Source organism: Aplidium turbinatum, chromosome 17 (assembly GCF_918807975.1).
Source record: "Aplidium turbinatum chromosome 17, kaAplTurb1.1, whole genome shotgun sequence".
Classification (NCBI taxonomy): Eukaryota; Metazoa; Chordata; class Ascidiacea; order Aplousobranchia; family Polyclinidae; genus Aplidium; species Aplidium turbinatum.
Genome location: NC_137488.1, coordinates 12,310,092 through 12,447,461, shown reverse-complemented (window position 1 = coordinate 12,447,461; position 137,370 = coordinate 12,310,092). Strand labels below are relative to the sequence as shown.

The window sequence follows — 137,370 nt, the reverse complement described above, 5'->3', positions numbered from 1 at the left end:
GCCCCAACATTTAATATGTCTACACTCGGTGGCGACAAGGACTCGACCGCCGTAGACTCGACTGAGTTTAAGCCTGATGATGTTCTTTGCGGTCGGGCAGGCCATTCTGGGGAGGGACCCATTAACGATGAGGCTAAGTCAGTTCGAGAGGCCCGGCATCTTAGACGGGATATTTTGACTCAAATTGGGAAACTTTCTGTAGCCCTAGGTTCTTTGAGTGATAAGCAGGAACTGTTAATTTTTAGATCTAAGTTATCTACTTTAGAAGAGGAATTACGGCATTTCCATGCTCTTTTGACTAAAATCTTTAACTTTGCAATCTTGGCAGAACTTCGTGATAGGGTAGATCCCGAATTTAACTCGTTAAAAAATAACTTTGAACAAAAAGAAAGTGAGTTCTCAGATATGTTGGATGCTGACATACATCCTGAGGATAGCGCCTCAAATGTAAGCACTGGGATGTCTAGGACTTCGTCTCGGATAGTGGCACAAATTAACCTGCAGCTAAGACGAGAGGAGCTCCAGATACAAGCTGAGGCCATTCGAGCTGAGGCTGCCGCGAGAGCTGAGGCCGAAGCGAGAGCTGCTGAGGCTGCCGCGAGAGCTGAGGCCATTCGAGCTGAGGCTGCCGCGAGAGCGGAGGCCGAAGCGAGAGCTGCTGAAGCCGCCGCGAAAGCTGCCGCGAGAGCTGAGGCCATTCGAGCTGAGGCAGCCGCGAGAGCTGCTGAGTTCGCACTCAAAGACGCTCAGTTGAGGGCTGAACAACGTAAAGAGGTAGTTTTAGCTGAATATCGATCAGAGGTGGGCTCTCGGCGTAGCTCTAAGAAGGGCTCTTCTAGGCATTCCAGAAATGAACATCAATCGCAGTTTAATTTACATAACCTTTTCCAAACGCCCGTTCAACCTGTGAGTGGACCAGGGCAATCCACACGTTTTCCAGCTGTTTCAGGAGGTCTCGGGGCCGCGGCTAAGGGTCTTCCGAATGCTGTAGAGCCAAGGTCTGCGAATTACAACCGAACTCCTCCCCCAGAGCGTACAGGTCACGGGGCCGCCATTAGTAGTAATGCTTTGCCCCCTTTACAGTTTTCTGCGCCGCTAGGTTTTGATCGCCCAGCTACACGTAATTTGGGTGGTTGTGAGAGGCGTATCGCGTCTCCTGATTTTAACGTGTGTGAGGATCGTGGTCGGGCTGTGCATGTGACTGAGCCCACTCAGCCCCTTAAGGGATATAGCTTGTCTTCTCCCGCTAAATCGAGTTCTCAACAGCAGGATTGCTTTTTTGAATACCAAAATAGTAGGACGTTTTTCGATAAGGCGGCCTTGATTGGTTACGATGGTAATAATATGCCATTTATCTTCTTTAAAAATCGTGTTACGGCCTTAATGGCAGCTTCGCCCTTTAAGGGGACTTGTTTGACTTTGTTACAAGCAGCTTGTGTTAGAACAGCTGCGCAAACGATTGCTAATTTGGTTTCTGACACCCCTGGCTTGTCAGAGGAAGACAGGATAGAAATGTCGTTAGCTCGCTTGTCCCAGCGTTTTGGGGTTCGTGGAGGTCTTTTTGCAGAACCGGAAATTAGAAAGTATCGCTATGGTAGCAAATTGACTTCGACCTCTTCCAGTGATCTGAAAGAGTTTAAAGATGAATTATCGCAGTGTTTGCTTTACGCGCAAGCTTATGGTCAGCGTGATAAATTGGAAGGACGTTTTGTTTTGGATTTGTCTAAGCGACTCCCGTTTGACGCTAAGCAGCGTTATCTTGACTTTTTAGGTGATCAGTATGGTGGCACTGATGAGCCTACTTTTCAGAGTTTGTTTGAATTTGTAGTACGGGAGGAAACGCGTAAGTCGACTGATTTTAGCATTATGCTAATGGGCGATTCTGGTGAGTCGCAGCATTTTAAAAAGTTTGGCAAAGGAAAATTGCCTTCATGTCCGGTTAGGCAGACGTCCGTAAAACCCCACGATGATGTGATGTCAGGGAGTTCGCAGTACTCGACTGTTGTTGGCGCACCGCGCGGTGGTGAAGCCAGACGTAAAAACCTACCGGCATGCATTTGTTGTTCGTCACGTGGTCAAGTTGAATATCATTTTTTGTCTAATTGTAAAGAATTTTTGCGCTTGACACCTAAAGATCGGAGAGATGTCATTGTGAAAGCTGGCAAATGCTTGAATTGTTTGCGCCAGCATATGGTTAGGGATTGCGTTCATGCAAATAACTGTCGTAAGTGTGGGCTTAACAACGATAGGAAACACTATTTTCTTCTGCATGATTTTTATGTGACGTCACATGATTCTCTGGATTCTGTTGGGAAAGATGATGCTCGTGCCAGAGTTCCTGTGCGTAATGTTAAGATTGGAAATGTTAAAGCAGCCTTTAACCGCGTTACTGCTGCTCGTGTTTTGAATCCAATGACTGGCAAATCGAAGTTGGTGTATTGTCAGCATGATCCTGGTTCGCAGTTGACGTTTGTTTCGAGTGATTTGGTGTGTGAACTTGATCTTAAACAGTACGATAAAGCGTCGTTTAAAATGGATACCCTGGCTGGTCAGAAAGCTACTTGTGCTGACCTTGTCAAACTCAACATCCAGTCGTTAGAGACAGATGAACTGTTTTGTGATATAACTTCGGTGGTTAACCCAGCTTGGGCTGATGATGTTAAAACTTTACCGCATAAACAAGATTTAAATGGTTTCCGTCATTTTCATGACGTGAATATGTTTCATTTGAATGATTGTAGTACTGTAGATGTACTGATTGGCAACGACAACGCTTATTTGATGTGGGCAAAAGAAGAACGTGTTGGTGAAAATCGTAGTGAACCGCATGCTTTACTCACTCCTCTCGGTTGGTTGGCTTGTGGTGGTAAGTCACCCTTAGAGGAAAGCGTTGCTAAAGTGTGCAGAATGCAGACGTCTTCAGAGTCGGATGTCATCTCTGGCTTTCAGCGTAAAATTGAGTCTCGTGATATGGAAATAGCAGACCTGAATAAAGTCATTCAGGATTTGACGTTGCAAAATGAAACCTGTGAATTGTCTCGCAATGATAAGTTGGCTAGAGAACTTGTTGAACCGAATATTGAGTTGAAAGATGGTCGATTTGAGATACCTGTTCCGTTGAAGGAAGATATTGATCTACCTAACAATTTTGTGTTGGCGTCAGATAGAGTTGCTGCTTTAAGGAAGAAAGCTTTAAAACAACCTGAACTTCGTGATTTCCTTACTGACACCAGGAAAGATCTTAAATCAAATGGCTATATTGAGCGTACTGGTGAAGCAGGAAATGTCAAGGGATTTGAATGGTATTTACCATACTTTGTTACGTCACAATTAAAAAAGCGCATTGTTTACGATGGCAAGTCTGAATTTCGAGGAACTTGTGTTAATGATATAATGTTTTCGGGTCCTGACTTGTTAAACCCTCTGGTAGATGTCTTGGCTAGATTTCGGCTTGGTAGATTTGGTCTCATGGCTGATGTGACTAAATGCTTCTTTCAAATAAAGTTACCTGAGTCGCAAAGGGATTTGTTTCGTATATTGTGGTTTGAAGATGATGACCTTGAAAATGGTAGGATGGTACCATTTCGTTTTTGTGTACACCCTTGGGGAATAAAGAGTAGCCCGTATATCGCTTGCTTGGCTATAAAGAAAATGATCGAGCAGAATCCCAGCAGTGCTGGTGAATTGACTCTCTGCAATATTGCAAATAATATGTACATGGATGATTTTATATTTTCGGCTGATAGCTTAGAGGAAGCTCAGCAAATCACTCATGAATCAATTGCTTTGTTTGATAGCCGTGGGTTTAAACTTGGTAAGTGGAGTGCTAACAAGGAGGCTATGATTGTCTTGTCAAATTTGGATAATGAGATGCTTTCACCTTTGATTCGTGACATTGACTTTCAGACTGAAAATATGACTTTGCCATCAGCGAAGACATTGGGTTGTGTGTGGCAAACCGAGTCTGACGAGATGCGTATCGCATGTTCCTTAAAGCCCTTAGCTAAACACACGCGCCGAAGTATGCTCAGTCAGCTTGGACAAAATTTTGATCCGCTAGGCTTTGGAGCGCCATTTTTTCTAAAAGCACGCCTTATACTTCAGCAATTGGCGATAGACAAGTTTGATTGGGACACCGAGGTCCCTGATAGCTTTGTTAAAGAGTGGGAGTCGTGGCTTCGCTCTTTGGACCTGCTTAAGGATTTTTCGTTACCGAGATGGTATTTTGCAAACTCTGGTGTGTGCAGTCCGGATGATATTGTTTCATATCAATTGCATGGGTTTAGTGATGCTTCGGCGCAAGGTGGCGCCTGGGAGGCAATGGTTAAACAATTTAAAATTGCATTTTTTCACATTTTGGACTCTTCAAGTCGTAAGCCCAATTTTATTGAACTGCTTACGTACACAGGCAGTGCCGTTCGGATCGTGAACGAACGCCCTTTGGTACCTTTGAGTGACGACCCTAGGGATTTTACTGTCATCACCCCTGCCTCACTTTTGACCCCATACTTAGACCCATACTGTGCTGTTGGGCAACCACATGATCGTGACCAATTAAGAAGGGATTATCGGTTCAATTTGTCACTTTCTCATCAGTTTTGGAGTAAATGGATCAATTTTTACTTGCCAGGTCTTCAGGGCCGGAAAAAATGGCTAAAAATGGCCGAGAATTTGGAGCCTGGTCAACTTGTAGTGGTAGGTTCTCTCCAGGACATTGGTAAACGTGGGAAGTATCAACTTGGGAGGGTGCACGAGGTAGTTCCACAAATTAGGAAAGGGAAGCCTGTGGTTCGTAGAGCTAAAGTTGCCGTCTGCAACTATGATGAGAGTACGGGGAAAGTGAAAGTAGACTATGTGTTGAGGGATATTTCGTGCCTCGCCCCCGTAAAGAACACCTAAGTGTTAGGGTTTGAGCCTGGTTTTGTCTGCGGTGGCCGACACTTGTCTGAGCCCAGAACAGTCGGGTATTATCGCAATCATTGGTTATAGCATCATTTTTTGCGTGTACCTACTACCTATGGTACCAATTTCATGTATCGTCGTGTTCTTATTGCTGTTCATTCTTCGCATGCCCTTTGTATTTGCGTATTAACTTAAACGTGAGTGATTCAAACAATTTGTGTATCATGTGTTTTTATTCATTGGCTCACAATTGTCGTCAATTCTTTTTTAGTTATGCCATGTCAGACTGTCATAACTAGGGGCCGCTATGTTACAGACGGTTGTTCGCCTGGTCAAACGTCATGTAGAAACCGTTCGGGTCTACTGAATATTACGTCATGGAAATTCCTAAAACATGAGCCAAGATTGCACCATCGTCCGTAAGACTCGTGTCAATCCTGTTGAAACCGGTTTAAACATGAAATGTTGCGTCGCCTTTGAGTTATCACAAATTTTTCTGATTCATTCTCGAAGTTGTTTGTTGGAAGTCGGTCGCACATTTAACTGGTTTATTTGGTGCTTGCTAGCTGGACAAATTCTCCGTCTTTTATCCAAGTAATCTGTATCGTAGTGACAGTTTTAGAGGTGTAGGCATTGCACCAGTCATTTCGATAGCCGCGGGCTAATTTTACTGGAATACACTTTGAATAGACGTTTCGAAGGTGTGTTTATTTTTCGGTCATTACGTACAGACAAACGGATCCGGGAACTTTATGTTACAATTTTCCCACGAAGAATTATGGTTTACCGCTGTGACCAGGCATCTCGCGCTATTCATGTTGAGCTGGTTACGTCATTGTCGCTGAGTGATTTTTTACTTGCCTTTACAAGGTTTACAGATTTACGTGGGCAGGTTAATGCTATCTATTCCGACAATGGAAGCACCTTTCAGGCAGCATCTAAGAAGTTACCCGAGTTGATAGAATCAGCTGAATTTCACAACGCCCTGAGACAGAGAAAGATAAACTGGGAATTTATACCTCCGTATGCTCCGGCGCAAGGTGGCGCCTGGGAGGCAATGGTTAAACAATTTAAAATCGCATTTTTTCACATTTTGGACTCTTCAATTCGTAAGCCCAATTTTATTGAACTGCTTACATACACAGGCAGTGCCGTTCGGATCGTGAACGAACGCCCTTTGGTACCTTTGAGTGACGACCCTAGGGATTTTACTGTCATTACCCCTGCCTCACTTTTGACCCCATACTTAGACCCATACTGTGCTGTTGGGCAACCACATGATCGTGACCAATTAAGAAGGGATTATCGGTTCAATTTGTCACTTTCTCATCAGTTTTGGAGTAAATGGATCAATTTTTACTTGCCAGGTCTTCAGGGCCGGAAAAAATGGCTAAAAATGGCCGAGAATTTGGAGCCTGGTCAACTTGTAGTGGTAGGTTCTCTCCAGGACATTGGTAAACGTGGGAAGTATCAACTTGGGAGGGTGCATGAGGTAATTCCACAAATTAGGAAAGGGAAGCCTGTGGTTCGTAGAGCTAAAGTTGCCGTCTGCAACTATGATGAGAGTAGGCCTACGGGGAAAGTGAAAGTAGACTATGTGTTGAGGGATATTTCGTGCCTCGCCCCCGTAAAGAACACTTAAGTGTTAGGGTTTGAGCCTGGTTTTGTCTGCGGTGGCCGACACTTGTCTGAGCCCAGAACAGTCGGTTATTATCGCAACCATGGTATATAACGTCATTTTTTGCGTGTACCTACTACCTATGGTACCAATTTCATGTATCGTCGTGTTTATTCTTATTGCTGTTCATTCTTTGCATGCCCTTTGTATTTGCGTATTAACTTAAACGTGAGTGATTCAAACCATTTGTGTATCATGTGTTTTTATTCATTGGCTCACAATTGTCGTCAATTCTTTTTTAGTTATGCCATGTCAGACTGTCATAACTAGGGGCCGCTATGTTACAGACGGTTGTTCGCCTGGTCAAACGTCATGTAGAAACCGTTCGGGTCTACTGAATATTACGTCATGGAAATTCCTAAAACATGAGCCAAAATTGCACCATCGTCCGTAAGACTCGTGTCAGACCGGTTTAAACCTGTTTCAGTTTGAGACCTGTTTGGACATGAAATATTGCGTCACGAACTGCCGGCGTGCCTTTGAGTTATCACAAATTTTTCTGATTCATTCTCGAAGTTGTTTGTTGGAAGTCGGTCGCACATTTAACTGGTTTATTTGGTGCTTGCTAGCTGGACAAATTCTCCGTCTTTTATCCAAGTAATCTGTATCGTAGTGACAGTTTTAGAGGTGTAGGCATTGCAACCCCATTTCGATAGCCGCGGGCTAATTTTAAAGAAATACACTGTTTGAAAAGAAGTTCAAGTGTGTGTTTCTTCGGTCATTATATACAGACGAACGGATTCGGGAACTTTATGTTACAATTTTCCCACGAAGAGATTATGGTTTACCGCTGTGACCAGACATATACCGGTAGTAAATGTTACATAGAGCATATTCAAAGAATGAAAAGTCACCAGTAAGCTGTTTTTCTTAACAAAGCCTTTGCAGTAGGCTAGATGTAAAGCAAGTAGGCTATACGGGTAGTTGAATTAACAAGTAACCAATCTCACGCAGCCACACCCACATGTGCTGCCCATCAACAGTGGGCTCAACAGAAAAAGTTTGAAGATTAGATTTCATCATTGAGCTATCCAAAGATAACACAGGCCAACAAACATTTTTTTTTAAAAGGCACGGCATGTGAAAGTCATTTTAGGGTATTTCGAGGCTCCTGATTCCGAAAATGCACTTGTTTTTTTCGAATTATCTCTAGTTTTTGAGATAGCCTACAGCAAAAGCTTTTTTTTTTACGTCGTGTCGTTTATTACATAGACAAAACTGAAAGTAATCCCAAGCACAATTCTGAGTTGTATAAACGCTATTTGGAACCAATCACGTTGATTACAACCCAAACAAACGGCTGCCGTATTTAACGTTTACTGGCCTAGCAACAATCAAAAATACGACGTGAAGCAAGCCTTAGGATACAATTAAGATGTAGAATATATAACTTGTGCTTTGCGTTAATATATTTGTTGACTTGAATAGTATCAGACTTAGGCTACTAACTAAGCTACTAAGTACAAACAACAAAATATACAATTATACATACATTGTTTTGCTTAACAAACTAGACTAGGCCTAATCACCAAAACAAAGCCATCGATGAACAAACGCAATTCTTTATTATGGTAGGCCTACTATACTGAGCAGCACCCATCAAGGTACGAAGGCCATTTATATAATTACAGAATACAAAGTTGTGTTCTTCAATAAAGTAGCTGCTTAAAATTTTATCCTTGATACGGAAGAACGTAATCTTGGTTCGAAATTCAATTCCTGCTAGTTTCAAAAATTCGAAAAAACTAAGTGCATTTTTGGAATCAGGGGCCCTGAAATACTCTAAAATGACTCTCACCTTTTGTGCCAAATTTTTTTTGTTGTCCTGTGTAATCAAATTAGTCACTAGTGTATATCAAATGAGTGAAGAGCTTTTTTTTGGAACTCCTTCTCTAATTTTCCGTTTTCGCTACCTTTTCAAAGAAATTTGGCTTTCAAAAGTGGGTGGGCCAGGCCACCCAGAAAATAAAGTAGGTGGGCCTAGGCCCACGAGGCCCACGTGGTTCCTCCATCCCTGTCTCTAGCTCACCATAAAGCATTATTCGAGAGAGCCTCGTTGGGTCCATTCGCACGACATGTCCTGTCCTGCGAAGGCGGTGTTGCAATATGGTGGCTTCTAAACTGGGCAACCTAGCACGATCAAGGATTGCATCGTTGGTGAGACAATCTTCCCAACGACTGCCTAGCATTTGCCTCAGTTTCCTCTGCTGGTTTCTCTTTGTTGAACCATAGAGAAATAAAACAGAGTAGCCTAACCTTAGCGGGTTTAACATAGGCTACTTTTTACACACAAAAAATATAACATAATTAAAATAAAAATAAACTCAAACGTTTTCGACACGTAGCCTACGTGTGTCCTCATCAGGAATTAAATCTGCAGTGTACATAAAATGAAAAATCTCAAGATAAATTTGACTTTGCACTACAACTGTAACGACACTCTGGACTGAAAAGCACAAACTGAAACAAATGATACAGGAATGATTACGAGTAAATTATGCGGTGGGAACACCTCATGTGATCTGTTTCCTACCGCATAATTTACTCGTAGCCTAATCATTCCTGTATCAAAAAACTTGATTCCTACCATACATGTAGATTACATGATAGAATTAAGATAACTATACGGGACCTAATTACGGAAAACGGTGATTGCTACCAATTCATGCTCGTGTTTTTTGCAGTTAATTCTGTTGTGAGAAAGCTGTTAAAGTGTTACTTGTTCAGTCGAGAAGTTGTTGTTCAGCCAGAAGAGCTGAAAAATGGAAGCTTGAACAAGCCCCCCCCCCCCCCCCTACATCAAGCTTTTTCATAATTCGAGGGCTGAGCCCCCCAGAAGTGCAAACCTGCCTGAAATGAGTTACTCAAGCGCACAGCCCGAGAGCCGAACCAGCGCCGCGTGATCTGTGAACATAGCTACAATCGTGGTCATACAATTCATAAAAATAGAGAAACGCATTGGCTGTCCTACGTTCGTCGTTCACGTCTTTCAGTGTTGAAAAATGATTCAACTTGATTAGCTAGGAGCAGCGGAAGACCATCTGGTCAGCTGGAGGTGGGCAATTGAAATCGATGACCTGACGCCTTTGATCGCTTTCCTTTGGCTAGAAAACGATTGGTTGCATTTTCATCTCAATTGTTGGGGCATGGGCCGAAAAAGTGCATGGGCCGAAAAATAACTTTGAAGGTCTGATCCAGCCAAAGTCGGTGGTTGTTTTTTCCCTGATCTGAAGGCTAGTGAGCCTGCGTACGATATCTTGCATCGCAATTTCTTGTTTTGGCAAAGCGTTAATTTTGAGTAGGGGAAGGTGGGGCAGGACGGGACACTTAACTTTAATTATGTTTTGCAAAATTCCTTTGTATCAATATCGGTAACTTTGGTATCATGTTATTTCTATTGCACACCACTACAAACCAGCAAGATACAAATACTCAGTTAGTATCGCATGACCTTATAATTAACAAAAACAAAAAAAATTAATTTGTCCCATCTTGCCCCACACCTGGGGCAGGACGGGACGCGTATTGTTCATATGAGGAATCACCTGTAAAACCACAAATCTACTGATAATATCTTGTAATTTCAAAAATGACTTGCATTTACAGCACACGTAATTACATCAGGGCTAAATGACAGACTACTTTTTTCCATAAAAATCACATACAAAATTGCCACGCCCATTATAAGCAAAACAGATGTCCCATCCTGCCCCAAGCAGCTCTGTCCCGTTTTGCCCCAATGATTAACATTTTGAAATTTTCTGTTTGTTTATTATATATGCAACTCACATCTAAAAAGTCAGATACCCCAAAAAGCACTTTTATTACTGTATCTCCAGACCACGTATCATCTTCCAGATTTTTCTGAAATCATGCTAAAATGTGAAAAGTTTTGATAAGATTTCTTATAGCAACTAGCCTCTAATCAGTTATCTTGTTGCCACGACCACGTTTTTTCTCTGAACATCTCTTTTTTTTGCAAGTCATCGAGAATCATGGTGTCCTTTAACATCTAAATGGGTAGAGGACGCTAAAGCTAATACTTTTAAAAATATCCACGGTGTCCCGTCCTGCCCCACGTCCCATCTTGCCCCACCTTCCCCTAAGCAATTTATAAAATATTTTTGATTTAACTTTTTAAGTTGCAAAGCTAAAATACCACCTTCAATTTATTTTGCTATTCGCCGGCTGCAGCTTTCTCACATGCCTCACCCAGACTTAGGCTACTCCGTTTATATCCGTTGAAATTTCGGTAACCACAGCTAATTCACATCTTTTGATACACAAACAGAGTTGCCAGTTTGGCAGTTTTACTGCCAAATTTCAGAAATTTGGCCTTTTTTTAAGTAGTTTGGCAGGAAAAAATGGTTTGGCAGTTAGTTACAGTTTAGCATTTTTTTGGCATTTTTCATGACAAGTTAGCTGGAAAACTATTGTGTGTCAGTTATGCCATTGAATGACATTTTTTTGCTTTTTATAATCTGGTAAGAAAAAGTAAATGGTTTTACTAATCCCATTCGTTGAAATTTCACTGCCATTTACTATAAAACTATCCTTTTCCCAACTATAGGTAAGATTTTTTCTAAAAATTATGTTAAGAACAGAACTTTATGCCGTATGCTGCTTTTACAACCAGCCGTATTTCATTACCTAAGTAGGTTAAATGATGTATAACATTAAAAGTGTCGATCAGCTTAAATTTGGCAGTTTTTAGCGGTTTGGGAGATTTTTAGCGTTGGTTTGGCAGTTTTTTCGAACTTCTCCTGGCAACCCTAATCCACACCCTAGTCGTGCAGACTGTGGAATCTAGATTATTTATTTAGCCTATTGATGTGAGTATATTAAGTTAGATGTGAATATTGAGCGGAGAAATTGTGATGACCGTAATTTATAAAGGCTAAATTTTGATTTTATTGAATTCCAAGTTAAATAACAAACTGCTTAATTAAAACAAAGGCTTAGCTTTATAGGTGTTTTATGCAGTAGGCTCATAAATAGCATTGGATGTGACTCACACACTTATTCCTAGCTTTCATAGGCTAGACTTTTGAGAAATAAGAAGCTTCTTGTCAGGAACTTGTTCAGTAAGAAAAGGTTTTTAAAAACTGAGCAACAAGTCCTGTCACTTTCAGCTGACAATTTTATACTGCGGAGTATAGTCCTCAGAGTTTAAGTCTACCATAGTCATGCAACTATTTCATCCATCAAGTTCATTATTTTATGCATACTGCTGATGCTGTGATTTGGTCAGTCTTGGTCTGACAGTTCATCTGTAGCCAAATGAAGTATGAGGTTTCCACGACTTTGTTCGCCTGACTGATTCATTGGTGCCTTCAAGCCTCCTTACCACTATAACATGTTAACCCATTTAACGGAGAACACTGTGGTACCGGTACCAAAGAACAAGCGTCTGTTTCAAATTCATGTTAAAAGAGTTTGTTCAGTACAAATAACTTAATTGGAATTGCATGTAATTTTGCACATTTGTATTTTGTTCTTTGTATTCTTATCTTGCTTCATATAGCATTGACACTGCATTGTGTAACCTAATTGTCCTATTTATTTTGTCAGCTCTGACATAAAAATTTAAAATTTCTGTCTTTATGACAGAAGCCGGATGACAGGCAGCATCTTCGCCCCGCCTTCGCATCTTCGCCATCTTCGCCCCGATAGCTCAATTGGTTAGCGCGTCACTTCTGGAACGAAGAAACTTCAAGATCAATAGCGGCGCTGGTTCGACTCTCGGGGTGTGCGCTTGAGCAACGCACGTTAAGGGCTGCTCTCCATTCAGCGGCATCTGATGGATCTAATAATTCCCCGACAACAAACCTTCAACAATCGGAAACTTCACTCTGTCAATCTCGGTGACCGGGCCTGCGTCAGTGATTCAAAGCCTCTACAAGTATGCGAAACTGCCAGGATTAAGCTCTCCAAGAAGCTTTCCCAGTCCGAGGATAAAGATTCAATCAATCAATCAATCTTAACTAAAGAAAACTTTATGGTTGTTTGTTGCTGCTAGTCCTATGAATTGCTATTTTTTGTATACGGTACTTGTGTTCTATTCTTTCTCGGCTCAATATTTGAAATGCTAAGAAATTGTTTTCTTCTTAAAATTTATCACAGAAGTGTAGTTAATGAATTGCCTAGGAAAGAATCTAGATATTGCATTGTATGGCATGATGTGTTTGCATTTTATAACAAACAATTGTTTTGCATAAATGGTTTTCTACAGTGGCACCTGTCGGGGTCTGCTACTATTCGGCGAGTCCGATTCGGCGAGTCCGATTCGGCTAATCCGATTCGGCGAGTTCCCTATTCGGCGAGAGCCTTTTTCGGCGAGTGCCCTATTCGGCGAGTTTTTGAAATTTTATTTTTGAAAGGGAATTATCGGGTACCGTAGCCTAATTATAATTGCCGTTTTTACATCGTTAAACGTTGAAATCATGCAGAAAGGAATAAAAATAAAATGTTTGAACTATTAAATTAAAATTCGTTATGTCAGTTCAGTTGAGTTGTTTTTATTTCTAACCATCATATCAAAAACAATACACGTCAACATAGCAAAGGTAGAAGCGACAAAACGCGAACGTTAAAACGTGCTTGAATTCAGTGCAGCTCAGTTGTTTTTATTTGTGACCATCATATCAAAAACAATACAGGTCAACATAGCAAAGGTGTAGAAAAAGGTAGAAGCGACAAAACGCGAACGTTAAAACGTGCTTGTGACCGAACTAAGTTATTGAGTTGAAAGAAATTTGGCACGGTTGCAACACCTTCAGAAAAATTTAAGAAATAAATGGAAAATAAAAAAAAGAAAATGTTACAAAAAAAATCATGTTTAATGTCTATAAGTTAGTACTTTTGAATAGTTAAAATGATTAGTTTGGATCAACAAATGTGTGGCCTACAGCTTGGATTGAAAGGAAATTATCGGGTACCGTAGCCTAGTTATCCCGACCAGCAGAAATTGCCGTTTTTACATCGTTTTAACGTCGCTAAACGTTGAAATCGTGTAGAAAAGAGAACTTTGCTGACTAGGATACGTTGAAACTGGGAAACATTCACAGAAGCCCTTGGATTTGTTCAAGAACCCATTTAGCCTAACAGTTCATTTGTACATTGATTCAACGTCTGAATACATTATCTTAAAAATGCAACGTATCGAAGGGTTTCTGTGAATGTTTCTCAGTTTCAACGCAGGCCTTAAAACTCGTGTTTTTTTCTGGCAGCCATCGTGGCCTACCGAGAGCTTCTTCTCGGCGGCCAAATCTGCGTGCTTGGAGGCCAAAATAAAATAACGATAGCACAAGTAAATAGCATTAAACTTGCAACAATGTTAAAATGATCACTTAGCGTTGTTGAAGTCTGGGCGACGTCCTGCAATAGAATCGTTGTACCACGCATGAAATAGTTTATCGGGATTGTAATCCGGTATTGTGGGACCATCTAACGACCCTAAATTGTTTTGACTGCTCGCAACTCAGTAAATTGTTTCAACTGCATACCGCCTTTCATAAAACTTCACCATTTATTCCGTTATGATGTCACCATTGAGGGTGTGAAGTCACTAACCCACAGCGGAAACATTTCTCAACTATGAAGACACGTGTTTTACCCACGGATGTCAACTAACCTAGTTCTCCTTTTTAACAACGATTCAATGTCCGACAACATTGAATCGATATAAAAACGACAATATTGCCAGCCGATGTAAATTAGCACTTCGGATTAACACTTCGTTAAAATAAACATCGGGAATCGCAAACAACACTTACAGCGCTGGTGACCGCAGCTGGATATATTCAATACCGGAATGGCCCGTTTCGGTGAGTCCGATTCGGTTAGTCCGATTCGGTGAGTCCGATCCCTTAACGGGGGATTTTTTCAATTTTTTTTTTAAATTATCGGGTACCGTAGCCTAATTATCATTGCCGTTTTAGGGTTAGGGGTTAGGAGTTAAGGTTAGGGGTTAGAAGTTAGGAACTCACCGAATCAGACTCACCGAATCGGACTCACCGAATCGGACTCACCGAATAGTAGCAGACCCTTCAATACAACAGTAGTGACTATGATGCGCTGACCTAATTCTGCGTCACTCTTTGATACTACATATTTTCGACATTTAATCCACGATCATTCTATTGCGAAATTAAATAATTGGCTAGAAGAAACCAGTGGCCCAACTTGGCCGACGGAGGAGGTAGCACAGGCGGTCATTCAAGCACTACTTAGCGGCCATGGCTGCCGGCTGCTTTAAGGCTTGCAACGTATCCTGGTCATCAAAGTTCTCTTTTCTACACGATTTCAACGTTTAGCGACGTTAAAACGATAGGCCACACAACACATTTGGTTAGCCTTTTCATTCTGTTACTACAATGTAAAAATAAACTGTTAGGCTAACTGGGTTCTTGGAACAAATTTTTGCTGGTAGGGATAACTAGGCTACGGTACCCGATAATTTCCTTTCAATCCAAGCTGTAGGCCACACATTTGTTGATCCAAACTAATCATTTTAACTATTCAAAAGTACTAACTTATAGATATAAACATGATTTTTTTTTGTAAGATTTTCTTTTGTTTATTTTCCCTTCACATCTTAAATTTTTCTGAAGGTGTTGCGACCGTGCCCAATTTCTTTCAACTCAATAACTTACTTCGGTCACAAGCACGTTTTAACGTTCGTGTTTTGTCGCTTCTACCTTAAAAACAACTGAACGGACATGACGAACTCAAGCACGTTTTAGCGTTCGCGTTTTGTCGCTTCTACCTTTGCTATGTTGACGTGTATTGTTTTTGATATGATGGTCAGAAATAAAAACAACTGAACTGACATGACGAATTTTAATTTAATAGTTCAAACATTTTACTTTTATTCCTTTCTGCACGTTCAGCGACATTAAAACGATGTGAAAACAGTTAGGCTACGGTACCTGATAATTCCCTTTCAAAAATAAAATTTCAAAAACTCGCCGAATAGGGCACTCGCCGAAAAAGGCTCTCGCCGAATAGGGCACTCGCCGAATCGGACTAGCCGAATCGGATTAGCCGAATCGGACTCGCCGAAACGGGCCATTCCGCACCTGTCGTATGGTCAACTAAGCATCAGGCTTTTGTGTCTAGTTTATTATTTTTATAAAATTGGATAGAGTAGGAGTTTTGATATCGTTACATTTTTCAAAGTGCATTATTGATATGAGCAGGGCCCGATTAACCATGAGGCACACGAGGCACAGGCCTCAGGCCCCCTGGATTTGGGGGCCCCCAATTTTTTTTTACCTTAGTACCGTAGGTGTCAATACTTTTATAGGTTTCAAGCAGTGCCGTGTCAAGGGGGCCCAGACCTCGGGCCCACCATCTCAGGGGCCACAAATAATACATTTTTGCGTTTCAGTAAAGTGTTTTTGAGTTGCTAAAGTTCACTGCAGGTACTTGTCCATTAAGAAGATGATTTAGGCCCTTATTATACTAAAACCTCTCAAATTTGGGCCCTATTATACAAATTTGGGCCTTAACTACACTGAAACATCTCTAAAAACAAAGTTAAAATGCGATAACATTAGTAACATGATCTGCAGAAATGTATTTATTTAACATATAACAGATTTGATGCAATTGAATATATGAATTCAAAAAGGGCCCAATTGCCACAAAGTGTTTTTGGCACAACTGTTTTAATTATTTTGGTCATTTACTTTTGTCGTGAAACTTCGATAATGATTATATGCTTAAACATACTGGTAAGAAGCATCATACCTAAAAAGTTCACTCAGTGAGGATTCTGTGGAGAAACTACAAAGAAATTGAAGTGCAATTGCTGTAGTTGGGCCCATTTTAAAATCAATGGAAAAATTGATAGGGTATTTTTTATGTGTGTACTGATATGTTTGAAATATTTGGCTGTTTTTTTAAAGTATCATTTAGAAGACATTGAAAGAAATCGGAAAGCACAAAAAGTGAAAAAAAAACAAACTGGAGGGCCCTTTTTGAATTCATATAATCAATTTCTTTTCATTGAAAGAAATCGGAAAGCACAAAAAGTAAAAAAAAAATGGGGTTGGGCCCTTTGTGAATTCACATATTCAATTTATTTTCACCAATAAAAGTGTTTTGTTTTAAAAAATTGTTAGGTGTAAGCAAAATAGCATTTCAGATAGTTTAATTATCATTTCATTTTAACATTTACAATACCGTAATTATAAATATCCTCGTGACTAGTGATGTTGCGAGCAGGAAAAACCTGTCCTGTACTTTTAGCAGAAACGTTCTTCTGTATTTAATTTTTCTGAATATATGCACATAAAATTGCTCTTATCTTCAAATACCTTATAAGCCTGGCATATCACATGTTGTACGGTACAAAACAAAAATCATTCTTAACACAAGGAAGCTGTTTATTCTTGCCACTAACCTAGGCTACCATACCCTAAAAACTTTAATTAGACTTGAATGCCTACATAAATTTATGAAAGCTTTGCCTTGGAATGAAATAATGTTGAATAAAAATAATTGAACACCTGATCCTCAAAACGCTTTACACTCCTTTTGTTTACAATTATTACTGTAGGCTACAATGTTTTTACCTTGGTTGACAGAACAAGTAATGTTGCCAGATAAAAAATAAAAATGGAGAAAAACAATTGTTACCAGATGACCAAATCTGAATGGAAATTAATAATTTCTTCAGTTTTGGTTTTGTCCTCAGATTTTATCTGCGCGGTACCGGGCAGCAAAGTTCAAACAGTCAAAATTTTGTACGATGGTATTACCGCGCCGTGACCGATAGCCTATGTTTGATATGTTCCATTGCCAGTCTTTTTTTTATTAGAAATTGTTAACACTTTTGGCTTTCATTCCGAGCAAAGGTGTAGCTAAGAAATGATAAACCTGTGTTTGCGGTTACTTACACTTGTGTTGTTTTCTAAACTGGTGGGAAAGTCTATTGAAATGAACCACATTTCCATGTCGGTGCAGTGAAAATATACACAATATTATAGGTCTGCTTGACGGTAGAGAGCCCAAAATTATTCTGGCCCCGGGGCCCACAAAGGGTTTAACACAGCACTGGTTTCAAGGATCAATTAATAAACTCTGCTAGTTCAAATTCAAATGTAGCCTATATTTTGCTAGTGTTTCCAGTATGAAATTGAAATGAGCTCAATTTCCAATCTGTTAGAGAGATTCTTCATCCAATAATTTTTGTAACAAGTATAAGAGTGTTCATACTGTTAGAAAGTTGTAGGTAAATTGGCTAAATTAATTTTTATGAAGTTATAGTTTTGCTTGAACTATTTGTTAGCCCATATTTCATCATTCGCAGAGACTACATGGTATTGCATTGAAAGCGATTGCCAACAGGGGCCCCTAAACTTAGCTGTGCCTCGGGCCCCCATGAGCCTTAATCAGGCCCTGGATATGAGTGTAATCAATGCGGTTTATTCATGGGTTTATTCTATCAATAGCAAAATCATTCGATCTTGTAGTAATGCCCATGTTAACGGGTCCACGTCTTTTAGGCGCAGACAGTTAGGCGCCGGTCAAATAGGTGCGCACACTGTGGCGTCAGGATATTTAGGTGCGGAGCACTGTGGCGCCCGTTCATTTAGGTGCTATTCCAAGTAAAGTCTGCAGACTGTATCAGCTCAGCTTTGGCAAAACCTAGTCTGGGTTTTTAACAGAAAACCAAGTTACTCTTCACTCCAGCCTACCACCCGCTTGAATATACGATACGGTATATTCTTTACTGTTGTTTAGTGTAGTTATTATTTGACTTAACTAAAAGTGAACTCAGTCATGTTCGGAAGCTTGAATAATAACTCTTTCGCGACCACGGACGTATACACACGTCTTGAGATTTTAACCATAAAGCCCAAGGACGTATCCATACGTCCAAGTTTAAAAGGTGTTTCAAGCAAAAAAAAATGTAAATGGTGGCAGATCCATCCATAGTCTTTACCTGTCCTTATTCATTTTGCTGTATCTCCTAAAGCATTGCACGCAGAAACAAAGTAAAATTTTTCTCATGTGCAGAATTGTTTTGGCATTCGATTAAACTACATATATTTTCATATTATTGTATCATGCTTGGGTAGTAAAGATTATAATGAAGTATACTTTTCTGCCAATTTTTAATTTTTTTAGAAATTAGAAAAATACCGTTTGGAAAGTTGCTAGTTGTACATTGAATGTTTTAAATTTTATTGCAAAAGTTTTCATCTTCGGGTAGCTGAAGATGTATGCTTTCATTTGATGTCAAGATTGTGCGTCTACGTCGATCACATGAGATATTATTACGGCATAAATACAACAGGTTTTTGTGAAAAATGTCTGGTTATTTAGATTAAAACGTCGTGACCTCGGTGGTTGCGAAAGAGATAATTTATTGATAAAGCTTTTGCCGACGCAAACCTGGACCAACAACAAATAAATGCCGAACATGCGCATTAAAACAACAATATATTTTTCTGTTCAATGTAACATTTTGTGCGAAAAGCATTGCTGGATATAGCAGCTTCACTCACTAAAGCCATGACTAACAACAAATAAATGCACGCGCAGTGTTTTTTTTTAAGGTGTTTTGGGGGACCGAAACGGCCCCCCAAATTTCTCCAGCGGTTTCCCAAAATTTGGACTTGCAACTACAATAGAAAAGTAACGGTTGTTTCTCGCTATGTCTTAAGCAAATATGGCTATTTTTTGGTATTTAAATGAAACACTTGCGGTCTCTTAAAACTACTTAGCAATCACCCAAACCTTAAAAAAAAACCTGTGCACGCACATTAACAAAACAAAACAACATATTTTTCTGTTCAATAAACATTTTGTGTGAAAAGCATTGCCCTACCTGCCAAGCTAATACAATCTGCAGAGTGCAGACTTTACTAGGAATAGCACCTAAATGAACGGGCGCCACAGTGCTGCGTTCCTAAATATCCTGACGCCACAGTGTGCGCGCCTATCTGACCGGCGCCTAAAAGACTTGGTCCCATGTTAACGGTGTGAGTACTTTTTCAGACTTCATGCCTTTTGTTCTTTGTTTATGGTAATTTAATTCCTTTTTGTGCCATTTTTTCAAATTTTACAAGAAATGTTTTCAGTGCAATTTTTACTTGATATATGTTTAGTTGTATCTCATATGTTCAGCAACATAATTCTGAGTTATACCATTTTATTTATTATGTATTTTCTTGAAGAAGTCAGTCATGTTTGATTTGTAAAACGTTGAATTAAATACAGATCATACCAGCGTTGTACACGTCAATGAAATAAATTAACGGCATCAGCGTCAGCGCAAATTGCCTAAAAACTTTACGGCGTAAAGTACTGCGTCAGCTCTTAAAGAAATTGACGGCGTTGGCGCTAATTTCTAGCGCTATTTTAGCCAGGGTCTCACAAAACAGATGTATTTCAACCAAGTTTAGGCGAACAATGGCTATAAATAAAGAGCAGGTTGTATGTTTTGAGACTGTATTGTAATTAGCTGCTTAGATTATTAGTTATTTACTTGTAAAAACCGGAATGGCCTGTTTTGGTGAGTCCGATTCGGTGAGTCCGGCCCTATTAGGTGATTTTTTCAATTTTTTTTTTTTTAATTATCGGGTACCGTAGCCTAATTAATCATTGCCGTTTTAGGGTTAGAGGTTAGGAACTCACCGAATCGGACTCGCCGAATAGTAGCAGACTCTGTAGAAACACAAGCATTTCAAATCGTTTGTCTGACAATCTGCTGCGTTTGGGACGCATAATGTCCTTTCCAAGTGAAAACATGCGTTCCACAGCAGTGCTGAATGGTATTGGTGTGTTGTATTTCAAAAACAAGTCTTGAAAACGTTTACTTGGAAAGGGATCACTGTTCCAAGCATGCTGTGATGGTTTAGCATAATATATAAATCTTTTAACGAGGTCCACTGCACCAACATCGCTGTTTTCAAGGGTATAGAACTCTTGAAATAATGTATCTTCAACCCTCGCGATGACATTTATTGATTTTCCTCTTTCTCTCTCTGATCCCTCGTTCTCGATACTGCTCACGATATGAGTGATCACCATTTGGCAAACTTCTTCCATTTGTATTCCTGGTAGCCATTCCAACCAACGTGAAAGCGGGTAATTTGGATGATTGCGATGGCAGAATACATTGTGCAACTCTGATTGTAAAGCAAGATTTTTCATGAAAACAAAAAATGATGCATAGCGCTTGACGCTTAAAATCGGCAAAATAGTTGACGGCGCTATCACTTCCGTCAACTAAAAAATAAACTGACGGCGCTAGCCTCAACGTCAACAAAAAGTTGACGCCGTCAACGTACAACACTGAATCATACTTACCATGTTGTGTTGCTAATTTAGCTTATTTTAACTAGAAAAACATTCCAAAGTTATCCATACTTTTAAACATATGGAATAGTGAATTCTGTCTAGTATATATGTTATCTGTGGCTACAAAAGTTGATTGGTTTATTTCCACAAATGGAGACAAAGCAGTGGTCGACACCCTGTGATCGCCTGATCAGTGCAGTATGGTTGAAGATCAGAAAGTCGAAAAAAAGCTTTTTACTCCTTACAACAATTAAATCCTAACCAAATAGGCAAGATAAAATCAGGAAGTTTTTTTTTATACAAATTTGGTTTATTTTTTGCAATACAGTGAAACTTCATAAACATGTGGTACAATAAAAACACATGATTAATGAGTTTTATTTGAGCGGAATGGCCCGTTTTGGTTAGTCCGATCCGGCTAGTTCCCTATTCGGGTACAGTCTTTCTCGGCTAGTTCCCTATTCGCCAAATTTTTGAAAATCCAACCATAATCCTTCTATAATCCAACAAAATCCTTCCGTAAATCTAACAAACCAGCCGAAAAAGACTGCAGCCGAATCGGACCAGCCGAATCGGACTAGCCGAATAGTAGCAGACCCTATTTGAAACCTGCATTTTGCCTTGACAAAACGTATTGGAAAAACTGCTTTTTACTTATCTGGTATGGATGGCAAAGTTACGGTACCACTCTTGTCAATTTTCCACTGTTTAAAACTGAGTGAACAGAACTTTCATCTTGTGTTTTCTTTCATTTCAATTTATGCATATATATTTTTAGCTAAGTTTTAGAAATGGGTTTCAACATCTAGTGCCTGTTGTTGTTTTGTGCGTTGGTTTTTATTAAACCTTGTGTTACTTGCCATGGCTACATCAGAGCAGACTGCATACAAGCTTGTTGTGGTTGGAGGTGGTGGTGTTGGAAAAAGTGCATTGACAATTCAGTTTATTCAGGTACATAGTATAATTTGCATGTCAGATTAATAATAATTTGTGCCATCATTTAGTGATTGTGCATGATGTAGCCTAGATATCAGGGTTGATATATTTAAACCAATCATGTAATTTATTATAAAACCTACCATGTGTGTGTCAACATGTTTTAAAACTACAATTTATATTAATTTAAGATTTAATTGTAGGCATGTCAGTTTTTCTAGTGCAAAATAGCTTGAACAAAGTTCTTAAAGATTTTTCCTAAGTTATCGGCAAAAGTATGAGGTCAACATTTATACGTATATATATATCTAAACCTATCTTATCACCATAAATTATTTTTTTTCAGTTTATTTGCTCAGTTATTCGCAATCAGAATTTCTAACATTTAATCATTTTGTTGCCTAACTGTCTGGCTCAGTATTCGTAAATGTGGTTAGCTTCATATACCGGTGGTCTTAAATTTATTTATTGACTACACACCTGTCCTAGATGGTATATATAATTCAATACTACCGGTATACTTTAACATTTACAAAATGACATAATCGTTTGTAACCATTAAGCTTTAGCAAAGATAAGATACCTCATGGTTGTTTAAAATAATGTTGTTTCTTTTTCAATTTTTCAGTCTTACTTTGTAACGGATTATGATCCAACAATTGAAGACTCGTACAGAAAGCAATGTGTTATTGATGGGAAAGTTGGAAAGCTTGATAGTAAGTGTTCTTAGCCATGTGATATATTCAGCACTGATTATTGTAGTGAATAGTGCACCAGTGTAATCTTCTGCATGTAAAAAGAGTCTTATTTTTGACTAAGTTGTAGACATATAGTCAATGAGTAAAAACAACAGCCTGATATAACTTATAATGAAACTGAAAGTCCTCAGCTTTAGTGATCTTGTAACTTTTGTAGGGGTAGAAACAATGTCAAATTGACTCGTTTTGCCAGTTGGATTTGATTTGTCATGAAACAAACTGATTGCTTTCAATAGTCCTGCCCTAACCAGAACATCAAGCCATGCAGATAATATTTATGTTTTACGGTTTGCAGACGTTGAAACAATGAAAACAGAACTAATTTGTTGTCAGGGTTTTTATGCTTATATTGAAAACGTTATGTATTACACTATTACAAGAACTGTTCCAAATGAAATTTTATTTTCAGTTTTGGACACTGCCGGACAGGAAGAATTCAGTGCAATGAGAGAGCAGTACATGAGGTCTGGGGAAGGATTCCTATTAGTTTTTTCAGTTGCTGACAGACTGAGGTAAAAATACAAAAATCTGCATATTTTTATATGACAATACTTGTTCAGTATTTTGACGATCTTTGCACATGCTAGTATGCAGTTGAACTTTATTTATCTTTGTTAAATCATTTGTTTAATCACCATAAACTTAATGTAATGTTTTGGTAAATCACTAGCAGTAGCAGATTGATTTGAAGAGTTATCATTTCATGACCAGTAACACAATTTATATCTTCACAGCTTCAATGAAATACACAATTTTCATAGACAGATCTTGAGGGTGAAAGACCGCGATGAATTTCCAATGATATTAGTAGGAAATAAATGTGATTTACCCACTCCACCAAGAGTGGTAAGTTGTCGACAGCCAGTTTGATGTTCCTTTTCAAAGACACAGCGCCCAAAAGCAGTTCAAAATATTGTTACCTTGACGCCCAAGAGCATACTGCAAACGGCAAAATCGGTCATTTTACATTGATTCAACGTCTGCAGACCGATTTTACTGTCTGGGACAGTTGTGTTTTAACCAAGACACCTAATTCTAATTATATGCGTGAAGTTGGATAGAAAAACTGGCTTAGCTGTTTTCTTTTTGCTTGATCTAAACAACGTCACCAGGCATGCTCCTGCAAAAATTGAGTTTACAGGTGTCAATACTTACTGATTCTTCACTCAGGTTAGTCAAACTGATGCCAAGGCCATGGCGAAAGAGTTTGGCATACCTTACATCGAAACCAGCGCGAAATCAATAATCAATGTCGAACAAGCTTTTTATGATCTCGTTCGTAGCATAAGGTGAAATATACATAATTACATTGACTTCATAATATTACATTGACTTCACAATATTACATTGACTGCATTAAAGCATCAATTGTCTTGACCCAAACAGCAAATCAATCGTTTTTTTTTTACATTGCTTCAACGTCTGCAGACTTTGAATCAGTGTAAAAAACGGTTGATTTGCTGTCTGGGGACATTTGTAAATGCTGGACGTGTAATAGTACTGATTGAAATAGTAATAATAATGAATTAATCCACACAGTTTGGCCGAAGGTAATAGGATAATTGACCCTTCTTGGTTAAAGTTTTTCTTCAGAATTACCATGTGTTAATTAGTTTTGTGTTAAATTGATTCAAATACTATTATTTTCCGTTTTAGTTTATTGTCATAAATGATGTGCTCTAGTAGAGTCTCACCTAGACTTCTGTTCAAGCGTATTTTCTGCTCATCAGAAACTTTCAAAAATACGCCGATCCCGAAACCCCAGAAGAACCTGGACCGAAGAAGGGATGTCCGTGTGTTGTTGTTTAATTGAAGTCAGGGTTGAACTTCTGCAGTATCATTGTCAAGTCAATGGCTGCACTGTGTTGCTATGACCCTGCTTGCAAGGCCCAGCATTGAGATCGCAATCTACTAAAAGGAATCAAAGAAAAAAAAATTCAGTTTCAATAAGTTCCTGCAAGTCATCTGCACTTTACAAAGAGACTTCCCAGACAGTAAAATCCGTCATTTTTACATTTATTTAACGTCTGCAGACCTTGAATGAATGTAGAAATGACGGATATTGCGATCTGGGTTCCGCTGGATATACTTTTATATTTTTTGATTGAAAATCACATCTTTTTCACATCGATTGGATGTTGTCTTGTGGCTTTTTCTTTACGTTTTCTAGTTGTTATTGAAATTATACTTTTTCGACCTTTAAAGTGGTGAATCATGCTCAGAAATCTTTCTTCTTTATGGTGTTGTTTCAAGCCATTAGATGATGATTAACCAGTGGCCCCCAGATGATTGAGTAGAAATGAAACTAAGTTTTGTCTCATTGCCAGACAGCAAATTCCGTCATTTTTACATTGATTAAACGTTGAAGCAATGTAAAAATGACGGGTTTTGTTTTTGGGTTCCATTGCATTCAGATTAGCCTCATTTTACGTGGATTCAACGTCTTTGGGAGTAAGTTGATGCCTGGGTAGAGTGTCATTGATTGTACGGTTGCACCATCAACACCCATGACCGGCGCATAGTCTGATTCCTGATATGCCACATTTGTCACACAAAACGAGCTTTCGTTTTCACAAGCTGACATTCTCGGATTGGAAACTATCACGATGTTACATAAATGCAACATGTTTTCACGTAATATTCCCGCACACTTTGTTTTTTGAAAAAACTTCCACCCAGTCAAAAAGAAATCGATTAATAAAGTTGCTAGTTATTTTTGTACCTGGTTATTTGTGAAATGACGTTATTTTTATGTTTATTTTGCATTGCGCACAACTCAAGTTGCTACTCGATCCTTTCTTACCAAGCTTGCAAAATCCATCTTTTTTACATTCATTCAACGTCTGCAGACTTTGAAAGAAGTTGGATTTTGCTTGCTGGATATGTGTTTGCAGCGTCTACCTTATGCTTCCCAGACAGCAAATCAAGTGCTTTTTTACATTAGTTCAACGTTTGCAGAGGTTGAATCAATGTAAACAACAGTTGATTTCTTATCTGGCCTCACACGTTTGTCCTATTAATCTTAAACGTATCACTCACTTGTCAAAGGCAACCTTTGCAGCATCGAGTGGATTTTGCAATTAATGTCACTACTTGTACCACTTTTTGTTTTTAATGTGATTCCTCAGTCATAGTGTTTCTTCCCACCTATGTTATTTTGTCAGAATGCTACACTCTTTGTGTGCATGGTTGCGAGATAGTGCGTTTTAATTAGTGTGTTTGCTTTAAATTACACGTTGATTTTTCTTATATCACCAAATAGTGTATAAACAACGATTACGGCCAATTTGATGACAACAAAAAAGTTAACAAAGCAAATCTTAACTAATTATATATTTTCGCCATACCTACTGTAATTTTACCTTAAATACCAGCCAGAAAATCAATCTTCTTTTACATTGATTTAACGTCTGTAGAGAGCTGATTTGCTGGATGGGCACATGTTTAAGGTGCCTATAATTTTTGTTGATCCTCATGACGATAAATGGCCAGTGCTGCCATGTTGGTTTATTTTATTTTCATTATATTTAAAACTGATACACATGTCACATTATTCAGAAGCCTGCACAACTTGCTCAGCTATCAAAGCTCTTTCAGATGAATCCAACGCAGACATCGTCAGCTAAGCACACGATAAAATGTGCAGAAGCAAACAACCCAACCAGCAAATCAGCCCTTCTTTACATTGATTCAGCGTGCGCAGACGCTGGTTGCGAGTTTGTGCGTTTTAATTGGTGGGTTTGCGTCAAATTACACGTTGATTTTTCTTGTATCACCAAATAGTTTATAAACAACGACATGCGCAGATGCTGAATCAATGTCAAAAAGACCGATTTGCTGACTGGAAAAGTGATCATACCACGCCCTTTCCATATCAACCTTTTTTAAAAGCAACAGCGGTTTTGAGCTTGAGCAATGAGCATCACCACGGCGCATTTTCAACAAATCATTTAATCAGGTGCCGCTCGCGAGAGGAAATATTATCGATGACGTCATTGCACCGGCTGTGTTACGCAGAGGTGAATTGATTTGTGTGCAAACCACGCCTTTGATGTCTGCTTTCCCGAACGGTTGCATTGAGTTTGGTTATATTTACTGGTAGCAAGCCCTGGACTTTTCGCGTGCAATTTGAAATTTTATTTAAAAATCACTGCTATCCTTCATGCTTGCGCAGTCGCATGAAGTTGGCTTGGTCCGGTGGATAAAAATAGCTTTTCCTTATTTGGTCGATTCAGAAGTTGCCGAATGGTCGATATCTTTTCAATTTGCAAATTACGCTTATTTTGCGCTGGTTCGTGTAATCAGACGTTGAATTTACGCAAAACATCGTTTAAAGTCTTTACTAGACTGCCTGGCAATCGCCTACATTTCATAAGTTAATCTTTCTGTCATACCCTTTGTTGTCGATTGACAAATAATAAAATATTTTCAAGTATTAAATCAATTGATTTCTACTTCACCGAGTCTGGTTCATGTCATGTTTCAGGCGTAGCCTACTTTATTTCCTAAAACCAATCATTAAACTAACGTCATTTGACGTCGGATACACCAAAGGTTTGCTGATCTATTTTGATCGATAGCCAGTTACCGCTTACCGTAAATAAAAGTTGATATTTTCTTGCATGACAAAGTGAACGATGTTGACATTGGGAAAACTTGCAATGCAAACTTAAAGTTTCACTTCCAGCAAGTCAGTGCTTTGCACATTGATTCAGCATCTGTAGACGTTGAATCGATGTAAAAAGGCTGATTTGATCGCCCTCCGCTACTGGAACCATTTCATTAGTTGACGACCAACGTCGTATGGGGGATGAAAACTACGACAATGGCGCTTAATGATAGTTCACAGCCTAGGCCAGTGGTCTCCAACCTTTTTAAGAAGCGACCCCAATTTAAATGAAAATGAAATCAGCATTTACATGCGACCCCATTTTGTTTTCCGATACGGAGAAAAATATTTCAAGTAATGCTGAAACTAAATAATAAGAGTAAGTACGCACAATTACAGAGAAATGTGGCAACACAAAAGTATTCCAAAGTAACTGTTTTTTTGGTCTCTTTTTTTCCAGTCATGATTTTCACAACTTCCTTCAATACTGGCAGCAGCATTTTTTCTCCAATTGTATGGGCTTTCTTTTGCTTTGCAATCTGATAAGAGGCGACAAACGAAGAATAAACAGCAGCTTTATTTACCGCTGTAAATGCTTTCATCACACTTGCTTGTGACGCAAGAGATTGCAATTTACGTTTAAAAAAATTAGATGGTTTATCCACGCAGCCTGGATGATTTTTTTTAAAATGACGTTTAATTTCATCGATTCTTTTGCTAGAATTTTAAGACAGATCACACACTTTGGTTTGCCATTAAATTCAGTAAAACCAAGTTTTAAAAAAGCCTCGTAATACTGATCTTTTTGTGGTCTTATTTTGCTGCCATTTTTGTATATTATTTAGCTATACTTGGTACTGTAACTACAAATTACCACTACTAGCTGCAAAGGAAACCGTAAACAGCCGGTGAAATGTCTGCACACTACACCAGTCCTGCATAAATAACTATTCGCACGTTCTGGAGTCACCTTGAATAATAAAAAGTTAGTCTAAACTAGCATCGTCAATGCTTTTGATCTGTGTCCTACTTGTCGCAACTATTTTAATTGTGATGCGAGGTAGCTGTACTCCAAGGAGTCCAAAACACAGGCAAAGGTTGCGAACTAGAAGTAGAACAAAAAAAATTTTTGAAAAAGTATCAGTCTTTTTTTCGGTGATAAATTGAAACGATAATAAATTGAATATGGTGAGTTGTGGCGACCCCAGGAAAAGTTAAGGCGACCCCACTCGGGGTCGCGACCCACAGGTTGGAGACCACTGGCCTAGGCAATAAACCAAGAAGTTTTTTGCTCATGCACAAGCTGTTTAATCTTTCACAGCAGGATTAATCGGCTTTTGAAAATAGTTTTGCCAACGCTTTGATCAAAAGAAACACGTCTGTTGTACATTTTTTCTTGGATTTATCAAGCAATAGTTATTTCACATGTAGCCCATATCGTTCAGCACAAAATTATTTATTTGTACGTCTTATTTCATATTGCTGCTTCGAGTTGCAAAAACATTATGAAGACAAATTGTCTGTTTCTTGGCAGCCGATTGCAGCAAGAATTGACAGCGATAGAGACCGTGTTTCGCCCATGAGGCTGGGCTCATCAGTATCTCACCACTAATATTCTTGCCACAACCACAAGGGCAATCGACCGCCACTTTTATCAGTTTCTTCCCAAGACCAATAGTCATTGTAATAGCAATCTACATTAATGCATTGCATGACGACATGTAACAAATGCGCGTATGTGCACACTGCACACCAACCTGTTCACGGTTCGCGCAGTGTCCTACTCCTTTTTGTTCGAACCAAATGTTACTGGATGACTCAATTTTTTTGGGAATTCTGTGCTTCAAATGATCGCGACCTTTTCGTTGAAGTGCAATGTTGGGTCAGACAGACCCTGGGCTTGGTGTGTGTACTGAGTTGCCTTCTCTACATCGTTTCAATGTTGTTGGGCGTAGAAACGATGCAAAAAATTGGACTTTTTGCTGGATGGCTTGTCTCTGTTTCAGTTGCATTGCGTGTTTTCAAATCACAAGTGCAAAGTGACTGTGTATTTGTGTTACACTTTTTGTGACAACAACGAATTGGAGTTACAAGCATTATTTAAATTATAAAGGTCCCGTAATGTCTAAGGAGATGAGAAAGTTCTCGTTATATTTGGCTTTTGACACTATCGAAACTAGGGCAACCAGTTCCTTACTTCAATTTCTTGACAATGGTGGACAGTGCTGCGCCAAAGTTTGAAGTTATTTTTCTTCTGTTGGAATAGGCTACTGCTATTCAGCTCAATTGCTTTGTTGTCTATTACTTAGGTAGGCTACCATTAACTAATCTAGCAGCAGACCAGGATATCCGAGAACGCAAGGAAGTCAATCTTCATGCCCACCTTCAAACTTTTGACTGTCTTGTCGAGACAAAGCTGCGTGTTATCAATTGGTGTCCAACCAATGTCATTTCAATCGTCGGGCATTCGCTACTCAGTCATCATATTGATAAGGTTTATTGTTTTAAAAAATGTCTTCAACATCATTTGTCTATTTGCTTCATTCAATTCAAAAAGACAAAAGACTTTTTTAGAATGGGATTTTTGTTAAAGCATGTCAAGTCTGTTACATTTCTCGCTTGGCTATGTTTTTTTTACGAATAACTTGAAACGTTTCATACGTTTGAAATTTCAAGGCTGCCACATCCACATGCCTTTGGTATGTCGTAGTAGGCCTACTCACAGACTAAGTTTTCCCATTGTATTTTTGAGTTAAAGCCTACTAACCCAGCACACTTCTATAGCACTACATTACTTATTATTGGATTTCTGACAAGGAAATTGGTGTTTAAGCTTTGAATACGCAATCCGGAAGCGGAGGATATTTTCGATACGGTTCATGTTGAACCTTGTTGAGCGTCATGTGAATTTCTTTGAACTTTGCTGTATTATGTAAAGCTTACATTGCTCGGCCTACCATGGCAATCTGGAGATGCGGCCGGTTTTACAACATTCTTCTGACTGTCACAGTCAACAGCCTGACTAATTTCAAAAAAAAACTCTCACCGTCCTGCCTGGCAATTTTGTAACAGCTGATGTCATCAGTAAGGTAGGCTACTTAGTGAGCAAGTGAAATGAAAAATCGGCTGCATAGCCTTGTTCGACAGGGCGCTGGTTCCACACCGCTACAGCGTATGCGGCTGTGTCTTTGGCAAGACACATAACCTAATGGCATACCTTAATCTAAATCTTCAACTACTGGGCATGGATAGGCTACAAAGTATTGAAAGATGGGAAAATAGATTTTGATTATAAAATTTAGTCAGACGGTCAACAAGTGATTGTCTGACGAATCAAAATTTTCCTGCTTGCCAAAGTCAACGTTATCAAGTTTCGAGACGAAACGTTTTTGGCGCTGGTCATCTATTATGACGTCATCCTTGTTTGGCCCCTCCTAGCAAAAAAATGTCTCTTGAAATCCAAGTTGGTTGAAAATATCGGTTGCGTGGCTGAATTGAAGGCGCTTGCACAACGTTGGAAATGACGTCGGCTTGCCTGTCGAAAGCACGTTGCCTTGGCTTAGCAACACGATGAGGCATTGTTCAGGCATTGATTTCTGGTCAGGTCAATCTCACCGATTGAAATGTTTCTTGTCTGGGCGATATCCCTTCAGACAGAAAATCAGTCGTTTTTTGGAATGATTCAAAATCTGTAGAAGTTGAATCAATGTGAAAAACGGCCGATTTGCTCTTTAGGATGTACAATGTACATCCTAAAGGTTACAGAACTTGGTTACAGAACTTGTTCGATAAATGGTTAACTAAATGGTTACAGAACTTGTTCGATATATGTGCATGTAAGTGAAGTGTTCGATCTCCGAAAATCTGGTTGTTTTTCAAAAGAAACTCTCTTGCACCTGTGAACTCGAAAACCGAGTCCAGGAGAAAGAAATCGCTTTCTTGAAAGATCAGCAAAAAGATTGAAAAATGCTTATCAGTGGCGTAGATGTCAACCATGTAGAAAAGGCTTTAGAACGGGAAAATCATAAAAGGAGGTGGGAAACGAGCAGTGAAGTTGAACAACCGAGCACTTCTGGCATACAATCTGCCAAAGCATCGGCATTACTATATTCGAAACAAAGAAAAAGAAATGAAGCAGTTAGATGTCTACACAGTAGCGAAAGCGACTCTGATGGGGATATGAATTAGGAAGATGATAGGGAATACGAGCCTCTGAAACCAGCTATTGGGGGAAAAGTGTACAAGAAAGTACATTCTTTTTCAATAAATGATAGAAGTTGTTTACTTGCTGATCGTAGGATGACTTCGGTACGCCAACAGTCAGATCTTATGAGGTCGGTTCTTGGAAAAGATCAAATAGCTGCAGCACCTTCGACAGTATACCGCCAACGACAAAAAACAAGAGAAAAATCTCTGATGGAAAGTGAGAACCTTCTCAACTCAGCTTCTGCCATGCAGTTATGTTATGATGGGCGCGTTGTCGATAAAATAGATCGATACGTTTTCTTGGGTCAACTTGTTGATGATAATGGCATGAAGCACGAAAGTGTGCTTGCTGTTAAATATTTTCCCAAAATTGTGTCGGTCACTGCAGCACTGATTTTTGACACCATCATCCAGGAGGCTTGCAGAGTTCACCTATCCCAAGTATATTCAGTCATGGCTGATACGACTGCTCTCAATACAGGAAAAAAGTCCGGAGTCAATACTCGACTGGTCAATTATTATAATGATGAAGTTGGTCATGATATTCATACCCTTAAATGTATGTCCCACATAAACGAAATATATCTTTCCCACGTCATTTCTTTTGTGGACGGCGCCAAGAAGGGACCCGGAGCAATGCAAGATGGGGCTTTGCTTAACCAGATAGCAAGACTAGACAAGCCCAGTACTGAAACCTTAACACCAACTATTACTACGCAATAACAGCTTCCAAGAGCGGAAAAATACAGAAAAACTTATTATCTTGATCACCTGATCTCTGTTCATCAGGAGAAAATAGACCGAAAATCAGATTTTTTGAAATAACTTTTTTTCTCAAGCAGATAGACCTTAATATTCTCTACATCAGGTATAGGAAACCGACCCTTCTGCGCATTTTGATACTAATTTTGTCGATCTATGATGTGTGGTTCCGGAGATACGCCCAAATTTCGAGATTTTGAGGCCCAAAAATTTCAAACCTCGTGGACCACCTCAATATGACGTCATAATTGAAAAAAAATTGGGGTGTAAACTTTTTTCCCCAAATACCACCAGATGGGACCCCAGGCATTTTGAATTTCAAAAGTGGTGAAAAAATGAAACACCCTAATGTACATCACATTGATGCAACAAACGGAATAAGTAGCTCACAAAAAAATTCTTAATTGGGTGGGACATTTTATTTCCTGCAAGTGTCCAGTCATACCAAGAAGAAAGAACAACGGCTGCGCTGCACCAGTCTGTAAGAAAATTCACTCAACAAAGGTAACAAAACTCAACAGATTTAATTTGTTCAATATGATCATAGCATTACGAAGCAGTTAAAACATTGAATAATGTAAGAAAAAGCATAAAAACCCATCCAGGCGTCGATACATCCACCGTGCTCTCAATTTACCTCTGACAGATTTTATTTTGAATGTGGGTTACGTAGCTTGGAAAATTTTTATGTACCAGCACCACATTTGTCAAAATATGAATGGAAATCCAAACAACGATTGAAATACGAAAGTGTGAAAATTTGCCTACAAACATTCTGTGCCAGTTCACTACTTTTCTGAAGCGTTTAAACTTGAACACAGGTTATACAAAACGTTCGTGCAACTGTGCCAGTGAAGCTTAAAAACTTTGGTGAACTAAAATTATTAGCCTATTTAACAACAAACATGTACCGCATTTTTTCAGGTGAAACACAGTAATTTTACATTGTGAAGTCCAAGATTGGCTCTCTTTATAGTGAGTCAACGTCTGCAGACGCTGAATTAATGTAAAATGAACCAATTTTTCCAGCTGATCGCTAAAATTTGCATTCGTTATGACACAACGAATGCAAATTTTAACTTGCATCGAAACAATTGAAATTGGATGAAGATGATACGACGACTCCACTCAGCACAAGCCTAAAGTAGTGGCCATTTAAAGGTCTATTTATAAAGCAGTTTTTTATATTTCGAGTTCACAAATACTTTAAAACCTGATTTGCTTGTGTTGTTGTGGTCTAACGAAGTGTTTCATTGTCGCAAAACTGGTATGCTTTAAACTTTAAAGGGAATGAACAAACTTTTCACTTCACGGAATAAATAAATTCCAAGTTCGAGAAAAGGGCTGACATCGATTTAACATCACGCCAAAAATCACTGAGCACAGAAGCAATGATATTCATTGATGTGAAAATTTAAAACAATTTATCAACACCTCGGCATAAACAAACGCGAAACAAAAATAAAGAAAAAAACGCATAATTTCGTTAGTTTTGATATGTGGTTCACCAAAAGCAATTTGCCGGTGGTTGGCAAACTCCTTGAGGAAGAGACTAGGTGCACCGCTTAACAATTTGTTACTTTTTAAAAAGGACCAAAACAGGATATTTTTGTCAAATGTCAAAACAATTTTCCGAGTGGACACCGAGACGATTTACCCGCCTATGATTCATCCGACAAATGGAAGGGAAAGCAGTTTGTACGTTGTTGTATTTTCTTATGCAATGTTGAAGTTGCGAAGTTACTTTTGAAACAATATAACGCCTGTGCTCAACAGCAATCTTGTAATGAAGTGTAAGAACTTTGTAAATTTGAGTTCTCCAAGCGAGAACCGATAGTCGGACTATTGCATACCGTGATGCACCCACTGCGATCTTAAAGCGTACTCTCCAAAAAATACCCAGTCTCAAATTTCTACTTGTGATAAATACGATGAAGGCCGTTATTTTTGCGGAGTTTACATGCATTCTTGGCCTAGTGAAATGCAATATGCGGTACCCATATCCTGCCAGTGAATCAGTCCTTTTTACATTAATTCAAAATCTTCCCGACGCTAAATCAATGTAAAAAGGACTGCTTAGCTGACCAGGCATTTCGTCAGCCATCGCCCAACCCGATATTTCAATCAGCATTACAGTGATTTAACTAGTTGGCTCCATTCAAGCACTCCATTAAACCAATTTGAAACTTCTTCGATTCTTGATAAGTAACATACATTTAGTGGCACGTTTTATAAATCATAGCTATGTTAAACAGTGGTTTTGATGTCACATTTCCAAACCGCCGCGATCAAAAAACTGAACTACTGCATGATACGCCTAACAGGAAGAAGAATGTTCAATGTCAACATCAGGAGAGTAATGCGACTAGCAATACACACAAGACAATTGGTATACGCTTGGCAATTTCAACTACAGCCCAAAGTATGCGTTTAATTCGAAGTTATTACCTACTACAGAGATTAAATTATGACGTTTCAACCCATTGGCGAAGGTTGAGACCAGACGAACCAGTAGAGGGCGCAATAAACGGTTTTTGAATCGTGGAGCACACAAACTCGCCCGTCCGCACAGTGGCGCAGTTGTCACACTTATGAACTACTCACAAACAGACGGTAGTTGCTGATCTACCTGGCCAGCGCGAGCAATGAATGAAGAATGCGGTTAAGCAATGAACCATGTGCAAAAATCTTCTTCACTTGGACAGCTTGCTGATGACGCGGATCAAAGCTCCGTTTTCATCTTTCAGACGTTGATTGTCCGACCTCAGCTCAGTGAGAGCCTAAAATACGGAAAAATATTAATGACATATTTCTAGAATTATGATGCAATATGTTTGGTAGAAATTCTGTAATATCTTGAACATGATTTATTTATTCAAAAAACTTGGTTTACAATTGGGGTTGAAAAAATGATCTGCTGGGGATGACCTTTTGTTGAAAGCATTAACAATTTTTATTACAAGAAATAACTTTGATTAAACGTTGTTAAAACAAAACTTACACAAAATTTTGAAAACAAAAACTCTGACTTACAACAACAAAACCTAGCGCTGTTCGCAAAGTAATTCCGTCCTTACATTGATTCAAGCTTGAATCGCATGTAAAGTTAGTAGAATTTGTTGAATGCACTAGGGCCAACCCAGCCAACAAATCAGACCTTATTTACATTAATTCAACGTCTGCTGACGTTGAATCAATGTAAAAAAGATTGATTTGCTGAAACGCAGAAATATTTTGTGCAATGCACGGTCAAACAAACATGAGCGTGTTGCAGGGTTGCCACACGACAAGCCGAGCAAAGCCAGGCAACAATGCTGCGGTAAGGATGGATTTGCATATAAGATTTTATTTGAATATGAGGAATAGTGAAGTGAAAAGTTTTAAAGATTTGATTTTGTTGTAAGTAACAGAAAAGTCCAATATCAACATAAATCGATAAATCTTTCGACACATCGCAATTACTTGACGCAACCTTTTACATGGTAGTAAACCGTTCAGTTCCAACTTAATTGTCTGGCACATCTGTCGATCGCACGAGTGCAAGGTTTAGCTGCTGTGCAAGCGCACCAGATAATTGAGCAAATGTTTCACCACTTTTTAAACATGACTGTTTTCAGTCTGGTCTGAACGACCAGTGCAAGATTGTTGGTGGACCAACTCGCCCGCATGAAATATCTGGTATGCTCATGCTTACATCGGTTGCTTAAGCTATTACAGAAGCTGCGTGATGAGTTGCCGCTGCTACTGCAATTTATCCTCACAAACAGCGTCAGGTTACAAAATGAGAAATCGCACGCATGCATATACGCTTGATCTCCATTCATGCAGATGCAGAAGAATTTCATCATCAATTTGCGGATGCTCATCTGCCAAACTCATCTGCCTGCTGGCAGGTTATGAAACGTGTTTCGTTTCCTTTTCAAGTTTAAGCTCATGCAAAAACAGAAATTACTGCTTCGCACAAAAAGCAACATCCCAGCCAGTAAAGTCCTTTTTACATCGAGTCAACGTCTGCAGACGAGTCTTCGGAGTAACTTCTGCAGAAGTTGAACCAATGTAAGAAAAGATGACTTCTGGATGAGATAGAGAGCTGACACGATACCACAACTTCAACATAACACCAGCTGAAAATTTGACGTTAATATAACATCATGATAGTGCTGACACTTGCATTCTCATTAGACGACGTGATATTGGTGAAAGTAAACTCCGAGCACACGATATCAAAAAGCACCAAGCTGCAACAAAACACAAAAAAATCAGATCCTGTACGTCGATTCAACTTTTTGTAATGTTGAGTCGATGTAAAAAGAACTGATTTTAAAACAGGGCAGGGCATGCTGTGACATTTGTTGAGATTTTTGCCGCTCTCAAGGTTGACTCAACAGAAAAGAAAACTAAATTAAGCCGCCATACTTAATGCACGTTGAAGCAACATACAATTTTATCACCTTGATGTTTGATCAGAAGTTAAGAAGCGGCTGTGAAGGTGTGGTGCTAGTGTTCACAGAAGTAGTATCTCTCTGCCTCAGAGAAATTCCGCTTCTTTCTCTCCGTGACAGCCGCCATGCTTGCGTCGTTAGGGCTTGAGCGTGCTGCTACGGTAATTGTCAATCAAATTACCTACACGCTTGGAGTTTGCGGAGGAGAAAGACACGGGAGAACGACCATGAGATGCAGAACTCGGCTCGTACGAACGATTTTTGTAGGAAGATGAAGGCAATTTTTTGTCATTGGATCCCAACAGCTTGTCGGAAGAACGGTTGGAAGATAACAGGTGGTTTTTGCTGGAGTAGGAACTGGATAAAGATGATGAAATGTACGGGTTCCGGGATGTGGATGAAGGAGTAGTGCGGTATCCTGATGTAGAAGATGGTGCTGTTGACGAGAATCTAGAGTTTTGGCCTCTCTCCTTGTAACCTCCTGTGCCAGCATACGTGGACATTGGTCGTGATGAGGACCACCGATCACCAGCATCCACACTATCCCCATTGTCACGACCTTGAGGAGAGCTAGATCTGTACGACGAAACCGGCTCTGGTTGAAGAGACATTTTTGAAGTTCGAGATGTTGGGGGATATGCTGATGATTTGTAGAGGCTGGAGTACGATGGCTTTCTTTCTACTTCACTGCTTTCTTCTGATCCTTGAGAATAGCGTTCTGAATAGGACCCTCTATCAGAGTCTCGTGATCTTGAATCAAGTTCATCAAAATTTTCCTCTTCTTTGTTTTGGGACAAGGTGATGTATTTACTAGCACCAAAACTTTCTGCTGGTTTCGCAGTTGATTTTTCATGATTGCCAATGCTAGACAGTGGTGGCGCGGTTTTTGAATTGTCCATCTCACTTAACTTGTTGACCAGTCTGGTCAGTGACAAGTTTTCTTGTTTCAGTTCCTTGTTTTGCGAAAGAAGATTTTGCTCATCTTTCGTGTTTTCCTGAACGAAGAGTTGGCAAGATAAAAATCGTGGGCACACAAAAACGATACAGGTAAACATCACTCATGGCCCTCAACGAAAAAATGAACAACTTCTCCATACACGCGACTCCATACTGTTTGGAGTGGTGCTTGGAAGAAACATTGCACAAAAGCACGTGAAAACTGTTGCAAAATCTTTTGCTAACTTTACCAATGCTCACTAGCATGACAGGGCTTATATTACAAAAATTAATGGTTTCGACTTCAAAGATGTAATCACAAAAGCCGTTAAACAAACAATGTTGATGTGCCATGTGCATGAATTTTCTTTACCGCCCCAGGCCTCCTTGCAAAGCCATTTTCATTCAATTCTAAGTGACCCAAACGAAAAAAATCATAAGGTATGGCAAATAATGTATGCACGTTGTGCAAGAGAGCAGTAGGATAGTATTGTAGAAACCAAGTCGTCTTCTAAAATGCGGTTTGTAAAAAGCAAATTGATAAAATTTTGTCTTCTAGATTCTAGATCAAAGCAATAAATGATTTCAACAGATAGGAGATTAAAACAATATGACACTCAATGTTATGTTTGACAATAGAGAATATATATTATACAAACGTCATATCAGGCACTCGTTTCACCCAAACCACGACAGACATTATTTTAATCATTACTATAATAGTTGGAGTCGCTATTGCTATATTTAATAGCTTCGACATTGCCAGAAACAAAGTTTTCTACTGGTCTGGTGCAGTGTGGGGACTGACATGGTCAACTTGCACCTTTCACGTCGTTTTTACGCTCTGGCACGTGTAACTAACGTAGAATATGCTGCCATTTCGGAAATAAGCTTGAAGAACGACGTTTGTGCAGAAATTCAAAGAAGTGACGACAGCTTGATAATGCAAAAGAATGTCGGTATGGCCATCTAGCGAAATCCGTTCTTTTCACATTGTCAACAATCGGCTGCCGAGAAACGTCTACAGACGTTGAATCATTGTGAAAAAAACGGATTTTACTACTTGGGCATGGTTCAACAGCATGATCACCGTTATTTAAACTTGAAAAGATTATCTTGTGCGAACATCACCAGTCAGATAACACGAGCGTGATATTTTAAACCCAGCTTGCTTAACTTTTAATCTCTAACCGAAGAAAACAATCAAAAACCGTCACAAGAAATCAGCATTAAAAGTTCCGAAAGACTGGAAAGTTCATGTCAATGTGCAAGATACGTTGAAACTACAAGAAACTCAGCCACTATGTGTAGAACGGGAATGAATGAAAAAAAAAACATAAAAAAGTGTAAGTGTATTTTAACATGTTTAAACCGAGCAACTTTCCCTCAAGATAAATAGATCATTGCTTTTTCCAGTTGAACTGAACTTACCAGTAACTCTTTTTCAACTTCAGCTAGTTTTCGCTCCATGGCGCGTCGTTCCCTCCGCTCGCTTTCGATCGCTCGTCGTTGAGTGGAGGGGTCTTCGATTTTGCTCAACTTGGTTTCAAGTTCAGAGATTTTTCTCCTTGCTTCCGAAAGATCATTTTTCAATCTCTTATTTTCGGCTACTTGGTCATCATATAACTGCAGTCAGGAATAATCAGATTACACGTAGGCCTACTATTAAATATAGAGGAATGTGTCCCAGATTGTGCAAAAGAGAAATTACTACATCATAAAGTAAATTTCTTTTAATTCATAAATGGAATGTACACATTATATTGTAACAAAAAAACTCAAGTTTTTAATTGGGTTTCCTCTTATAAAAATACGCTGTTAAAATTATCTTGTGCATACTTTCAGTAAGTGTGTTGTAAACTGCGTTGATGGCAGCACGAGCAGCTACCGGTATCGAACTAACGACCTTCCGATTGCCAGTTCGACAGGCCAACCGCTCGCGACACCAAATCACAAAAATTTCTCCCAAAAAAAAAATCGCTGGAACAATATGTGCCATAAAAAATCACAAAAGTCATAAAAACTTGACGGTTAGAAAAACTTTCGTTATTGCAGAATCAGATACATACAAATATCCACCAACCAACTAGAACATACTTTCTTAAAATCTTTACTTTCTTGTTTATCCAAAGTAGTTGAGTATCTAGAAAGGTCTGAATCGCTGGTTCTCAACCCGGAACGATGCCTGCTGCCTCGGTCCGGCAACGAAGAAGAGTCGTACCTTGATGCCGTGCTCCGTAACCTTTCCGCCTGGAATTAGAATTTTTTGTATGATTTAATGCTTGGTTGTATACACCTGTTACTTTGCTTAAATTGCAGACATGATAAATTAGGCAGAAAAACTGCAATAGAAAACATTTAAGTAAGTAAGGCTCTGCTCAAGGTTGAAAGTATGGTACTTGGTGGCAGGCGCGGATTTATGGGGGGGGCCCAAGGGGCCCCCCCGAAATTTTGTGAGAAATTGTTGAATGGTTTGATATGCTTCTGAACAGCTGATATTAGTCCCACAGCTGACTTACAACCCCCCCCTTTGGCACGCGTGTGACGTCACGAGATTGAGAATGATGCTTTCAGTCTCCATGTCTCTAAAACAAAGTGTGCCTAACTTTAAGCGAAACTGCATTACACGAGCGAGTTTTGCCAATACCAAACATTCAAACATCTCAGCCAGGAATTAGCAACAAGAAAACATAGATGCTTAGCTTTACTACCGAAAAAATGCCGAAGAAAACATGATCTTATCCTTTTGCTATGCCACCGGACAGCACCATTTTACAGGAATATTTATACCCATATTTTTGTTGAAAATGCTCTCAGAATGCACCAAATTCAAAGTAATTTTTCAAAATTTTCTGGGGGAGGTTCCCAGACCCCCCGCCGCTGGGTGTCGCCTTTGGCGAACACGCCGTCGGGCTTCGCCCGCCGGCCGTCAAAACCCCCCAAATTCCTGGCTACGCCACTGATTGTTCATAGGCTATCTGTTTTATCTTTTTCTTACTTTTTAATTCATTTTCAAATTTTCTGGCCCCCCCCCCAAAAAAAAAATCCTAGATCCGCGCCTGCTTGGTGGTGATTAAAAGTAAAAAAAAGTAACTTCTTAAAGGCGTCAACCCAAAGTCACCTACATATCTTGCTTTAGATTTGATAAATTCTATTTGAATAAGGTTGACCGAAGATGATGATCTGAACGATTTATGTCTGAATGTAACTGAGTGAACTCGCTCGAAACCAAATAAACTGCTTTTGTAATCTAGCCAAGCACAAAGATTTTACCAAATGAAGTAAAATACAAGTCAGAAAAATCGATCCTTTTTCCATCGATTTGAAGTCTGCAGATGTAAAAAGGATCCATTCTGCTAGCTGGGTAGCTTGTTAACAGTTTTCTGCTCCTTGCATTGAGACCGTGCGTGAACAATGTTAGTTCAATTGTTTGTAACGTTGTAAAAACTGAAGAAAGTCTGTATGTCACATGAAAATATTTGATTGTGTGTTGTCGGTTGCGATCCAACTTTATTTTCAAACTACAATGACGTGACCACTTTGCTCAGCTTCTCACCAGCGAAGGTCGACCTGGAGAAACAGAGCGATAGCTTGAAGCCTCGTTCTCATCGTGAGACGTAAGCAGCCTTCGACTGGTGTACTTCGATGTCATCACCAGTTGGCTATCGGCTCATACTATTGCAGGTATGACTGTCTTTTACCGTAATAAACTACAAAAATATTTTAAAAGTTCCTATGTCTGTAAAAAGCAGTAGAATTTTTTTAAATAGCATAAATTCAATAGCGCAGTTTTAGTTTTACTTTAAATCATTTTTCTTCTTTTTACTGAATGAATTAAGGCGGCTAGAAGTCAATTCAATACTTGTTCGTTCAACAGATTCATTACTGTTCACGTCTGCACACATTGAATCTACGTAAAAAGAACGGGTTTTGCTAACTGGGGTAGGTGTTTCACAGAATACAATGAACTGACGGGAATTGTTCAAAACCAGAAATCTCCTCAAGTACGTTCTTGAAAGCGAGGTGAAGAATATGCAACAAAATCCTTTCGTGCTGAGGAAGCTAATCGTTTCAAATAGATGATGGTCTTCAACTATGCCAACTGATATCTGGTACTTGCATATTTTCCCATCATTTTCTTATTAAATTATCATCACCAGCGATAATCCTCTTACGTATCAGTGACGTTGAAACGGTTTTATACAATTGAGTTTGTTTCCTTTAAAACCGTCACGCTTGATCACCCACTCTCACATTTCATACAATATCAAAATTGCCTCCAATTTAGCTAAAGGACCAGAGTAGAAAGCAATTGTTGCATTGAATTAAAGTATCCGTGGCGACCTATCGCTATGATGGTACCCAATTGTGCTGACTAAAACTAATTTGCTCAGAACATATCCAGGTGATAAATGTCCCAATCTTCTGCTAATAATACTTCTGAGTGAGTAGACCCATATAGAAACCCTTATAAATTGTATAACTGATGCATAATTTATTCAATTTAACATAATGGCTGTCTGTTGTGCCTCAGTTGCCGTTGCTGAGTCTTCGGTTACATCGAAAAGCCTTTGTTACAACTGTCTTCAACAGATTAATCACGTTTGATCAGTACCCTCACCTACGAACTCTCTCCATTTGCTCTGTCTTGTTGTTACTCGTACTTTAGGCATGCTTTTCATTCCAATAATTTGCTTGATATAGTAAAATATTTCATTTTTTGCCGTCCTTTTTGTTCGTTTGGCTTGCACCATCTCAGTAAACATAAAAAATTTTCTACGCGTTTCTTCTTGCTATGCGAGAAATTATTCCATTGCTGTTGCAGAAGACAAATTGTAGGTGCAAGAGACTTGTTCTGCAATGTATATAGAACATTTTCTAATTTCTAACCTTTCCCCGTATAATTGAACTGAGAACCTTATCATTTGTGTCCTAACAAAACAAAACAGTTTTAAAGCGGATGGCCGCTTTAAAACGCCCAAGCCTGGCTCTCACCAATGATTGATCACAAAAATAACTCATTGTCAATACAAGCCGATCTTTGTCGGCACTGACACTTTCTTGGAAGACCAAATAAGGACGCTGGCTTTGGTCCTGCCAGCGGCCGTTCAAATAGAGCAGCATCTGTGCAGTTCAAGCATTTTTAATACTAATTATCGTAACACTTACAGGCGTAATCGTAAATTCACGAAAACCTCACACAGATACAGAGAAATCCATTAGGTTTAGCAGTTATCGTGGAACATACAAGCTTTGGTATAACCTCAACTTCGAGTGGTCAAAGTATTCGAAGTGGTTCGGCTGCAAATACTCACAAGTTACAACTAAAAGCTGAAGCTGCTCACTTTCTACTTTTCAACGTAAGTTCAAGCATGAAAACAGTATCAGCCTATTTACACCATGACCAACACCTATATAACATAAACTCCAAAGTAGAAAACAACTTAGCGCAACGGTCACATCGCCGACGGCAGTTCGATAAAGTAAGATTGGATTACCAATCTGTTAAACCAAATCATTTCAGGCATTAAGAAAAACTATGAAGCAAGCAAACATGCCTATTTCCATCGATTCAACGTTTTTAGACGTTGAATCAATTAAAAAAAAATTATTTGCTTGCTTTTGCTGCTGGCATTGCCCGAATGAAGCTTAATTAACTGCATCTGCGGGCCTCCTTGCCAGCGAATAACAACGTGTGCCATTTGCAAAGCCTCTGGGAATGAAAGTGAGCGAGTAGACACTTAACATTTCTGTGCTTAATTGAAATCTACTACTGTTGCCAATGCCGCGCATTCAAAGTCTTGTTCTCGGCAAGTCTTAGAAAATAAGTAAATTAAAAAGTCAAAACTTTAAAACAATTGCAGTTTTTGTGCATTCATTATTCAACTTAAAGGGCATAACATCAAAGCTAATTTTGAAGTCACGGTATGACGAAAAAATTCAAGCAAAGTATTTGATACTGTTGTTGCAAGCATTGATGTTATCTGTTGACGCAGGCTTCGTTTGACGTGTTTTTCCGCCGTCAGAATTGATCATTAAGCTACAAGACTATTTCTGGTCAAGAGCTCACATGCACAATCACCATATTTGTATACAAATGGATTACTTTTTAACCGCAAGATTTGTTTCGCTTGGTTGCAGCAGGTCGCCTGCGAGACGCTCAGTTCATGCGTGCGCTTGGTATGTAAGAAGTACGTCAACCGACGTAAATGTAACCCTCAAGTACTTCAAAGTAAATTGAAGGCAACAGTTGGTTTGTGCGGTTTGCGCAGCTGCGTTTCAGGCCAAGCGCTTCACTTTGTGAATATCATGAAAAAAAGTAAGAATACAGCTGATCTAAAAAGCTTTCAAAACTCAGCCTTCTTTAAACATTTTCAAAAACAACCCATGCTCAAATTTTCCACAAAGCAATTTCCATTTTTACAGCTACACGTTTACAGTAATTTAACAAATTACTCCCATTCCAAACTAAAACCACAAATCCACTTTTCCTCAGCATTCCTGTGACTTTTCTCGCACTGGCTCGTCACAACTTCGTGTCTGCTTGGCTTTTAAAAATTAGCAAGTGCCAATACTGCCAACTGCACAATTTCATTTGAATCAACTATTTACAAACACACACTGTGACCGCTCCAACACGTCTGGTAGTAAAAGCAAACGTTGTTCGTGCAGACGACTCAAGCACATTCTTATGCTTTGCTGAAATAAAACTAACTTACTGGAAGAAACTCATCTTCAATGTGCAGCAATCTAGTCAGCAAATCAGACCGCTTTTAAATAGATTCCACGTTTGCAGACGTTGAATAGTAAAAATGGACTCATTTGTTAGGTGGAAAAGCTTCGGCGAAGTTGTTTGCGCAATGCGTACGTACTCAGCCACAAAAACATGTCAGTCATGAGGTAAAACAAAAATTGACGAAACTGGTCACCAATTAGTTTGTACGTTGATCCAACGTGAAATGATCGTCAATTAATGTAGAAACCATAAATTTCTCTGCAACTTGTTTAGGCTCGCGGATGTTTACGCTCTGCTCAACTGACGCGCAATGGCTGACGATAAAATCGTAATCTCACGGTAAGTCATGTTTTATTCATGAAAGTTCTTCGCTCGCCGAATCGTTCACATTTTTTATCTCGTGATCAATGCAGTTCGCTTGTGCTGCGAATCCTTCTCTTTAACTCGCAAACAAATGCAAGGCGTAAGTGTACAAATTGGGGCTAAAGGTGTAGACATATATTATGCACAACATCTCGCAATTTAAAACATAGAGATGCTTTCAATTTATATGCAAAATAGCAGTGCTTTCAATTCAAATGAGAAATTAAACTTCTTGCATATAATTGGTAGCAGCTACACTATTCCATCCAGGCGCTGTAGCCATTGGACAGTGTTCAACTGAGAAAAATAATTGAGTAATGGTGTTGGTAATTTCCACAAAGTGTTCTTCCTCCTAACGATTCAAACAACTTTATTGACAACCTTGCTTTGACCTGAATGTCGATATCGACTCGACTCTTACAAAACTCCACTGAATTGAATACATTCGTGAGTTAATCTGTATCGGAAGCTACGTTCAAGCTGCTGCATTGATACTGTGCTGTAACCAAGCCTAAAGTCAAGACATGGCATTGGCAGAGGCTCAACACAATCTTGAACGTTGCTCAATTCAGCATGTGACGTAATGAAATAGAATGTCGAGTGCTTGAGAGCCGCCTGAGAAATGAATGTCCTTTGATGCCAGTGAAGGGTTCACAACGATGAAGTTGCGTCTATTTTGCGAAATTTATCTTTCAGTTAGTACTTTCAAAGCCGAATGTGACAGTGACTTGTTCACTGAATATTGATCTGAATGCTGTAAACACGAAGCCTAAATTGATATACAACTGTTTGGCCAACTTCAGGTCTCAACTGCTGATTTGTTGATTGTAGGTCAGTAGACACACACACGACAAAAAAGGTTTCAACCAGCAACCCTTTGCTCTTCTGGTGACGTTGAAACGATGTAAAATTGCAACTTTTTCCTTGTCACATAAATTCGGCATGGGCCGAACAGATTGTGTTTCGTCATGGTTGGTTTAACAGGACATTAACGCTTTAGGCTTACTTTGGGCACACTAAAATGTGAAACAAGCGATTTGTTGTAAAAATAATAAAACAAACAAACCTTAGCTAATTCTGTTGTGTCGTCATTTCTGGGTTCTTCTTCGTCGCTTATAATCTACAAAAACAACAACAAAAAACGTAGTAGCACCGTATAAAAATGTAGTCATGTCAAACAAGACAAGAACGACATATTGAAATTATCTCTACATCTTCTTTCTATTTGCTTATTGAGCAACATATTTGCGCAGAAACGAAGCGAGACCAAACTGCACAAGTGAAGGTTTTTACGTTGAACAACACTGAATAAATGTAATAATACAGAATTTGCACTCCCCAAGCGTGACACGATGCGGTATAGAATTGCAGCATAAAGTGAGTGACAAGTGGCATTAACTAAACTCGTTAGTTGGCGGCAGTGCACTGCAAAAAATCTAGCAATCAAATTGAATTTCGAGCAAGGATATGTCTACCACAGACGCAATCGGATTATGACATCACTTCCTGCACTGAACTGTCGCACAATTTTCTTGTCCTGCTCATCAAGTCTCAACTAGGCTCGTTTACTGGCAGGTTGCGCGTAAAAATTTCTGACTGTGGATTAGCTGTCGTTGTACGAGAGATTACTTAATTGAGTAGTAGAGGTTGATAGCAGTTTATAGCGTTCATGGATTGGAAGTTGATGGGCAGATGGATACATTCACTTTTAGTCACAGCCAAAGAGTAATTAACCAATTTTAAGGCCAAAACGAGCTTGCATCAGTCCAGCAAATCAGTCTTTTTTACATCGATTCAACGTCTGGAGGCTGATATGCTGGTTGAGAAGTTGGCGGTCAAGATTACGTTAGTATTTTTCTTTGAAAATAAACCAAAGATGACTTCATGCACTTGCGACCCTGACCGCAGAAATGTTAATGATGTCTCCTATATGTCACAAAGATATGATTATCACACTACTTTAAGCAAAGATCTTTGTTCGATCATTAAAGCTATTTTAAAAATTAGTTTTAATTAACCGCATTTAAAGTCATTGAATTATTGTTAAGTGAGATAAAGCGAGGGATAAAGTGTTTAGTTTCTTATGTCACAACCAAGTGTAGTAGTTGAGATAAATTCTTGTAATCGAGCTTAGTAGTGTTAGCAAAGAACAAAACACTTCGCTTCCATATAAATTTCTTCTGTTTGGTTTTGCTTCGAAATAGTAAATTTGTTTTGTTGTCAAGTGGAAACGAACTAAAATCTTCCAATGCAGAAAGCAAATTTGAATACAAGTGAGTACGGTAGTCTTGATCCATATTATTCAGGATTACTAATATTCAAAACATGAACAATTCTAAACGAAATTTCGTTTCAAGAGAATATTCCTTAGTCCTGCTTTTGTTTGAAAAATTTATTTCTCGTGAAGGCAATTGTTTCTTTTTATTTCGATCAATAAGGGTTCGTTTCGGACAGTCCTGGTGAGTAGTTTTGGGTATGTTTTTACGCTTGCAGAACATCTTTTCTGGAAAGGTTGTTTTAACGTCTAAACTCGTTGAACCGAAGTGAAAGGCTGACTTTGGAGAAACAGTCGATTTCTTTCGGATTTGAAGAGAAACTAATAGAAGAGTTGGTACGGTATGTTATATTAAGGTAACTAAACCCGACGGTTGCATATATCGCACGTTTTATGGCGAAATAGTTTGAAAAACATCATTTAAATCAACTGTTAGCGGTCGACAGCTCAGTTTTCGCAGAGAGAAAGTTTAAAATTAAATCTAATGCGAAAAGCTCTCTTTAACCATGAAATGTCTATCAAAATCGTTAAATCAATAAATTGGGGTGTAAGTGGTTAACTTTTTGATTGTAGTACTTCTAAGTTTCCGTTTCAAGATAACAGACATCTCTTAACCCAATGTATGGCTCATCAACGAAGCAAAATAATCACTTTCCTTAAGGTTAACGATTAACTCAGAGCATGCTGTGGTATGAGTTAAAAATGTAAATTTTGAATGTAAAATCCACCCAGAAGAACGGAAAAGACAATGGTGAGAACAATGCGGGAGGTAAAACGAGGGAGAAAGAGACTGAAGAATTGGTAGATCAGTTAGGGATGAGGAAGGTTACAGATTGAGCACCTTGCAAAGTCAAAGGATGGAGTAAAGGGATAAAGAAAATTGATGCAAGAAAAGAAATGATCAACTCCAATAATGAAAACACAATGGTGAAAACTGCCAAGGTATGAAATGGAGAATTTCGTACTAGGAATAAAAGGGATGTTGTATAGGCTACTTCCTGTGCTTGGTTTGATGTTATTTTCAATGCTGCAATGCCAAACGAAAGTTTGAGACTACCGCTGTGCTATAAATCAATTTATATATGCAGACGTTGAATCAATATAAAAGGACTGGTATGTTGAATGGTATTGAACGATGTTGATTGTTGCATAATTTCTATGTTCGCAAGCCGATCGTAGGTTGTTGAAACAGCAAAAGAAATTAGAAGTTTTAATTGAGACATACTTCAAGTACAGTTTCACACCATCTTGTTAAAAAAAAGCTGTCACCGATCAGCACTAGTCAGATTAATGTTTATCCAATGTTGTGATTGAAAATTTCATGTAGATTAGGATATTCACGGGAAATGCAATAGATCGAAAGGACTTTACTAAAAAAACGAGCTTTGCTGCAAGAATTTACATCACTCTCCTCGACTGTGTTAATTAATAAAGTTAACACTAATTGGCTTTTGGTAAAAGTAAATGCAATACCCAGGTAGAAAATTTGGTGCTTTTGACACAAAAGTACCAATTTTGCTAACTGGGTAAGAACTGAGCTGACCTGATTATAACCGTTAAATTGAAGCCTCCTTTTCACTTTCTCTACGTCGTAACTCATCACATGACTAGCTTCCTCTCTTTCTCGATCGTCGCTACCTTCCAAATCATCAACTTTCAAGAGAGATTCGTCTCGAGAAAAGCACCCAGAAGGGAAAACAGGGGTGCACAGAGAAAGCTGATGAGATGATGATGACCCTCCCTTGTGGCTAGCTGTTTTCGAGCAGTTTGTTTCAGGATAGTGCTTGTTCGAAAGAAGCTCAGTGCTAGTTTTGTTTTCTTGTTTTTGATGTTGAATGTTATGAGAGGAAAGGCTGTTATATGCGACTTTAATCTGGCAATTAGCCACTTTTGATACAATGTCTTCGACTTCCTTCTCAACTTTCTTCCTTGGCTCCGCGATGACATGCCTGACATGTTGTAAGCTTGCATGTTTATTCTCATCGTTTTGAACTGCATCAAACTCCTGATCGCTACCTTGACATCTCTCTGCCAGAGAAATCTGGTTCGCGCAAAAAACGCTTTTGTTAGTCTTTCTGCAAAAAGCGGCTACTAGCTTACTCTCAGTTTGCTTCGGTAATTCACAACCGTGTTCTATGTCGCCGGTTTCTTCATCCTGGTGTCCTTCTTCCTCGTTAAGCTCGTGATCTAAACTGCGTGCTAAAGAGTTTTGAATAGAGTATGCGAAAGGGGAGGCAAGTTTTGGCAAATGAAGACTTTTGCTCGGTTTGTGTGTGGAGTGCTCTGACCGATCGTTATCCACATTTCTAGAGTCGTCTTCCATTAGAACAGGACTAGCTGCAAAAGATCCGTTAAAACTTTGTCTCCTCAGCTCATTTGGATGCAACTCGACTGGAAAAGAACTTTTTTTAAACCGCTTCGTCTTTGAACTGCATCGCTTCGTTTTATCTGATCCTTTGGAGCACGACCCATCTCCAGCCGCATAAGTACAGTAATTCCTTCGCTCTTTTGTAACCTTTCCGAGCTGGAGCAACCAGTTCAAATCTCCCCTTTCCTGTCCTTTTTCGCCGCTTCTGCTGACGGAACTGTTCCGCTCTGTAACTTCATCTTTCACCTACGTAAATAAAATACGTTTAGAGAGAGTCAAAGTTGCAATACATTACATGCTTACGCTACGAAGATAAAATATTACGCTAGCCATGGAGACTAGGTCTAAAGGTGTATTGTGATGTTTCTATCAATAGATCGATCCACTATGTCATGTTTCGAGTTCAAGTGTCATATTCTTCGTAAGCTACAAGGCTAATGAGAGAAACGTGTTCACTTATGAATGGTGTGGTGCATTTAAGTCAGTGTCATGTATTTAAAAAATTGTGTACTCGTCATGTACTTAAAATTTTTTGTACTTGTCATGCCTTAAGATTTTTAGAAAATTTTAATCAGGTCGGGAATGTTGAAGCTATCTTTGAGTGAAAACTTTTACAGAACCACTTTTACCCTTGAAAACCAGTCCTTGCTTTTTTCTGAAAACCTCTTGTCAGGCTTACGTTAATACAACGTTTAACGGCGTAGAATTGGTGTAAAATGCAGGTAAGTTGACGTGGTATGACTGCTTTGAAGTCTGGCAAACATGAGTCAACGTTAGGTTAGTATTAGTTCATTACACTGATGATGCAGTTGGTGTTCTTCAAAGTTACATTACCCAATGAATCATGCAACAGTGAGACAATCAATCAATCTACAGGTAAACAATAAGGCAATTGATTCGTGATACAACACCAACAGGGTTGCCAAGTTTCGGAGCCAACTTTTAAAAATTAGTTTTTTTATAGCGTTTATGCTATAAAATTTTGAGCTGGTTCGTTTTTGGGCTTTATAAAACTAGACAAGTTGTTGAGCTTTTGAAAAATGAATTGATTATCTGATACTAAAACACCACAATTTTTGTAATTTTTAGTTGAAATTGTGTCTCTACTCTCTACCTGTTTTTATGCTAAGTGGACTAATCATATTTTTCAGGTTCCACTTAAGTCGGTAAACAATTGATTTGGCAACCCTGAACAAAACAGCTTTTAAAACGTTAGTCAAACAGTATTACAATCACTGCAATTGCATTGCCAAGCAAACAAATGAAAGCTAGTGCACAAAACAAATATCGATAAAAAAATGTCGATAAGCTTTTCTCAAGACACAAACTCTGACTAATTACAGCCAATAAATACAAAACACTACAAGCATTTTAACTACACATACACACCAAACGTTTCAAATAAGTGACTTATAGCGAAAGATGACATGAGTGCATTGACTGAAGTCATGCCGAAAGAATCCGAAGGCTAGGCATCCATTAGAAATTATATGATAATGGTCATTTCTAATTTCTATACCGGATCAGTCAATAAAGAAGCAAAGTATTCTTAACCAATTTTCAACGTCGTTGCAGAAAGAAAATAACAGCGTTGAAAAGTTGCCTGTATTAGTCTGACGTCATTGAAATGATGTAAAAATTGCGGACTTTGGCAATTATATGGTGAATGAATGAAACAACTCAAAACATGACATCGGCTACAGTTAAGATTCAAAAACATCACAGCTATAATTAAACGTTTTATACGTCAATTTAGAAAAATATATATACAAAATATTCTCTGTATCATTGCAGTTATGATTGAATGCAGCAAAACAACCCTTCATACAACCGCAGGAGGCGAATAAAAACAAACGTGTCATCAAGAAACTTACAAATCTTGCGGTTTAGAATTGGGAAGACCGAGCGCTAACATTAAACAACCCTTATTTCGGGTCTGCTACTATTCGGCGAGTCCAATTCGGCTAGTCCGATTCGGCGAGAGCCCTTTTCGGCGAGTTCCCTATTTGGCGATTTTTTGAAATTTTTTTTTTTAAATTATCGGGTACCGTAGCCTAATTATCATTGCCGTTTTTACATCGTTTTAACGACGCTAAAAATTAAAATAAGACCCCAACCCCTAACCTCTAATCCTAACCCTAAAACGGCAATGATAATTAGGCTACGGTACCCAATAATTCAAAAAAAAAATCAAAAAATCGCCGAATAGGGAACTCGCCGAAAAGGGCTCTCGCCGAATAGGGCACTCGCCGAATCGGACTAGCCGAATTGGACTCGCCGAATCGGACTCGCCGAAACGGGCCATTCCGCCTTATTTCATGCCCCAACAGCAAATCAACCGTTTTTCACACTGACTCAACGTCAACAGACGTTGTATTAACGTAGAAAACGGTTGATTTGCTGCTTGGATGGTTATAGTTCAAATACTCAGAGTCATGTTTAAATGAAAAACAGACAGCTAGAAGAAAAAGGCAATGGCATTAACTCAATAAAAATTCCCTGTTATCATGATCAATTCAATTGACACAGTTTGCTTTGTAAAGCGCTGAGGAGCAACGCATTCCGCGATGGATACAGCGCTATATAAAAACAAGCAATATTAATTTATCATAATTCATACTTATATTGAGCAGGTGTAGGTTTTACTTGTTGCAAAGTTGCGTAGCCAACTTGTTGCAAATTTGTCGCATCATTCAAAGGCAGTGTCAAGATCAATGTCGTCAAATGGGATGATGAAAAGCTTATTGGACACAGCAGTTGAACATGGACGTTAAACTTTCCATGATAAAAACTGATGAGTTTGTTTGCCTACTTCCGAAGGAAAGAAAACCATTGAAAGACGGATGAAAAATGTAGTAAAAAAAATCAGCATTAGCTTGTGTTGGTGAGTGATTTCTCGCACATGCACTCGCTTCACATGCCATCATTGAACGTTCAACCAATAAGGTCAAGAAGACTGTAGTGATAGAAAGAAAATGTTGTTTGTTTTGTCAGTTGGTGGAGAGTAACACAAGAAAAAGCTATGACAATGGAAAACATGACGTTACCGACATGACACGGTTGAACTTCCATCAGGCTTGCACAGAAAACAAAAATCACGCCACATCAATACAAACCGGTGGAAACTGGTTTATTTGAAGATGTTTGGTTGCATGAGTGCTTCATAAGCAGTAAATCGTCTTCACGACCTGTCTTTCGACTGCTTACAAAATGTATTTCTTTTCAAGTCACACTGCCAGTTTTATGGAAGAAGCTAGAACATAGTTTCATTTATTGTTGGGCAGAGTGATGTCAGATCAATGGTAATGATTGAAAATTGACAGAGGTAACGGGAACCCAAAGATATAAAGCCTCCACCAAGATAGTGGGGTGATTATTTGAATTCGTGTGCGATCAACAGCGCGGCAAAAACGACCGTCTTTCATCACAAGAAATTCGCTAAAAATACTGAGTCGAAAGTTTCGAAGTGGTTCCCAAGCGTTTTGCTGTGAAAAGTCCTTTCAAAAAATTATCAACTTGTCGACAACTTATAAGAATGTTGCCAAACAATTTGCAAAATTGCTTTTCAACATATGAACCGCAGTGTTAATATTTTACTATTCTTTTTTCAAACCACTGTATTTACGGACTTTTTAAAGATTTCTCGGGGCACCCTAAGGGGCCCATAGACCAAAGGTTGAGAACCACTGTTAGGAAATGTTTCCTTCGACTACACTTTGGAATGGAGATGAAGAATAGATACGTTTTGAGAATCAATTTAAACTTTTTATAACCAAAATCAATGATTTATTGCGCAAAACTTTCTCCGGAAAATACAGTGAACGCTTCCAAGTTCCATCTTGGAGTGATTTCAAAAAACAAACCTAATCATCGAGCACTTTGATAATGTTGACTATTATGGAAACAGTTGACTTGATCACTACATCCCACACAGACAATGTCTGCAGACGTTGAATCAATATAAAACTGACGGACTTTGCTGTCTGGGATGTCCCTTCGTTGATTCCAGCTATCTGTTGTGTTGGATTTGTGATTCGCAGTGTACAGTATGTTGTCGCAATGGGCGCAAAATGAAAATGATTATTAGTATTATGATTTATTTTGTCAACAACTATCATAAGAAAGATTCAACATTTCTGATCAAACCATATGTTTGGTCAGGTAAACAAAGTGATTTTTGAAAATCTGATGTTAACCATTCGAGTTAGTACAACATAATTCATGCAGGGTTTCCAATCTACAAAAATCAAATAAGTAAAGAATCTGAAGGGACACAAGTAGAAGAACATCTCACACACCAAATTAACCGTTTTTTACATTGATTCCATGTCTGCAGACGTTGAATCAATGTAAAAAACGGTTGATTTGCTGTTTGGGATGTTTGTAAACATTAGTCAATTTCATCTTGTTGCAGTGAAATATGTGATCACATGTCAAATGTACTGTGGTTTAATGTTCTGAGCAAACACGTAGAAGAGCACAAACATTTGAATGATTTAGGAAATAGAGTCAAAATCATAGAGAAATAAAATTGACGTCAAAACTGGTTTAGGCTAGTTAATTTTAGAAAACGCAGCACGGCTTTCAATCAACAGCATTTGCAAAAGATGAAAAACTTTCTCCAGCCTTCAATCTCTTCAGACTGCTGCAATTCTTCATTGTGATTCACGTCACCGTCAGCCTTCTTATCTTCCACGTACATGGGACGCGCGCTTTCGGCTTGGTGAACAAGAGGAGAACTTTCAGTGGAACCATCAGCGTCGCGATTGGTCAATTCACGCTGAACAGTAGTGATGTCATCGGACTTGCCGTTAGTGCCGCGTCTTTGCTCCCGCAAGGTGATGTCGTTGTCCACAAATTCAGGAGCAGTTTTCGGAGCAGGTGAAGAACTTTCCGAAATTTTTTCTGCAACTTGGGATTTTTTCACAGCGAACAAATCAACAAAGCTGAGCTGCTCTTGCTGGTTTCCTTCGCCGGTTGCCGAAGCAGTTTTGTTTTGTTGCCCTTTATTTCCATCTTGTGGGCACTTTTCAACATCACTGGCAGCTTGACTGGGGTTTTCTTCGGTGTCGACAACCTTCTTTCTTCTGATGCGTTTATTTAATCTGCTAACCAATGCCTCGTATTCCGCGTCCTCATCGTCCAATCTCCTTTCAGTCGGTTGATAACATTTTGTTACCTTCCTTTTCTCTTCTGCACGGTCTTGGTAGTTTGAACGGCCTACGTTGGACTTATTAGGCTTGGTAGCAGTTGGTGATGATGAAGCAACGTCCTGAGCATCGCTTGCAATTAACTCATCGCTTTTGTCATTTTTTAAACTTTTTCTAATTTTTCTTACCCTCTCTCGTTTGCTATAACTTAAAGTAACCCCTACATCGACTTGGGAAGCCGGCTCTTCGTCAGCTACACTTACATCGGTTCCACTCTCGGTCGCTAACCCCGGCAGGCCCGTAGAGCGACGATCTTTGCGCTGACGTCTTCGTTGTTGAGCGGTGGAATTCCGGTGGCTGGAACTCTCCAACGGGCGTTCATCTCTGATTTTTTTCATTTCTATAAAGCGTAGCAAACAAAACATGCAAGTAACGGCAGTGGTATGGTGTGTGTGACAGAGCAGTGCTGCAATGTTTGGGAGCTAATAAAACACAAATGACTCTCAACGCTGATATTTTTCTGCAAAACTGTCATAGATTTTAGGGGTTACGTTGTTTTTCTAATTACAAAATAATGTTCTTTTTATGGGATATATACGAGTAGTAAAGTTGGTTTTTAAGAAAACTAGCTTGTAGCAAAGCGTAAGAATTGTCCAATTGACCCTTCTAACGAGGCCGGAAAAGCGGAGCTGCGCGTCCGGTAATGTCCCTAGTTGGAATTAGTGTCAGAGTAGCAGCCATAATCACATCAACAAAAATAAATTTTGTTTTTTGGTTTCACAGATTAAAGTAATAAAATAAAGTTAGAGTTTCGGCGAAGTTGAAAGAAGTCCACAAAGTGCAATGCAGTTGAACTTAATACAATTCCGATTTGGCTTGTTTTCCCAATTTTGTAACCAGGAAAACAGCTTTATTTAAAACAAAAACGAACTAAAGATAAGCTATATAAAAGTTACACGTTCAGAATTGCAGCAAAATTACCCGTAGTTTGTTTGTCAGGCTCGTCGTTGTCGGGATTGTTAATGGAAGGAATGTCGGTGGACGAGTTGGTGAGGTTGCTTGCGACTCGTTCATTAGACGGAATGTAACTTGAAGGAAGCGTCACTGCCCTCGGCGAAGACGCGCCGACGCCCATCCGCCGATGTAAGATAGTAGTGGAATCCTGTCGGCGACAAGACTCCATATACACAGCTAGCAAATCAGTCGTCTTTTTACATTGATTCGACGTCCGCATACGTTGAATCAATGTAAAAACGATTGATTTGCTGCTTGGGTGTTGGCATATAAAGTTTTTGCACACTGATGCGAGGAACACTGAAGAAGATAAGAGAAAAAAACACAGCATCATTCTTCTCCAGCAAATGGAGCTTGGGATCTGCATGTCCCGGATGACGAATCCAAGATCGGGTGCTCTCTCGCAACTCCTCGGGGTAACGTGTCCTTGAACTTACATTGTGGGGAATGGCGCCAGACGGTACGGTGAGCTCTGACGAATCGGGTTTCTTGCTATAATCTGACGACACCGCACTTTCGTTTCGTTCGTCTTTCATGTGTTTTATCGTTTTCTTCGCTTCTTCGAAAACATCTGAATACAATCAATACAGTTCGTAAACTGTGCCAAAAACAAAGATCAGGAGTAAGGACAGGGAGTAACCGTGTGAAAGAGTAGAATTTCACTATTTTCGAATCTATCTCATGTTAAACAACGAGCTCCGACTAAAACCTCAAAAAAATAAGTAAAAAAAACTTTGGCTTCAGCGAGAAAGTTTATTTTTTCGATTTGACGCTGTGTTTTCCACGCAATTTCTTCGTCGTGTGCATTGAATATACGTTATTAAAAAATTACACGGTTCCAGAGTAAAACAATATTTGGCCCATAGCCAACGTCGGCTTCTAAATCTAGTTACCTATACAATATATACAACTGGATGGCTGGTATTATCGAGGGTCATTTTTTCAAGTTAAGCAAAGCAGCCGAAAGCAGTCAGCTTGTTTTTAAAAGTTTAGCAGCTACCAATGTATAGCTTATACTCTTCTTTTAAGTCTTCCAAATTTTGTTACGCAGGCAAAAGTTGTGAACATTAAAGAATACGGTCAACTGCATTGGGATCAAGATCCCAAAAAAACGTAATTGCGTCCGCTTGCAACACCACTTTAGTATTGGAGATTTCCCTAACAGATGACTCACCCAGTGTTACACCTTGAGTTGATCTCCGGGATTTTCGCTCCCTGCGCGATCTTGCCTTCCGTTGCGCTTCCGCTTCTTCATCTCGCACGGGTTGCAAGTAAGACCGTCTCCTGTCCAGCCTGGGCTCCCTGTCGCAACATCCAAAGACATTCGCGTGGTAATTACTTGCTTAAGGACACGTACAATGATTAAATGAGATCGACAGCTTGGCCAAGGGGTGGGGTCGATTGAAATAAACTATACTCAAGAAAATCGGCCCAAATCTCATTCTCGTCACGTGACTGTGTGTTGACGGCACTTGAATGCTTCAACTACCAATTGGCTTCCAAACCACTCAGTTAAAATCTTCAACCTCCAAGCGCAATACTGGTTTCGAATAAAAAAGGAATCGATTACCCTGTTTTTACTTTTAGGATTGCAAGGAAACCAGCAAACGGTTCCGAGTATATCGGAATTTCGAATATAAAACTTCCAAAAGCCAGTGGAGTACAAGATAAAATACAGTTCGTTCACAATGTTCATCGCGGTTCTCGAATAGGCTACCTCTACTTTCAGTAAACGGAGGTGTAAACGGCAAGAGAAAGATTTCAAGAGTTCATATGTTTTTATTAGTAGCCTATTCTTTCTATTGTTTTAAGACTATAATGTCTTGCTCTGTACATTTCTACCCGTACCACTAACCATCTCAGCGACTGTTAGTAATAGTAGTCAGCTTCATACCACACATTGCTCTCACCATCGCTCTCTAAGTTCTTTTTAAAATCGTCAATTCGTTTTCCCGGAAGCATCATGTCTCACTTCCGTACAGCATTGTATACATGTAGTTGTACATTCCTCACATAACTAGTAGTATAAATTCTTCCTCTCATTTTCAACGGAAATATTCTACCACATAACAACTATCGACACTCTCTGAATTTCACCCAATCAAACCTTACTCTTGCAGTCACTGCCGCTTCACAACCACCACTTGCATTCAATCTATCTCCTAGATAGCAGAAGGCATTCACTGATTCAACTTCGTCATTCAGCTTTTCCACAGGACCAACCATTCTCTCTTCAATCTTCTTGCATCTTTCACATTCAAAACCATCTCCGGATCTGAATGTCACTCTCTTTATCTTGACTGGTAAAACTATTATTAAAAATCATACTGATACTTGTCATGGAAAAAAATCCACATGTTCTTGAGCCAGTTGAGTGCTATTTCATCTGCATCAAATGCACAGTGCTACTAGGGATGCACAATACAGAATACCTGGCTATTCTAGAATATTCTAGAATACTTAATTTCGAATCCAGAATTTCGAATCTATTCTGAAATTACGCGGCAATTTTTTCCAAATAATATCGAACAAAAAGCAAAAATATTTGTACATTATTTTAAATTGTATTAGTATTACATGTCAAACAGAGTATAACATATGATAAATCAAGCATCATACGATGCATCATCATACGGTCACACGAAAACGCACTGCGTGTCTGCAGTTCTGATAACTGCACGAACCCTATGAAGGAAGAAAAAAGGCGTTTGGAACAAACAGTCCATGAAGAAAAAAGTCGGCGCGCAAGACGGAAAATATCAACTTTACATTTGGTCAACGTCGCACACTGTTCATTTAACAGATTTATTTTCGAATCCTGATATCCGAAAAGAAACTGCAAATGCGATTCGAATACATTGAGATTCGAATCTCTAAGATTCGATATTCTGTATTGTGCATCCCTAAGTGCTACACGCGTGAAATTGATAATACTAAACAAAGTAATGTTCTCGTTTTACAAAAACAAAAAAAATTGAACTGACCCGAGTTCAAAGGTCGCAGACGGTCCGAAGGATGTCGCATCTCCTGCGGATGGCGGGGACGGGATCTGGTCGTCCAACTTCTCATCGGGTACACTGTGGAGAAGATGACAATTACAGTGTGCAAGATGATTCAAACCCGGGTGTAGGCTACTGCTGCTATACCAGCTAGCAAATCTCAGCATCTGCAGACGTTGAATCAATGTAAAGAGGAAAGTATGGAGTATAATAGTATATTGGACGAATTGCAAGCAGCGGTTAAATCGACTTGAACGACAACAGAGCACTATTCTTCGTTAAAGATAACCCTTTAACAACCCAAGGTGTCGATAGTTACCATGATGTTGCTAAACAAACATCACCAGGGCCATTTCTTTCTAAAGAAATGGTAAAATGGATGAGATATCAGTTAAAATCGCATTTGTAGACGAGCTTAAATCGCATAAATCCATAAACGTCATACAGCAACGGGTTTAAAACATGCTTTTTCATTGACAAAACAAAAAAATCACTTTGAAAATGTTAGCAGTGTTAAGTTTAGTAATCAATAATCATGCTATTAGAACAATCTCGAATCAGAAGTCAGTCATAATACAAGCAAGTCTACGTACAAACAAACGCGCGTCGAATACAAGGATTGCTACAGCGACATAAACAGGACATTGAGATCGCAGATAAAAGCAATGTAATAATTTCGTGTTAAGTGAGATCGAATGAAGATTCCAAAGTAGTTACGTTTTGATTTATTTGCTTTTCCTGAGTGCTCGAAGAAAACTTTCAGGTGAACATCTTTTTTAGATCGAACATATTGATCAATTTTACACAAACAAGCAACCACAGTCACAAAGTCAATGTACGAATTTGCACAAAAATGTCGCCATGACTGGAAAGGAAAAAATAGATAAGCAGTTATAAGAAAACGGAACAAATGCCGGTTCCAACATCGGGCGATCATGAGTATACCTGGATAGGTTGCCGACTTGTCGCTAACCAAACAATGTATTAATTTTCAAACACTTGGTTTCATTTTTCGTCATCAGAGCATCCAAAAAAGAACTTACAAGCTAAAATATACGACATATGAACAACGAAAGAGAAAAGATAAAAAACCTTGTAAAACATAGGCCAAATGAGTGGCCGTTTATGTGTGCATGTGCAGCTAGCACGCTTAAAAAAAAAACTAAATGTCGTTTTATTCAAAGATTTTGAAGTGTTGCAAGACAAGTTTACTAGTCCTTGTGCCATCCAATCAATAATCTCTTGGAAAGCTTGAAAAATATATAAACCATAGGACGAAACGTCTTTCGTCCATCTAACAATCAAGACGGAAGTGAGGTGTTGTAGAAAAAATGCCGGGCGCAGATAAGGCCAGATACGATATGATATAAAACTGACTGAAACCGGGCAACGGAGGCGTGAATGAAAACTATAGAGAGGGTAATACCACACGGCATGCTATTAATAGATTGTGGCCATTCTATGCACGATGCTCATATAGTAGTGCAAGCTACTCTCACTTAGCTGGAGATGACTTTCACAAGAGAAAATCAGAAATGCTAGCGATTATAATGAAGAACTGATTACGAAAAGTACTTACCACATTTGAATAAAACAAATTTAGAGCACACCTGAACCTTACTGTAAATACACAGGCAAGATATCTACATCCAGAAAAAATATGTTTGGAGACTAAAGTGCCATTTCCTGATACATGTATTTTTGACAATGTGTTCAGTGTTGATTGAACGGATGCTTAAGTGCTCTAAACTTATTTGATTCAAGTGTGACATGAGTAGGCTACTTAACGTAACCAGCTTTTCAATTTACCTTGCACATGATTAGACAGTTGCTGTAATAAGTAAATCAGAAGTTCTTGCAGAGCTATTAGCAGCAACCTTTACTGCTCGTGCAAATAAAATTTTAAGTCTTAAGAATTATTATTTTACTGGTTTAGATGTGAGATAGACATAGAAAATGTCAAAATTTATTAAAACAGAACGCGCAGTACACTCGTTGGTGTTGCACACGATCTGTATTGTTTTGCACTCCAATAAATAAAATAAAGTAAATAGTTAGAAAAAACATCAACAAACTCTACAGGTTAGTGGTGATAGTCACATTGTGAGTAGAATGACTTGTTTCCACAAATATACCTTCGGAGACTGGATCGTCGCGGAGACGTGACGAAAGTTTGATCAGCACTTACAGTGCGACCCACAGCCTTCTTGTACGAAATGCTGTTGCAATTACCGGTGAGCAGATTAGATTGCAAAACATTAAATTAAAAACATTAGTAACTGAAACAACATAGCTCAATCAGCTCATGAACCTTTTCAGTTATAAGACAGCGCGTCCAAGGCAATTTGCATGCAATTTTTTTTAATAGCTGGACGAAAGTAGTTGTTGTGTTGAAATTTCATCCAATGCCAACAGATGAAGTGGAAGCCTGGCATTTATCCCGCATCGCAAATGCCAGGCAGAAAAAAAAGCATTGAAAATATACGTAAAACAATGCCAAATCACAGTCAGTATGATCTCAGTGAGCGAACTTCACCATGCCCACGTAGAATCAACGTCAGGAGACGCTGTATCAACGTGAAAGTGGCGAAGTTTGTCAAGCTGGGATCTAACCTGCGCTTATAGGTCATGGGAGCGCTAGTTGTAGTTTTACTGGAGTCACTTCCCCGACGTTGGTAAGAACCGGACCTCGGGAAACTGTCGAGGGAATCGAGTCAATAGTTCATTGGATACACGACGCAAAAAAACAACAAAATTAAATCCTAAGATATGCAAAAGAACAATGTTTTGTAAAAGAAATGATGAACGGATAACTGTCTCTATTGGGGTTTAATCCTTTTATCATTAAAGGTTCCTGCAAGGATCAATGGGAGTTTCCCGACAGGTATTTTCTCTTATTGAAAGTAATCCCCATGAAGCCTTTCCCATTTGAGAGGAGAGAAACATTAAAATCGCATAACAAAGTTTTTCACGCTTGCTGCTGGCAAGTAATTTCCATGTCAATGTTCGAGAGTAAAACGTGAAAATAGAATAACAAAACGAACTAAAAACAAAGTTTTTACTTTCGATAAACAATGAATTAAGGAAAACTGTAACCTTTTGCAGTGGTTTCAACCACAAAAGTGCGACAAAAAGACTGACTCACGACACAAGCTGAAAGTTGGTAATGAATTGCTCAAATCTTTTTAAACAAAAAAACTGATGTACCGTGAAGAAAATTTTGACACAAGAGAATGTAAAGCGTTAGACATTCCAAAAAAGCAGTATTTACGTTTTGAATAAAATTATTTAGTGAGCCCTTCAATTACATATCCTTGCAAAAAGGAATGTTGTCCGAATCCAAAGCTTCACCCATTCTTGAAGGCAAAATCAGCAGTACCAGAAGAAAAATGCGGGCATAGTAAGCTCTTGGACTTTGTTACAAAATTCAAGCGTAGCAGAAAACTACAAAATTTTAAGATATTCCTCGACAACTCAAACAAAAAAGTTTTTTTTGTAACACACAACTTTGAAAAAGCGTATGTTTGGAACGTTTGATGTGCTGCAAAATGTTTTTATGATGTTAGCCATGTTGACTAGACTGGTAAAATGACTTTGTGACGAAAGCATGGAAGAATCAAGCGACGAAGGTTCAGCTCTTCGGGTGAGTGCTTGAGCAAAAAAATTCACAGACTTGAGCACAACCTTGTCAAGCCAGAGCTGTGCTAGCGAAAATCACCGCGTCACTGGCAGGGTTAAAGCATGGTTAAAGTTTCTTTCAAGAGGTTTTTTCGGCTTGAGGATATTAAGTTCATCTATAAATCAGCCAGGCACGAATCGATAAAGTTATTACCAACATCAAATATTGCCTGTGAGAAAGTTTCACCCTTTTCACGTAACACGTAGCAGTGACGTAACAATCACGTCGTGACAGTGAAAATCAAGTGAAGAAGCGCTTAAAAATTATGACAACTCAATGCGGTGTGGTGTGCAACTGTTCATATTACAGAAAAACCAAACAGCAAATACTTCGCGCAAAGACTTGTGCAGCAACCTTTGATAAGCTGAATATAGCAAAGAAAAAGTAACCAAAGCAAACAAAACTTTGGAAGTGCACGTGAAATATGTGGATTGTGGAGTGTGAACCTATTCACTTCTATGCAGAAAAATTAAATAATTTCACCCTCTACAAACTAACCGCGTTCTGCATATTACTCAAAGCCAATGCATTGACTGCGCATTTTCCCATAAAGGTTGTATGTTGGGTTGTGTAGAGAGTGTAGACCACTGCTTTTTAACGTCTAGCTCTCGATGTATTTGGATAAAACATCTGGTGACCGCTCACCTGAACCGCTCAGTAGTCACTTCATTATCTTCGTTTTTCAATTTGTTGGTTATTCTCCCGTCAAGGATGGGGGCAACACGAGCTGTTCGTATATTCCCGGTCTAAGCAGAAAAGTAACAAAATACTTGTGAAATTCATAAGCAAAACAATTGGATAATTCGTAATATTATTTCAAGATAGTTTTTTGGGAATAAGATATCAACAGAGCGCTATGCAACTCCATATTGACATAGTTTAAAGATTTGTCATGTGAAATAGCAGCATGAATAACGTCGTAGTAGCCTAGTTATAAAAGAATTAAGCAAACCGCGTTTGTGACGTCTTCTGACGTTGAAACGGACGCCGATCTTTCAGCGTCGGTGTGACGTACGAAACTCCCGGTGGTTCCCCCTCGTTGGACTGGTCGCATCTTGTCGTCAAAACTTCCTGTTTTACGGAGGCCTGACACAACACGATACAAACATGACTCAGAATGACGCTTATATTCAACAGGGGGGCGACGAACAGAAGAGACAGTGCAATCTATAACGGGTGTCACAAAGCACTCGATGACATTGCATTGGCGAAGTTATACGAAAATAGTAACAAAACCGACACAATTGTGGCGCATTTTGACTCGACGCTTCACTTAATATTATTAAAAAAACATAAAAATTCCGCACAAAAGTTTAGATTGAAAAATGTTTGAAATCTTGAAGTCGAAATAGATGGTCTCTTATCAAACTAATTTAAACACTACAGAAAAGAGCCCAATTTTAAATTGGCTTGCATAGCTTGCAACCAGGACACACCCTTTCATCGAGGGGTAACTTACCAGATCTCCACGTGCCGGGTGAGTCTTCCTTTATTTCAATATTGCGCTCTGTCGAGGTACTTGGGGCGGCATTGGGTCCGTTTGTTGATGACTTCTAAAATGCAATACAGCTTTTACAATAATGTTTTCTTTTCTGTGAGCGCAAAAATAGCATAACACAAATAGATTTTATTTGAGTTGAAATTTCATCGGAGTCAGACATTGCACAAAACACTCAATCCGCAGGTAACGCATTTGTTTCTGACTGATTACGTTCTTCCATGTAAACATCTTATCACCCTTGTGTATGTAGCGACATCCAAAGAAAATAAATAGAAAACCCTTGACTTGGTATATTACAAAAATCCATAGCAAGCGAGTTGCAAGCATAGTTTGTTGAGAAATTGGTTTTACTTCTCGACATGATGCACAGAAATCCAGTACAGTATTTTAGTTACTCAATAAATAAATATGCAAAGGTTCACCCATAAAATAAAGTGTTCAATCTATTTTTCTGCAACATTTTTTAAGCTTCATACTAAAACGATTGATAACGCATGACCGCGCATATTGCAACCTGGTCTATTTTATGCAAACATAGCATCCAAACGCTTAGAGAAAGCTCGTGACGTTAAAATACACTTCGCTAACTTTAGTGACAAAAACTAAACCGCTATGCGGTACACAGAAAATTTGAAATTAATTTAACCTTCATAGCGAGGCAAAAAAAGATAGTGACTCACAGATGACTGGATGGGTCGAGTGGTTGCAACCGGACGGTAATTTTCAGTGGCGCTCATCACTGAAGGACGGGATTCTTTGGGTTGGGTCGGGGGTATGTGGAGGGAGGCAGGTCGGTTGTGTCGGCGTCCCGCAAACTCCGAATTCAATGATACATTGCTCCCTGAAGAGCTTTGCCGAAGTCTAGGAGTAATTTCGGAGACAGTGTCGGAAGTATTCATGTTGTTGGAGGAGCGTGTTCGGCCGATCGTGTATGAAAGTTTAAAGCGGTCTGCATCACCGGTCTCCTCCTGGACTTCTTTAGCGTTGCTTTGAGAATGTTTTGAAGATTCGACCTCACTGGATGAGGAGGAGTCGATGTCTACATCATCAGAAGAGAAACTATTCTCTTCATCATGATTCGAAACATGTTTCTGTGGTGAGGCGACTGAGTGATTATGTATGGTTTTCTTTTCCGAAGGCTTTTTTTCTTTATGAACATCTTGAATTGAAGATCTGCAAACGACAATGCAACCAGATAGTTACGCAATTAGCGATGTTTGTTGCATACCACCTGCAGTCCTGCACCATCACAGAGCAGTCATATTCCCGATTCGTAAACACCGAACTACGACACAGAAATGTGTTATAGGAGCTTTATGTGTTTTCTCTTTGCACATACGTCACATCCTGTGTGGGCGCGTCAATCACGACAGAAGGTTACGGAAAATGTCGTAATGATTTTTATGGTTTAAATTTTAACCAACGCTTATTCCATGAATCGAATTCAATGAACAAAAGACTTTGAAATCAAAAGTCCCTTAAAAATTACATCAGAATATGCAAATATTCTGGAATGTACCCATTTGCAACAAAGAGAATTGATAACGGAACCGGTTGAAACCACAATCAATTTTACATCACATATCCGATTAGAAATGCATCGTAAGACTGTATTGCCAATGTACCCATGAAAGCATATTCCAAAGTTAGGCATCCATCAATAAAGTGGCAGCTTTAACGCTAACAAAGGACTCTTCAAAGGTTTAAATCGACACTTTATATTAAGTAGCCATTGATTTTGAACTAAAAGAGACACTTGATGCGAAATGAAAGCATACCTGTAGTTTGTTTTATAAATATAGTTTTATAAAATCAATCAAGTTACAAAGAACAATCAAAAAAATGCATTTAAAATACCGCTTGATAAATGGCCACCACAGCTGACAGAAGCTCTGTTAAAAATCAGCTACGGGTTTGAATATAGCAAAATCAAAGAGCGTTAATTTTGACACAAACGTTGTCCATGAACAACATACCGACTCATAGGGTTCTCATCGTGCCAAAATGCATAAAAAAAAACTTACATGTTGGGAGATGGACTTGTAAAGGAGGCTGGTGGTTCGATAAATTTGCTTTCCTTCAAATTGCGAGGCTGGAATGACAAATAAAACGTCAAAGAAACCTAGAAAAGACCAACTACCACGCATGTAATGAGACGTTACTGCGATGACATTGTAACCAGAGAAGTTACAGCATACGATATCGTTTAGCAATTGAAAATGAAAATTTAGTTTTAACATTTACGTTTTTTTCTTGTTCTTCTTTTAGTTCCTTTAAATATTCGAACATGTCTTCGTCCGCGACATCGCACGGGGTTTGTCCCTTGAATAATATGAAAACGTAGGTGAGTAACTGAGATTGAGGCTTTGTGTTTTAAATGGAAAAGTGCACAACATTTGTTGTTTAACACAACGTTGCTTTCGATTCTGAGGTTCATCAGGATTGCAACAAAGTGAATGATCTGGTCAGTAAATTAGTCACTAATTTTCAATACCACAAGGGAGGTTTCACGAAATTCCCGACCCTTTTCCGGTCTGGAAAACGGGTTTTCGAATTCCCTACTTTTTTCCTATTCTCCCGACTGCGTGGAAACCCTGTTAAGTGTTTTTTTTTTTATTAATTCAACATCTACACATGTTAATCAATGAAAAACAAGCGGATGGGAGGACATTTTAAGCAACAAGCTTAAGCAACAAGGCGGGGCGTGGAAAAAGATCACTCGCTGATTGAAGTGCAAGAAGACATTTCGAAATCAATGGTGAATGCACAAATATAAAAATTCTCATGGACCATATTGCATTTTCGGAAAGATCCACACTGAACCGGTTACAAATGTGCACTTGAAACGTCAGCTAAGTGATTCTACTCTTAAACCCAAGTAATATAACGTACAATACAAAAGAGGTATGAGCCAGTAAAAGATCAACAACAGCAATAAAAAATTATATACCAATTTGTTTCTTAAATTGAAGTTGGCATATTTGTCAGCGAGTAACTTTGCAGCTTCCTCTTGAGACCAATGAGCGGCTGCATGTAGAGGCGTCCAACCGTCGTTGTCACGCAGGTCAACATCCATGCCGGCTTGCAGCAAAATTCTATAAGCAAAAAATCGGAATCGGTCATGGACGCATAATCACTGCGAAAATGGTCTAACTACACAAGAAAATAAGAGTTTTAATCAGACAGTTGATGTAAAGAGAGTTTGATAAGAAAAACTCCAGATTTAGAATCCTTTTCGTATTGTTATCGCGCAATTTCAGCTTACTTTATGACACTGATGTAGCCCTTCGCGGCGGCGACATGCAGAGCAGAGGCTCCTGACTTGGGATGACGATAGATCTCCGGAGATTGTCCGTTGCGAATGGCGTTCAGCTGTTGGTTGGCATCAACAGTCATGTCTTCACGCTCACTATTTCTTGCTCTGTCGATGTCCAACCCTGGTGGTATGGAAACATAAGAACGTGCACGAAGCAATGCAATCAATCGGTTGTCCCAGATGCTGCTACGATTTTAAATAGTTTCAATTTTTAAACGATAACCCACGCGTGTATTTACGACAAAATTTGCATTATCAACTGAACGTAATACAAACGAACAGAGTGAATTGGCTGAACAGCTCGTGATTTAGTAGATAGAAAGCCCATCCCATAAGTCGGTAGACGTGAATCCGATACCACGTCAGGTAGCGCCAAAAACCTTATAAAAAAATTGACTTCGGCATTGAGAAGGTGAACGTAAGGTAATAGTGTACTCGGCTGCGCCGTAACGGTTGGCCTTGTAGACCACCGCAGATCTGCGATGAAAATCACACTTCAAACATCAGCACGCAGTAAAGAAATGACAGGTTTTGTAAAACAAAACATACAATAAAAGGTCGCGTTAGGTGCAACCACTACCTTGATTATCAATTTCTTGTTGCAGAAATTCTACCATCTCATCATCTTCCGCGATGTCTATGGGCACTTCTCCTTCACTGTTGACCGCTGCAACATTGGCTCCTTTTTGAACGAGATAACTGTAAAGAGATGGATAAAATAACATCAGAAGTACTGGCAGCAATTGACAACAATTTGTGATGGAATAAAATGTTTAGTTCAGATTAGCTGTTTGACACAACCGGTATTATGCAGTTCACAGGCTAAAAGTCGAAAACACAGATTCCGTTTATGATACAAAATTGAGTACAGTACTTTCAAAATACAAGTTTCTATAAGTTGTCTATTTTGACGATAATTCTTTTCATTTCTTTTCTTCAGCGTTTTTATGAACAGGGAAACTCTTTTTGTGGACACATTGAAAAAAAACTCTCAAAATCATAGCAATGTCTCCATAAAAAGAATTGTCCATTCCTACCCAGCAGAGTTCATAAAATGTTTCGGTAACGTGTCACCTTCAGCCAAAAAAACATATCCGAGTTGCTTGCCTCCATCTCTTAAAACACAATGACGATTTTACAAGCAACCAATAATATCCTATATGATAATTCTAATCATATTGTTTACATTTAGCTGGCCAATAGGAAACAAAATTTGGAACTATTAGAGTTTATTTCTACGAGCAACAAGTCTTGGTAGCTTGATGAGAAGTTATTGAACTTATTGAAGACATACCAGAAATTTTGACCGCAGTCAGTGTAATGTGATTAAGTGCTTAGCTATTCAATTCATCCATACATAAGAAAAGACTCCTACTGACAATCATATATCAAGTTACAGCAGCCATTCAGATCAGCATAATCCCAATAAACGTACTGGAAAAGCTGAAAAAAATCAAACACGGCACAAGGTACACGAGTCCGTTTACCAATGGAATGTGACCTGAGATGAAAACAATGGAACACCTACACTTTTTAAATCGTCATTCATGACCGCATCAAAAGCCAAACACAATATCATACAGAAAAACTATGAATCAATGACATCATCACCACACGTTCCTCCTATAGCTTTCTATGTTTCACCAAAGCCAGGATTTCCGTGAGCTACTACAACGCAATTGTTGTAAATTAAAGAAAATACTTAGACAGAGCAGCAAATTTTATCTACGATGCTCGGCCAAGACAAGCGTTGGGTAAGCTGTGTGGTGTATCCAATACAGAATTTAACTGAACAAACTCCGTGCACTCCAAGGGCAGTCTCATGTTCATTACACGTAACAGGAATAGCCTTTGTCTTAGTTTGGGGTGTGGCTGATTGCCGTTTAATACACATTAACACTTTCACATCATGCATAACAGTTTACATTTCTTACGGTGAGACAAAAGCAGATGATATTGGACAACAGAGGAAAAGTACTTGATAAAATGCTTATATATATAACAAAACAGGTTTCTGTGACACTCACATAACATAAACTAAAGTTGAAAGAATTCTCAAAATTGTTGTTATGTTTCGATCGGATCGATACGAAAACGCCGGGAAAAAGACAATGGTGATCCTTCGTTTAAAGGCGCACAAAAAGACAACATCGCAGCGTTGGTATGCGATCTGGCAGGGCGTAAGTGCGCGATTCTGAACAAAGCGCCAATACAAAAGTTACTGGCCCATAAACGTATATCAATGACAATGAGCCAAGCACCAATAAGAAGGACAGCCGTCTTCCAAACTTGTTGAAGACAAACAGGAAAGAATTTCGCAAAGAAAACACATCGTATGACATAACTGTTCGCAGGTGTACAGATGCATGTTTTCGGTGAGGTCAAAATCTGTTGGCAAACACGTGATCAGTTTTTTTTTTATGTAAATGGTATTCTAACACAATCAAATCTATTGAAAAAAAATTAAATCTGTTTGGTTAAGATCGTTTATTTTCAACTTCAGGCCTCAAATTAAATAAACAATTGATATAAATCATTCACCTGTCTATTTTAGCTCGAAAGCCAACTCGGGTCAGCCATGAGTCACAAATAATAATAAACGCGAGAGAATGACAAGCTGGGTTTGGTAATTGCGCTAAGCGGTATCAACAAATCAATTGGCACTGGGAAACTAAACTTTTCGTTACTGTCTTACGCTTAGCAACATTTAAAGACGCCATACAAACCGAAAGTTGATATTCCTAAGACGCAATGCATGAAGCTGCACTGTGAGTTGGCAATTATCTTAGTGTAGTAAATTGTAGAATTGCAATTTGCGGTTGGAAATCACGATGCAACAAACTTTTAATTCACCACACGGTGACACGAGCAAGCGTAAATTTAATAAAGTTTATGGAATCTCGAGGGCAACGAGTCAAACGCAATAATACAAATAAATTTTTACACACCAAAGACCATTACAATTTTGATAACAGTATTCACACGAGATATAAACAATTTAACAATACTACTCAAAGAAAAACTAGGCTACACTAGAGAGGAAGAATTTTAATGTTGAAATGTAAGGAAATATTGCTGAAAACTAATAAGCCGTAACCACGCCTAAAAGACGTATAAATATTGCGATAAAAAGATAAAAAACCAATGTCTTCACCAGGAAGACCATTGATCGACAGCTAATTCCCATACAGCAAATCACTTGTACCTCTGGCCAAAACTGCAGTCCAAACTACATAATGAACAGGGCAGGGCACAAAAGCAACTGCTGTGCTCGGAGTGTTGGAATGCGGACATAACAAGTAAATGCATTCCAAACGATGGCTAAGCAAACAAGTCACTTGCTCAAGTAAATTAAATTTTAATGCCCATGCAGCAGCGCAATGATCGAAGCACCAACATATCTGGGAGCAGGGGCGGATTTACCTATGGCGCCGGGGCGCCTCCTAAAATTACAATTTATTTTTTTATGTCTGCATGCAAATTTCCTTTTTAAGCTATATATACTTTAACTTGTAAATTTCCATTTTACTAACGTAAAACAATGCGTGATGTTTAGCCTCGGCAAGTAGACCTACTTTCGCTTATATCAATTTCGCTTATTCTACAAAATAGAAATAGTAGACTCTTATTGCTGCAAGCGCTTTGTTCATATTTGAATTATTTTTTTATTTGCAATATCTTAACTGAGTACCACTCACTTGTACTAAGTACACCTAGGCCTCACCGTTTGAATGTTTTTTATAATGCATTTTTTTGGGCTATGCACCAGTGAGCTTCAGGCACTCTAGGTTGGTGATATATTGAAACGGATTTTGGTAGTTACCCCTTTTCATTCACTTGGAGCAATCACTGTTGTATAGCCTAAAGTTTTAGAGGAAAATACCTAAATTATCATTTCACGTTCGTTATTGCTTTTAATTGCCACGAACGACATTATGGCATATTGTCACTTGTGGTGTTGATTTGTGATGTGGGAATGACTGGTAATTTTCCAAAGCCGTTTGCGGCGAGGTTGTTCCATACTTCTTTGGGGCCCCCTAAAATTTTGCCCTAAATCCGCCACTGTCTGGGGGGATAGTTTTTACCTAGTATGTATCAAAGTTTTCGGGAGCTGAACTGAACTTGTGAGTTACAGTTAAAGCAGCGACTCTAACCATTGTACGATCGTATAAATGTAGATTGTAGAACCTGTAGATCATATAGGCTGCATAGTACAGTAGCACCAAATAATTTGTTACTTATCTTTTTGTTTAAATACACTAGAATTCACCTAATAGTGACCTTTGAAATAGATGCCACTACAGCTAAATTCTACTATCCAGTCAAGCACAATTCTGCTGACAAAAGAATCAGCAAATTGTGGCAATTATTACTCACCTAGCAATGTCCACTAAGCCACATGAAGTAGCAGCATGAAGAGGAGTCCAACCTTCATTATCGTCTTGGTCTATTTCAGCTCCTTTTTTAACCAAGAACTCAACAACATCAAAATTCCCATCGATGCATGCCTGTTTGGAATCATAATATAAATATATTGACAGCAGAAATACAATGTGTTGCACTTAAACACACAAAGACTTTTTTATTAAAATTTAAACAAATAGGCTACCTCTTTAAACACAATTCATGTTTGTGTGTTCATTTGTTCAAAAATTTTGTATATTACTGCATTGTGCATACTTTATTTGCATATTCTCCACATGGTAAAATTTCAAGTTGTTTTAAAAAAACTAATTTCATTGTTTAAAGCCTATTTTTGTTGTAAAAGCAATAAGTTTGCAAAGAAGGTTTTGGTATCTCAACAGTGCTCATGTTTGTATGTGTTCATCACTGAAAAAAAGTAGAAATGTTTGATGTCATGTATATTAGGGTGTTTCAAAAAAAATTATTTTGGATTTTGGGTATGCATACCGTCACATTTTGTGAGGCTTGGTGAGAAAATAAGTTTCTCAAACTTTTAGCTTGATTGGATATCATTAGCAGACCTCTCAAAGGACATTGATATTGCATGGAATAACCCTATGCTTATGCATTGGCGTTAGCCAAACATTCCTATTATTGCATACAAATATGACCACAACCAAAACGAATTTGGCTTATAACAGAGGGTCTGCTACTATTCGATGAGTCCGATTCGGTTAGTCCGATTCGGTGAGTTCCTAACCTCTAACCCTAACCCCTAATCCTAAAACGGCAATGATAATTAGGCTACGGTACCCAATAATTTTTAAAAAAAATTGAAAAAATCTCCCGTTAAGGGATCGGACTCACCGAATCGGACTCACCGAAACGGGCCATTCCGTATAACAGACCCATTTGCCTAGTTGTTAATTTCCTTGAATGGTTTATCATAACTCAATGTACTGAACGCGAGCTTTGTAAATTACTTATTGAGCGTTTCATTCAACATCTTGAAAGAATGGGAAAAATGAAGCAAATGAATGAGAACATAACAAAAAGAAAAAAATCCGAACATGAAATCTAGTATTTTGATGGTAGCATGGCAAGAATGTCCTTCTTTCCTGGCGTTGTTGCTAATAATTGACAATAGTACTCAATAATCTGGTACAGTACATCAATTGTCGTTGTTCTTCGTCGTTGGTGAGCGCAAGATTGAAATCTGTGGCTAACTTGACAGCTCGTTCGGCACAATCATTGACTACGCGGAGTGCACATAGAAGCCCCTTGCCCTGTTTATAGTCATCTCGACTTCCCACGTTTCTGGATCAGCTGATCCTGGAAGAACTCCTGTGGCAGGTGGAGTGCTTAAAATATACGCAATGAATACAGGGTAGCGAAGTCGAAAGCTTCATCGCACTAAACGATGCCACGTCATCAGGACACACTCGACGAACATCCTTGGATTTCGCTAGTTTAGATAGTGCTGCTACTAGATCACGTTTCTGATCGGTGGGCAGGGCATCATCAAATGGAGCAAGACAGATGAGGCCCTCACTCAAATACCACAGATGGCCATGCATCTTGTGCATGGCTTGTTTTGCACCTGACGATCCACGCATTGAAACTGCTCCAGCAGCTGCAACAGCAATAGCTCATTGCTCGGGGCTAATGTGGTCACCGGTGCAGTTACCAACATCCTCACATAAATCGTCACGAAAAAATAGTGCAATGCGTCAGAGTGCCTGCAGTTCATGTTTAGTCAGCTTATACTGGTGACGAAAAGCAAAGATTTTGACGCAGTATATTCCTTTTGCCATCCAGCGAGCACGATGGTAGGCCATGCACCAGGTGGCCTGAACTTTGCTTGATCCGCAACAGGATGACCAAGAAGAAGAAGAGCCAGGATGATGAACTCGAATCCTCCCTCAGTTGATGTTCAAACAACTGTTTACATAGAAAGTCGATAACTTCACACTTGTGCTCAGATAACCAGGCATGTTCATTGTTCAGCATCAGACAGTTTTCCATTTCCAGATGTGTCATCATCAAGAGGAGTTGAAAGGGATTGGTCAATAAATGGCCACAAATCTTTGAATTTCCGGAACAAGGTAATTTCTGGTCCGGAGCTCACAAAGAACGTATCAAATATTGCCGCCACTACTACTTCCAGAATATAATGTCGACAGGCAAGGAAGGGTAGCGGCGATCGAATGCCTGTTGCACTATAGTGATTGCTCCTGTATGAATGCCTGTGTTGCTTGTGGTGGTATCAAAGCATAAGCTAGCGAGATGATCCATGATTCCTGTTCATTCTTGCAGAACTTGGACAACTTTTCCCCCCATTGGACAACATTTTCCCCAGAACTTGGACAACTTTTCCGGTACTACGGGACAAAAGTTATCCCTCCGCACCTAGTTTTTTTTTTTTCGCTGAGACTTTTCGGTCATTTGTCCGAAATGACTTGAAAAAACTCAGTCATTTTTTATTTATTTCGGTCATTTTTTCTGATGAAAATATTTCCTCTCAAGTAGCTGATACAAACCAAAATTTGCACTTCCTGACTAGCTACAACATTAAGTTTCGCTGAGAAACGTTGCTTTTTTCGGACATTTTGACCGCATTGACTATATATCTTTTCAGACATTTTGACCGAATTGACTATATTTTTTTCGGACATTTTGCTAAAAAATCGGTCAATGACCGATAAATGACCGAAAAAAAAAACCAGCTCCGCACTCCACCAACTACTTTTTGTGACTCTATGCGTGCTCTGTACAATGAACTTGTTGATAGTATAATATTTTGAATGTCAACACCTGCTGGTGCCAATGCTGGAGCAATGATATGCATGGCCTGTCGAGGTGTCGCCTTTGTTCGATCCAAGCTGGCATTAAACAGAGGGTCACTGACAATGCAATGATGAATATTGCTGCTGGCCTGAATTGAATTTATTGTGGCTTTTATAATATGACGGTTCATATTTCACTTCGTTTAGTTCTGTCTAAGTATACCGGTAGTCCACTGCAAAATAGTTCTGATTTCAAAGTCACTATCCCCATAATGCTAAAATTGTCAAGTCCTTGAGAGGTCAGTAAACAACCTCCAATGAGGCTAAAACTTTACCGTTCTTATTTTCTCCCTTAACCTCACAAAATGAGAGGGTATGCAACTATGCATCATCAAAATCCAAAATTATTTTTTTTGCATACAATCATGAAACACCCTAATGTATATAATTTTTGGGAAACTACTGAGAAAACTCCTGATGATGAAAAGCTTTTTGTCTGGTGATCACTACCTGCTTACAAACTAGTGAATGCAATTTTCTGCAGAACATAAATCTTGACTATCATGCCACACCTGATAGATTCACAATCTTTGAATTTTGTGTTTTTGATATTTGAAACAGATGTGTCTGAACACAGAAATATTATGTGACATTTGTGTCTAATACTGATTTATGTAAAACAAGTTATATTTTTGCTCTGCTATAGCCAAAATAAGCACACAAATATCTTTTTTATTTGTTTTGCAGTTTGTTACATCTAGTGTGACTATTTCTAGTTCAGTTTGACTACTGCTAGTGCTGCAAGGAATGCATGGAAGAACAAATCAAACAAAATTTCCCAATCAGAACACAACCAAATCGTGCATGCAAAACTGTAAATGACAAAAATATATTTAGTGACTCTATAATTGGGCAACACCTACTGGGTTATAAAAAATGTGCTTTAAACTTTGGACTCAAAGTATTTTGAATTTTCGCTTTCCTTATCTAAGCAATCTTTATATAACCTCTCAAAAAAAAGGAATCCATTTATGCCTTGAAGCTCCTTCATTATTTGAATGCTTCTGTTCAGTCAAATTTACAATTCGTTTTACTTCTCCTATGAATACTTCACCACATTTAGGTTTATTTTATTCTGACGTTAGCTCTTAAAGAAAATCAGACAAAAACTGGAAACTTCGAGTCCATATTGGGAGTTAAATATTGGGGTTGTTACATTATCATCTGTTCACGTTTGCTTTTGGTGAAAGGGTTTGATAAAGTGTCTTGCGCTAGGCTACTGACACATTTCTACCGTACACAAAGTAAATTTTGTGTCCAAAAAACGAGAAAATCAACTATTGTAAGTTTAGTTTTTATTTCAAACAGGCTTGTTTCTTTTAACCTTCTGTGACAACCCATATCATGACTACATGGTAACTTATCCAAAGACGCACCAATTTGACTACTATGACAGTTGAGTAGATGTGCGAGATGAGTGATCGTAAAAAATGAGAATCTGTTGCCTACTAAATATAACAGTGAGAGGAATGAAAAGCTTTAATATAAGTAAATGAGGGTCGAGGAATGCATAAAAAAGTTGGCAACCACTGGATTAAATATAATCGTGAATCAGTTTGCACAAACTCAATCTGTGAACCAGTAATTCTAATCAGCAGATTACTGTTGGTAGCTTGATGTTGATAACTACATATATTGTGTTTTTGTGGGGATATGCTATATTGCATAATGCACATATACTGGTACCACTGTACTTTGTAGGTGTAGAGTCCGCAAACAGGAACGATTATCACGGGCATAAGCGCCGACTTTTATTTTTGCACGGGGTGGCGAATAGCACAATATGGCAACCTAAAAACTTTCAAACTACATGTTTTTGTTTGATTTTTACTAAGCGTGTTTCGTAGATGCAATTGTCTTTTCACACCTGATTTGTAGCTCGATAATTTACAAAGCAACTTTAAAACAAAGCACAGGAGGTATGTCGTGAATTTGATTGTTACGTTGCTGCTCTGACACTTCACATTTGGCAAAAGTATTTTTGCGAACGGCAGCTCTGTCAATCCAACTGTTAATCAACTGGTCAAGTTGTAACCGTGAAGCTTCAGCTTGATAAACATTTAAAATTAGGACGTGGTTCAATCGCTGTTGCGTCATGGTAGATCGCAAGTAGGTTAAAAATTTAAAAAAAAGATTTTTGAGGGAGGCAACGGAAAGATCGTATTTTATTGATTAATAAATCCCATTGTAAACCTAACAAATGTAACAATGACTTATGACAAGTAACAAATAAAACGATCGCAACAACAAGGAAAAAACTCGTAGCCTCGTGTTGCGTAATCTTCACGTAGCTTGCTTGTTACGCGAGTATCATGCTTGTGACAAAAACAATCATTTTCTTCGCAATACTGCATTGGTTCACCTCTTGCTTTACGTTGACTTGAAGCGAAAACCAATGATCAAAAAAAGATTTAAACGTCTGTTCAAATTACATTTATTTGCAGTAAGTAATGTAACCAAAACGGGGTGGCTGCCACCCCGCCACAACGGTTACGGGGTGGCGTGGCCACCCCGTAACCCCGTAAGCCGGCGCCAGTGATCACGGGGCCATGCAATTTGGACAGAAAGATCTTCTAAATCTCTATAAAAATTTCCATTGCTAGCAAGATATGACCAGCATGCTAAGTTTTTAAACCAATGCACTTTTCATAAAAACTATTGGCAGTTTTTCGCAAAAAACATTGACATGCATTTTGGCATACCGGTACTAATTTTTGATCACTTCAGAACACTGAGATGATACTGGTACCTTACTATTATTTATTTTTCAAATAGAAACATCTGTTTGAATATCACACAACATATTTTGAACATTCTTTTTTCCCTCACTCCCTGTTTTACCAATGTGTCGTTTGTCACCAACCTATTCCTATATACAGCAATATCACAGATCTGACAGTCTATAATATCACACATCTGACTATCTGCCAAGGACGTTATAAAATATCAGACTTTCACAGTTCAATGATAAATATTTCCCTATTATTTTAAAATTGAACAACTACTTGTGATTTTTGTTTTCTCTTCAAAATTTTCTTATTTTTATTTATTTATGTTTTCTTATCAATTGTTATCTGCGAGTATGTTAATGTTTTTCTTTGTAGTACCATGTGTACTAGACCAGAATACATTATTATTATTATTATTATAACTACACACAAAAGTGCATACTTGCATAGCCTAATTATTCTCACAAATCGATCTTTGTTATAAAGTCTTAAACTCCAGTTAGTAAGCTTAATTTTTCTATATTGATTCAATGTGTGTAAATGTTGAGACAGTGCAAAAAAGCAGGTTTGTTGGCTGGGCTGTAAAGGACTTCATTAATATAAGCGACACAACTTGATCAAAACTGGAAATTTTACACCAAGTCTAAAGAAAAAAACATTGTGAGGTTTGCAATGAAATAATTCAAACTATCAAAACTTTTTTTAACTATTTTCATCTGAAAAACAGCATAAAAATACGATATTGAAAGCACGACACAGTGAATGAAAATTATCGTAGACTAGGTACGGTACGGTATCCTAGTTAGTCTATTTGGCTATTTTAGTCTGTAACCATCGTCATACTTCTTTATTAACTTGTACTGACAGTAGACTATAAAAATTTAATATTTGGCCTTTGTAATCACTTAAAAAATCACTTTTTACAAGCTACGTAAACAAAATCAAAAAAGTTTCAAACCTGGTGTAGTGCAGTTAATCCATCTATGTTTGCATAATTTATATCAGCGCCCTTTTTAATTAACGCTTGAACTTCTTCTAAGTCTCCACTGGAACAGGCTGCTAAGAAAACTGCTCCATTATTAAATTTAACCTTCGGTTTTAAATTCTGGACTACAGAAGATTCAACATCAGTTGCTGAGTTTATCCATCGCTTCAACTGCTCTTTTCGCTTTTCTTTGGCAGTCAGTGGCCTTCCACTGCTTTCCATTTCACAAATTAGCTAAGAAACTCAACAATCTCGTCCAAATTGTCATACACAGTACAAATCCATGCCAAAAAGCCAGCATTCAACAATAAATAGGCTGTGCACCACAACAAATTAACTTTGCCAACACCCTTCTGCTAAAGAGAACAAAATGAACAAAAAAATTCTACCGCCACCAAACGGAAGAATTTATTCTAGTGCGAAATAAGCATGTATATAGTTGTACCACAGACTGTGGTTGTACACATTACACAATGAGCCGCATTTGTCGTGTCCAGGCTTAAACCCGGTAGTTGGGAATTTAGATTAAGTGGATGGGACTGCAAGAAAGCCAACCTTCGTGTCTACTTTCATACATGCAATTAAGTGTCCTTGTAAAGACACAGTAGCATGCTATTGAGAGATACGGAACTGCGCCCTTTTTCGTGTGCGGAACCAATCTATGTGTCGCTGCAGTTTGGGTTTCGAATCACTCCACTCAGAAACGACGCAACAAAAATTTATTGCTTTGATCTGCCTTTGCTACATCAAATACGAACGCACCATCATATATCCAGCAGCGTATTCTGGAAAGCACTTGGTTACGTGCCTCCTCCCCACACAAAATCGAAAAAAAAACACGAAAAGTGTTTGAATCACACTGCATTAACTTAACAGACACTTATTAAGGCACGCATATTAGGGCTACATCAGTAGGTCTAGTGGCTATGAAACTAATTGAGCTCAGTGGTTGAGTGCCCAACTCAGGATCAAGCGGCGCTGGTTCGGCTCTTGGGTGTGCGCTTGAGCAACGCACTTCAGGACTGCTCTCTGTAGCGGACTGGCGTGCTTCATGATGAGACGCCCGCTCATACACAGCCGTCGTTAGGACGACAAAACCTCTGGGCACGATGGTGGCGAGAAGTCATCAGGACACGGTGGTGTAGGCCTACATAGTGTTACATTTTGTGATAAAATAAGTTACCTACGGTAGGTAGGCTACCGGTGTCCGGTACGGTACCGTAGGCTAGCGTAGGCCTACCTAAAGTGATTTATCCGTAATATTGTAAACTATTCAAGTCAATTTAAAAACTGGAACATTGAACAGAAAGCACCAAAGCTAAAGGCTAACAGCCTTGAAACCAGAAACTAACAATAACAACACCATGCTGCACTAGGCTACATTACTGCAAAACAAGAGTGAGTGACATCAGAGAAAGTTCGCGGGAGCTACACTCTCCATTCAGGGGCACCTAATGGATGCAATAATTCCCCAGCAACAACAATAACAATCGGAAAACTTCACTTTGCCAATCTCGATAACCGGGCTTGCGTCAAAAGACTCTACAACTACAAGTATGCGAAATTACCAGGAATAGCCTATCAGAGGCTTTCTCAGTCCGAGGATAAAGATTCAAAACCAAACCACGAGCCGCAAATAGATTACAGTTGGACCGCAAAGCGTTTGATTACCTACCAGGGAATTGAAGGAGTGTAGCCTGCTGACTCCAACATCTGTATCTTACAAATCAACGTATTTACAATGTCGCATCTATAGCCATATTTTCCTTTTGTGTGTATTATCGTCACATTTGCTTCAAAGCTACGTCGTAAACGCCATCAGAGGCTCAACTTTCCGTAATTTTTCCCTCACTAAAGAATATAGCATAAAAGAGACAGAGTGTTTGTCTTTTCTTTGTACAAAATGAGCATGCTTAGGCTAGATGAAAAATCTGTTTTCTCAGTTTGTCTTTGTACGGCACAGTAGGCCTATCATCGTCTTCTTCCAGTTTGTCGTTGGACAACACGTGCTAATAGTTGCTTTGGTTTTGAATCTTTATCCTCGGACTGACAAAGCCTTGATAGGTTATTCCGCATATTTGTAGAGGCTCTTGACGCAGGGCCGGTTACCGAGATTGGCAGAGTGAAGTTTTCAGATCGTTGAAGTGTTGTTACCGGGGAATCATTCCATTCACTAGATGCGCTGAATGGAGAGCAGTCCTGAAAATGCGTTGGTCAAGCGCACACCCCGAGAGTCGAACCACCGCCGTGTGATCTTGATCCGGGCGCGTAATTACTGAGCTAACGGGGCGGACAGCTAATCTGTCGATTTCTCCTACTGAGCGAGATGTTCGATTTTTAGATTCACCAACAAAGCATTTTTAAGTAGCCTACGCGAGTTCTCAATACTCAGCTCCTGCAACATACCCGCTGTAGTGGTAATGGTGACCCGAGCTCGATCGTCTCACTTTACGGTGCCGTGCTGTTTGCTTTTTTAAATTATAACAGAAAATACTTTTACTTCGTGGCATATGAAAACCTAATCTTCTTATTCACTAAGGCTCAATAACCGAGTATGGAAGCAACTTCACTGCATATTGCATCTCAACGCATCGGATTTCGAAAAGTGGCATGGAATTTATGTACCAATTAACAGAGCAGTGACAACATGGTTTAAAAAAAGAAAAACATTGTAGTTTAATTAAAGCATTTTTTAACATAACTTACAAAAATTAAATAAACATTTTGTGTCTTTTTTGAAAATCTGGCTGGGACGAGCTATAGGTTATTACTCACTCAGCCTGAGGTCTATTAAAATATCAATTCAGCATTGCAGTGGGTATCGCAAACCAAACCATAACGCCCATCAGTCTTCCACACCTGGATTACCTGCTACTCTGATCCACATTACCAAATATAGGCTACAGTACTAACGATTTACCAAGACTGTTTGAAGCAAAAATTATTTAAAAAAAAAATGTTTCTCGATCGGACTCAAATTTTCTACCACTGAACATGAAACGAGAAGAGTAAAGAAACACACGAATCATTAGAAAGATGTTGGTTCACTTTATTTACTTTTCACCAAACAACGTGGAATTTCACGTGGACTAAAACTGAAAAGGTAAAAGTGCAAATCGAATCCTTTCACTATCATGCAAACAGTGACATACAATAAAACATTCACTTGTATAACGCATACTGGAAAAAATAGTGATATCGCAAGTTCATTTTAGAGCTTATGCAACTGACTCATAGATTCAGTGGATGAAGTTTTCACCACTGAGTCGGTACGTACCGGTTCGATGCTTGGCCGAGGTACCAGATCAATTCATAGGAAATTTCTAGCAAACTCTTTGGCGACAATAAACAAACACCCAGCGACTTAAAACATAAAGGGCAAAAAGTACAAATGTTGACTACAGATGTCCTGAATACACATAGTAGTGTATAGGGATTATTGTGGAAAAATTCGAACACATATGTACAAAAAATGGACAACTTTCGTATTGTAATTCATTGCATATTGCCTAAGTACAAGTTACCTACATAGATAGATCTACAACCTAGAAATAAAATTCTCTGTTGCAGACTTACTATCAGGTAGCATCATGTCATTGATGCGAAAAAACGTCAGACGATTCATTTACACTAACAAGACAAACACTGAAAAGGATGCCGCAGAAAGCAACCAATAATAGCACAAATGTACATTGCGCATTGTGACAATTAAAATGGGGCTCTTTTTTATCCAACGAGGAATGAGGGCGAATACTTAAGCGAAACGATTCGCTTTTTAATTACAAGCAATGCTGACGATGCGACAAAAAATCGTTGTAAAACCATGACACATCTAAAACCACCAGTTACATGAAAGACAGATCAATCAGTCTTTAAGTTGAAAAGCAGTCACTGTTTCACTTTGTTATTTTAGTAAAATATTGCGCAAGAATACCAGGAGCGCCGTGTGGATTGTGATAGGTGATTCACACATAAAAATGTTTTAATTTGGCGGGCACGCAATGCAACCAGACGTAGAGACCAAGTTTTGAAATCTCTTGATTTTAACTATATTAAAATATGATGTCATCAAACAGCAATGCATACTCACTAGGCATTTAATATAAACCACACTACATTCTTTGGATTAATATAGGCTAAATTATGATGAGACATTGTCAGAGATGATCTGCATTTCACACCATGCTTTTAAACTGTAGTGCTGTTATAAAAACATGGATTTTTCACCAAAGACACAGCAGGCTTGCGTTTGTGTGCAATAGATTAAAGTCGGTAAAGCAAGGTTGTAAAACAAGTTAGTTACGTAAAAACTCGGAAGGAGCAATAGTTCAGGTAAAATACATAATCACAGCATAAAAATGAAGGTTAAAACATCTTTAAGCTTCTTCCCCATGCGAGGCGAGCGGTTGGTATGTCGAATCGCGCCAGCCGCTGTTGCTTGACCTGCACCTGAAGAAGGAAATTTTCGTTCATTGTGACAACACACAATCGTCAGCAACACGGTACAACAAGTTATCATGGTGGAACAGTGAATAGCTTTGCAAGAGAATATTAAACTGCAAGAAACTAAGTCAAGCAGCCAGCTGCTTCACTGACAATGGAGACTTGGATTATTAAGTGAAAAGGAAGTCGTGTTCCTTTCCTTAAATTCTCTAATTGCAATTGCAAATACACGTATTCGTGTTGGGAGTCGAACTGTCAACCTTTCGAGTGTCGGGCGAACGCTCTCACCACTCGTCCACGTGAATTGGAATAAAACCACAGCGTAAAAATTAATGTCTACTGCAAACAACATAAACACAGCCTACCTGACTATCGTTTTCAAAATCATCACAAGGAAGGTGAACACCAGCAGAATAAATATAACGTAGAAAGCCGTTGTAGCAACTTCCAACCTCTCTAAAAAAATTGTATAAAACAAGTATCAGTTTTGGAAATAGCTGTTTACAATTTCATCAATACATAACAAAAAACAAGTTTCACAATTTAAAGAATCTCATAGTTTTTTTTTTGGTCATGAAAACCTAACAAAAGAAAATTGTCTTCATACCAATAGGCCTATTGATGCATTGCTGATAAAAAACAAGCAAACGACTGTATTATTTTATTAATACAGTTGAGGCAGGTACTAATACTTTTCTGTTAGCAATGCATCTATATTTCAAAAGCAAACTCTTGTTTTTTTGTACAATGCTAGTCTAGTCGTCCACCATAGATACAAACTATTGAAAATAATTAAACCAAATTGAAACAACAATGGCTGAAGAAAGAAAATACACAGACGGCAAAATCTGAATTTTGCTTTCTGGGAAACAACACATGGTTGATGGTTTTTTTATGAATCAGTTAGTGTGCAAATGAAGTGAGCAAACATCCTACTTTTCATTTGATCAAAGATATCAGATGAATTTGGTTCGCTAATGTCAACAACTTTTTTTTCCAGCTCAGACAAAGGACAGTCCATGCCACATCCGTAGATATTGAGCTGATGAAATAGATTTGTTGCTGGCTTCCTGTTTCAAGTTTAAATCACAACAAACATTAAAGCAAATAAGGCTACGTGGCAAAATCAACCAAACAGCAACAAAGCTACGTCTGATTACATAAATCTATGCACACTGCCGTATTGATATCAATTCTTAACATCAGCCACCCCCACTAGTGGGGAACAAACCGACGATGGATTATGATGATGATGATGAGACTTCAAAAATTTTTCGACTACTAAAGATGCCAAACGGTGGTCGCTTTCACCACCTTTGTGCTTTGAGAAATAATAGAAAAGAACGTTTATAGGCATATTAGTTTGCATGCTTCTGCGTTACTGAAAAGAAAACTTGATTTGTCAGAATATTGTTAGGGTTTAGATGACAAGCTTGTAGTACAAAGCAACAATAAATTGCACTAAAAAGCAGCCTATATAAGTCAAACAAAACAGGATCAAAGTTTAATTCCACTGCTCTTTGTGGTCCAACTGTTTCTCTCAATCGATAGGCTAATCGGTAAAAATCCACCCTGACTAACTCCTCACTAAATAATTTAACTTTTCCCTAGATTGGGGGAGAGATAGGAATTTTAAAAGGTCACTTATGAATCTGAATAAGTTGATAAATTGATTGCAAGCAACAAAATTTTCACGGGAGCAATAAAAAGACATCACCAAAATTTGGTGGTCGAAAAAAAAACTGTCTTGTGCGGCCTGGTAATCTGGCGTTATTATTGAGAAAGGTTATTCCAAAATTAAAATTTACAAGAGAATTTACCGGTAAAATGTTTTGACGAAATATTCAGTTCCACTGCTTGTCCCATTCTCGTGGAGTTCAAACATAAAGCAAGAAGCAAAGGTTGGAAAGTTGACGTGGTCAAACACATTGGTGACGGACAGCACGCTGGAGAGTGTGGTATCGTGCTGCAAAGGGTGAGGTTGTGATTATCACGAACAAACGTAACCGCCTGGGTCTCGGAAATAGCATGTATTTTAAATGTTAATCTATAGATCGGTAGAAATGACACGCGTATTAACAACAAAGTTACCGTTTTATATCAGCAGACATTACATGAATGTAAGAATTTATAATTTTTTTGTTAGCTAAAAAAAGGCTGATCGTACCGCAGAATAAGCAATAACTTTGTATGGATCAGATTGATTGATATTCTTTCGCATATTCACAAGAATCTGTTTCAACACAACACCTGAAAGGCAAAAGAAATCAATTTTTATCAAACAATGCATTGCTAATTATACTCATGTCAGTTTACTAGTTGCAAAATTATTAAGGAAAAATTGCACGTGGCTATGGCCGGAGAGCACCTTCAATTTCAAATATCACGATAATGAAACCCACAAACAGTTGGAAAGATATTTTACAAGATATATATCTTACAAGTTGGAAAGATATCTTACATTACCAAAGATATTTTAATACACATTAAAAATTGAATACAGATTTTTATGGTATGAACACAAATCGGAACGGAAAATAATTCTTGCCATCACCTCCACGAAGTTTCCCGATTGGTATTCGATATGGTGTGCCAGCTCCTTCCGATAACCCCAAGTTTACTTCAGCCAACTTAACAAGAGTCTTCCAACGGCTTGCCACCCAATCAGGCCACGACAGATTTTGCGCTTTCTAAACAAATATACAACAAATATATTGCATTTGACATTAAATCCTGAATACAGATTATTTTTGCACTGCGACGTATTCATTGAGGTGTCATACGTAAAATTAATAAAATTGAAAAAAATTTTGATCTGATTCAAGGTTTGAAGCACAATATACAAATTAGTTTGGGGGTGGATGTAGATTTCGAAACAAATCAATTGTGAAGAATATCCCTTTGACATATTTATAAAGAGACAAGGAAACACATGTTTAAAGATGAAAGAACTACAATGCAGCATATTTACTAAAATTTTGAACGGACTACTCATGAAAGTGGAAACTTTGAAGTAACCACGCCATTGGAGGAAAGACATAAAAAGAACGATTAGGCTGTTTATGTTCATACCTCACAAACCAACGAGTCATGTAATCTGCCCGCCACATCAAGGTCTGAAGTATTTTTCAATCCGGAAAGCTTTAAAATCTCTTGAAAAAATTTCTAAAAGTACAAAACGACACGTTTCTATAAAAAGAGCAGGAGACACGCAAAAAGTACTGTTTTTTTAATAGAACACTAACAGCTAAAAACTCATGTTTTGTGAAGACATTCCGTTTCAATATTATTTTAATCGGAGACATATGGAATTATGATAGGTGGAGAGAATGGATTTCGAACGAAACCGTCCACCACGTATTGGAGGCCTGCTGTGAAATAACAATGAGTCAATGACCATATAAAACAAAAATGCTGATAGATTACACATTATGCTGTTAATAGCCATTTGCAATAAAGCAAGTTTTACGATAAACAATGTCACCTTCAGTTGAGGATAAACCAACCTCAACAACTGTGCGTGTCTACAATGGTAACATTCCACTCTCTTACTTTATGCTCTCTCTCTATCTTCGCCACAAAAGATGACTTCCAAACCTTCTTCATTAGTTCGCTATACTTTTCATTTGGATGGAAAAGCAGCAACTAAGAGTTAAATAATAATGTAAAAGTATTTTGTCAGAACTCTTTTAATATTCCATACAGATAAAAAAGACATTAAAAGTACAAGTTATATGTTGTTAGATTAGATGACTTGGTAAAGTTGAGGAAAGAATAATCTCAAATAACTTATAATATGGTAACTCAATCAACCATTAGCTAATCTACAACAGTGTTTATTGCATACAACTCGTGATCGTCTGTATTACAATAAGGAATTCACGCTCAGTGCAATAAAATAGGTACCGGTAGTCAAAAATCTACTTTAATTTGCTACATTATCGTATTCAGTCAAGTTTATCTCAATACAACTTTTATTTGAATAACCTTGACTACAAGTAAATTGTAGTCATTTAATGATTTAACTGAACAGATTGTGAACAATCCTTTTGGATAATATACAAATTACAAATATATACGTGATCGTTATCTTTTGATTCAGTATGCACTGGAATTGGTTGCCAGGTAAAGTGAGAGCCATTCCACATTTGAATTCCAGTTAAATTGTACAGGCCTGCTAGGTTACATTGTGCGCTCTGGAGAGTTCTATCAAAGTCGGTGCTTCGAACATATATCTGAAAAACTTTCGTTGAGTGACTACTGTGCATTCGACTAATGCTCAAATTACAAGCTAAACATAATGCAAACACAAACACTTTGGAAATGAAAGCAATTAAGGTCATCTTATTATGTTTTGCACCACAAAGCGAATCTGAAATCAATTTTATTCTGAACTTACAAAAAATGCAATTATCATGATGCGAAAAACATACATGATCGATTCTTTAAAAGTCTGAGCAAATATTCTATAGCTTTTCAGACTTTATTAAACATTATTGCAAGTTGCAGACCACAAAGTAGATCCTTGTCAATAACGTTGATAGAGTTCAGCATCTCAAAAAGCTGCTCGTGACAAACTTTGTTGAAGGCTTTTTGGAAATCCAGTTTTATACTATACACAGATATATTCAATTTAAATTCAATATATTTATCGGAAATGTTAAAAACGCTATTTGTATTGAACCTCTGATCGATTGTATTGAGAGCTCAGTAGCTTTCCATATCGCTGTCTCAGGAAAACTCCCAATTCATAGTGTTGCTTCATTCCATTCTAAAGTAAGTTAACAGATTTTGAAAATTACATTAAATTGAAATCACCATGAAAGTATACATGTATTTACTTTATCATTCTCTCAGCAATGAAAAATAATATTAAATTGAGTATCAAACTTCGTCCTAATCATTATCATGCACAGAAGCAAACTAAGTGTCCAATTAACAAGTCTAATGTTTTATCTCTTATCCAGTTTTCAATGTTATAGTGCTGAAAAACTATGCGGGTCTCGGAAGGTCCCAAACAATTTTTTTTTTTATAAAAGTGGGCACTGGGCTGAAAAATGGTAGAAAGCACTAGTCTTCAGTGTGAAGCTGACTTTAATTACTTAAACTACAATCGAGCTGCTAAAATTGCCTGCAATATTACAGTGAATGTAAGTTCACTATGCCTACCTGAATGATTCCTACAATGTCTTTAAATAAAGGGAAGCAGTACCAAAACAGAAATTTGAAAACTTTTCCACTGAATTGTACATTCTGTACTGCAGCAACATGATTGCACTCAAGTCAACCAGAAAACGTGACAAAATTACTTCAAATGAGGGTGAATGTAAATTAACTCAATTATACAGGCCTACCTTGAAAAAAATATATAATAGTTGCCCTCAAAATCTCAAACTCTATCAATCAATCCCATGAATATAGTCCAAAAAATCCAAGTTATCAGTGCAATAATAACGAGTATATTGTTTCAGAAAATTACTTGGGTTAACTGTCCGGATCCTTGCGGCCAAGTTTTATCCTTCTTGTGAATATCTTTTGGAAAATAATGTATTGGTGATCTTGCTCCATGCCTCCACAACTGCAGAAATAAAAAAGGAAGTGGCTATTTTCCACACTTGTTGCCATGGTTACAATCAGGTGTTGCCAAAGTTAGGATTAAAGTTACAAAGGGTTAAGGTAAAGGTTAGAGTTAGGACTAGGTTAGGGTTTTGATCTTTGCCCAGGACTAAAAAAATTCCAAAATACAAGTTTTTGTTTTCAACAGCTTTAAACTTTTCTCAAATTAGGGCAGAATTTCTTATCTGGCAACACCATTGAGGCTATTAGTATTACTACACTATATAGTGTAAATATAGCCACAGCCAATAAAAAAAAAATATTGCCCCAAATAATTGACACTGTGTGAGATTTCAAGTTTTCAGAATACAGTGATTTATCTCTAAGTGGACAAGTCATGCAGAAAATATTGCAAAATCTCACAAAGATTTTAAAAGAAAATTTAGTACCACAACAGTAAAGATAAAAGAAAGTGGAAATGCAATCATAATGCATACTGATAGATCTAAATCAACAAGGTACAGTGCCGGTATTAGAAACTTGTATAAGGTAGTTTATTTCTATAATAAACGGAAGTCAAGGGTCTCAAATTCAAAATGTTCTGAGGATCAAATGAACACTTATAAATTGACCGAGGACCACAGTACATAATAAGTCAATAAAAAAATATATATATAGTTAGGGGTGTTCAATTTCGATTTTCGATTCGATTTCGATTAAGGTGATATTCGAAATTCGTTTTTCGTATCGGACATATTCGAAATTATAGCAGCCCTTTCGGCTGAACGCGGTTGAAAGTAACGCAAGTGGCGCGAAACCTGTCTTGTCGCATTTTGCAAGCGAAAAAAGACTTCGACGCATGCGCATCGTCGATCACGTGACTATCACACGTTCTCGCGGGTCCAACGGCCAGTCCTGCACCAGGGATGCCAGGTTGGCATTTTTAATGCCAAATTTCACAAATTTTTCTCAAGAATGAAGATAGCTAGGTTGTGCAATAGCAGAAAGTGTAGGCTGAGCTTTGTCGCAGTTTTATCCATTTTTTACCGAATCCATAGGCGCCTAAGCCGTGGGGGCAGAGCCGTAGCCAGACCGCAGAGCAAGCGGGGGCAACTTTTTTTTAGGGGGGAGGGGCCAAAAAAATTTAAATGGGCAAAATCATTATAATTGTAGCTGTTGCTTGAAAATGTTGAGATTTTGCCAAGGGAGGGCAAAATTTCTTTCAGGGGGGCGAGGCCCCCGGCTGGCTACGGGCCTGCGTGGGTGCCAGGCCCCCACGCATATTTCTGTGTGGGGGCAACTTTTTATGCTGTATTGAATATTGATACATAAAACAATAGATGAACTAGCGATCGGCAGCAGGAAAACACTTTTTGAATGCAAACTGCAACAGCTTCGCGATAAATAATCACTATGAACGAGTTGCGATGCTACAATCCAACACCAGACAACAAAATCAGTCATTTTTACATTGATTTAATGTCTGCAGACGTTGAATCAATGTAAAAATGACTGATTTTGTTGCCTAGGACATAGCAAAAATCTACCATTTTGTGTCGATTCAATGTCATCAGATGTTGAATGCACCCAAAAACAACATAATTTGCTACGTAGACGGAGCGTGCGTTTAGCTTTATGCGCTTGCAAACATACTCGATGTCGCTGTCGAGTCGAAACCTCTGCACTCTACAGTGAAATGTCGCGGCAGTGAATCGCTCGCTGTGAAAATGAGCTTGAAGTTTTTGGTATCCCAGCGACCTCGGCTCCAGCGGAGCGATCGTTTTCAAAAACTGGCCTGACCTTCACGAAGCTGAGATCCCGACTGACGGGTGACCATGTCAATCAGCTTGTGTTCATAAACACCAACATGGGCCTGGAGCTGTAGACGTTATTTTGTGTTCTTTTTTCGCAAATTATCATGGCCTTTTTTCGCGTTTTCTATCGAATTTTCATGTCGTTTCTTTCAATAAAATCTCATTTTGCAGTTGGGTGAATAGTTGTGATATTCGAAATTGAAATTCGGAAATCGAAAACAAATTGAATTTCGAATTTCGAATATTCAAATAATCGAAATTGAACACCCCTATATATAGTTAACACTTAAAACACAATGAAAAGGTTGTAAGGTTAGAAAAAAAACACTGCACAAACACAACAAATACAAACAAGAAATAAAAAAAAATGCAGACAAAACAACAGACCTGGAAAGTAAAAATCTAGCAATCAACTTTTAAAAGCGAGAAAAAACTAAACCCTTGAAGAACTGACTTCAACGAATAGCCTACCAAGGTTACTGTTGCAAAACGACACAATAAGTAAATTGGCAACGTGATTGTGATGAAACAATATGAGTTTTCTCATGCGCATAAAGCGGCGCGACAGTAGTGCTAAGGGCATTTTCAGATTTTTTTGAACAATTTTAGAGTGCATTTAATCTTTCTAAATCTATAGAAAAGTTTTGTAGGCTAGTGTAGGCTAACTATTACCGGTAATTATTTCATACTTTAAAAATTATCACAGGCCGCATGCGGCCTGCGTGTTTGAGACCCTTGCTGTAAATAATATCAAATGCTTAAATATTAACTTTTTATAAAGATTAACAAAAAGTACAATGAAAATATACAGTTGCTTACCAAATTTACAAACTTCAATTCAGCAATGGCATTAGATACAGTAAAAAAAAAAATACACAAATTCCTAGCCATAATGTTTTAACACTACACAACATAACTAACCAACAAACTTCCTGAAAGAAAAGTTACATTTTAAAAGTGGCCATATATTTTACAACGCCATAATGACACCACTAGTGTTTTTTCTTTACATTGCTTGATACAATTGTTGGAAAGTAATTTTCCCCCAGCAAATGTAGCATAATGATTTGATTGACAGAAAAGCAAATGAAATAAGAGTTATCAAGCCACAGTGAAGTCAACAACAGTAAAACACAATACATTAGAAAAAAGTGTACTATAGCTAAAAAGTGTAATATCCACAGCCAAGGAAATTTGTAAAGACTGAATCGAAGGCAAAATAAAGTGGAACCATCAGGGTTGCCAGACTGAAAGTTGAAAAAAGGCCAAACTCACCAAAAAAAAAATGCCAAATTGAGGCCAAATAGGTAGATATAAGGCCAAAAATAAACCAAACTCAAACAAGATAAAATAAGCATTGTAAGTCGTGACTCAATGTGCCAGAATCCGAGCTTGGATTTGTTCTTGTTGAATATCAGCATTTAGCAGCAGACATGCCAGACTATGAAAAGATCTTAAAGCCAAAATAATACAAAAGGTTTGGTTTTTGGTTTTGAATCTTTATCCTCGGACTGACAAAGCTTTGATAGGTTATTCCTGGTAGTTTCACATACTTGTGTAGAGACTTTTGACGCAGGGCTGATTTCCGATATTGAGAGAGTTAAATTTCCGATTTTGAAGTGTTGTTGCCGGGGAATTATTCCAATTCCATCCATTAGGCACCGCTGAATGGAGAGCAGTCCTTGGAATGCGTTGCTCAAGCGCACACCCCGAGAGTCGAATCAGCGCAGCTTGATCTTGAAGCTTCTTCGTTCACGAAGTCACGCGCTAACCAACTGAGCTATCGGGGCGGACTTTAAAAAAAAAGCCAAACAAGGAAAATATTAGATAAAAATTGCCAAATAGATATTTACTTGTTTCTATCAAAATACTGTCTATAAAATTCATATTTCTTTATATTTTATGACTTGCAGCGGATTTTAATAAATTGTAGCAGAGATATTCCTAAAAGTAGCTCGAAAAATAACAAGTAGGCTATAAAAGATCTGTAGCGGATGAGTTTAAATCCTCTACAGTGGTGAGATCTGGCACCACTGGCTGGCTTAGAGGTGAGGTGAGCGCAGTCTGACTCGGCGCCAGCGTCACATTACGAGCATTAAACAAGCATAGAACATGTTTTGAACAATGGTGAATCCTGAATATGGTTTTTATCTGGTAAGGTTACGATATATGAGAAATATTGATTATTATGCATTTTGAAGAATAAATTTAAAAAAAGGCCAAATCTAGAAAAAGGCCAAATGTATAATCTCTAAGGCCAAATGACTTTAAAAAAGGCCAAATTCGAGATATTTGGCCTTAAAAAGGCCAATCTGGTCACCCTGGGAACCATAAGTGGAACTGCGAAATCGGTCACTCATGCGGAACTATTGTTGCAAAATGAAAGGGGCCTATACGAATGCGGGTTGTTGTAATAAGAGGTTTTCATTCAATTATTCATTTATTTTATTTTTCGTCACTAACGTGTCCAGGACGAAAAAGATACTACTAACTACAATAGTCGATATAGGCCCTTTTTAGAGAGAGAAACCTATTATTTCATCTGTTGCGAGAATAGTAGCCTACGGTACAATTATATAACTTACAGTACGAAAAAAATAGTGCCATAGCAATCAATCTATATACTAGGCTACAACAGACAGGAAGCAGCAAAAGACCATATCAGTCATCCAGTCAGCTGCTTCCCTGTTCTTAAAATGTGACAAATTTCAAGCATCGGCAAATTACGTTTAAGGTATTTTTCCAGTTTCCCTTTTGCTACTTTGCTGTTCACTACCGTAGCCTACATGTTTGCGCCAGCAATGAAAAATAAAATTGAAAAGGAATTAAAAAAATAACAAGTTTGCTAAACTTTTTACTTTGGGAGTCTTCAAAGACAATTTATGCAATCATGCATATAATCAGGTTATCACATCATCATGGACATATCAGGCTATCACATCATCAATGTCTATAAGCCACCACCCTCAAGCTTGATACCAACAGCCATCCTAGTGTTCCCCTAACCCAGCCTCTATACTGGCGACTTTACTTTCCACCACATTAACTGGGGCTACAACACCACCAACACCGACGGAGAAAGCTTGGCCTCATGGTCAGCCAATAATAACCTCAACCTACTGCACGATCCCAAAGGGTGCAGCGAGCTTCTGCTCTAGAACACTGGTACAAACTCCCATCTGGTTTTCCCTAGTGATGACTCCGATAATTGCCAACCGGACAGACGTGTGATAGAAAAGTTTCCCCTGTCCCAAAATCGACTTTCGATCATCACGGCTCCAGCGCTCACGATGCCTGTCCCGAGCAAGCCTGTTAAGAGATGGGACTTCAGAATGGCTAACTCGGATAGGCTAGGCTACTATAGGCCTATAGGCTATAGCATCCTCACCAATGAAGCCACACAATATCTCCCATCCCCACACACCAACAACGTGGAAGAAGCCTACCAGGACTTTTGTGATGCAGTAATATCAGCGGCAAAACACTCCATCCCTCGATCGCGGCCTACAAAAGAATTACCGGTTATACATGCCGTGTTGAGATAAGGAGTGAGAAAGCCTCTAATTCGACTTCCTCCACGCCCCCCAGGGCAACGATACCAACAGTTCATCCACAGCCCTGTTGGCAAGGCTGGACTCAAACCGTTGATTCAATCGACTTCACGCACTCCAGCGGCATAGCATGGAGTGTGCCAACATTGAACAACCTAACTGGCAGATCACATGCCTTTCGTCAACAATGACCCATTTCAGCAAATTCCATCGCTTCACAACTTGTGGAGAACGGGAAGTAGCTAGGCTACAAATTGAGAGACAGTGAATCACACAGATCGGTCTTACAAGACATGACGGACCTCTGGAGGGTAACAACCCCAGACGGGACAACATCTAAGGTGAGTTCACCCCGAAGGATTTTTCCGCCGCCCTCCAGCATATACAAAGTCAATTAAAGCCCCGGGCCCTGACCACCTTCCCAGAGTTGATAGGCTACTCCATGCTGCTGCTTCCTTAAAGTCCTGATTAAAAGACTTCCTTTTCTGCTGTTTGCGCCACGTGAAAATTCCCAGAATCTGAAGAAGAGGCCTTGTGGTTGCAGTTTCTAAGCCGAAGAAGCCCCAAGGGGACACGAAGAGGCGGAAGAGCTACCACCTAATCTCACTGCTATGCATCCCCTTCAAGATCCCCGATAGAGACTGATCTACGCCCGTGTCGAACCAATGAAATAGATCTGCAGCTCCTCCGTGAGCAAGCTGGCTTCCGACACGGACGATCAACCGTTGATCAGGTTATGACCCTAATTATGACATCACACTTATGACCCAAGACATTGAGGACAGGTTCTCAGGTAAGAAGAAGGCTGGCGCTGTGTTTGTTGATCTCAAGGTTGCCTATATGATACCGTATGGCATAGCGGCCTTACCTGCAAGTTACTCCGTCTGCTCCCTGACAGATACATATGGTCCATATGATGAAACTTGTGCTCAAAACCGCAGTTTTACCCTCATAACCGGTAGCGGTCGTCGAAGCAGACTACGCCGACTTAAAAACGGCCTCCCACAGGGCTCAGTCTTGGCTCCTCTCCTGTTCAACATATACACCTACGACCTGCCCCCACCATCTCCAGGAAATATGCTTACGCAAATAACCTGGCACTCCTGCACTCAGCGGGAAATTGGCAGTCAGTGGTGACTGGTGAGGAACCTCAGCCAACACATGAAAACACTATTAGCATACCGGTACCTCCAGAAATGGAAGCTACAGCTCAGCAAGGCAAAGACAGTGTCGGTGGCCTTCCACCTTAACCGGGTGTCACAGCTTGAAGTAAACATCAACATTGATGGGGAAGGCCTGCCCTAGTGCCGAACCTATAGGCTACTTTCCGAACCCCGGGCGAACCTATCTTGACATAACCTTGGACATGTCACTCATGTAGGCTACCGCCGATACTTGGAGTCACTGCGCAAAAAAATATCTACACGCGTCGCACTTTTGAGACGATTGGCGGGTTCCGGCTGGGGAGCTGGTGACAAAACTCTTCGTACAGCTACCCCAGCCCTTGTTCATTCCACCGCTGAGTAGCCTACTGCGAACCAGTCTAGTGCCGTAGTTCTCACACCCACCACATTGATACCGCCATCAACGATGCACTGCGTACTGTGACTGGATGCCTGCGTCCCACTTCGACGGATTGCCTACCCAACCCATCCTAGCAGGCATCCAACCCGCTGAGCAGGCATCAAACCAGTAAATCTATGCTATTTTGTTGTCACTTAGAAATAACACCACCCTCTCTCTTTCTTAGAAAATGTGTTTCAACGGTTGATAGCATGAGATTTGTCCAAAATTAACGTGCACTGCTCAAGTCCACATCCCGACAGTCGAACCAGCGCCGCTTGATCTCAAGGTTGTCAGACAGCTTTTGAGAAAAAGAGCCAAACAATGTCGAAAAAAGGGCCAAACTGAGTGAAAAAGAGCCAAATTGTTCAATAATGTTAATAACGTTGCTAATAAAACATAATAACGTTAACAACGTCAATAACGTTACAACATTACAACAACACAGTCTACATTCTACAAGAACAATTCCAAATCTTCATCTTCTGCAGTGTTTCCACTCGAATCTTTGGCATTGGCATAAACATTGTCAGTCTCAATTTCCGAAAGACATTTATTTAAATAGCTATTCAATTCAATTTATTTTTCTTTGTCGGAAAACAACAGCTAGTTTGATAGTAGCCTATGTGCCAACTGCTTCCAAAAAGAGCCAAATATTGAAAACAAAGGGCCAAGGGGCCAAACAATTTTTTTGGGGGCCAACTACCTCTAAAAAGGGCCAAATTTCACAAATTTAGCCCCAAAAGGGCCAATCTGGCAAGCCTGCTTGATCTTGAGGTTTCTTCGTTCACAAAGTCACGCGCTAACCAACTGAGCTATCGGAGCGGATATTTTTGCGAATAATTAGGGCCAGTAACGATGAGATTTTCGGACCCCAAATCAAGTCACAAAAATAAAATCGTGCTATGTTCACACAGTAAATATATCCGTGTGTTTAAAAAGTACGAAGTCTTTTTTTATCAAGTTCCAGAGCCACTTGGATAGGAAAAAAAAGTTTCTAAAATCATTCCAAAAGTACCCCCTGTCAATGCTATTTGGCCTACAATTCAGGGATTCATAGAAGTAGCCTAGTTATAGTTTTGTGTAGGCTAGCCTACTACAAGTTCTAGTACTTCTATGAATCCCCCATCCCAATGTAGCAAAGGGTGGACAGAAATAAATAATTAATATTATCGTAACACCCAAAAATCTGACCTTTGAACAAAGTTGCCAGGTTTACAAGTTTCTCTCTGTTTTGTGTCAAACTAGTTTTCCAAGCATAACTAACCCAGTAGCCCTAAAAGCCAACAATTTCACATCTATAAGTGGCATTTTCAATTATAATTTTGTGCAGCTTCTAAAAACGCCAATTTTATTTGTTTATGAAGTAAGAGATCAGATCAGAATATGGTTATCTTTGATTAATAATTTATAAGATACATTGATTCGGCTATCTTAAGAAATTAACCAACAATTTTATTTATATGTGTTTTACCATTTCTTGAGGTTGTGTCATCTAAAACCATTTTAAATTTAGATATGCTATCACTTTACTGAACTAAAAAGAAGTTTACTTAACGTTAGATTACAACATTTTTTAAATATTTGCCTAGTATTGTTGTAATCAAGCAATTTGATGTCTCACATATTTATGCTACAATTAGCGTTAGGACTGAAAGCCTGAGGAATATCTGGCAACTCCGCTTGACAACGCCGCACTCTGCATCTGCAGCTGGTTTGGTTTGATTGGTTCATTCATTTTAATTAGCTTTATGTCTTATGCCTAGGTAGGCTACTTGCTTTAATTTAATCTTTTAATTTCCCAACATTTGCATAGAATAACCTTAATCTGAATGTGTGGATTGCCACCACCCAATGCATGAGAAAATTTAGAGTTTCAAACTTTAATATCTGAATCCTGATCCAGAGCTACTGAAGTGTAAGTCCACATCCTTCCAATTGCATGCAATAGTAGGCTGTGGCTATATTTACACTATAAATATAGCTGTAATAGCGTTGCCAGATAGGAATTCTGTCATAATTTGAGAAAAGTTAATTCTATCTCTGGCAACACATGCCACAAGCAACCATGGCAACAAGTGTGTAAAAATAGCAATTCCGTGCAAAAAATATATGGCCAATAGAAAATCAAGCCCCAATTTTACACTTAGCTTGTCAGTGCGTGCTTTTAAAAAAATTTAAGCATGATTTTGTGCATTTTCTTATCAGTCTTTTGAAGCTATTTGTGTTTTTTTTTCGCTAACAAAATAAATTAAACTGAAGAACAAAACACAAAAGTGACATAAAACAATAATACATGCAATGCTAAAGTTTTTTGTTGATAAGGAGACAAGGAAACACCCATACTAGTCAGTTGCCAGTACTTGCCACCCTGGAAAGAATAACTTGAGTTCTGAAACTATTCAACAATTTAACCAAATTGGTAATATAATCATAGGCTATGGTAATTTGTGTTATTATATAGCCTACATCATGATTAATTATTTAACTCAGAACCATGAGCAGAAGTCTTTGCTAGAAACTGCATAATTTATGTAGAAACTGAAATGGGCTAGCCTATATTGTTGTTAAGTTAGTGCTAGTGCAACTTTTAATACAAAAAAATGTTTTGGAAGAAAAAATAAAAAACAATTCATGGAGCCATAAATAGAGCAACTTCATTTTCAAATTTTGTGTGTGCATAACTGCATACTGTATGCTCCTTTTGTGCATAAGCCCAGTGTACCTACTGCACTGATGAAGCTGTAAGGCCGAAACAGTGTGCCGTTATAAGCCTAGTTATATATATACACAGTTGCAAGGGCAATTTTTTGATGTTTTAACATATTGGCAAGTTACAGCTAAGTTGTCAGTCTCTTACTGCCACTAGAACTGTGTTGCTTACTCATTTGACCTCAAATCTCTTTTCTGCTGCATAAATCTAAAAACAGCACATGATTACGACAAGAGTAGGATCATGGAGCAAACTATTTCACAATTTGCATGTAAATAAGGCTTATTACAACTTTGCATTACACTGAGTGTTTCTTTAGTGGCCTTGCTCATAAACTTGCAAGGTCAAATCATTATATTTCAACAAGAAAATTGCAATTTGTAACCCAACGTCTCAAAAACTCATAAATTTTTGATATAAGGTGCACTTGAATGAGCTAAATCCGATAAAAGAAATTTCAGTGAAATCCATCGAGAAATGGCGGAGTTACACTGATTTGATTGTACCACTAGAGGCGCTGTGCGCGATAAGGTAAAAATACAAATATTGATAAAATTTGCAGTTCCAGTGCTAGGAATGTGGTGAAAACTGGTAATGTACCATTTTTGAGGGTGTAGAATTCAAAATTGAGGTCAAATTAAGCAAAAAAGACTTGCAAATGGGTCAAAACTGGGATTTTATTTTCAAAAGTGACCCATTTCAAGCGCGTGCCCTCCGAAAAGGGGACGATGTTTCGAAAAAATAAAAATAGTAAAATGACCTTCGGGAATCAAGGAATCATGTCCAATATTCAAAATAGGTGCCCTAATGCGTTTTATAGACAAATTTTAAAATTGCAATGAAAAAAACTCTGAAATAGCACAAAGTACTGTAATTTAGTGATCAAATTCAAACATGAAAAGTTTTTACAATTTTTCATACAGTTTTTACAAGTTTTTTACAACTCATTGGGGCACCTATTTTGAATATTGGACATGATTCCTTGATTCCTGAAGGTCATTTTCCTATTCTTATTTTTTTGAAACATCATCCTCTTTTCGGAGGGCACGCGCTTGAAATGGGTCACTTTTGAAAATAAAATCCCAGTTTTGACCCATTTGCAAGTCTTTTTTGCTTAATTTGACCTCATTTTTGAATTCTACACCCCCAAAAATGGTACATTACCAGTTTTCGCCACATTCCTAGCATTAGAACTGCGAATTTTATCAATATTTGTAATTTTATCTTATTGCGCACAGCGCCTCTAGTGGTACAATCAAATCAGTGTAGCTCCGCCATTTCTCGATGGATTTTACTGAAATTTCATTTATCAGATTTAGCTCATTCAAGTGCACCTTATATCAAAAATTCATGAGTTTTTGAGACATTGGGTTACACCCCTTATTTTTTTGTTGTTTTGTTGCATTCATCCATTTACTTGACGGTTTTTACACTAAATGTAAAAGCTATTTTGAAAACTCGTTGATTAAACTTGTTGGCAATAGATATTGGATTGATTTAGGTTTCTCACTAAAAAAATGGAATTACTAATTTATGATGCAAAGAGCAATGTAAAGCTTTGTTCTTTGGAAAGAGTTCCTGGAAACACAAATGTTCGGACAATTAAAGACCTTATGTACAAAAAGTATCCTAAGTATTACCAGGACCGTCAGTCTTTTCGATTGGATATAAAAGGCAAACCATTAAAAGATGCTGATACTTTGAGTAAGTTAAATCTCGGAAATGGAGCAGTTTTGTATTTCAAAGATCTTGGTCCACAAATAGCATGGTCTTCGGTATTTTACTTTGAGTATGCTGGGCCATTGTTTGTTTACTTAATGTTCTATTTTGGTTGTCCATTCATTTATGGTGAAAATGAAAACAATAATAAACAGCAAGTGGTGCATATTGCAGCCATCTGCCACAGTGTGCATTATGCCAAAAGACTTCTGGAAACCAAGTTTATCCATCGCTTTTCACACAACACCATGCCAATTCGCAATCTGTTCAGAAATTGTGCCTATTACTGGACCTTTGCTGGTTGGATGGCTTACTTCATTAACCATCCTCTGTATACCGTGCCTTCTTATGGAGATTTGCAAGTGTATGTTGGTTTAGGCTGCTTTATTTTTTGTGAACTCGGAAATTTCAGCATTCATGTTGCATTTAAGAACTTGCGTCCACCTGGATCAACTGAACGAAAGATACCAACTTCAACAGGAAATCCTTTTACTCTGCTTTTCAACTTTGTGTCTTGTCCCAATTACTCATATGAAGTTGGAGCGTGGATTGCATTTGCTGTCATGACACAGTCATTGGTCGCATTGTTATTTGCTTTTGTTGGGTTTATGCAAATGAGCCTGTGGGCATTGGCAAAGCATCGCAATTACATTCGTGAATTTTCAAAATATCCTCGTCGCCGCAAAGCTATTCTTCCATTTCTTTTGTAATAAAAATGAAGCAGTTCCACATTTTCAAGTTAACTATATATATCCTCCTTTAATGCATTAATTTGTTCTAAGCTTCAATTGTAGATTACTTCACAGTGTAGATTCAAACGATCTGTTATAGCCTGATGCTGCGGGTTCTATTTGGCAATATCAAATTACACTAGCTTTCGGAACACAGTTCCCTAATGACGAATGGTGTTGAAGTCAGTGAGTGGTTTTTTAAAATGGCTCTTTGTTTTAGCTTGAGGCTGCCGGCTGTTGAGTTTCTGTGCTGTTAGGCGTTATTGCTGTGAGGTTTTGTTGGATCAGTTGATTAGTAGATTAAGTGACGTAGTTCTTCCCTTTCGGCGCGGTTGTTGATTTTAGTTGAGTTGACCTAAAATCAACAACCGCGCCGAAAGGGAAGAACTACGTCACTTAATCTACTAATCAACTGATCCAACAAAACCTCACAGCAATAACGCCTAACAGCACAGAAACTCAACAGCCGGCAGCCTCAAGCTAAAACAAAGAGCTATTTTAAAAAACCACTCACTGACTTCAACACCATTCGTCATAGCACATGACTAGGGAACTGTGTTCCGAAAGCTAGTGTAATTTGATATTGCCAAAAAGAACCCGCAGCATCAGGCTATAACAGATCGTTTGAATCTACACTGTGAAGTAAGCAACGATCATGCTGCTAAAAGCGAAACTCATTCAACTTCAATTGTAGAGTCTTGTATAGTTTTTGAAATACCGACGTTGTTAGAGTGATTAATTTTCTTAATGTTGACATTGTGGAAGATGTTTTGTTGAGTTGAATAAATTTGGTATTGAATTGTTTGAAGTAAAAGCATTTACAGCAAATTTATCAATGACAAAATGTTTTTTAGCTATTAGGTCAATTGTCTATGCAAAACATGAAAACATTATTTGTGGTGCATTTACATGCAGAAAGTACATCTAAAAACAAGAATCTGTGATTTGTATTATAGTCATAGTCATATAGGTGGTACTATTCTTATTTTCACTCAGCTTTTGCCATCAGCGAGTAAACATTTTGAAAACCTGTTAACATTCATTTATTAATTTTGTATTTTTGACATTTTACCTGTATTTGTTTAAGTCCAGGTACATTTTGATGAGAACAACTGAGGATATATGGCTAGAATACCTAAAAATTCTGTGCAAGTTAAATGATTTGTACCACAACACAAAATTGCATAGCTAAAGAAACAGTTTTGTTCAAAGTTAGGAAAACAGTTCATTTTTTATTTCTATTTGATAAGTTTAACTGAAAAAGCAAAATGTTGCAAAAAGAACTAGCAATTTTTTTAAAGCATTATGCAAAGAAAAAGTAGGCTGCTTGTGATTATGTGAGATTGCTGTTATTAGCTGATTAGTTATTATTAGCTGATTGCTGTTGTTGACAACTGTAGCACGGCTTCAAGTTAATGCAAACATAACTTCAGTTTATGAGCTGGGAATGCAAATTCCTCTTCAATTTGTGTGTGCTGTAATGTCAATTATTTTAAGTATGTATTGTTTAATTCAGGATTATGATTACACACGAATAATGTTGTGGAAGCGTGCAACAGGGGATATTACATGGAACTCGTTTATATGCCAGGTGCAAAAACACCAAGTTATTGTTCCAACTACCGTATACCTAGAGGGGTTCTACTAGTACTAAGTGCTTTTGGTCACATGAACCACCTAACTTATTTTGCTCCTCAAAAATTGCCCACAATAGCTGGAGATATATAGACCAATAAGCGAAACCCATGTTAACCTTTGCTGTTGATTTTGGTACAGGTCTTTGGGAACGTAGTCGTACAGCATACTGTGCGTGTGTTACTCGCATATTTTGTGATTTCTAATGGCCTACTGTAGTACAAACAAATTTGAACGCAATAAGTTTTTGTGGTTTATATTAGGGATAATTTGTATTTGAGAAAAATGTGAATACTATAATGTTAACAACGACCTTTTAGAGTACATGTTAATTTAAACAGAAAAAGAAAATGATTGGTAGTGTCTGTTAAGCCAGGACCTATGATAATTTATATTCAGTACATTACATACGCGTGCTTACTAATGCCTAAATTCGTTTGATGATTTTGTGAACGAAATGTTGGCGTTTCATCGTGCTTATTACGTGTTTGCAATTGTTAACTTTGTTGAAGTTGCAAAACGTCTGCTGTGCACAGAGTGCTTGTTTAATTTCATTGAAAAGTGATGCCAATCGCGCTTAGCGTTACTTTAAAGTGGGACTTGTGTATGGATGTACCGTACTAACTTTTAAAAACACGCGTGCTAATAAAAGAAAAATCAGGAACCGTTCGTTCTGTGTGCTTAAGATCAAATATACGTTGAGAGTGAGTTGTAGAATACAGATCGTCGCACGCACAGCTAACATGTTTTATTCATTCAAGCCGATGGCCGATAATATTATCTAACATCTTGTTCCGATGGATAGGATATTGGTGTTGTGTATAGCTTTTCAATATCCGATTAGATAGTTTCTTGTACGCTTTTCTTGGTAGAAGACGGTACGGTCCCACAATAAGCCTATTACCAGTGGAAGCAGATGTGACTTACAATCTTCTTGCACACCGCTCTTTGCTATATGTAGCCCATTTAACACAGAAGGTATTAAGCAAGCTGATACAATTCGGCATTTCCCATATTAAAAATTGAAAATTTTACCGCGTAAATTACTCTCTACTACGGTTTATTGCTTTATTTTTAATATAAACCCTTTTTGCTCGTAGCCCAGGTTGTTGCAGTGCTGATAAGACTCAAAACACTGAAATGGGTGGACTACTCGGTGGCATCGTTGCGAGAAGAGATAATGTTTAATTAATTTTCTATTTCATACGGTCTATATAATAAACAATATAGAAATCGGTCAACTGTAGAACTGATCGAAACTTTTCAGTTTATTGCATTTTCAACAATCAAGTCAAACCAAAAAAGATTAAGTTAGTTCGTTGTTGCTTGACCTCTTTTGCGACATCATCTTGCTCTCTAAAACATATTCCCTAGTTAGCACAAAAACTTTATTTGCTTAATACGTATCACAACTGTGTGATAAAGACGACGCTGGCATGTGTTAGCCTCTGTTCGGTTTCTCGGTATTATTGAGGATGAAAACAATAATTTAGGGTAAATAGACCTGCAAGAATCCTTCTTTTATGATGTAACCAAATGATTAAACATAACAAGGAAATAAAATCAGTCAGGTTCGATACTTGTAGGAATGTAGGCTATAGTCTAATTTATTGATAAAGCTTTATTTTAAGAACCTGGTTGATCGCAATCCATTTACTTGTTAGGCAATGTCGATGTGAAGGTTAGCTTTGCAAATGCATAGCATCTTTCGAAACTCATAATTAAGTTTTATATCTAACAAAGCTAATTTCACGCCATTTCAACTTTCCTTCGAATCGATGCTTCCATTTCGATGTGAAGAAATGCACTTGCAGCGATTGCTGCAAGCAATAGAAATGAAAGCATCGAAAGTTGAAAAATGTTCAAAAATAGACGAATCTCTGTGGCTCCCGAAGAAGCCTTTTGCGAAACTTAAGCTTTGTTACTGGCTATGGCCAGTTTAGGCTAATTTAGCGCAAGCCCGTTCAGCTTCACTGCTATATTTCAAAGTCTTAATAAATTTCACTTTACCACCCAGCACATGTTTGTTATATTTTTTGGTTTTCATTTCATATATTATACTTAATTCTAAAAAGTTTTAATCACTGCAATATTTTCTTAGAAAACAGGTGGCTACATAATGCCATATGGTGGTTAAGCTCTCGACTCAAGATCACGCGGCGCTGGTTCGGCTCTTGGGATGTGCGCTTGAGCAACGCATTTTAAGACTGCTCTCCATTCAGGGCACCTAGTGGATGGAAAAATTCCTCGGCAACAACATATGGAATAATTCCTCGGTGACTTTACTCTGTCAATCTCGGTAACCGGCTCTGCGTCAGAAGCCTCTACAAGTATTCGAAACTATCAGAAATAACCCATCAAAGACTTTGTCAGTCCGGAGATAGAGATTCAAAATCAACCGACATAAAAATTACGAAATTACAAACTTAGCAAAAGCGGCTGTTCCGGTGATCTCGCTCTTAATTTTATTTGCTATGCATCACAGTTTCATTTAGGTTACTGTGCAAAATCCGTTTTTTTTTGTGAAATTGAGGAAAGGCTTTCACCAATTAAGTTGCATTTTGACAGATAAAAGTAAAACAGATGTAAAATATTAAAAAGTAAGTTACTTAAAATTTTTGCGTAAATGAACCTGATACAAGCCAGGGTGGGCATTGTTCTTCATGGACCCGACCAGTAGCGTAGCCAAGAATTTTGAAAGGGGGGGGGGGGGGTTGACGGCGTCTTTGCGTAAGACGACACCCAGCGGCGGGGGTCTGGAGGGTCTCCCCAAGAAAATTTTGAAAAATGGCTTTGAATTTGGTGCATTCTGAGAGCATTTTTAACAAAAATGTGAGTATGAATATTCCTGTAAAATGGGGCTGTCCGGTGGCATAGCAAAAGGATAAGATCATTTTTTCTTCGGCATTTTTCGGAAATAAAGCTAAGTCTCTATGTTTTCTTATTGCTAATTCTTGGCTGAGATATTTGGGTATTGGCAAAACACGCTCTTTTAATGCAATTTCGTTTGAAATAAAGCAAACTTTGTTTTAGAGACATAAAGAGAGTGATTATAGTAGCAGATGTACTATAGTAGCAGATGTAGCAGCTGCTACGGGCCCCGCGCTTCACAAGGCCCCGCGCTTGGTGAACAAAACATTTTTTTGCAAAAAAACTGTCGAACATAATTGGTAAGTAATTTTTGGCTTGCAAACTGGAATGGCATGGGAGAATACCATAGTTTTAGAATTAAATTACTTAGTCCCAACGTCTTATCCCTTCCTAATTATTGTAAACTTTAAAAACTGGTAATTTCCTCTTGAGGCAACTGCCTGATCCAGTGCCACGAGCCCACGATACTAGTTGTTGGAAAGATTATTCGACTGCACTGTACACCAGTGAGAAGAGTAGGCTATCAATCTTGCCGATTGCCTTGGACAGAGTTATTACAACGCGTCCAACATGAGCGGGAAATATAACGGAGTAAGCCTACAGCCACTTGTCAAAAAAAAAAAATTGGTGCTGTTGCAGAATATGTTCCATGCTATACTCTTTCGTTGAATTTCGTTGGTGTACGTGCTGCACAATCGTGTCCAGCAACAGTTCAGTTCTTTGACTTCGTTGAAAATATCTATCCTGGGCTATTGCTGCTTCAACACACCGGTGGTCCGTTCTGGAGTGTTCAGGTGGTGGAGTGCTAAAGAAGCTCTCTGAAACACGATGGTCCGAAAGAACTGATGCCATTAAGATAAGGTAATTAAAGAACGTTTTCTTTTCAAAAAGGAGGCACCGGAGAAACTTGCAAATGACCAAGAGCAAAAGGCAGAATGTCAACAGCAGACAAATGGACTCCTTGAGAAAATGGAGTTGCTCGAAATTGGAATCTTAGTGGTTTTTTGAAATTGCTTACCCGATCGCTTCCAAACAAGTCAAGCCTCTCTTCAAACAAAGCGGCAAAATCTCAACATTGCTTCAGCGTTGTGTGCCTCTTTGGCAGGATCCCTACAGACTTTCAGAGAACAATTCGCTCAGTTTGAGTCAGAGGCGTAGAAGCTGACTTAAGTGCCGGATTACCGACCAACAAGCACAAGAAGAATTGTCCAAAATCGAACGCACGATGAGAATGTAGGCAGTGGCCGCTTAGTTTCAGATGCAATAGATATCAACTAAAGGCAGATTCCCGGTGGAAGTTTTCCTTGCAGTATTGGACAGCCTACAATCTGCACTGGCTGGAGCAACGTCGCAAGGCATACACCAATTCGTAAAGCACATTGCTATTGATTGCTCCTCTTCAGAACTCAACTATTTCACTTCGATTAAAGAAAACAATATTGACACCACGTTTCCTGACATTGACAATTTGTTACGCATTTATCTATGTATGATGGTAACTAACTGTACTGGAGAGAAATAATTTTCAAAATTGAAGTTGATGAAACACTAGCCTATCTGCGAAACACGATGGGGCGAAAGCGGCTGCACTATAATAAAAAAATATCAAATCTGTAAAATACATTAAATCAATCTGCTACAGGCCCCGCACTTGGTTAATCCGGCACTGCCCCCCCTGGCTACGCCACTGGATGCGACAACTTTAAACGAAATTTATTTTACATTAATAGGTTTTCTGAGAAAAAAGAAAACTAACGAGATAGGAGAAATCGGTTTTGTATACATTGTTTCTTATTCGGCCAAAAAACACTGATTTTATCACTGCGCATTTTGCAATTTATTTTTTTATTTTTTTTATTTGGTTCAGACCAGAAGATAGAGGTCCATAAAAACACGCCAGCACACACACACAAATAAAATAATTGAAAATCAAACAACAAGCATTGTACGGTTATAATAAAAACAGAGAGAGACTGTTCACCAGGCATTTTATAATAAAAGTAATTTGCGTTCTTCTGGTGACTATTTACTAGGTTACCTCCTGATGTTAAAGATGATAACTAGCTTTTGTATTTCCGACGTTTCGTCAGTCAGCACGACTGACTTTATCAAGGTGGCTAAAACAGGTTAACACAACCTGTTCAGCAACGATGGCACAACACAAAAACGTACTGATAAAATGAATAAAGTAAGCAGCAAGAATCAGAATTAAAACACGCAACAAGACACCTAGAGGTTAAACTGAATGCAGTGAATGCCTAAAACCAGTAGGCTGCTTTCCAACAGCGTAAATTTATCTATCTATTGGGCCACCGTCAAGAAACATTGAAAAGTCATCAGACAAGACAGAAACCAAGGGAATTGGCAATAACAATGATAGAGAAGACGCACTGAGAATGGAAAAGGTGAAGTTAAAGTTAAAGTAATTTTTTGTACACAGAGGGAAAATTCTGACCATCTTTCTGGTTGAGAGCATGTTGTGCTTTCTGGTTTATGTTATTATACTTATATGTTATTATACTTATATGTTATTATACTTTATACTTAACAGCATTTCATCATCCATTCAATTTACCATAGAACATGAGGTCAACGGCAAAATTTCATTTTTGGATGTTAAAGTGGTTCGCCATAGCAACAACAAAAAACTAACCACTACCATACACAAAAAACCAACACATACAGACAGATACCTGCAGTTCAACTCACATCACCCCAAGCATCAAAAACTCACAGTGGCCAAAACATTGTACAACAGACTGGACACTCACATAACGGATGATTCTGAACGTTCACACCACAAGAAAAACATTCACAATACTTTAATGCTCAACGGATTTCCACGAAAACTTGCTTGCATACAGCGACCCAAACCGAAACCTTCGCTTCCTCCTTATAAATCTTTTACTTGTCTTCCTTACATAAGGGGGGTAACCGACAAAATTCAGCGTATCCTTTATGGCATAGGAATCAAAGTTGCGATGAAACCCTATCTGACAATAGGTAAATACCTTCCCTCGGCTAAAGACCCCATGAAAGAAGGTGAAGTTTCTGGATTGATCTACCAAGTTCCGTGTCATGACTGTGATTTAATCTACATTGGACAGACAAAACGTGACCTTAAATCTAGAATCAACGAGCACCAAAGAGCTATTAAATTTCAACGTCCGGAGCATTCCGCTCTTTGCAAACATTCTATAAATTCAGACCATAAAATTACTTGGACCAACGCTACCATTCTTAAAACTGAAAAGGATTACACAAAAAGATTATTTACAGAAAAGTGGTACATAAACCAGAAAGCACAACATGCTCTCAACCAGAAAGATGGTCAGAATTTTCCCTCTGTGTACAAAAAATTACTTTAACTTTAACTTCACCTTTTCCATTCTCAGTGCGTCTTCTCTATCATTGTTATTGCCAATTCCCTTGGTTTCTGTCTTGTCTGATGACTTTTCAATGTTTCTTGACGGTGGCCCAATAGATAGATAAATTTACGCTGTTGGAAAGCAGCCTACTGGTTTTAGGCATTCACTGCATTCAGTTTAACCTCTAGGTGTCTTGTTGCGTGTTTTAATTCTGATTCTTGCTGCTTACTTTATTCATTTTATCAGTACGTTTTTGTGTTGTGCCATCGTTGCTGAACAGGTTGTGTTAACCTGTTTTAGCCACCTTGATAAAGTCAGTCGTGCTGACTGACGAAACGTCGGAAATACAAAAGCTAGTTATCATCTTTAACATCAGGAGGTAACCTAGTAAATAGTCACCAGAAGAACGCAAATTACTTTTAGTACGGTTATAATGTTGTAAATACATTGAACGAGCGAAACACTCAGAGGTCATTAACGCTTTGATATAGGAGTTAGAAGAGCTGTAACACCGATTTACAAAGCTAGCAATGCTCTTTCGTAGCAGGGCATAAAAAGTGTTCACGTTGTGGTTTACTTGGATGTGATTAATGCTGCAAATTTTAGGCAATTTGAACAGAATTCTGAACGAGTTGTGATATGCAACTTTCAGACGATTAATAGCTGATATTGAATAATTACACCAAAGGGGAGAAGCATAAAATGCAGAACAGTAGGTGCAAAAAAGCACATTTTTTACAAGAACACTACATTTGTTGAATTTATATCTGAGCATGTTCGCTATGCAGTATGAAGATCTGGTTTGCCTTGCAATGTCATCATTATCACACAAGTTATTGGTAAGAATAACACCAGTAAATTTAACACTGCACAATTTTGGTTTATCGCTGTGCCTTCAGGCCCGGATTTAGGGAGGGGCGCAGAAGGTGCCCCGGGCACCCTGACTTTTGAAGGCCCCCCCTACGTGGAAAAAAATGTGATTTTGTGTTATTATTATTTTTTTCTTTCAGCCTTTCAAGTTTCTGCAAAATGCTCTGCAGTGCTGGATTAATGCTGCTGTAGATGTAGAGGTGGTTTTTCGCGCCGTAAGCGAAAAAAAAATGTTTGCACGGGGTCCCCATCTAAAAGTGTCCCGGGCCCCCCATTAGCTAAATCCGGCCCTGTGTGCTTTAAAAATAACTATGTCTTCATGGCTCCTGTTATCCGAAAATGAAACTTTTTTAACATTGTTTTTCAAAACTTGCTACGGGTTGAGCAATCTAAAGTGAAGAGAGGAGTAAAAAACAGTGGAAAAAGCGACCCTGATAAATATCTTCCCACAATTTTCTAGACCTTTCCTATGTTGACGTGTATTGTTTTCACTGAGATGGTCAGAAATAAAAACAACTGAACCGAAAATAGTTTCATTTTTTTGTTGAATAATATTTACAGGGGCTCCGGACACTTCCTGAGAGTGGGGGGTAATTTAAGCAGGGGCGGGAACGACGTCTTGACATCGACAAGGGGCTTATTGGATTATCGCATCATATATACTTCTGAGTGGTCGCCCCCCAGACCCTCTTTCGCATTACTGAAAGCTTAAAAAAAGAAGCTAAAGAAACAAAAGAAGCTAAAATGCTTTAACTTTTAAAGCAAGCAACCGAAAATATAAAGACATTAAAACAATGCAACTGCAGTGGGTTTCGTTCGTGAGTGGTAAAAGCGAAATTAAACGATTTGTAGCAGTGAGAAACTATAACGTCACACATAGCGCGTTGTGATGCGTACGGTATATTTTTGACAGGATACATAGTTTGGCCAATGGCCATAGATGACTTGGCGTTGTCTTGCGAGTCGGAGTTTCCAAGCAAAAACCTCAAAAAGTTGTGCAACAAAATAAAAACATGAAAATTAAACACAAAAGTAAAAAATATAGTAAAAATGAAATTTTTATCTCTACATTAGTGGGGGGGTAATTTTGCATTAGTTACCCCTCCACTCCGATTGGTGGGGGGTAATCACCCCCGCGGCCCCCCTCTAACGGAGCCCATGGATATTTAAGCTAAGCTACCAGAAAGATTTCATCTGAAGCGATGTTAATCAGGGTGGATTTTATCCAGTGAATGTTTACTTGCATTCCCAAGACAGGCCATAGCGAAGTATGCTGAAGTAAGTCTAGCCTATTCAGCTGTTTGTCAAACTTGTAAACTTCTTTAAAGCGTTTGTGTATCTTTCCAGTGGCCCAGTCTGTGATGAATTGTTTGTTCTAATGAACACTCACAATGCTCACGACGCTATCAACGCCCTTAAAATAAATGAATGAGTACGCTTCGAAACTTCAACGTAGCCTTCGTACAAAGTGGAACGTTTGCTGTTGATTTTACAATTTGACTTATATGACAACCTTCGTTACACATGTATTGCTCTGTAGCCAATCTACTGAGTGTAGACAGAAGTCCAACGTTACCCCAATTGTTACCAAGTGAAATGGTTAGATTATAGCCAACACCTTCGGTTCTCAAAGTTCAGGTGATGAAAAGGGTTAACTTTATTCCGAGCTAGAAGACAGCAGCCAGTTTTAGATTTAACCGACACAGCAAGAATGTTTTACTAGCCTAAGACTAAAAGCTACTATTTTTGGTAAACGTTAGTAACCCATACATAGGCTTACACATGAGGCACAACATATAAAAAATAATTAGCTTTTTCATAAGCAAACTTTGAAGAAACACACTTTTGACCTATTGAGCATACTGTGAAGAGCCACGTGCAAAGCGTAGGCTACACTGCAGCGTTGACAGGGGCCTATGTTCTTTTGACGTGACATTGGGCAAAACCTCCACTCGCAGTTACGCATCGGTGACTAGCCACACCGTGCGCGTTATGGTACAGCCCTTTTTTACGTTGAGTTAACGTCTGCAGCCATGAAATCAACGTATAAAAGACTAATTTACTGATTGAGATATAACAAGTTTCACAGAAGTGTCAATCTTCCGCTTGCTTTTCTCCCACTCAGTCAGTGGAATTTACCGTGAAAAGGTTGATAAATTTATCTAAAATATTAAAAGTTTAAGTAGGTCTGTTGGAAAAAAGCCTTTTGTCCGGACACAAATTTTCTCGTGTCGATATTCTTCATCTGGAAATTATTTTTTTTGTAAAAATTTCATTTCGGAGTAAAACCATTTTTTATCCGTGTCAACTCGAAATGAAACATCTGGAAATTATATATTGTATTGTATTTGATGAGTGGGCTAGATTTTGAGTGTTTTCTGAAAAAACTCCAATAATTCAGATCTGCCATGGCCTTGGGTCTTCTATTATTCAATTCAAACGTTTTAGAAAATCATGCTCCCTCACAAAAATTTTTATCTTAATTTTGTCTCAAACTATTGTTTTTGTGAGTAATTTTGTTTCCTATTATTTCGGACCCCTTTTATCATTTTATAATTTAGTATTCATAATATTTTAGACCCCTATAATTTCGTTTAATTTGCATTAAAAATATGTTTCGCACAGCTCGAATGACGCGTTTAGTATTTAAACTTATTTTAAACTCAAACCCGCTGATGAGTTATTGGAAGAAGCAACATAGGCTTGGCACATATGCTGCTCGCACCAGAGCAAGACGCAATAGAATTTATATATAAAACGTAATCTACATCAGGGTACGTTGACTTTGCGTTTGCATAGACACAAAGATGTTTATTATCTGAAATAGGAAACATCTGTGAGTTGTTGCTCCTCAATTAAAACGATTGCACAAAGCGACTTTGTGCTTAACAACATAATAGCCTACGCCTACTGCATAGACAGCCAATATGGCTACTAAAACTGTTAGGCTATGCAACAACTCCTATACGGTACGTAACTCATTCATTCAAGGGCATAGCCAATCCAACATTTAGGAGACAAACACTTTACGGACCATAATATGAAAGACAAACAAGAAGATTAATCGAGTTATCACCAGTGCTTCCACTTTTACAAAGCTAGATTACCACTTGTATTACCACATTTGTCCTCAGATTACCACATTTTTTACTGTGATTTTTTACCCGATCTTAACCGTATTTCGACTTACTTTTACATTAACACAGTGGCTATTTTTACCCACTTGTTGCCATAGTTAATATCAGGTGTTGTCAGAGTTAGGATTAAAGTTCGTAAGGGTTAAGGTAAGACTTAGGAATAAGGTTAGGGTTTTGATCTTTACCCAGAACTAAAAATTTTTCTAAAATGCAAGTTTTTGTTTTCAACAGCTTTAAACTTTTCTCAAATTACGACAGAATTCCTTATCCGGCAACGCTATTATTTGGTTATATTTACACTATATAGTGTAAAATAAGGCCTAAAACAACTACTCAGTTTATTAACAGAACGTCCGAAATAAGAAAGCAAAGTACCGGTACCAGTAGCTTAGCCAGGAATTTTGAAAGGGGGGGTTTTGACGGCCGGCGGGCTTCACGACACCCAGCGGCGGGGGGCTGGGGGGCCTCCCCAGAAAATTTTGAAAAATTACTTTAAATTTGGTGCATTCTGAGAGCATTTTCAACAAAAATGTGGGTATAAATATTCCTGTAAAATGGTGCTGTCTGGTGGCATAGCAAAAGAATAAGATCATGTTTTCTTGGGCATTTTTCGGTAATAAAGCTAAGTCTCTATGTTTTCTTGTTGCTAATTCCTGGCTGAGATATTTGAATGTTTAGTATTCGCAAAACTCGCTCTTTTAATGCAGTTTCGTTTAAAATTAGGCAAACTTTGTTTTAGAGACATAGAGACTGAAAGCATCATTCTCAATATTGTGACGTCACACGCGTGCCAAAGGGGGGGTTGTAACCCCCAACTCCCCCCCCTGGCTACGCCACTGCAAAGTACTGTATTTGACACCGCAGCTAGAATCTGAAAGACATCTTGACTATGAATATGATCACATGGTCAGTGGTCACCCTACCTTCAAAGTCAAAAGTCAGGACGCATTCCAAAATCAAACCGAAAACGGCGGAACATGCTAGTCACATATGCTGTTATTAGTAGTTTTTTGCATATCTCTTCGATTTTGGAGGACAACAGTTTAAATGCTCTTATTTATTGATAATATTTTTGATAATATTTTATGTCAAATTTTCAAAATTTATAATTTCCACATTTTGAAAACATTTCCACACAAAATTTCCATATTACCACATTTTTACCACAAATTTTTCATTACCACATTTTACCACAAGCATGATGAAAATTCCACAATTGTGGTAATTACCACAAAAGTGGAAGCGCTGGTTATCACGTCTCACCGGCGTGACTGGAACGCTGATGCCGCTCGTCGACGGCTGGAAGGTGTCGATTTGATGAGCCTTTAATCGTAGTGCCTTGAAGCGTGGACGTTGCTATAATGTTACAGCGACGTCCACGCATGAAGCCATACTGATCAAAAAGTTTGTAACAATTTACATCGCCAATTCGCTAACAAATGTCGTATCTAGAAAAGACAAAGCTTTCGAGTTCGGCAGATAAAGCACTAAACTGGCGTAACATTGATTTTTATCATTGAAGAGTTATTTTCGTAGCAACCAATCTTGTAAACTGTTATAAAAACTATCACATATCAATATTTGCGTACAAAAATAGCTGCACCACACAAAGCTTTCTTTAAAGCTGATTTGAACGTTGGAACAAATGAAATTTCGTTTTCGGCAATAGGGCAATGCACAATTTTGAGCAAAACTAGCTCAAAATAGTTGTAGGCTAGGTAGGCTAGTTAATTGTTGTAGGCTAGGTTTCTACTACATTATCACCTCAGGTACCGTATTGCAAATAGTGCAGTTCGCCATGTTAGCCTTTGAATAACACCAAACAAACATTAAGAACAGTAGCTTCTGCTGTAGCTCATATTTAAACAAAGACATGCCCAACTGCAAGGAAAAAGATTAAAATAAATTAAATTAAAACGTGGTTTCATTTAAACTTAAAAATGTGTTGGCTAATTCAGAAATTTTGGAAGCGGCTTGACCTGTTAGCTTATCTTTGTTACGCAACCGTGTCATGTTCGTTTCAGTCACAAAGTCACAACAAACGCTAAGTCTACAGAAAGCACGTTTTGCAACCAAGTTACTGTAGTTATTCCAAAGTGTGATGAAGCCTCGGTTATAGTTTAACCAGTTTACACAAGAGCGTAGACGTTTCAAGTGATACTTACCTACAGGCTACACAGCTCTCTTCTATTCAATGTGCATAAAAGACATAACCGGGTTCCCGATTGGCTGGATTTGTGTTTTATTTATTTAAGCCAGTCACAGAGACTTATGTTACAGCACAGTTAAACTTTATTGACACTCAGCCATTAACCATTGGCATGGACTTGAGTCAAGAATATCATGTTTCGTTAGATTTAAAAATCGACTTTAGCCAACAAATTTAGCGTAGGCTATGTCTGTTGTTAATTGTAGTGCATTGTTGAACTTATGTGATGGAATGGTTTTATATAGAATCAAGTTCAAGGTTTGTTTGTTGCCAATAGGTTGAGCTTAGGCATGAATTATGAATAAACAACAACGATTTTGTTAATGTGAGATAAAGTGAAATAAATGTACTAGTAGCCCACTGAGAGAAGTTTTTCATTTCAGTGGCTACCTTACATCAGTTTTCTTTATGGATATACTGTCTGTGGTTTTATCAATCATTTCGTTGAGTTGAAGGCAGCTTTAAAGTTTCCTTTTCGTGACATTGATCTCCGAATTGAAGATTTTGTTTAACTTACATATGAACACAAGCACAACACATGACACAAAATCATGTGTGGGCCTAATTGAATCAAAATGGCATTAAAGTAAAGGACGTTGTACTATATTAATAACATTGAGCAGAATGGCAAGATTGGAGAAGAGCAGCCATCCAACAGCAACCGATTCTGGAGGGTCGTTAGATATAGCTAATTTGGTGCAAGTTAAAGCCAAAGAACTATTTGATATTTGCGACAAAGAAGGAAAAGGTTTCATCAACCGAGCAGACATGCAAGTAAGCTTACAAACAAAATCTGGGAAGATTATTGTTAGAAAGAGCCTGTTTGTGACCTTATGTTTGCTTTTTCACTGATATTCCTAAACTTGACTGCACGTGGTAAAGCGCTGAGCATCTCAGCGAAACTGAAAAAGACGTTTGTGCGACTTTAGACTACGTCGTAAGTTCGTAACTATCTCTTGCAAAGCTCTAAAAGATTGAATTCCTTGTTTCTAAGTTCGCGTGGTCCAAGCGTCGGATCCCAGACATACCTGGATGCGACAAAAAGCACAACGCAAAAATAAAGTAATAGCCTATCATTACAGCTTTAAATTTTATTCAATTGGCTAGTGCTTTTACACAGTTATGCCTTAGTTGAACTATACAGTAGTGTAGGCTACTTGTGCAATTTATTATGGCAACAATTGTTCTGTAGACCTACAACCTATAGTTAGGTATTGCAATTAAAACATGTTTGGAAATTTAGTATGAAACTATTTTTACACTGCTTTAGTGAGAATTATCGGACTTTTTTTTCTTTTTCTTTTTAGCGTCTACATGGTGAACTTGCACTTGGAGACGACCAGTTGCGGGATGTCTTTGATCAACTAGATGGAGATGGAAATGGATTTTTAACCTTTCAAGAATTTTGTGATGGATTTGGTGAGAACTATCAATGTGAATGTATGGATGGGCATAAGCACAATAAAATGCATGAAAAACACCCATGCCCCACTGGCAGTTTTAAAAAGTTTTTCCTCCCTTTAGCCTTCCTGCTATCTCCCATATGTCATCTTCATGATGCATAAGAAACAGTTAGCTACATTTGAAAGATTGCGTTTTAACGTTTGTTTGGTATTATAATAACATAAATAAGACCCTTCTGATGATCCGTTTGAGGTGAAACAGGCTGTTAAGAATTCAGATAGTAATAACTATATTTTGATTTAAATAAACGATATGTATCTAATAAGCATTTCAACATTGGCCTAGACTTACTGTATGTAAAACGCAGCTAAAGAGCAATTTTAAGAGGGCTTACGTCCTTTTTCGCATCGATCGTTATCGTTATCTAATGAACAAGTATAGCCTATGGGAGTTAGATTTTTGGTCATGTGCTTCTTTGTTTCCAACCACAATACAGCACGTATCGAATAGTGCCTTTGATTTCCCTTTTAAGTTTAAGTTGTTGAAATCAAGATTGTTCAATGCAGGCGGCTTTCTTGGAATGAATAGCAGCTACGATGGCTCTGCAGAACATAGCAATCAATTTTCTGAAACCGCTGAAAGTGATCATGATGAAGATCAAGGAAATACTTCTTTTGATTTGTCATCAATTTTAAGTCAACTCAAGTCTGACGCTTCACTTTCAAGGCAAGTAAACTGCGAATTTCAAATTGGCTTGCTGCAGAATACCTGAAACTTTGATAGGCTGTAAAAATTACAGACTTACAGAACTTTTTTTGGTTAGTTTATTTTGTGACACAAAAGCTAATTTGCGAGAAATTTCAAATAATTTTGTGTGTTGCAGAATTTAGGCTATGGTAACCCTTTTTGCTACATGCATGTAAAAATAACATATACTTTTTTAATTACTATTTCATACATTTAACATTTACTTTTTAAGTGGTTTGTAATGTGCAACATATCCTGTTCAGAAGCAGCGAAACCGAAATTGTTGATATTTGGAATCGAGTTTCAAGCCAAGATCTTGATCGTCCAACCACCGTTGAAGAATTCGTACAAACCATCATTCGGGAATTAAACGAGACTAAAATAGAAAAATTAGCAGTTGAAAAGAAACTGAAAGAGTAAGTGAAGTTTATGGGTAATCCAATATCTGAAAAGAGCAGTTTTGCAAAAACTTTTAGTAGGCTATGTATTTTTACTTTATATTAAAAGTAGAGTTTAGACTAGTACATCTATATGAATTTCTTTATTCCCATTCGAGCCAACGTTGTGGTTTTCGAATTGCCCGAAGGAGTGAAACGACTGCTTCGAAGTCATTTGTGGAACTGTTTGCTTTATGAACAAATCTTTTGCAAATTTGATTGCAAGATTTTGCACTGTGTTTCTTGAAGCTTTCTATTGCAATACCTCCTTGCTTTCTCTACGATCCATTCCATTTCTCTTCTCCAGTGTATGATAGTGTGGATTGTCTTTAGTAATACATTACTGGTTGAATTTTCTACACTTTCACTGAGATATATTTTCTGCTACTGCTAGCTACTTATTTTGATGACAAGATATCTGGTTGGTTTTAAATCTTTATCCTCGGACTGACAACGCCTTGATTGGTTATTCCTGGTAGCAGTGCCGGTCTTTAGGGTGTGCGAACCTTGCGATCGCACAGGGCCCGCAAATTAGGGGGCCCGCAAATTAGGGGATCCGCAATTTACTCAGAAAATGAAGTAATTTTTGTCATTTCCAATTGAAAAATTCAACAAGTGAATTCAACGAAGGAATTAGCAACAAGAAAACATAGAACAACCTATTTCGTCCCCTGAAAAGATCGAGAAAAAAAACAACTTTTAGCCGAAATCGCTGATCGGAGTTGCCGCAAACATTTCAAAATTTCTCTCGATCTTTTCAGGGGACGAGATAGGTCGAAATTCGATTTGTTGACAGCGGACAAACCTGTCCAGTCTGAGCAGCTATCTCGGCGGACAAATTAAGTCTCACGGTGGACACACGAGATTTAACTTCGATTGTCATGCTTGATCATTTTGTGTTGATAATTCTTCACTCTGAAAGGCCTTCATCAGACCAGACCATTGAAGAGTCAAAGCGCCTTGTAGCTGCCCAATACACAACATAACTGATTAACTTCCACCGAACGAGGTCGTGTGGCTTCTTGTGTCACAATGCTCTGGGCAGGAGTAGGAAAACTTATACACTGATATTACTGTTTTCTGCTGTGCAAAGTTTCACTAGGCTTTTATCCTCAGGTTTATTTTTGCGTGTCATGTAAGCGAAAGTGATGGAGAGCAAGTGCAGTAGGTTCATCGTGTTCATTCTCACTTATAGAATTTTTCCTGGGCCTTTTCTTTCTTACTGTAATACCAAAACTTAGCGTACTCGTATAATTTAATTTTGTAACCAACCTTGCCTTATCAATATTACTCGGAGATCAAAGCCAGACATTGTGATGTAACACTTGAACTAACAATTTAGTGTAGAAGTAGGTGCTCCCTTCCCATCCATTCTTAGCGAAGAATTCACCGTTATTATGCTGATTCAATGTCATCAAACGTTGAAGCAACCTAAAAATCCAAAGCTTTTCTGCTTAAATGGAAGCTAAGGGATACAGTATTTACATTTTGTAGATGCGCCCTAGAATGTGCTGGAAATTATATTCTCTCAACAATTGTTTGTGTTATGCAATCACGTCAGGGTTAGAAATGTTTAAGGATTCAACCTATTTTGTACCAGGGCTAGGGTACGAAGTCGGGGTGCAAATTGTTCAGGGGACGAAATAGGTTGCATCCAGACTCAACATAGCTTTATTTCCGAAAAATGCCAAAGAAAACATGATCTTATCCTATTGCTATGCCACCGGACAGCACCATTTTATAGTAATATTCAAACCCAAATTTTTGTTGAACATGCTCTCAGAATGCCCCAAATTCAAAGTAATTTGGCAAAGTTTTCTGGGGGAGGTCCCCCAGACCCTCCGCCAAGAGGTGTCGTCTTCAGAAAACACACCGTCAGGCTTCGCCCGCCGACTGTTAAAAAAACCCCTTTCCCCTTTCAAAATACCTAGCTACGCTACTGAATTGGATCATTGTTATTGGGGCCCGCAAAATATATTCTGCACAGGGCCCGAAATACCCTAAGACCGGCACTGCTGGTAGTTTCGCATACTTGTAGAGGCTCTTGACGCAGGGCCGGTTACCGAGATTGGCAGAGTGAAGTTTTCCGATTGTTGAAGTGTTATTGCCGAAAAATTATTCCATTTACCAGGTACCGCTGAATGGAGAGCAGTCCTGAAATGCCTAGCCTAAACTGCTTTTGAAAAATTTCTTGCTCAAATATGCATGCGTCTTGTTTTGGGATCTTCGGTGAAACGAAGGACAGCCACTTTTCGTTTTCATTTTTTACTTTATTGTGTACTTGTTCTACTTTAATGTTGCTCTTTTCTTGTGGGTGGTGAGCGGCATATACGTATGAAAAAAGTAATAACGTAGATTGAGACTTGAATATGATTGGCTGGTTTGTTTCCAGGCGAGCTGAGACGCACGACGATGTCGTTCGCCAACTCTCAGAAGAAATGGAACAACAAATCAAAGACGAAAGGAGAAAGACCATTCAAGAAGAAGGTGATTTCACAAAATTTTACAGAATACCTGCCTTTTTCTTGACTCAATCAAAAAGCATTGTTGAGAAGAAATATGTGTAAGCAGTTCAATAAAGTTTGACTCTTTTTTATTTTTATTTTCAACTGCATAAAAATGACATTTGGGAAACATGAAAAAAAACCTAACAGCTCTGCAAAAAATCTGTTAACTGCGGGAAAAAAAAGAAATGAAACGACATTGCAACCTGTAGGATAAATTTGGGGATAGGTTTTTATTTTTAAACTCGCCTAAGTTATCTCTGGCTTGTCTATCATTTGTAGATGTTAGTTATTTTATCGCCACTTCACTGCCTTTTTATCCTCAACCAATGCACAAAATACTAAAAGTTTTATTGTTTTGCCGCAGTTTATTAACGATGTGCAATTTATAGTGTTGAGAGAACGAAGCTTTTCCCTTGAATTGCAAAATAAGTTGAAGCAAAAAGAAGAATATCTTGGTGATGTCATAGCACAACAACAACGGCTGGAACAGCAAATAGACAAACTTAACTCCGGAAAAGTCGAAGTTAAAAGCGAAAACTCTCAGCTGTTGCAGGTAATCCATCGCCATGACTGGTCCCATAATTTCTAGTCCAATTCCAATGTAATGCAATGCGATAAAAAATTTGTGTTGTCTTTATAAAATGCCAACATTTAGTAATTCTAAATGTCCAAAAATATGAACTAAAAAGTATAATTTTGACACTACCAGAGGTCACTATTTACCTTTGAAGTTCAAGCTTATCATACTTTAGCTACAAAATTACATAGGCCTACACTTAAGACCAATCTCTAGTCTAAGTTTTTACAACGGTCTTGAGACTATTTGATAGTAGGCTATAAATTTGTGACAAGTATTTCTTTAATCTCTCAACTCTCTACCGAAGCTCTAGTATTTCTTTAATCTCACACCTGAATTAAATAGGTTATGTATTGACTTGTTATGTTACAATTACGTTACTTGAACGATATTGGTGCATTTTTAAAACAACATGTCTAAACCACTTGATGGCATAGAAGCTACTTAGAATCAGACATAGAAAGATTGCGAAAAGCTATGCATTGCTGCCACATAATTCTATAGTGTTTTTTTTTCAAAAGTTAAATGTTTGGCTCTGGTGCACGGATTAGTCATGTCCTGTCAGTTAGTAATACAAACTTATACATTGTAACATCCCCCTTATTGATAGTAAAACGTCAAATCAGAACTTCCAAAAGAAGAGCCTTACATCTGGTAGAGTAGAGGAAGATAGCTAGTGCTCATAGGCTTATCAATACTTATCAGTGGCAATGTGAGAATAGGCGCAATTAGAAAATGACATGATTTTACTTAATATGCCTACTGGTCTACGAATATCTTTTCTGTTCATAAATAATTCATTGATCGTTGATAATACCGTTTGGATGCAGCGGCAACATACCGTAAACACTGAATATAGTTGCTTGATGACAGCGATTTCGATTTTATTTCCAACAGCTTAACGAAAGCTTAGCAAAGGAACTTCAAAAAACTCGTCGAGATCTGGAAGATACGCGGATCCACATGGAGATGATAAAACAAAGAAAACAAAGAGAAGATGACATAGAACATGCTGAAGAAGAAGCAAGAAAATTAGACATTGAAAAAAAGAGCTTGATCACACAATTAGAAGTTCTAAGGTACGGTAAGACAAATTTAAAGGTTATCTTTGCGCTTTCATGGGTAAATAACATTCTTAGCTTTGCTGTAAGGTTGCGCACTTCAACTTTCATGAGAAAAACTCGTTCTTTAAATGAAATTAAAGTTTTCAAAACAACGGCTAAATTAGATTCATCAAATTCAATAATTAAGAAAAAAAGATAAACTATTTTAGAAGTAGGCTGTTACAGTGGAAATAGCCTTTTAGCTTAGCTTAACCTTTTAGCACAGCAAAAGTGACAATAAAGAGGGAAATTTAGTGAACAGCTCAAAATGTAGATATGAAACTTAGAGCTCTGTATTTATGATTAAATTGACCAGTCGTTTGAATTACTATCTTTAAAAGCGTTTAATTGTTTTTTTCGTGCTGGGTATTAATTGTAGGCCTAGTCTGCTCAACAATGTTCACAAGGAGTCTAGTAAAATTGCCAAAGTGGCTTTGACTGCTCTGCAAATCATGTCTGCGTGGATGCAAAGTCGATAGCCAAAGTTTTACTGTACGCATTAAACTTTTTGTATTGGCGTATTTTTAAAAGTAAATTAAAAAAATTTAAATATGGAGCCTTATTGCTGATTTTAATCTACATGTCATTTCCAAAAAAAGGTATGTAAGGTGTTTGTGCAAGTGTTTAGTTTTACAGTTTCTTTTTAATCTGGTAAAATCTATGGCCTAAGCTAAACGATAGGCTACAACAACAAAACATCACCACTCCCTGTGACAAGGCTGTGAGCTTTATATTTGGTATAAATGTACCAGCAGTGGATATTTTAAGCAGCCGAATCAGGTAACCATTTATTAAAGTAAAAGAGAATACGCTTGTGCGAAATTCATCGTAAGATCAGTAGTCGAAAGTTTTAATCTACAGATTACGGTTGATGCATATAAAAAAACAGTCTGCTTAATTAAATATAGCTTAATCAGCAGATTATTTATCGGTAAGTAATCCCCTGTTGGTGCCTCCAGCCCTTACAAAGTTAAAAACTATGACTGATATTTTTAAGGGACGTGAATCGCAAGCTACGAGATGATAAAGATGAAGTTATCCAACAGACTAAAGTAAGTTTTCATTTACCTTCCGTAGCATGAGATTGGAAAGTCACAGTTTCGTTGAATATCGCCAACATGCTGTAACCAAACTTGCAAAATAGGTTCTTTTTATGTTCATTCAACGTCTGGAGACTTTGAGTCAATGCAAAAAGAATCAATTTTACAAGTTGAAAGTAGCATGTAGAATAATATGTTGTTTTAAGCTTTTGTACCCCAATTCGAACAACAGACGAAGATTAGCCTACTTTCTTTTTTTGTTATAGCAATCTTGATTTATAAATAGACTGTTTTGTAATAGCGTACTGTGATTTAAGAAGGATACCTCTAGTAAAGGGGAGAAAGAATTTAAAGAAGCATTGTAGAATTTAATGTCCGAAAAATAAAACAATGTGCTGGTAGGCTTGGCCTCCAAAAATTGTACCATGTAACTGCGTATTGGTTGCTTTTTGTGCATTTTTAGATCCAACAATGGTTTTTTGATCAATACGCACACTTTGTATTTGACTAAATTCATCATCAGTGAACAAGAAAAATTTTACAAAAAGAAAAAAAATTACATGTTTTGAGGGAAGGCATGTGACCAAGTCCCCCCTGGGATCCGCTACTGAAGCATTTATATATTTTTAATGAGTAACACTGCTGCCTTAGCGCAAAAACTATAACTTATGAAATATATTTTTTTGTTTTCTTTGCAACCATTTTGTTAAATTTTGTTTTGCAAGCATTTACTCACGCCAAGTGTCATAGTTGTTACATTTCGTTTTAATTTCTTGACTTTTAGAAAAGTACTGTCTCACCGACAAGACAAACATCTACCCCAAGACAGAAATATCCACTGTACACGCAGGGTTCAAATGTAGGAAAATATTTTCCTAACGATGTTTTGCAAAGGTAACAGAGCGTCGGCCAGCAACAGCTGTGCCAACAGTAATTTTTTTATATTTCATTGTCAGTAAAGTAAATTAAGGCCTAATCGTTGTCGCACTGTAATAGACTAGTAATTTTGATAGCATTACCATTTACGTGATGATTAAAAGTTTTTATAAAATATGTGAGCTTGAAGTGAGGATTCGTATTCCACATATGCCTGCATAGTATTTGGAGTGTATATTTTACATCGCTTTATACAGTAAAATTATTAAATATTATATATAGACTACAGTAGGCCTACAAAGAAAACTACACTGGTATGCTCAATGAGTTTGTAATTGAAAACTATAGCCTACCTATGCTATACTTTATTTAACTTTGTATGCATTTCAGTGAGAGTTTGTCTGACATACCAGATAACATGAGCAGAATAGAAGAAGTATGTCATTCATTCAAAAGTCCAAGATCTGATGACGAATTAGAAACTTCTGAAACAGGAGAATATGTTGTTTCCTCATCAGAACATCGTGCCAATAATCCCGAATTCCTCCAAAGTGACCACAGCAATCACAGCACACACAGAGGAGGAGTGATAGCTCCGCACCAAAGAAAAACTTCTGATTTATACACAAAAAACGATAGTTCCAATTCCCAAAAAGTATATAAGTCTGAAGATCATTCCCCAGTGACAACAGATGAACAAAGAGAACGAACTGCTCGAAGTCGATTTTATAGAAGACTTTCCAAACAAGGTCCTGACCGCGTCAGTTCCGACGGAAGTGAAAACAGCGATCCCATTAACACTACCTCTAACCACGGTACAATTGAAGTAGATGGAAGACCTGCTGAAAAGAAGTCCATTGTCATAGATGAATACATCAACACACGTATGTACAACGTCGTTTATAAAAAAAGTATTTTAAATTAGTTCCGTCCTCATAGTAACATTTCCTCAGTTTCCTAAACCAAAATTAAAAACACGCTTAAAAACTAAGGGGAGAGAACAAAAACGCACCAGAGATATAAAGCAATGACTAGTTCCTTTCATTGAAGTAAAAACGTTCGAGTTTCAATCAATCTTTGGACTGATCAAGGATCTTAAGGTCCTGATGGTTGGCGCAACCAAAAGCTCTTGAATTGGCGTGTGACAGCAGAACGTTAACTCCAATTATTTTTTAATATTCTGTTGAGTGTTATTGAAAACAAAAGTTCACTGTTTATGAAACACATTATTTAGTTTGTGATTTTAGTGTGCATAGGCATAGAGTATCAGCCTTTACAACATATTGCAAACAACTTTAACTTTAAGTCTGTTGTTGCTGTAGCACCATATTTTGAACATTTTTGTCTTAGTTTCATGTAACATTTTATTAAAGAGGCCCATAATGCAGGTGAAGGAGTTATGCTTAAGGCCTTAACAGTGTAGGTCACAGAAATAGTTCTTCAAAATCTAAAAAAAATTCCAGACCCACCACGTAATGCCAACTCTCCCCCACCAGCCCCAGACCGAGTCTACAAAGTTGTGTTCGTTGGAAACAGTGGAGTTGGGAAAACAAGCTTCATTCAACAATTTGTATCTAAAACATTTCGGTCTTCGATATCAGCGACAATCGGCGTTGACTACCAAGTAAGCCACAAACTATGCATAGCTTGTTTAATGTTTATTGATCAACAGATTTCTGCCACACAAAAAAAAAGATTCAGAATTATTGACCCACTTCTCAAGTATAGAAATTTTACCACCTTGTTGTTTATTTATAACTAAGCATCGAAAGTTTTTCACGGTTGAAAGGTCGAGCTGCTAAAGGTGAACACTCTTTTATCAAACTTCAAACGATAATGATCGAAACTTGATTGGCAATCTAATTTGTCGTCATAACTTTTCAAGATTGTTTTACTTTTTTACAACGCAATGATTGTTCTATGATAACATTTGACCTTTCATACGATCAAATTGTTAATGAAAAACTATACAGAGTTCTACAAATACGTTTCACAAATAAAATTTATTTGCTTTGATTGCTTGCTTTAGATGAAAACATTAAAAGTAGATGAACAATCCATAGCCCTCCAATTGTGGGACACAGCAGGTCAGGAGAGATACAGAAGCATAACCAGGCAATACTTTCGCAAAGCAGATGGTATCGTCGTCGTTTATGATGTTACAAATGAGAAAAGTTTTCTCGCTGTACGCAATTGGATGCAAAGCGTTAGGGTAAGTGAAATTGTTCGTCTTTTAGTTCTCAAGAGGCCAGATTTTGTCGGGAAGTAATTTGTTTGAAAATACATTCTACACTTCGATGGCTAAGTTGGTCAAGCTCTCTTGTTTTGTGAGCAAAAAAAGAAACAAAATCAAGCATAGCTGCTTCGACTCTCCGGGTGTGCGTTTGAGCAATGCACTTCAACAACAACTTTCCATTCATCTTGTCTAGTGAATTGCATAAGTTACACACAACAAAACTTCAGCAAGCGAAAGTTTCACTCAGTCAATTTCGCTAACTGGGCCTACATTAGTGGTTTAAAGACTCTACAATTATGTGAAAATGCGAGGATTAAGCATCCAGAAGGTTTTCTTATTCCGACGATTAAAATTCACAATTAAATTAACCATTTTATTTTTTTTCTTCTATTAAGGCTATCTAAGCTCTTAAGTAAGCAGACTTAAATTACTTAATTCACTTTATATCTAATGCTTGCGTCTTATGCATTCAGTAGGCTATTGTATTTTATAGAAAAATAGTAAAATTTTTCTTGATCGTATCAAATAGCGCTTGAAGTCTTTTCATATCGCAGGAAGGCGCCGATCCGAATGCGGTAATTTTATTGATTGGAAACAAAAATGATGCTGCTACCGCAAATAGCCGACAGGTAAAATGTTGAGACTTCATTTTTTGTGCCGCTGCGGGCAACTGCGCAACTGCAAATATTGTAACTTAATCAACCACAGCAATGTATATTTATAATTTATAGAGTGGTCACAGAGCGATTTTTCTGCGATGTGTCTTGTTACGTTAGTTTTGTCATTCAGACTGCTTTATGTTGACCATTTAACCATGCATATAATCTACGATGTTTTACGTAACGCCGCCTATGTATGATTCTTTCAGATTTGTTCCTCTTTTTTATTATCAATTTTCAAAGGTTGGATGCGTATTATGAAGGTTATCAAGCCACTTACAACTAAGTTACCATCATAACTAGTCATCATATTCTTAAACAAATCGATCCGGTGTGATTGCCATTATCAACTCCCTCCATTTTGTTTTATTTTCCCTTTTTATTAAAAATAATTAATATGATAATATTAATTAATAATAATAATTCCAGTATGCTTTTCAGTTCTGTAGTTTAATTGGTGTGTCAAAATATTTCATTTTTGTCCTTCTTTTGTTTGTCTGCCTTGAATCATTTCCAATCAACATCATAGTTTCTAATGAGTTGTTTCTTTTAATGTGTTCGCAAAACTTCTTTTCAAAACTTTTAGCTGTTTTATTTCTTCAGGTAACACCAAAAGAAGGCACCAAGCTTGCCGAAGAATACGGAGCCATGTTTTCAGAAACAAGTGCAAAGTCTGGAAAAAACATTTTTGAAAGCATGTCTTTATTTGCCGGTGAATTAACAAGATTAGAAGATGAACAAAGAGAGAGTGTTTTATCGCTTGCAGCTAGTGATGATGATACCAGCAAGACTTGCTGCTCCGGGAACAGAAAAAAGTTATGATACCAGCAAGACTTGCTGTTCCGGGAACAGAAAAATTTTTAGTTAGTGTTCCTCAGTAGATGTTCCAATATCACGCATAGCTTCGTAAACATGTTATATAATATATATATATTTATTATTAGAAAGCTGCTGTTCCTTCAAACATTTACTGATCTAGCATTTACGTGCACTGAAATGTCTATTGTTCACTCGTGCGTTCCCACTCTGTCCCAGCCAGTGCTCGGCCGAGGAACAAATGGATATTTATTCTTGTTACAGAGCATTGGAGCAAAGAGTGTTTCATCAACTTCTTCAAAAACCAACACGTATTCAAAATGTACTTGTTTTAAAACCTACAGCGATTTGCAATAATTTTCTATTAATATTGTCGTGCAGAAGTGCCAAAGCATGTGGTGCCAAAGGTGATTCACAGAAAATATGATTAGGCTACATCTGCTTTGATAGCCAACTTTTATTTTACAGATTTACAAAACTTATTTCTTTAGAATAAAAATTTCTATGGTAGACTGAGCCAGCAAGCAATAAAATTTTTATTGCTTAAAAACAATTTTTTTATAAGTAGCCTACTTGGTGGATCACGCAAATAAAAACACTGCGGGTGTTTGCATGCTTTTGAAAACTACTCTCATTTAGAGTAGATTTTCGAATCGTTTTTTTTTTTTTATTTCATAACAAGTAGAAAATTATGTTGGGTGTTTGAACTAAGACATTTGTAGACGACGCTACTTCTGCTAGTTTGCATATTAGCTGCTTTTAAAAAGAGCAAGACGGAAGAAGATGCAGACGACTTTCCGTGCTTACTTGTGTAAATTAAACGAGATGTGAAGGCAGAACATCATTATATGAAAGATGCTCAAAGTGTCTGGTGAAGGTGCTCAAAGATACTTTTTTATCTGTGACTCAACCAGAAAATTAGTTATTTTTACATTGATTTAACCTAACGTATGCAGACTTTGAATCAATGTATAAATAACTTATTTGCTGTTCTGATAGTGACCGTGCATTGCACGATAAGAATAAACGATAAAAGCAGCCAGTGAAATCGCAGTTTTTTCTCGTTTTAACATCTAGCGACGTTGGTACGATGTAAAAGTTGTGCCATTTTTGACTGGGTGCATATTTAGAACAAGTCACTTGATACAGAAGCTCTTGACCTCTTGTTCAAGACGCACGGCGTGTGCACCACCAGAAAGAGCGATAAAGCATCAGCAACGGTTGAGAATAGTTAACAGCAGAACAGATCGATCACCAGTCATCGATTATTTTGCTTCTGGCTTTAGAAACGCGGCAGCAGCAGCAAGATCCACCTATTACATTCATTTGAATTTAAGCAGATGTAACTCAATACTTCAAGTTTCAGTCGCTTTTCACGTTTAAAAAATGCAATACTTTTTTGTAAGAATCAAATGATTAGCCTTACCAATGTAGCAAAATGAGGCCACTTTTTGACAATGTAAAGAAAAGGCAAAGGTTTCCTTTCATAGGATAAAACTGTGTTAACTTTTTGTCAAAGAAGTTGGACTGCTTTGTGCCGCTTTGTAAAGAGGTTTATGCAACAGAAACAATAAAACGTTGGGATCTTACGGAAAGATAAATGAGAAGACGCACTTCTAAGCAAAGCCTTAGCACTTTTATGTTTCTTCTCCTTGGTTAGCTACAAGAACCCAGCCAGAAAATTTTCAACTCCTTACGTTTGTCTGTAGACGTTCCTCCAAAAATAATATCGCTTTTCAGATATAAAATAGATAGTGTCCAGAACTTTGGCGAATCCAGTTCAAACAATATCTCTATTAAACTTAAGAAAATAACGTTTTTCACCGTTAGTGTATTTTTGTAGAATATAGCCACCATGTTTGTAGCACAGTGCAAGGTTGGTTATATATTTTTTGCTGTTTCTCCATTTTATTTCATAGTTTAATTTTTACTTTTGTAATGTTTTACTGGTAGAAAAACATATGTCTATGACTACTAAGGCTACTACATCTGCACCACTGAAATCGCCTCTCTATCGTTATCAGCTTGATCACCCGGTCTAGACTTATAGCTTTATTATAATCTATTGTATAGTTATAACATTGAAACGAAAAGTCATTGCAATGGCAGCAAACTTGGGTTACAGAAACTACTCTTTGTTTATTGGTCTACACACTCAGGAAGGCAAAGGGGGCAATTACCCTCCCCCCGAAATATTTTAAATAAACATTTCACCTTCTGTTACAATGTCATTTGACAGAGTTTTACTTTGAATTTTGGCTGAAACAACTCTCAGAATACACAATTTTGAGGTGTTTTTTTAATTTTTTTTTAGTGAGGCTCCCAGACCCCCGCTGGGTGCTACGCTTTCGCCAACTCGTTGTCGGGATCATTGACATGTGCAATAATACTTATTTTCTCCTCCTTTGGATTTTTTTTCTGGCTACGCCACTTTCTGCACTCTATAATGTGCAGAATATTGCACGTTAAACATGATCCATAATCCATATACTGTAGGGCAGTTCTGATCCTCCTATTAATAAAATGCAAAAGCTATCGAGTGTTACAATAAGAGAAGCAAATGAAAGCGATCTCAAGGAAATTAAAACTTTGGTTTTAGAAGGATTGTATGAGCATGCACAGAATGCCTATTGCCGTGTCATCTTGCAGTCTAAACTGATACAGGTAAAACAAAATATTAAATATACCGTACTGCGCTATTATCATCAGTCGTTATCTCCGCCTGCGGCAGATTGCGCATCAACATGGCTTATTTCATGGACTTCTTTAGAAGTCCATGCTTATTTGCTTCCAAGAGTGGCGATTTTGAGCCAACTCGCCCAGTGCCGTCAAGTTGAGTCCGGTCCATTATTGAATGTTGTCTTGCCATCGTTTTGGTTGTCTGCCACGTTTTCTTTTTCCTTCTACTTTGCCTTCTGTGCAAACTTTAGCTAACTGCGCTATAGCTAACTGTAATTGTTTAATTTAATTTTGCAAAATATGTTTTAATGATTACGGTATATTAAAGTTTCTGTTAGGACTTTGCCTGCTTATATATATTCTTCTGTTTTCGTAGCCTACGCTTCCCAACACAACGTTTCTGAGGAGACTATAAAGTTATTTCAAAACCGATAACCACCAAGTAGTCCAAAGATGTTTACATTTTCAGGCAATTCTGGCTACAACGTCGGCAGCAGTTGCTTTGCTTGATTCTTCGCTATTAACTGGACTTCTTGTGTTTGCTGCATTGCAAGGATTTTCATACATTCTTGGTAATGACTTTCTATAAAGTAGCAGTCCAGCACTCACCGATCCATATATAGTTACTTTGACTTCGAAGCAATTCATTGAATAATAATTAATTATTAGTCCTAGTAATTGATCTTTCCTAAGAACTTAATTTAGCCTAAGAGTTAGCCTATTTCTTTTTGTCAGGTGTTCATGTGTGGAGAATACTGATGCACACAGATGTAACAGATTTAAAAAACTTCAACAACTTTGAACGGAATTATGGGTTAACCTCTCAGGCTTCAAAGTTTTGGGTTGCTGAACATTACGTTGGTTCATCATCGGTTATTGTTGGAGCTGTTGGACTTCGGAAACCTTCAAAGAGACTGAAAGACATCATGCCAACTCATAATATTCAACAAGGCTTGGAATTGGCGGTTTGTAGAGAAAGCTATATTGGGCATTGGCTAACAACACAGAATCTCAAACTATCTTTATTTCAGTTGCACTTTATTTTTACTTATTTCAACAGTTGCATTTTATAAAACCAAAACAAAGAAAAACATTCAGGTAAGCTAAAATGATAAAAGGGACAAAATAAAATCATATGTTGGAACACCTACAGCTTACAATATAGGAAAAACAATTGAAAATAAAAAAGTACACATAAAATATTTCAAAATGACACTTCCATTACTGCAGTAAAAGTTAAGCTTACAAAGTAGTTTTTATCTTGATGCAATTTTCTATATCTTCTGCATTCTCTTTTCACTAAGAACCATCCATTTTCAGTAGCCAACGATTTATCCTTGAACTAGTGTAATGCTGCATATTTGGAAACTGCAGTGACATTAATCAAATTGTTGAAACGGAGAAAGCAAGTTTTTGTTAGTTCAATGAATATTATGAAACTCTCTGTAGAAGTTTGTCAACATAATATACAAAGATCGTGGTAATCTTCCCAAGAGTGTTTAAAATAATCACAATGTACTATAATTACATAAAAATAAACGACAACAAAAGCAAGCATAACGTTCTTTTAATGCAAAGATGAAACCATTTTTATCTATTTTACTGTAGCCTACTGTAAGAAATTGCATAAAAATGGTTATGATTATTTAGTGTACACTATTTTGCAGAGAATGTCTGTACGTAAAACCTACAGAGGCCAAAGAATTGCAAGAAAACTGTTGAAAGTCGCTTTGCTGCATGTGCAAAATCAAGTTTGGAACACAAAGGAGAAGGCAGCTATAATGCTCACCACAACTGAAGTGCAACACGAAGCCATTTCATTTTATCAACGTGCTGGCTTTCATTTATTACTTGAGAAACACAAAAAAATGCTTCGAGGAGTAATTTCCATGAAAGTATTGATATTTGCATTGTTAGTTTAATGATATCATAGATGCAAACCCTATCTAACTTTTACTGCTAAATCAAACTTGAGTTTAAAAATACAAATTTGTGCTTTTGAAGTTGAAATTAGTAGAAAATCATCACATTTAAACTTGGACGAAGTTGGCATTAAAACTTTTGAACTTGTAGGCTACTGTACTGCCAAGTACAGTAGCCTACTTTCCAAGCTCGAATAAAAATCGATTGAATTTGTATCTTAGTTTTGCTTCAAAGGAGGTACACTTAGAGAAGCAGGAGAGATTGGCCTACTCTGTAATCATAGCGCAAACTCCAAATTAAAAAATATTTGTTAAAGCGGGAGAGCAAGTATTGAACAATAAAGCAATTCAAATGGTATGTACAGTACAAAACTGGACGACCTTGGCAATAGTCCTGCCATGTTTAGTTCAGGTCCCGGATATGTTTATTTCATTTTAAAGGAGGCTACTTTTTTTCTCCAGCTTTTTCGTTTTTCTCTTTATTTGTTTTGCTTTCAACAGTTATCTCTTCTTCGATATTTTCCATCACTGACATATACAACCTGTCAGCGTTTGCATCAATGGCAAACGATTGGAAAATTGAATCATCATTTGCCATAATTGAGCTGTCGCTTTTGTCTTTGCCGTTTATCTTTTGGGTAGACTGCGGATTCTTTAGTTGTGACTCTGAAGAAATTGTCATATCTCCAACATTGCTGGTAGAAATAACCGTTGCGTCTAACTTAGAATTTAATCCACTGTCTGCAGTTGTTGTTGCGTTTTGTCTTGTAGTTCGACTGTTGCTTTCAGTTGAATTGGAATCATTGAGTTTTCTAGTTGTAAGCGTAAAGATGGTTGTTGAGAAAAGAGATTTCTTTCTTCCTGTGCTTGAAGAAACTGTTGTTGGGAAATTTGAAAAGCGTCTCCTGCCGCTGTTGGCAGTTTTACGAGCACATACCATGAACCTGGAGCTACACTGGACGAGTCCAAGTTTCTGGGCTGTTCTTTTGTACGTTTGTCGAACAGCTTTTTTAAACTCGTAGTTTCGGGCACTGTATATGAAAAAATTCCACATGCTGTTACAAGAGAGAATTATCACTGCAATAAACTCAAACGCATTGTGAACCAAAGCATCTGGAATTTTAAAATCTTGAGGTTTATCAAAATGAACTGACGGCGTAAGTAAAGGAACAATTGCAATGATTGCTGCGGGTACCACGCTGAGCGTGAAAGCTCCAACCATAATTGACAAAGTTTTTGCAAGCCGAGTCTCAATTGATTCTGTTTTTTTCTTGGAATCTACCGTCAAATGTTTTCTCGCTTTTGCATGTTTTCTTGTGAAGCTCATCGTGACTATATTTACAATCCACATCACCAAAAGTGGGATGACTAATGCAATTGCATACAATACGATTGCACTGTCTTGGCCAGAAGCCACTAGTATTGAAAATGACAGAGCATATCTTAAATCATACACAAAAACTGGAAGAATAGAAAACAGGATTCCTAACAACCACAACCCAACGCAGAGTCTTTTCGCCCAATACTTTGCCCTATCTTTGCGGTATCTCAATGGCCGATAGACTGCAAACAGCCTATCAAACCCTGCAACCGTGAGGCTATATATCGACACAGAAAAAGAAAGAATTGTGAAAAAACCGACAGCATTCAAATAACTTCTTGAAAAAAAGTCGCTAAACAGTCCGGCTGGTCGTTTAATCTGCACCGTCGTTACATTTTCACTCAGAGTTCCGTTAACCATCTCGTATCCTGAAACGTCACGGTATTCTACGTGTTGATGCCGGGATAACATGATCATGGTTAGGCTGCTGATGAAAGACGGAAACACAACTACACCGACAAGAAGGTCAGCAAATGCCAAAGAGACTTTGTACACTCCTTGGCTATGGAGAAGGACTGGGCTTTGCAAATACACCACAATCACTGAAAGATTTAGTATTGTGATGAATAATCCCAGAAGACCACATATCACCATGATGGAGATCATCTTTGCTCGACAACTGAATAGAAAAAAAATTGTTGAGTGTTGAAAAGTTAAAAATAGTCATTTTATGTAAAAAAAAATTAACGTAGCCTAAATGTTAATCTTTTCTTGTAAAGACTACGAATAAAATTTACAAAACAACCAACCGACAATCATTGATTCTCATGGATTTCATTTTGACATGCATAGTCTACTCTATACCGATGGTACTGCTATGTTGCATTCATCAAATACTGGCATTTGCATCTAACCTCTTAGCGTAATTATTCAGAATCGATTTCGCTATAATTATAGCATTTTCACTCTTCAATAAACGTATTGCAAAATGCATACGTTGGTGAAGCATTTAAGCTTTCCAATGGTTTGCAAAATATTGGTCCACGTAAGCCTGTTATGCAGATTTGGGCCCGGTACCAGTGCGATCCCCGGGCCCCAAATCAAGGCATTTTTAAAAACACACTATATCCAAAAAATACGCGGTGGTTTCTTTACTCTCCCCGGCCCTTAAAAAGGTTACGGCCCCGGGCCCCTAAAACCATCCCGAACCCGGGTCCAAAGTGCCTCCTGGACTTTCTTGTCAACGATACTGTTGTTATGTATGATATTGCTTACAAGTTCATTGATAAATAGGCTAATCTTCAAATAGGGATTATTTTCAAAATATTAAATTTTTGTTTAATTATGTAGTATACAAGCAGGATCGAAAAAGGCAAAACTAACGAAAACATCTGTCTTTACAAACGATATGGATATACTGTACATAGCATAGGTATAATAATACGCATGCTAGCCTACATAGCTAACTAACTACCTGTTTGACATGCAGGTCCAAACAGATATAACTCTGTCACGAAGTGTATCACCATTATAACCACACCATGTAATTTCGCAAGACGGTAAATTGACCCTGACGATTTCATGATAATCTCCGAAGTTGTCTCCTTTCACCTCAAACAAAGCAACTTGAACGCACGGCCTTAACAAGTCTTCAAACTTCAATTGGCTTGAATCAATGAGACCGACTAGAGTTTTCCATTCTTTAGTATTATTATCAGAAAAGTTTGTGTTCTCGGAGTTTGTTTCTGCTCCGCTAGATTCTATAACTTGTGTTTGCAATGATTCTTTGTTGTTTTTGTTTCTGTGGTATGTTTCATTTAGCGTCATGAAACACTTGTCAATGAATGTCGGATGGTCGCAAAAGTGATCATAGACAAGAGTAGTGAATTCTGTGAAATCGAACAATCTTCTTTCGCATTCTTCGAAGAACTGGGGGCACTTCCATTCCCGCAAGGTTTCAAGAAATCTAGTTAATCGCGTTCCGGTGCGCGCCCATCTTCTTTCATAGCTTCGAACGACAAAAGCGCAACAATATTCTACTCTATCCTGATCGCCAACCACAAGCCCTGGGGCATAGCGACACGGTTGATCTTCAATGTTTAATTCAATCGATTTATTTGCTGGGGGTATACGAGCAGTTTGAATCAAAGAAGGCGGACTCGATGATGACTGACAGGTGTGTTGATGAAATTGACTCAAAAGAATTGCAATCTTCCAGAATAAACCAGCATTTATTCTAATATTAATCTGCATTTTAGTAATTTTTTGTTTATTGAAATGCTGTAACAATAATTTCAAGATTAGATTATACAGTATAGACTAGTAGCCTATATCAATTGATATTTACTTTTACAGTATTAGTCTGAAATCCACTGCAGACTTACTTCTAAAAGTTGATGAAACTCTTTGAAACTAAACGTTTTTAATAGATAGCAATGCAAAATGTTTAATATATAGAATAGCCACTTCATCTGAAGTTTGTTTTTCTGCATTTTTGAAAATTGGAGTTTATGAAAACTTTCTTCAAACTTTCCTTACTGCAGCAGTAGACCTTTGCTTATTTGAAAAACACAAAGTTTATAAGTAGGCTACTAAATAAGTAAGTTTCATTACTGCAGCAGATAGGTTATCGTAAAGGTGAAAGCCGGCCGATTTGAACTCCTTTGTGGTTCTCACAATAAACGGTCTGGTGAATAATAATAAACTTTCACATACTAGAGTGCTAAACCTAAGCCGCCATATGTAAGCCTACTCAATCTCATAAATCCGACATTATTAGCAATTACAAGCTTATATCAATAATTAGCTGATTGCTATACTGCAGGGCTACACAACTAGCGGACCGCGGTCCGAATCCGGACCTTCTGGGTGTTGATGGTGGACTTCTGTCGCTTCTACCTTTTTCTCGACCTTTGCTATGTTGACGTGTATTGTTTTTGATATGATGGTCAGAAATAAAAACAACTGAACTGAACTGAACTGAACTTTGAGCTTTTGAAAGAATAACCTCATTGCCACGTTTCAGAGCTTCTTTAAACAAATTTTTACTGGGAGGAAGCAATTTTTACTGTGATTATCGTAGTTACTGGGGGGCTTTCGTGGTTGTGTGTGAAATAACTTATTCACCGGACCGCTAAAAATATTCAACTTGTCAAACTGGACCTTTGTCAAGATTAGTTGAGTAACCCTGCTATACTGTACCACCAAAAGTTAATCAACTCAACATCATAAGCAGAAACACTTCGGTGTTTTGGTTGACAAGCTTATTAAAATTTAACATATTTTCTTGATCTAATTAGGCTACTTCCTCAGCAACAAACTTTGTCAAAATATCTTAGTGACTCACAGATTTTTTTTGCATTTACAATGCCACCTTTACCAGTTGCCCATTTCAAATGACATGGCATGCGTTGATTCTGATTTTAATTGTCCTGCAAATCTATACAGAGCTGTAAACAATCATCATTTCAGTGGAAGTCATCTCAAAACTATTTTTTCTGCAGCCATCACTGCTTTACATACAACTTTATTCTTGCTATAAAACCGTAAATCTGTCTCAATAAAGAAAAATGTATATGATAGTCGTTAGACTACATAAAATCGCCAAGTTTCTCTTTAATACGTGTTAGGTCAGGTATAATAATATTGTTAAAATAACTATTTTACTCTCGAAACAACCAGTTTTGAAGTGGCGTTATTATGTATGCTGCTTGTAGAATTCTGTGGTTACATAGGCAGGAAACGTTATTATCTAAGTTTAAATCTTCTGCACTTCTTTACGTAGCTTAGTCCTGTTTGACAAGTGGGATTATAGTGCTGACAAGTAAAAAATTCAAAACGGATCTACTTTGCTAAATAATTAGTTCGATCAAAATAAAATAGACAACTTGCGTTCAAATATATATTTCTCTGCGTTTTCTGACGTCATCGCTTCCTTATTCTCGGAAAGTTATTTAACTATAGAAAACGTGATATTATGCCAGTATAGAACAGCAAGTTAGAAACGATTCTTTTATTGCAGTTTCTTTTAATCTGACGAACGTGGACTGACCTAAAAGGCATGTTTGATGTGATATTTTTATAAAGTATGATTTAGCAAAACTAAGGGGAAAACAGTAAAAAAATCTCTATCATTAGTTGATACTTTTAATAGTTTTGATCACGAAGCTAAACACCACTTATGACGGTTTCATTTTCTTTAGTTTTAGCTTTAGCTGTACTAAAATTTTGTATCTGTTTGCACGACTGCTGCACGCCTGCACTAGCATAGAAGAAAGTGAGTTTAGTAGGGATAGTCACGTTTTCAAAAGCTCATAGTTAAAAACCTTTTTACACTGCTCTGCACACCACATTTTGTTATGTATAAAAAAAATGGTAAAGGTGAGTCCCATACTTGAATCCAAGCATCAGGGGATGAGAAGAAGAGGTTCTCATTATACTAAGCCATCGACACTAATAAGAGTAGGGTGGCCAGCTCCTTTCTCTCGGCCGCCTTTACTTCAGCAATTACGCACACCTAATTTATTACACCCCCGGTAAGGTGAGCGGTGTTTGTCAACAACCAGCATAAGCCGGGAGTCGAACCAGGATTGCGTGGCTGGAAAGCGAGCGCCTTACCCGCTGCGCCATCCTACCGCTGTCATGTATACAAAGCTGTTTAATATTATCATAGCCTCATAGAATAAGTAGGCCTAACGTTCTGCAATTATGATGATGACATCACACGCCTCTCGAAGTGGTTTTGTAGTTCGTTCCAACTCCTTCCTCTGGCTATGCTTTTGGATGCAAGTGTGAACAGCAAATTTTAATTCTTTCATATTCAAAGACTAAGAATATTTTAACTTACAGGGGTTTCAGGGAATTTGCTAATTTTGATAACTATCAGTGCGTTTTACTTCAATTCCCTTTAAAGTGCCTCTGACAGGAAAATAAATTTGCTAAATTTACCTAAGATAC

At 38.1% G+C, this 137,370-nt stretch overlaps 7 protein-coding genes across 13 annotated transcripts; 4 read left to right on the top strand and 3 right to left on the bottom strand.

The window, feature by feature from the left end:
• Nucleotides 1-21,682: 21,682 nt before the first annotated feature.
• On the top strand, nucleotides 21,683-28,709 carry LOC145786114 (ras-related protein R-Ras2-like). Its single transcript, XM_082597763.1, has 6 exons — nucleotides 21,683-21,847; nucleotides 22,461-22,548; nucleotides 23,000-23,102; nucleotides 23,325-23,436; nucleotides 23,761-23,879; nucleotides 24,321-28,709. The coding sequence occupies exons 1-6, from the start codon at nucleotides 21,758-21,760 to the stop codon at nucleotides 24,397-24,399; spliced, it is 591 nt and encodes a 196-aa protein (XP_082453889.1). The 5' UTR covers nucleotides 21,683-21,757; the 3' UTR covers nucleotides 24,400-28,709.
• A 3,874-nt stretch (nucleotides 28,710-32,583) lies between these two features.
• LOC145786994 (uncharacterized) lies at nucleotides 32,584-78,176 on the bottom strand. 6 transcript variants are annotated; one of them, XR_014291332.1, is made up of 24 exons: nucleotides 77,884-78,176; nucleotides 71,324-71,454; nucleotides 67,527-67,645; nucleotides 66,896-67,067; nucleotides 66,581-66,725; nucleotides 65,875-65,952; nucleotides 65,655-65,722; nucleotides 64,311-64,803; nucleotides 63,589-63,682; nucleotides 63,082-63,215; nucleotides 62,775-62,875; nucleotides 61,064-61,147; nucleotides 60,586-60,669; nucleotides 58,436-58,528; nucleotides 56,626-56,753; nucleotides 55,889-56,022; nucleotides 55,419-55,599; nucleotides 54,701-54,837; nucleotides 48,463-49,533; nucleotides 45,711-45,764; nucleotides 39,643-39,795; nucleotides 38,977-39,171; nucleotides 36,619-37,604; nucleotides 32,584-34,947 (listed from the first exon to the last, which is right to left on the bottom strand). XR_014291332.1 is itself a non-coding variant. In XM_082598745.1 (24 exons), the coding sequence occupies exons 1-24, from the start codon at nucleotides 78,130-78,132 to the stop codon at nucleotides 34,937-34,939; spliced, it is 4,923 nt and encodes a 1,640-aa protein (XP_082454871.1). In that variant the 5' UTR covers nucleotides 78,133-78,176; the 3' UTR covers nucleotides 32,584-34,936. The 6 variants fall into 6 exon arrangements, 2 of the variants coding, with proteins under 2 accessions (XP_082454871.1, XP_082454872.1); XR_014291333.1 differs by having other exon boundaries at nucleotides 63,589-63,679; XM_082598745.1 differs by having other exon boundaries at nucleotides 36,791-37,604.
• Nucleotides 78,177-80,944: 2,768 nt separating this feature from the next.
• LOC145786555 (prostatic acid phosphatase-like) lies at nucleotides 80,945-90,657 on the bottom strand. 2 transcript variants are annotated; one of them, XM_082598230.1, is made up of 12 exons: nucleotides 90,543-90,657; nucleotides 87,833-87,931; nucleotides 87,038-87,124; nucleotides 86,433-86,588; nucleotides 85,906-85,998; nucleotides 85,426-85,518; nucleotides 84,908-85,043; nucleotides 84,521-84,603; nucleotides 84,174-84,319; nucleotides 83,290-83,423; nucleotides 82,719-82,809; nucleotides 80,945-82,359 (listed from the first exon to the last, which is right to left on the bottom strand). In XM_082598230.1, the coding sequence occupies exons 1-12, from the start codon at nucleotides 90,612-90,614 to the stop codon at nucleotides 82,287-82,289; spliced, it is 1,263 nt and encodes a 420-aa protein (XP_082454356.1). In that variant the 5' UTR covers nucleotides 90,615-90,657; the 3' UTR covers nucleotides 80,945-82,286. The 2 variants fall into 2 exon arrangements, with proteins under 2 accessions (XP_082454356.1, XP_082454357.1); XM_082598231.1 differs by having other exon boundaries at nucleotides 80,945-82,353.
• Nucleotides 90,658-99,046: 8,389 nt separating this feature from the next.
• LOC145786638 (very-long-chain enoyl-CoA reductase-like) lies at nucleotides 99,047-100,322 on the top strand. The gene has a single exon (XM_082598333.1). It carries the CDS (start codon nucleotides 99,068-99,070, stop codon nucleotides 99,977-99,979), a length of 912 nt encoding a protein of 303 aa, XP_082454459.1. The 5' UTR covers nucleotides 99,047-99,067; the 3' UTR covers nucleotides 99,980-100,322.
• A 14,233-nt stretch (nucleotides 100,323-114,555) lies between these two features.
• On the top strand, nucleotides 114,556-127,544 carry LOC145786194 (EF-hand calcium-binding domain-containing protein 4B-like). Its single transcript, XM_082597840.1, has 14 exons — nucleotides 114,556-114,864; nucleotides 115,398-115,509; nucleotides 116,061-116,220; nucleotides 116,505-116,657; nucleotides 119,071-119,165; nucleotides 119,575-119,738; nucleotides 120,660-120,841; nucleotides 121,863-121,917; nucleotides 122,690-122,799; nucleotides 123,172-123,665; nucleotides 124,245-124,405; nucleotides 124,811-124,993; nucleotides 125,572-125,646; nucleotides 126,280-127,544. The coding sequence occupies exons 1-14, from the start codon at nucleotides 114,715-114,717 to the stop codon at nucleotides 126,496-126,498; spliced, it is 2,313 nt and encodes a 770-aa protein (XP_082453966.1). The 5' UTR covers nucleotides 114,556-114,714; the 3' UTR covers nucleotides 126,499-127,544.
• Nucleotides 127,545-128,347: 803 nt separating this feature from the next.
• LOC145786193 (N-acetyltransferase 8-like) lies at nucleotides 128,348-131,093 on the top strand. The gene is made up of 5 exons (XM_082597838.1): nucleotides 128,348-128,368; nucleotides 128,989-129,156; nucleotides 129,641-129,743; nucleotides 129,940-130,136; nucleotides 130,839-131,093. Exons 1-5 carry the CDS (start codon nucleotides 128,348-128,350, stop codon nucleotides 131,091-131,093), a joined length of 744 nt encoding a protein of 247 aa, XP_082453964.1.
• A 445-nt stretch (nucleotides 131,094-131,538) lies between these two features.
• LOC145786192 (uncharacterized) lies at nucleotides 131,539-134,667 on the bottom strand. Its single transcript, XM_082597837.1, has 2 exons — nucleotides 133,889-134,667; nucleotides 131,539-133,093 (listed from the first exon to the last, which is right to left on the bottom strand). Exons 1-2 carry the CDS (start codon nucleotides 134,665-134,667, stop codon nucleotides 131,539-131,541), a joined length of 2,334 nt encoding a protein of 777 aa, XP_082453963.1.
• Nucleotides 134,668-137,370: the final 2,703 nt, after the last annotated feature.

Excerpts from the sequence above, each read along its gene's own strand:
- LOC145786638 (XM_082598333.1), top strand. The coding sequence starts at position 99,068 with ATGGAATTACTAATTTATGATGCAAAGAGCAATGTAAAGCTTTGTTCT.
- LOC145786194 (XM_082597840.1), top strand. The coding sequence starts at position 114,715 with ATGGCAAGATTGGAGAAGAGCAGCCATCCAACAGCAACCGATTCTGGA. Across the intron at positions 121,918-122,689 it reads AAGTTATCCAACAGACTAAA|AAAAGTACTGTCTCACCGAC; the intron begins GTAAGTTTTCAT and ends CTTGACTTTTAG. Across the intron at positions 124,406-124,810 it reads CAATCGGCGTTGACTACCAA|ATGAAAACATTAAAAGTAGA; the intron begins GTAAGCCACAAA and ends TGCTTGCTTTAG.
- LOC145786193 (XM_082597838.1), top strand. The coding sequence starts at position 128,348 with ATGTTTGTAGCACAGTGCAAG. Across the intron at positions 129,744-129,939 it reads AGGATTTTCATACATTCTTG|ATGTAACAGATTTAAAAAAC; the intron begins GTAATGACTTTC and ends TGATGCACACAG. Across the intron at positions 130,137-130,838 it reads AACAAGGCTTGGAATTGGCG|AGAATGTCTGTACGTAAAAC; the intron begins GTTTGTAGAGAA and ends ACTATTTTGCAG.
- LOC145786114 (XM_082597763.1), top strand. The coding sequence starts at position 21,758 with ATGGCTACATCAGAGCAGACTGCATACAAGCTTGTTGTGGTTGGAGGT. Across the intron at positions 23,103-23,324 it reads TCAGTTGCTGACAGACTGAG|CTTCAATGAAATACACAATT; the intron begins GTAAAAATACAA and ends ATATCTTCACAG. Across the intron at positions 23,437-23,760 it reads TACCCACTCCACCAAGAGTG|GTTAGTCAAACTGATGCCAA; the intron begins GTAAGTTGTCGA and ends TTCTTCACTCAG.
- LOC145786555 (XM_082598230.1), bottom strand. The coding sequence starts at position 90,614 with ATGGCTAGGAATTTGTGTATTTTTTTTTTTACTGTATCTAATGCCATT. Across the intron at positions 87,125-87,832 it reads GATCCGGACAGTTAACCCAA|AATGGAATGAAGCAACACTA; the intron begins GTAATTTTCTGA and ends AACTTACTTTAG. Across the intron at positions 83,424-84,173 it reads TTCGTCAAAACATTTTACCG|GAAGCCAGCAACAAATCTAT; the intron begins GTAAATTCTCTT and ends AACTTGAAACAG.
- LOC145786192 (XM_082597837.1), bottom strand. The coding sequence starts at position 134,667 with ATGCAGATTAATATTAGAATAAATGCTGGTTTATTCTGGAAGATTGCA. Across the intron at positions 133,094-133,888 it reads TGGACCTGCATGTCAAACAG|TTGTCGAGCAAAGATGATCT; the intron begins GTAGTTAGTTAG and ends TTTTCTATTCAG.
- LOC145786994 (XM_082598745.1), bottom strand. The coding sequence starts at position 78,132 with ATGGAAAGCAGTGGAAGGCCACTGACTGCCAAAGAAAAGCGAAAAGAG. Across the intron at positions 71,455-77,883 it reads GATTAACTGCACTACACCAG|GCATGCATCGATGGGAATTT; the intron begins GTTTGAAACTTT and ends GATTCCAAACAG. Across the intron at positions 63,683-64,310 it reads CTCGACCCATCCAGTCATCT|AAGTCATCAACAAACGGACC; the intron begins GTGAGTCACTAT and ends ATTGCATTTTAG.